We start from the raw sequence: 116,139 nt of genomic DNA, 5'->3' as shown, positions 1-116,139 counted from the left end.
GGCCCGGTGCCTGGCTCTGGGGCCTGCATCAGATCCCTCGACCTCTCTGGGCCTGGAATCAGAGTCATGTCACCCATAGGGGGTTACACCTCCAGCACCCTGTCCAGAGGGTCACAGGCATTCGTGAAGAGTCGTTTTCTCACCGACTGGGCTGACAGGGCACTGTAAGGGGTCCGTGCCTCTCCTCTTCCTCCTCTGGCCAGGCCCCAGGAACCCGGGGAGGCAGCAGCCTTCTGCTTTCCCACCCCGCCCCGGCCCCTGACCTGCAGCCGGACACCTCCTTGCAGAGCCTTTTTTTGCCCCCCCCCCGGGGGGGGGTGTGCAGTGTGTTCACGAGCTGGCCTCCGAGGCACAAGCAGCTCTGGGAAAGGGGACACAAAACATGGCCACCACAGCCTTGTTGCATTTGTCACGTTTAGTAGGCTGCTGGGCAGGATCAGCACCTTGGCAGGTCTGCCAGCGGCGGCAAGAGAAAGCCGAAGTCTAACACTGGTCTAACTGGTTGGGGAAGGAAGATGGAGCGAGTAAGTGGGATGCTGCCCCAGCCCCTCCACCCACCTCCCACAGGGTACACCTGGGCCTAGCTGGAATCCTCTGGGGGTCTCAGGAGACATCAGAGGGCTACTGAACCTCTGGGGCCTGGGGAAGCGAGGGACCTGGGCCTCAGTGTGGGAGGAGGCCAAGTGTAACCCCAAATGGCATCGGCCAAGTCTGGGAACCTCAGTCAGTCCACGGTGCTAGGGGAGAAATGGCAGTGCGGGGCATTTCAGATCAACACACCTTATTTTATTAAGCACCAATGGCGAGTCAGGCTCTGCACCAGGAACATGGAGATAAACAAGACGCAGTCCCAGCCCTCGAAAGGCTTACAGTCTAGTAGAAGAGACCAGCCAGCTTTTGGCTGATTACAATTCTGTGGATTAAAGTAAAACATGGTAGGGTGGGATGGGCAGGGGGCTATCCCAGAGCACCCGACCCAGCCTGGGGTTCCAGATGGTGCTCGGTAGTTATCCAGCTATAGAGAAATAAAAGGTATTCTAGGTGAGGGAACAGCACGGCGAAGGCACAGAGGCAGGAAAGAGCCTCATGCGTGCGGACCTACTAAGAGTTCAGGGCAAGGAAGACACGGAGTGGGAGGCGGCCTGGTGGCAGGTGGGGAGTGGGTACGGGGAATGCCGGAGAAATGCCAAAGTGGCATTTCAGTAAGCTAAAAAAGCATCACAGTAAGCTAAACACCACCCAGTCTGCCGACTCCAAGGTGGGGCAGTGGGTCATCCCACACGAGGCCCCGCCACAGCATTACCAACAAGGGAGTCCTCACTGCATCCTGGCCAAGGGCTTCAACCTAGGGGAGAATCCTGTCCGAAGGTGGCAGCCCTTGGTCCACAATCATTTCCCTGGTCCAGGATGCAGGTTTTGGTCATGATGGGGCATGTGCCTGGAGAGGGTTCAAGCCCAGGGAAACTCCCAGTTTTGAACACTGTCGATGGACACAGAGACTGTGTCCCTGGCCTGCACCCCCAAGAAGTTTACAACAGTTTCCCACCATGGCTTTCATGCCGCATCACGGGCACCATTCTGTGGGTGGGTCCAGATGGAGGGGCCCTCGGAAGGTGGGGAGGAGTATTTACTGACAGGCGGTTTCCCTGCCTCAGACAGGATGCACTCCAAAGGGTTGGGGGAGCAGGGGGGCAGTGCCGGGCTCAGCCCAGAGTCAGAGAGAGAGAGAGAGAGAGAGAGAGAGAGAGAGAGAGTGTGTGTGTGTGTGTGTGTGTGTGTGTGTGTGTTGATGGGCTTGGGAGGAAACAGGAAGCATTTGTTACCTGCTTCAGCCTCTGAGGAGACCAAGGCCTGGCGCTGCACGCGTCGGGAGTGCCCGGCTAGGGGGAGGGCAGGAGGTAGTGGGTGAGCAGGTAGAGGAGGCTGGCAAGGCCCACTAGACCTGTCAGGACCCCGAGCCTCAGGGGCAGGTACTCCAGGGAGCGCTCCAGCTCGGCGTGCAGGAGGATGACCTGGCGTCTGGTGCTGCTCCACTCCCCTGAGTTGTCTAGGACATGGCGGGCCATGCGGGCCTTGTCCTTCAGGGGCAGCTGGGCCTCGATCCGGGCCTCTGCGTCCTCCCGGTTCAGGCTGTTCCGCTGCATCAGCCGTGCCAGCTGTGTGTCCCGGTCACTGCGGACGGGCCGGAAGGCTGCTCAGGCACCGCAGGCCCCGGCCTCCCTCCCACGGGCAAGTCACGGCAGGGTTGGGGGTGGGGGGGGTGGGCGGGCAGTCCCTTCTTCCACATCTCCTTCGGGGCCACGGCCAGGGAGGGAGGCTACTCCCACCTCATCGCACGCTTTGTGGGGACCCTAGTAGCACCATGAGCTCCGGAAGTCCCTCAGCATCAACGGGAGCGGGGGGGAGGGGGGGGTTGCAGCCACTGTTCTCTGCCATCTGAGGTCTCTCTGCCTTGCCACTAGGCCTGCGACTTCCCAGTTATAAGCTGGGAAGATCTGGTCATCTGGCATCAGCTACATCCTGAGTCCCTGGATGGGTGACCTTTACTGGAAGGCCTGTGCCTGCAAACCAGCTGCTTCCTATAGCTCCCCTGGGGCTTGGGCCTGCTGCACCCAAAACAGCTTCCTGACCCACCACACGCACCCCTCTCCTTGCCTTCCCACTCCCGCCCTGGACACTGACAGCCAAGACAGCGGCTGCCCTTCGAGATGCCACAGACACGGAGGGACCGGCCAGCCCCAAGGTGCTTCCCCTTGGAGCCAGGGAGCTGGATCTGGTCCTTGGGACAGGACAAAGCGTCACAGTAAGCTAAACACCACCCAGTCTGCCGACTCCAAAGGAAATCCAAAGAATAGGTCTTTCGCCCACTCTGATATTACCACCTAGGTCCTTCCTCAGGAAACTTACTGTCTTGTCTTCGGCTGCGCAGGCTGCCAGGCTGTCCTCTGGAAGGGAGTCAGTCATCTCTAACCTCTCTCTAGCTCTGTGGCTACCCGAGCCCCTCAGGGGGAGTGAGAGGCAGCGGGCTCTGCCATCTGGGGGCTGTCTGCTTTGCCACTAGGCCTGAGCTCTCCCAGCTCTACAAGATGGTGTGGCCTAGACCAGAGGGCCTCCTGGGGTGTGAAGACACACCTTCCAAGGACAGACACAACCTGAACACTGGTCAATTCTAATGCCGTTCAGAACAGAATGCTCCAGAAAATCATTTCTGGCTGGCCAGTCAGAGAAGACTTTGTAGAAGGATGGCGTCTATACCGGCGTTTGAAAAGTAAGTTGACTTCTCATTTCCTTTGTTACGGGGACAGCGTCCTGTCAAGGTTACGGGGCCAATCCCTGCCTGGCTAAGAACAAGGACTGAAGCTTAGGGATGCTGTGAATCTGGGGCTAGGGAAATCTGAGTGAAGGGAGGTGGCTTAGAGCCACCTGTGAGGGCACAGCCTTCAGAACGTGTGGCCTAGGCCACAGAGCTTCCTGGAATGTGAAGGCAGAGCTCCCTCACAGCCCTTTCTGGGGCCCAGAGAGAGTCCCATATGTTCAAGGACTGATGCTATTTATGGGAATAGGACTTTCACCCAAACACTTACTCTGCAACTGGCAAATTTCTCAAAAATGTGAATAATCCCATTTTGGTATAATCACACTTTGGTAAATGCCCCGTATTATTTCAAATGCACCAGGGATAGTCTGATAGTTAAAGGAATCCATAAGGGGATCTTTAGTTTTGTCCAGTGTAGATCCGTTTTATGAAAAGCAAATAATCACGCATTCACACGTCTCTGGCCTCTCTCTCGAGCCTGAAAGCGGGGCGTGAACAGCACCCGGGATGCCGGTAAAGGCTCCTGCGGTTGGTGAGCGGGCCTGGAGGGTCTCCTGCAGAACAGGCCCCATTTATGGAACCCAGCATACTTGCCAGGAGCCACAGTGCTCTCTGCTCTTAGTGAACAGACCAAGCCGGAAGGAAAATGCAGCAAGGCAGGGCAGGTGTGGGGTCATCTGGGTCATCTGGGACTGCAGATACAACCAGTGTTCTCACCTCTGCTAGAGGATTCCCCCTCAACCCCTTTTCTGATCCTTTGGTGCAAAGTTCCAATTGTATTAAGACTCCAAGGCAAAGTCTTCATGGAGTGTGCTTGGCCTCTGCTGATAGCCTTTCGCAGACAGGGAGTACAGAAGCCAGAGAGGCTGACGGTTTCCATGGGAGACACGGGCCAGAGGGGGCAGGTATGAGGGCGCCTGAGTCCCTCCAGGAGGCTCACCAGATTCACACTGGGCTTTCCAGGGCAGCCCTCGGTGGGAAGGGTGGGCAGGGTGCAGCTTAGGGCATGAGCACTCCAGGCCCCACCTCCGGCGGTGCTAGGAGCCTCCCACGCACCAGTCTCTGGAGAGCCAGCCTGTGCCCAAAATACCCACACAGCCAAGTGCCCACCTCTGTGTCTGTCTGCTGTACTTGTGGGTGGCATCCAGGAAGTTTCTGGGAGGCAGAGACACCCTGCAGCCTCATCTACTCTCTCCCCCCACTGGGACTGGGACTCATTTTCTCTGACAGTTTGATCTGGCTCTGTTTGCCAAACCTGGATTCTGGTTTGTGTTGTGTCCTGAGGGATTCTGAGAACAAAGCTCCCTCCTTAGTTGGACTCTGACAGTTCCCTCCTGGCAACTGTCTATTCTTAGGTGCTGCAGGGGGTGGGAGTGGGGACCCTGGACACCCCCTCAAGTAACTCCCCCCTCGAGTTTCTCTTCTGTAATTCAGAAGGATCAGCTCCTGCCCTAAACACCTCATGCTGAAAGGTAAATTGAGTGAAGTAATAATAAATGTGGGAGCTGTCTGGCAAGGTGAGAAGTGCTTAAGGAGGGAAAAGGCTCCCGTGATTAACAACATGGTAGCTCAGGGGCATCTGGGCTGAAGTGCCCCCAATTGCCAGCAGGGGGAGCCCCTCCCAAGCAACTAGAGATGCCTGGGGGCCTTCGCGTCCCACAACTACTTGGGGCACGTCTGGGTCAGGCACAGAAGTCGTTCCTATAGGTTTTGGACACAGCCACCCAAACCCCCAGGGCCTTCTGGTCACCCCGTGGGGAAAGGGCAAAGCGATGTGGGCCATATCTCAGGTACCTGCTTTACTCCGGGGGCCCACGTTTCCAGCCTTGGTCAGGCCTGGCCATGACACACACTCACCAGTACACCACCACCGTGTGCTTCATGTACTTGAGCAGCTTCTTGGTCTCAAACAGCAGGGGGATGTCCAGGATCACATAGCGGTATCCTGCGAAGACGACGGGAAGCCCATGGTTCAATTCTGCAAGCAAACACTAAGCACTGTGTGTCCGGCTAGGGGACAGAGTTGGAGCCATTGGCCCCTACCATCGAGAACTCCCTAGCAAAGGGATATCCTGCGAGGATAGGCATAACCTCAACGCTAGCCGGCTCCAATACCATTCAAAACAGAATGCCGCAGAGAGTCACTTCTGCCGAAGATGATCAGGGAAGGCCTTGCAGGAGGGATGGCATTTGTACTGGCCTTGAAATGCAGGTAGGGCTTCTGATACTTGAACATGAGTGTCTGGAGGTGGGGGTTCCAGGAATGGGGGACAGCAAAGCATCAGGAGCAGCGAGGTTCTACTGCTCTGGCTGTGGAGGCCTCGCGCAATGGGAGGCAAAGCTGGTGAGGTGAGCAGAGCAGGCACCAAGGGTTGAGTTCACCTTGATCTTGAACCTAAAGGGTTGTTATTCACGAGCAAGGAAATGACACAGAGTTGGAGGAGACTGGGAAGTTTCCAGGAGGAACTGGGCCCTTTCTGCCCTCCTTCATTTATCCTGGCTCCAAAAAACCCTAAAAAACAAAAACAAGAGTGTGGCTCCCTGCTGGAGAAGAGTCCTCCATGGCCATCGCTACCAACTCTTCACGAGAGACTCATACAGGGGGCGGCGGCAGGAGCCCCAGAAGGAAAGAGGTGGCTTCTCTGCATTGGAGGCAGGCCTCCAGCCAAGGACTGCAGGGGCTGCTCTGGAGGTGGTGGGTGGTTATGACTAAGAAAATATGTCACTCCAGTGTGGTAAAAGGCACTGGCTGGCCCTTCCAATACAAGCCAAGGCCAGTCAAGGGCGGAACCCTCACCCACGGTGACGGGGGTGTCCCGGGGCTGCCCACCCCCAAATACCACGGGCTCCGCACTCCTAGTTCTCTTTGGGCCAGGATCTCTTGTGTAGGTGTAAAAAGCTGGCAGGGGTCCCAGAGCCATGAGGGAAAGGGATGGGCACCGCCTCCACCCAGAGATGCCTGCCTCGCTTGAATGGTATCCCACCGCAAACACTTCCCACCACAGAGCCAGACACATGCACAGGGTACAGGGCAGGCGACCCGAGCCACTGTGGTTCCCGTTCCCCAGGATCTGCTGCTCGGGAAGCCCCAGAAAATCCTTCAGCTGAACGAGGGGGTTAGGAGAATGGGCTGTGATGACAGGCCTGGGTTTGAGGCCCCCCCACTTTCCCACCATGTGACTTTGGGCCCCCGAACAAACCTCATCTGTGAGCGAAGGCTACCTCCCTCCCAGGAAGATGGTAAGGATCAAACGAGCGAAGGCTCGTAAACCACTCCCAGCGCCTCCCCCAGACACTCCCAAGTGCTCCATAAATGAGGGTTATTATTACTACCGTTCCCTGGAAGAAGGGGGGGACCCACAGTTCCAGGTCCCCTGCTCGCCTCCCAGCTCAGAACAGAAGCCAAGACCAGACCCTCTCTGGGCCTCTTATCTCCCGTTCCTGCTCCACCCCCAACCCGTCCCTGCCCCCACACTGTCCTTTCTCCTCGGCCCCTCTCGGGAGCTCGTGGCCAGCTCTTCGGTTCACCGGCAAAGGGCTATTCAGCTGTCACATCCCTCCTGCTTGATAAGCTCTGCAAACTATGTGGACTCTATTAAGACATCCGTCTGCCTACACAGAGACCTCCCCAACAGCTGGTGATCTTATCTGACGTTTGATTGTACCGACTTTGACAGTTGTATTTGTTATACTCATCAGGGAAAAACTGGGACTGTGGAAGCCACAGCTGTCGTCCCCATTTTTCACCTTATCGAGCTGAAAAGAGCTTTCTGGCTTTTATTTAAGTGGTGGTGGCTGGGGAGAAGGGAGGCTGGGTGGATGACACAGCAGGAGAACTTTGGAGCGGGTGACATTATCTGCTGCTTAATTTCAGAAGGGGAGAGCCGCCGCCGCCTCAAAGCCCTGCAGATGTACTTGCAACTGGCCAGGGAGCGAACGCAAAAGGGCAGGACTGAAAGACAGAAGGCTTCGCTCCTGGGTGGGGGCCAGGAGGGGGTCGTCACACAGACACGGGAGGCAGGACAAAGGCAGAAAGAGTCCAGAGACTCTCCTTGAGGGAGGAGAGAGGGAGGGAGGTCTGCAGCAAGGTCCTAAGGTGCAGCACAAGCTGGCCCAGCAGGGAGGATGCCTGGAGCCCCCCCTCTCCCTGGCCAGAGCAGGGGAAAGGGGGTGAGGGGGGAGGTCAACACCGTGGACGGCTGTCAAGTCCTCTCCTTCTGAAGGAAGGTGCAGGGCAGAGGAAGATGGGGTGGGGAGAGGCTCCCCACTCCACGTGAGAACTTGATGCATGAGAGGATAAAATAAGGCCAGGATCACAGTGCAAAAGCCACGAGAAAACCTAGAAGGCTCCCCCATGCCCTCCAGGAACAAAGTCTCAGCATGGTGACTGATGATGGGGAGACAAGCAGCCAGGCTTTCCATTCTGATGCCCGGGCTGGTGGCCACATATGCCAGAGGCTGGCGGGAAGATCTGCAGGGGCCCCAGGCCAGCCTCCCGCCTGGTCTGAAGCCACTGCCCTCTGCTTCTCCACTCTGGTGGCTGACCCCCTCCTGCACCTGCTCAGGTCACCCCGGCCCAAAAGCGTCCTAAGAACAGGGCTGGCGCTGGGGCTATAGCTTGGGAAAGGCTGCCAACCTCCAGAAGGTTCTTGCCAACTGAGCAGAGACCCCGGCTTTTCCCTGTCCCTTCTTTCAGCCGGCACACGCCAGGCTAACTCTCTCCACTGAGCCCTTGCCCCAAAGGACTATCCTCCACGTAAGGACTCCTCTCCCTGCCCCTGCCCCGCACCTGCCCTGGCCATTCTGGGTCCTCCCCAGTGCCCAGTCTGCAAGCTTACTTTCCAGTTAGCCCGACCAGCACCAAATCTGACTCGACCATGGTTTATACCACGTGGTGATCCACAGTCACTGATGTGGACCCAGTCCCCCGAATAGCTTCTCGAGGTTGGCATTATTAGCCTCACTATGCAGAGGGGCTGGCTCACTTGACAAAGTCATGCAGCTAGAAGCTGTTAAGGCCAGGACTGAAACTCAGGTCTCCAGACTCCACTATTTGTCAGCTGTTACTACTCCCAACCCTGCTAGAAAAATCAACTTACTTCCTGGGGATCGTGGCTCAAAAGCCTCAAGTGTCTCTTCTCACTCAATTGTCAACCTCTTTAAATGCTGAGGGACATGTGCACCTTTCCTCTGGGGCTGCCACGAGGCTCTGCGTGGGGGTGTGCAAAGAACAGTGTGAACTCCACAGCTGGGCCAGCCAGCTCCCCTTCTCCCTGGCTAACCTTTCTGCAGAGGAGGAGGGCCCCGGCCTTGGAAGAAGAGGGCTCTGCCTCACCCCTGTCCCAGGTCCTGGGTCTTACCTCGGAGGAAATACTTGAAGGTCTCCTTCATCATTTCCTTGCGGATCTCAGGGTGGGTGATGGTGTTGAGCAGATGCCGCCGGTCAGGCTGGTTAAAGATCAGGTCCCCCAGGACCTTGCGATTGATGTCACCATTCTCCAGCAAAACCTCAGTGCCAAAGGCCTCCACGATGCGCCGGTGGGCAGGGTATCCAGGCTGGACAACTGTGGCATGAGGAGGGGGCTGGGTCACTCTCTAGAGCCTCCAGGCCAGCCAGAGGCCCCCAAGTGACTAGAGGCAAAATGATGGGGGAACCCACGGGTGCCTCTTTCCGTTGGAGCAAAAACCACATGAGGAGGGAAGGCAGTTGAAGAAAAGAGCAGAGCGCTTGGAACCCCTTGAATGGGTCACAGGGTGAGGTGAAGGAGAGGGATGAGAAGGGGGGGGCAGGGAGCAAGAAATCAGACCAGGGCCGACGGGAAAGCCTTCCCCTCCTCCGAGGCCTTGAAAAGACTCAGAATAAGGTGAGACACAATGGCAGAAAGGGGTACAGGGGAGCCGCTGCGCAGTCCCATCACCTGCCCCTCCCTAACTCACCGTGGCGGGCGATGACGTCAACATCAATCACCGCACAGCCCAGCTGCTGGAACACCTGGATCACCGAGCTCTTGCCCGAGGCAATGCCCCCTGTGAGGCCCACCAGGAACATCTTCCCAGGAAAGAGGAGGCCAGTGAGAATGCTGAACCAGGAGCCGAGGAATCACTGGAGTAGGGCACGCGTGGCTGGTTGGGATGGCCCGCCCCAGGAATGCCAGAAGGACCTGCCTGGGATGACAGCAGGCCTGATGAGTGTTGGGCCTGAAGACCCAGGGTCGGGCGGGTGGGGGGAGGCGAAGGAATGGAAGGGAAGATGCGGCCTGCCCAGGCAGAGTGGAGTTCTGAGCTTGGGGAACTCTGGATCCATCCTAAGATAGAAAACTCTTTCCGGACGGGCCTCCAGTAGTCTTTAGAAAACATTCATAAACAAGGCAAACCAACATAGTACAAATTTAGCAATCAAACTGCTGAGTAAGCAGAACAAGGTCAGGTGCTGTTAAGCAGAGTGCTTTCTGGAAGAGCAGTACCCCGCTGCAGGCAAATTTCGCATAGGAAGGAGACACCTGTCCCTCTGTGGTGAATCCAAGGCACTTTCCAGATGCCCACAGAGCCCCCACTCTATAGTCTGGGGACACTGAGGCTCATGGGGAAGAATGTCTTGCCTGCCCACTGCCCCCAGCACCAGCACTGTCTGGGTGGCTCGCCTAGACCGGGAAGAATCCTCCCTCCTCAAGCAGAAGAGGCCCAGATGGGGAGCCCAGAGGAAGCGGCGGCTCGGGGGCCAGGAGGCCTGAGGTTTAGAGGAGTGTGGATCCTGCCGGGGAGGAACGTGAGGGAAGGAGGACAGGCTGTGGGAGGGAACGCTGGGCTGGTGCAGGGGTGTGCGGCTCGCTCAGACTGAGGAGCAGGGGCCTCTGCAGACCCCGTTTCTCTATGCACGATGCTGTGTGACCCTGGACGAGTCGCCTGTCCCTCGGGACCTCGGTGTTCTCATCCATAAAAGGGGGCTGACGGAACCTATCTTCTAAGGCTGTTTGCAGACCGAATGAGAAAACGCATCGGAAGCCCTCGGGACACTGCCTTTTCCACGGGGAGTGCCCAGGAGAGGAAGTGAGGACGGAGACGTGGGTTGGAAGGCGGGTGCTGAAGTCACAGCGCCAGGCCGGGAGACTAAAACAGACGATCGTGAGGTTGGGTCCCCGTTCTCACAGCCTCCGACCATCTCACAAAAGACTTGTTTCGAGTCGTGTTGCATTTTCTGGAGTAAACAGGGTTACCATGTCTCGGACTTTGCTCCCAGGCTGGAAGAAATTACACTGACGACCAGGTCTCTCCCATCCCTCCCTCAGCATCAAATCACTTCTATAGCACCTTGAAATCTGTCATGGGACTTTTTTTTTTTTTTTTTTGTAAAACGGCAGATTTACTGTCCTAATTACACTTTGCTTGAGCTTATACAGAAATGAGTTTGCTTCCCCTGAGGACACACCGAGTGACAGGGGGAGGCAGCTGCTCGAATGTGGGTGGTGGGGAGGACCAATCCAGAAGTTTAAATCTGCCCAGGCTCGTTCTCCCAGGGCAGCCAGGGGAGGAGAGAGGAGAATACCCACCAGAGTCGTCATCCAAATGGAGAGGCCTAACTCAATTATTAAACCATTTGCAAAGCATTTCCCCTCAATCTCTGTGAGCCTGGAGTCGCCCCCCGGTGGTCTCCCTCCAGTTGACACAGAGAGGACTTGAGGGTAAGGTTCAGTTGTCAAAAAAGATCTGTTGTTCACTCAGCTGAAGCTTTGAGATGGAAAATCCAGCAACAGCATTGTAATCCCAGCTCTGTCCTGTCGCCCCCCAAAGCCGTGAGCTTGCCTCTCCTCTGCAGAAGACCGATCTGGAAGAATGGGAGTGGAACCTGAGAAGAGGCGGTGGTGGACGGAAGGGGCAAGGGCCAATTCTGCCCCGGGCCCTGGCCCCTGGCTGTTGAAAACAAGCCACTATCACCTGGGCACCCAACTTCGCCAGACTTGGCTGAAGGGGCCCCAGCAGAGCATGTGACCTCAGCTCCTGCCCGTTCACAGGACCAGGACCCCTCCCGGGACACACCGAATGGGAATTTCTAGCGATGGCGATGGCGCAGCTCTGCTGAGTCACAGGCTTGGAATCGACTTTAACTCTTCATTGACAGTGAGCAGATTAAGGACCAGAGAGGAAGGGACGTACCCGTGGCCACAGCTATTACTGGAGCCTGACGTGAATTCAGGGCTCCCACCTCTGACTCTAGACTCCTGCCTTAACATACTCAGGGAATGAAAAATTAATTTATCCTTAGACTAAGAGAGAATAAGGACGGTGAATGTGGCTATAGGCAAATCAATTCCGAGCCAAAGAAAAATGATTTCTAGATGGATCATATTGGTGTTTGCCCTCTGCAGAACAGGGGGTGAGGTCTTACGGACAACAACCAGAGCACAGATGTCAATTCCAGGCTCAGCTCTGCCCCAGACTCTTGGGGTAACTTAATGAATGTCTACCGTTCTCTGTGCTTCGGTCAACCATCTGTGGAAACAGACCAACAGCTGCTTGGCTTCTGTCAGGGAGGCCGAGGGGGTGGAGGAGGACATGCTCTGGGAGGCCGTGGGGGGCCCCTGGCTGAAAGGGGCTGGACAAATAACAGCTGTTCCCATCCAACAAGCCGTCCGCAACTCATTCCTGCGCTAACCGAGGACTGAGCCCCTCTGTGCCTTGCAGCGCCGCATCGGGGACCTCTCGGGTAACCAAAGGAAAACGTAGGTCCCGCCCCTCAGGAAAACTGGACGGAGAGACAGTAACACGTGAAAGCAGCCAAGAACAGAGCAGCCACAGGTGAGCCAGAATAATGACACGCTATTCACCCTGGGCCGGGGTGTGTGCACGCTCGCACGGACCCACTCCCAGGCCTGCTCACGGACCTGCCCAGGGGGGCAGCTGCAGTGAGCCAGAGCCCATGTCCCCTGTAGGCTTAGCAAGGAGGCAAAGACGGCTGAGGTTCCAACTGCCCCTAAGACTCACCTAGACCTGTCTGGCAGCTCCTTCCCAGGGAGACCCACGGAGCAGTGAGCACCTCGGGTAACCTGTGCTCCTGACCCCGCTGCTGCTCTGGCTCGGAAGTCCTTGTTTCCCCTCATCCCACCGCCATTTGCGTGCAGGCAGGGGGCACCTCACAGCAACTCCTAAACCTGGCCCTGATCTGAATCCCCTATGAAACGTCAGGAAAGGTCCAGAGGACCCGGGCTCCATACTACTGTCCCAGCCAGCGTGGCACCAAAACCGCTGCTAAAATGGAAGGTTAGGGGCGCCTGCGAGGCTTAGTCCATTGAGCGTCTGCCTTCGGCTCAGGTCATGATCCCAGGGTCCTGGGATCGAGGCCCGCATCGGGCTCCCCGCTCGGCCGGGAGCCTGCTTCTCCCTCTGCTTCTGCTGCTCCCCCTGCTTGTACTCGCTGTCAAATAAAGAAATAAAATCTTTAAAAAAGTAATAAAAATAAAGTGGAAGGTTGTAGACTGTAAGTCAAGAAGCCTGGGTCCCAGTCTCTCTGCATTCTGCCATAAAACTGTGTGACAGTGGGAGCATTCTCACCAGCCTGGCTCAGGGTGGTAAGTGCTCCATAAATGACAAAAAGCTGATCCCCCAAATGCCTGCCCCTGTCTGACCCTCAGTCTCCACACCTGTGAGCGTGGGGCTGATGCTAACTGGGGCTTTCTTCCTCCCTTTTGCAGTGCGGCACTTCGCAGAGCCGTCCGGAGATGTTCGCCTGGGAGACCAATGAATGACAAGACTGCTGGTGGCCTGGGAATCCTCCTCCTCAATACTAAAAGCTGTTCCCAGAGCCAGCTTGGCTGGAGGAGGAAGGAGACGCCGAGTCCCATGGTAACAGAGAAAAGCAAATGCCCAGCACAAGAGAAATGGAAGCTGGATTCCGGGAAATAATCCCAGGCCTGGCGGCATCAGCCAAGGCGGGCCTCCAATCCCAGGGGAGCCACATCCAAATCCTTTCTTCTCCCTCACTCTCCCTGTCAGGGGAAAGACAGCAGGGTGTAAAGAAAAGGCTTGGGACCTGAGTCACAGAGGTGGGGTCTGCAGTCCATGAAGTGAGGAGCGAATTTCACTGTGCTCTGTAAATGGTGGTTGGGGGGGGGGTCCCTCTCGTTGAGCTTCCCCAAACTGCCTTTCATTTTTTACGCCTTGGGCACCAACAGCCCAGAGAAGATGAAGAAAAAACATTCAAGGAAGAACAGTCTTGGGGCGCCCGGCTGGACTGGTCAGTGGAGCATGCAATTCTTGGTCTCAGGGTTGTGAGTTTGAGCCCCACGTTGGGTGTAGAGATTACTTTTAATCTTTAAAAAAAAGTCTCTCTTGGAATCTTTTCTGGTGGTGTTTCTTAGGGAAAAATGAGAGTAGGCGGCTCCATGGGTCTCCAGACACAAAACCCTGCTGCCCCTTGCTGTCTGTCCTAGCTCTGACTCCACTAGGCCCACCCTACAAACCTAAGTCCCATCCCCTGCACCCAGACCTGGCCAGTGGCCTCTTGACTCCACCCTCCAGCCCCTGCCTGGCTTCTCCCAAAATGGCCAGGGTCAGGGCTTCAAGTGGACTTCTGATCATGTCACTCCCCTGCTTAAAACCCTCACTGCCTCCCTCCCTCTCCTCCTATCCTCCTAGCCTGTCACAGAAGCCTCTGGGCCCCATGTAACCTACCCACCTTCGACCCCTCTGCCCCCCCACCCCCCCAGTCAAGGAACCTGGTCCAACCTTGCACGCCTGCTTTCTGTCCCTGAATATTCAGGCTCTTTCCCACCTCAGAGCCTCCATGTACTACGCTGCTCCCCCTGCCACCATGCTCACTTCCTAGCTAACTCCCCTAGGTTTATTCTGCATTCATTCCTTCAACCAGTCAGGCACCAGGCCCTGCTCAAAACAAGAGTGCCTGCCCCCTCCAAGCAAAGCCTACACTCTACTGTGGGAGGTAGGGGGGTGGGGCGAGGGTGGAAACAATAAACTCACAATATGTATGGTGATGTTAGGTGGGGAGCATATCGAGAGCAATGGGGGTCAATGTCTTTTTTTTAAGATTTTATTTATTTCTTAGAGCATGTGCATGAGCGGAGGGGGGGGGGAAGGAGCAGTGGGAGAGGCAGAGAATCTCAAGCAGACTCCACACTGAGCGCAGAGCCCAACGCAGGGCTTGATCTCATGGCCCCGAGATCATGACCTGAGCTGAAAAAAAGAGTCAGGCGCTTAACTGACTGAGCCACCCCGGCGCCCTGGGGGTCATCATCTTAAATCAGGACCAGGGAGGTCTAAGTGAGGGCCTGAAAGCAGCAAGAAGGCACATCACAGCTCCACTCAGGGCAGCCCTGTCCATCCCCCAACTCAAATCAGGTCCCTGGCCTCTCTCTGCGCCATTCTTTCCTTCCCTGACTGTTTTCGACGTGTTAAATAAAATAAGCTCCACGAGGCCACGAGCTGTGTCATTTGCAACCCTTTGTCTCTGGCATCTAGCTTAGTGCCCAATGTCTATCCATCATGTACCAGGTGAGTGATACTGGTCAAGTTACTTAACCTTTTGTTGACTTGGTTTCTTCATCTGTGAAGCTAATGGCACCTACTCTGAGTCACTGTGAAGGGTAGAAGAGTTCATACATATAAAGTGTTTCATTCTAAGTGCCTAGCATACATTTATGCCAAGCACTCACCAATGCTCCCCATTAGTTATGAGAAAGTGTTTGAAAGCTCTTTATAGAATGAACAACTGAATGAGTCCATGACTAGGGAAGGGGAGAGAAAATACTTGGGGTCACATTCTCCTGTCAGTGGCAAGGAGGAGGCTGGAACCAACCTCCCAGCCTGCTCTCTTTTCCATGCAAACACGCTGCCTGAGGATAGTATATCCCTCCTGGGGGAAAAAAGGGAAACAAACAAAACACCCCATGGGTTAAGCAGAATAAGAAACTGATACCCGAATGGACACTCTTTCTTTCCTCCCTTGGGAGAGCTCAGGACTCAACTTGGAAGCAAGTTCTGTTGCTTTGCATCTCCCAATCAACAGCCCCAACCTGCCTGTGCTGGGGGGGCCAGGACCTGGCTCCCTCATTAGCTTGCAGCTTCCGTTCCTCCTCCTCCTGCAGCCTCCCAGGATTTCACACCAGGCATGCATGACCTGCCAGACACTTCTTCCAAATTCTTTCCAAAGAGGATGTATCCATTTTGCTCCAATGATCAATATAATCATTCATGAAAACGAGTCATTCCCTGCCTTGGGACCCAATTATTTTCTCGTGGAACCAGTGGTTGAAAAAATATATTGTTTTCCAGTTAACTAGTAAGTGCTATTTTTATCTATGGTTTCCCCACTCCAAATCTTTCATTATTGGGGAGAGGCTGCCGTTTAAACCTCAGTCCAAGTTGTCATCTGCTAGGCCTATTAAGTCAGTACCTCCTCCAAGCTGCCAATTACCTGGAGGGAGCCCCAAGAGAAGGTGCTGGTGTTAAGTCCCTGTCTCCCCTCTCCCCTGCCAATACAAAGGGAAGGGGAGGGAACAGGTCACTCTTCTCGAGCATTCTCCAAGCATAACCCATCAGTGCAGGGAGCTTTTATGGGTGGCCGCGGAGGCTGTTTGCACTGAAATACTATACTGGTGCTTAGCCAGAGGAAGGATCACAGGGAGTGCCAACTCTCAGGGGCTTCAGAGTCACAGGGACCTCAGATGGGATCTCAGCTCTGTCCCTTAACTAGCTCTGTGGCCTTGGGCAACTTCAGCATTGTGGGCTTAGTTCCTTGCGTATAAAATGTGATTAATAACGACGACTCATGGGTTTTGTCAGAATTGAATGAGGTGGGGCGCCTGGGTGGCTCAGTCGGTTAGGCGACTGCCTTCGGCTCAGGTCATGATCCTGGAGTCCCGGGATCGAGTCCCGCATCGGGCTCCCCGCTCAGCAGGGAGCCTGCTTCTCCCTCTGGCCCTCCCCCCTCTCACGTACTCTCTCTCTCTCATTCTCACGCTCTCAAAATAAATAAATAAATCTTTTAAAAAAAAAAGAATTGAATGAGGTGACACGTCACGGCCACCTCCTCTTCCCCAACTCAGTGTGTGACATGTCACAGTCATTGCAATCTACCCCACTTTCCCAAAGGGCATCCTCCACCCTCTCAGTTGCTCAGGCCACAAACTTTGGTGTCCTCCTGGCTCCTCGCGCACAATCTTCATCCTGCCCACTAGCGCCCCCTGCTGGCTGTGCTCCGCGCTACCTTCACAACCCAGGGGGACACTGCTGGGTCCTTCTACCACTGTCTTGCTCCTGGATTACTGCAGTTGGCTCAGCGATTTTCTTGCTGCCTTTTGCTCCCCAACCGTCTGCTCATGATATAGCAGCTAATGTGAGCCCTTAAAAATGCAAGTCCAGTCATTTCATCCCTTTGCTCAAAATCCTCCAATGGTTCCTCTCTCATGTAGAGCACGAGCCAAGTCCTTACGGGGTCCTTCAGGGGCTTCACGATGGACGCAGCCATCTCTGTTCCCAGCATCTCCTATCACTCTCCCCCGTGATCTCAGCCCTCCAGACACACTGGTCGCCTTGCTGCTCCTTGACTATGTCGAGCATGCTCCCACCTTGGGTCTGTGGATATGCTGTTCCTTCCACATGGAAAGCTCTCCCCCCAGAGGGCTTGCATGGCTTACACTCTCCTCTGCCTGACCATCACCCTTTCAGAGACTGTCCCGAATATATAAAACAGCACCCTCATTTCACTCTCTAGTCTCCTCACGGTTCCACTTTTCTTCATAGCACTTACTAACTTATCACTACCAACGTATCACATATCCACATGTTCATCTGTTGTAATCTGCCTCTCCCCAGCATCTGAGCACTACTGTATCCAAGGTGCTGAAAACAGGGCCTGACAAGTAGGAGGCCCTCAAAAACATCTGTTGAATGAATACATAAAGCACGCAGAAAAATGTCCAGCTCATAGGTAAGAAGGAACTTAACATTAACTATTTTATTTTTTATTATTTTTAAAGATTTTATTTGAGAGAGAGAGAGAACATGCAAACAACAAAACCTTTTCCACATCACTTCCTATCCCTACATTTCTGGGCTGACAATATCTTGGACTCACAGATGAGGAAACGGGGACAGAGAAGGCGAGGTTTCCAACAGGCAGGATATAAGAGGAGCCGCCCCACCTGGGTGGCTCAGTCGGTTAAGTGGCCAGCCGACTCTTGGTTTCAGCTGGGGCCATGGTCTCAGGGTCGTGGGATGGAGCCGTGTGTGTGTGTGGGGGGGTGCTTACAGCTCAGTGCTGAGTCTACAGAGTCTGCTTGGGGCTCTTTCCCTCTTCCTCTCCCTTCCCCACTGCACCCCCACTCGCACATGCACTTGCACACTTTCTAAATAAATAAAATCTTAAAAAAAAAAAAAGAGTGGGGGTGCCTGGGTGGCTCAGTCGGTTAAGTGTCTGCCTTCGGCTCGGGTCGTGATCCCAGGGTCCTGGGATCGAGTCCTGCATAGGGCTTCCTGCTCCACCTCTGCTTTTTCCCTCCCTCGCTCTCTCTCACTCTCTCTCATGAATAAATACATAAAATCTAAAAAAAAAAAAAAAAAAAAGAGTAGCTGCCCACATTTGAGCACTATGTGCCAGGGACATCCCTCATCCCATCTGATCACAACAACCACCCAGTGAAGTCAGTTCTTTGGTTTATGCCCATTCTAAAGATGAGGAAATGAAAGTTGAAAGAAGTTAGATATTTCTGCATGGTAGTTCCAGGACACCTGGGGCATACTTGAAGATCTTCCAAGGGGCACAAAGGCACAGTGTAGTAGGAATACATTTCCCACTCAATGCCCACTGCCTCTACCAATGGGAACAGACCAGCTTTGGAACATGCCTGCATCCTCTCCTTTCCCAGGTCTCCATTTACCCTGCCCCATCTCCCAGGTTTCAAAGAAAGGCACAACTACCCACCCAGGCCAAAATCTTACTAAGGTGCACTGTCCCTAGTGCAAAATTCCCCTGGCACCACCAAGGGGCACTTGGAAACATCAGTATTCATGCTGAGGATGTGCCTGCCTGCAGTGACTGCGTAACAAATGCTCCTGCTGAGTCAGGTGGTTTCCAAATCTTTGCTTTCAATAAAGTTCAAGGAGGACCTAAAAGAACTGTCTGCTGGCAGGTCATTAATAGTTGATTTCAATGACAGATCACTGTGATTTTTTTTGGCCATAAGTCAGAGGGTGTTCAAAGAGCTGAGTAATATTACCACAACAAAATGTCTTCAAGTCCTACGTATTTATTTACATGAACCAACTTTTTCAGTGCTTATGGCCACAAACAGAAGTTCTGCTCATTCTAGCAAATATACACGATACACACAGAGGAACTTTAAAAAGTTCCACTTAGCTTATTAAGAGAAGCATTTCAAATAAAACTTATGTTTGACAATTGATCAAAACCAGGTGTTTTGATCAATTGTACATTTTGCAAGTATAAAAACTCAACCCAAGAAAAATAGTTTAATATTACAACCCCAAGACAATTTTCAAAAATGTTTTAACTTTTTTGTTGTTTGTTGCAGAGAAGTAGGATGACAAACCAAAGGTTTTCAAGCATAAAATGTATCATACTAGAAGAAAATTCTGGGGAGGAAATTAGGTAGAAATATAAGTTGGAGGAAAAATAGCAATGTAAAATTTCAAACGTTAAACTGGTTTGTCTATTTTTTTCAAAGGATAAGGGAAATCAAATCACTATGGTATTGAGATTCCATTGCAGATTTACATGCCTAACAGTTTCATTTTTAAAATGTCTAATATTTACAATTAACCAGAAATCATCTCCTTTGAAAACGTCAAGAGAAAATTTTTAGCTATCTAAAAACGTGCCAGTGGGTAGTTTTCAAAACAAACCAAACTTCACTGCTTGCCTGCCTTCAGTTACTAGCCCTAATCTTTTCTCCTAAGGCAAGGCACCAAGAAAGGATCTGAACCCTTTAACCATATTACTCAGGACAGATTCAGACCTTGCACAAGACAGAAGAGGACCTGTGGGAATTTATGGCCCTGCGAAAAGAAAACCACCCCAACCCGCCTGCCTACTTTCTATCCATCAGAGCTCTAGCATTGCCCAAGACCTAGGTCGGCACCCCGCCAAATCCATCTGATGTATTCTGGTAAAATCAGCTATCACCCCCCCCAACTCCCCCCAAAAAAACCCTTTATTCAAAGGCTTCCGTTTCCTCATCTTTAAAATTAGGACTTAATGTCAAGGTTCATTTGGGTGATAATTTTCCCATAACTAAGGGAGAAATAAAACTTCATAAGCAAACTCAACGACAGAGGTGCCGATGTCTCCATTTGGGAAACGGGAAGGAAGAAAAGTATGGGGCCAGGCCGCCCTCTTTACCAGTGGATGAGTGGGAATCTCATGCTGCCACCCAGGCCTGGTGGGGGGCGGGGGGCGGGGGTCTTCCCTAAAACTTTATAACCAGTCCAGCCTCCTGGGGAAAAGGAAAGTGGAGGCAAAGCCTTGTCTGAGATGATCACTCAGCAAAACAGCAGTACCCAGCGAAGCAGTTTTAATCCACCCTAAGAGGTTATCATTCCCGTTTTCCACATGAGCAAACTGGGAGTCGGAAAGGCACGCAAGTTCACAAGACTGGAAAGGGCAGACACTGGATTCAAAAATAAAATAGGTCAGGGGCGCCTGGGTGGCTCAGTAGTTAAGCGTCTGCCTTCAGCTCAGGTCATGGTCCCAGGTGTTGGGATCGAGCCCCGCATCGAGCCCCGCATCGGGCTCCCAGCTCAGCAGAAACCTGCTTCTCCCTCCCCCACTCCCCCTGCTTGTGTTCCCCCTCTCGCTTTGTCTCTCTGTCAAAAAAATAAAATCTTAAAAAAAAAAAAATTCTCTCCCTTTAAAAAAAAAACAACAAAAAACAAAAATAAAATAGACCTGACCACAAAGTTCTGAAGCATTGGGACTTTGGGCTGAACCTGCGTTTGAAACCACATTCTGCCATAATTCTAGCTGTAAACCGCTCTCCGTTTCCACAGCTGTATAACAGGAAAATAACACCTTGCTTAGTAGGGCTGCTGTAAAGGCAATGGGCCATGGATGCCAAAGGGGCTGCTACACAGTATGTGCTCAACAAATTGTAGCCCAGGTTTGAAAAAACAAGGCGCGCACCGCCCGCCCCACCGCGCAGCACAACCGGTGCGCCTCGGACGGGGTTCGAAGCGCCCAGAGCCGGGCCCGGCGCCGGGACGCGGGGCCTCGGGGCCTCAGGCGGGGACCCAGCCCCCTGGGACAGAGCAGCCCCGGGGCGCCGCCCCCCGCCCCCCCACCCCGCGCCGGGTCCGGCCGTTGCCGCCCGCCTGCGGGGCGCGCTACGTACCCGAGGCCTCTGACCCGGCCTGGGCCGCCGCCGCTCGCCCAATCTCAGCGGCGCTTACTGGCTCCCGGCGGGCAGGCGGGGCCTCGCGAGCGCGCGCACGCGGACCGGACGTCCGGCCGGCGGAAAGGATGGGCGGGGAAGGCGCGCGGTCCCAGCGCGCTGGGCATGGTGGGCACCGCGGGCTTGCTGCGCGTTCCGAGCCAGAGCCCTCCCACGCCGAGGGGAAAAAAAAAAAGACCCGGAAAGTCCTAGCTTCAAGCTCAGGCCTTGGCCATCTCTAGGTGTGCAGCCCCTGGCAATAGCTACGGCACGTAACTGCGCGCCTCCAACCCGCCAGGTCCGAAGAGCACTCTGTAGTGCAGCACTCATTGAATTTTCACAGGTGGATACTGCCACTGTCCCCATTTCACACAAGAAACTGATTTTCAGAGGTTAATCCGTTTGCTGTCTTACAGTGTCAGCTGGCTGTAGAGCTCGTTCTGTCCGTGCAAGCCCAGCAAGTCACTTAGCCCCTCACCGTGTCTCCGCTCTTCAAGTGGGGATAATCACTACTATGCTGTTTGTTGAAGCATTAGAAATACATAAAAATACCTAATGGTGTCTCACATATAGTAGGTGGTCCTTAATTACCCACCTTCCTTTCCCTAAACTGGACCTCTGCTTTCTGCTTCCTTCAAGGTAGGAATCTTGTCTATGTTCACCACAAATATCCCCAGTGCCTAGAACAGTGCCCAGTACAGTAGGGATCTGATACATTGAAGAATGAAATAATTCAACATCTTTCTCTGACCACTCCAGTCCCTGAAACTTTTCCTCTTAATGTCAACAGCACCGGCTGCTATCACCCAATAAATAGGCTTGCATCTCATGATCAAAGGGCCCATTTGGTCCAAACACCAATCCAGTGTTTGAATCTCCTCTACATCACCTCTGGGGTCTAATCTTGGCCATGCCCAATGTCAGGGAACTGTTTTTCAAGAGAGCTTCATGCTGTCCAAATTTGAAGTCCAGTCCTGACAGTAAGAAAGTTTTTCCTTAGGTAATACAGTATCTCCCCTAGTTCTAATCTGTGGGATCATGCAGAACAATTCCAATTCCCATTCCATAAGGCCAGATCTAATGGCCCGGTTTCCTTCTTGCATCAAACAATTTACAGATAACCTAGCTTTGTGGTTCTCAACCTTTTCCCTACTCCTGACACATCAGAGGGATACACAACTCCCATCAGTAACCCTGGTTGCCATGGCAATGACAGGGAGAGGAATATACCTTCCCCTCTCTCAAATTATCAAGCTCTTCTTGGGGTATATTGTTAGGAAACCCCTGCAGATGATCCTGCTTTTCCCAGACACTGCCTTACGGTATTGTGAGCATTGGTGTACAGGCAGGGGCCTTGTCTTTTAAGTAGGCGTCTTTGTGGTCCGGTGGACCAACAGTAGCTGCAACTCTGCTCTGCATCTCTGCTGGGATGATCCCAGAGGAAAGGCTGAAGGATGCTGCAGGGCCTTCGACCCAGGTACGTCCTTGGAACTGAAGCTCTACCTTGGCAGTTTGGAGGTGATGCCATCAAGGATTTTTTCGGCTCAAACACATAACGTCTTTTACTCAGGATAGCAATAATAAACTGGCTCTGGCTGCTTACACGGTCTCATTTCATCCTGACAGTGACCTGCATCTCAGTCACCCCTGTGTCCTTGGCATTAAGCACGATACATGGAATATGGTGCTGCTTCAAGTTGTTTGATGAACAACCCTCTAAGTCCGAGAGAGATGACTCCTTTGACTCCTGGGTCTTTGACTCTTGGTTCTTAAAATTAAATTTACTTTCCGTATGTTTATTTTAGATAAATATTAATATGCAATTAAATTTATGCCATACCTTACAAATACCATTAATATTTATCCTTTATTAAACAGCCTCAAAAAAAAAAAAAAACCTCCCATAGGTTGTCACCAGCTGGAAGATAAAGTCCAAACTTCTTCTGAAACTTAAGGCCTTCTGTGACCTGGCCCCAATCACCCCGCTAGACATGTGTCTCACCATATGTCTCACCATATGTTCTCCCTTGGGAAAAGCCAAGAAGGAAAGTGATTTAGTTACTGCACCAGACTTTGTGTTAAGACACCAGGTTCAAGTCTGAATTCATATTAAGTAGCAGTGAAACTTCAGACTAATCATTGAACTTCTTGTGTTCTCGTTGTAATAAGGGGAGTAACACCTGCCCTGCTCATTACACAGCGTCAGAGACAGTTGATGGTGGGGATCAAAGAAACAGTGTGCTAGCACATTTTGTGAGCAATAAACACTATACAAACACAATGGGTCACCATACTGCGTGTTCCTGCCTCTGCCCTTTCCCTGTAACCCTTCTTTCTCACCATTCATTCATTCATTCATTCACACATTAAGTAATCCAACAAATGTTAATTGAGGGCCCACTCTGTGCTGGCCCAAAGGATACAGAGGTGAGGAAAATCCAACATATTCTCTGCCTTCACAGAACACAGGGTCTTGTGGGAGAAAATGGTTGCAAAGTGTATAACCACACAAACAAAAGTAAAACTGCAGTTGTGATTCCAGCTCAGGGGTGGGTCCACATGGCCCCCAGAAATTATAATGGAGGATCCGGCACTTAAGTTGCCTCCAAGGCCAAGTTCAAAGTCTGCTTTCTTCAGGAAGCCTTTTTTTTTTTTTTAATTTTTTTTTTATTTATTTGACAGAGAGAGACAGCGAGAGAGGGAACACATGCAGGGGGAGTGGGAGAGGGAGAAGCAGGCTTCCCGCGGAGCAGGGAGCCCGATGTGGGGCTCGATCCCAGGACCCCGGGATCATGACCTGAGCCGAAGGCAGACGCTTAACGACTGAGCCACCCAGGCGCCCCCAGGAAGCCTTTTCTAACAATGCTGCCCCAAAGATCTGCACCCCCTGCCCCACCCTGAACTGTAGTTAGCTTCTCTCTCTAGCTCATTTAATCATACCCAGTCAGGCCGTGTATTTTTTCAAATTGCACCTGGTTTTCCCAACTTTACTGTAAGTGCCTTCTAGCAGGGAATGGCCGGCACACTCTTAAATTCCACAGATTTAAGCCACAGAAGGCTGGACCCACTGCGTTCCAGACCCATGTGTCAGGCGTTGTCATAGGAAGGAAGGGTACCCTTCCTGAAAGTGAGCTCCAGGGGAGACAGGAAGCTGCCAAAGACCATCTCCCTGTCCCTTATTCACAACTGAGCAAACTACCCCTGTTCTTCAGAGGAGAAAATCTCTCTTCCTTAGGACAGCCAAGCTGCTGCCTAGTATGATCTTTCAACAACAAGAATTTCGTCATCTCTTTCCCCAGCTAAAAACCTTTCCAGCAGCTTCCAGTAGTCTTCAGGATAAAGCCCAACCCCCTCAGCATGGCCTCCATATCCCTCCTGGTCGACTCCTGCCTGCCTCTCTCGTCTCAACCTCCAAAAGGCTCATATAATTCTCGCTGCGGGACCTCAACAGCACCCCACTCTCAGGCAGCTGGACTCCCCCAGCCCCCACCCATTTGTCTGGTTCCCCTTTGAAAACTCAGCTCAGCCATCTTTTTGTCCAGAACCTCTTTCCCCAGGCTAAGGGTGCTTCCAGGGTCCTGCTACATCTGGTGTTCCCACTCTCTCACACACTGTATACCATAATGGTCAGTCTGTGTAGCTACCAACGTGTAGAGTGAAGCCAGCATGGGGACAACTGTGTTGTTCTATCCCTCATTCTCTAGTTCCTGCCATAGAGCCTGGCATGTGGTGAGTGCTCCAAGGTGTTGAATAAATGAACCACAACCTGGCTCATGCTTTCCTAGGCCCATTAGAAGAAATGGATCTCTGACATGCTGGGAGTACAGCAAGGGCCTTGATCTGTGATGGACATCGTGAGAAAGTTTTTCTTTGATTATCACAGGGAATGCTGACTTCCTGGGAAGGGAAATAATAATTTATTAGGCACTGACTGTCTCAGACACTTTACTGTTTTACCTGCATTGTCTCATTTTTTAAGTAAGGACACTGAGGCTCAGACAGGTTAAGTGACTTGCCTAAGGTCACTCATCAGGCAGAGGTAAAACCAGAATTTAGAACCCAGGGAGTTAGACTCTGAAGCGTGTTCTCTTAATCACTATATTCTACTGTCTCCAGTAATAACTGTGAAGGGGTTACAGAGGTATCCACAGTAGAAGTAAACTCCAGAATCTGCAGTTTCACAGGCACATTCCTCAGCCACCCTTTGGGCTCTGCTGTACCTCACTGCCTTTGTAGAATGCTTCAGCCAGAATGGGAAGGATAGAAAGAGCCAGAACTAGATGGGAGAATCCTGCTATTTTAATGTGATGAGGCACTCAGGAAGCTGGGAATGTCTACCTTGGAAAAAAGAATTTTAGGGAACCAGATATTAATTGAAGAATATGTAACAATTATATCGAGGGACACAGGATTATATGCTTCCACGTAACTCCCTAAGGCAGAACTTGGCCAACCTTCAACCAGTGAGAACTGTCTGAAGGTGGAAGGCTCTCTGTTACGGGGTGGGGGGATGGGGAGGAACAAATATGAGAACTCTTGGAATCCCAAGAAACTATCACAGACCCAATTTAGGAAACCCTACACTGTACTGCTTTTGGTGATTATTCTGTCCCAATGTGACAATAAACTTGAAGGTAAACTTACATTCCAAAATCACATGTGGCAATATTCAGTTTTCAGTGGTCATTTTTAAAAAGTATCACATATACTCAATTTCTTTTTAAAACCATAACATTTAAATTTTATTACAGAGAAATAACGGATTCTACAAAATCTAAGTGAGCATTCTACCTTTTGAAAGAGCCTAAGGGGTAGGGGGGGAATAAGTGCTTTTCAGGTGCCTTTGAACTCTGAAATTCTCAGAGGTGCTGGATTCCAGAACTTTGGACTGGTACTTGCATTCCCAGCTTGGACATGACAGTCACATTGCCAGTCTACATCCCAGAAAGGCTCTCCACTGAGCAAAAACTGCTCAGTTTGCAATAAAATACAAGGCAGTGTCTTTCTAAGCTTTGAATTGCAAGAATGGCAGGTTCCACAGTGGACTCTATAATCACTCTGCCCTGGTCATGTTTCATTAGCTTTTGTTCAACCTCTGGGAGAAAAGAAAATACAGGGTTGGGAATTCGAATGTCAGATGTGGGTTCTGGTTCTGCTACTAGGTATCTTTGTGTTTTTTTGTTTTGTTTTGTTTTTTTGCAAGCTCAATTATCTTCAAGTCCTCTTCCCTACCTACTTTACAAGGTCACATGAGCTACAACAAGTGAAACATTTAGAAATTAAATCCATCTAACACATGTAAGGCTTTATTTTGATTATCTCTGACATCTTCTTCTGGCCTGCAGCTGCAAAGAAGACATCATATTGACAGCACTCTTGGTCCTGGAGAGATGAATGTGGGTGACCAGTGCTCAGTCTGAGTGGGTGTCCTTCCCTTCTAAAATCAGATATAAATGATTGGGGGTTATCTGCTGTTTCAGATCATATTTACTTCTGCGCTTGCCACTGAGAAAAATTAATTGACAACATTTAGCTCTTTTTTGTTTTGTTTCCCTCAGTCAGATGCAAAGTGTTTCTTCCCACTTTCTCCCTCTTTCCACGTTGAGAGTTTCCCAATGGCAAAGATCATTCCTTTTTTCGGCCATGGAACTCTCTGAGGGTAAGAACATGTCCTTGCCGTACCACCCACAGTCCAACCTGAATGGGAAATCTCTAGAAATGGGAACCATGTCTTCGGGCGCTGGCCTCATGCCTCAGGTGCAATTACTCAAACACAGGGGTGAGACCCAAGGGACTGAAGCATTCAGTCAACGCTAAAACTAGGTTAAGATGCCACCATTACTTTCTAATAACTGATTTCCTTGGGTAGATGAAGCAGACAATGGGACTTCTGTAGTGATAGAGAACTCAGAGGGCCGAAGGGCCGACAGATCCAAATTTGTACACTGATTTTGCCACTTACTTGCTTTGTGACTGCCCGATTTACCACCCAATCTGGGCCACGTTTCTTCGTCTGTGCCAAAGGGAAATAATAATACAACGCATCTTCTCGGCTTGTTGAGAGGATTAAATGAGATATACGAAAAGCCTTACCCCAGACTCTGGCATTTAAGGGCTTTTTAAAAAGCGGATGTGGAGAATCCTAGGTGCACTGTATGAGTTTCGTGGAGACCTGTAGCTGGAGACCAAGAAGCGGCAAAGCCGGACCGAGCAGTCAGGTCTCCCGGCTAAGGATCGGTGCCTCTGCACACCACAACCCACCGCCTCTCAAGAGGCCTCCAACTCCCGACGACCCGGGGCCGCCTAGAGTCCCCAGGCAGGAAAGGCGGCCAGGAGCCAACCTGGCTTCTTACAGCAAAGGCTCTCCAAGAAGGCCTGATGCATTCGGGGTCCCGGTGGGTAGCACCCGCAGGCCTCAGGCCTCATTACTTACCCGGTAATGGTAACGGTCCTTAACGGTAGCCAATAACGGCTCACCTGTGGCCGAGGCACTAGCAAGGGCAGGCTGAGGTCAAACCTTGGATTTTGGCGCTTCATCCCGAAACCCTAAGCAAGCATCGAACTACAATTCCCAGCATGCCACGCGGCCGCCCGGTTGCGGAGCGTCGGCCCCGCCAACCTTGGGCCCCTTCTTGCCTCAAAATGCGGCTGAACGCCCAGGACTTCCGGGTAGTGCTGGCCCCCCCCATTCAGGACAGCCTCCCTTTATGATTTCTGGGTATTGTAGTCCACGTTCTTCCGGTTTCGCCAGAATGAGCTGTTTTTAACTACGGCTCCCTTCGACACAAAAACTACAAAACCCAGACTATATCGCAAGTTCCTTTCGTCCAATAGGAACCCCCCATGTAGTGAGGCGCGGAGGCCGGCTCTCGCAACTCAAGATGGCGGACGAGAGTGAGACAGCAGTGAAGCCGCCGGCACCTCCGCTGCCGCAGATGATGGAAGGGAACGGAAACGGCCATGAGCACTGCAGCGATTGCGAGAACGAGGAGGAAAACAGCTACAGCCGGGGGTAACGATATCCTCGGAGTCCAGTTCCCGTCCAGTCTCCCACAACCTGGGTCTCTGGGGTGCGGGGAAGTCACCGGGAGCTTAGGGTAACCCCACCCCCATATTCTAATTGGCTGAGACATTGGGATCCTGCCTGGCGATTGGTTGCTGTCTTTGTCATTTAGCAGGGTGGGTGCTCAGTATATTAAGGGCCGGAGACATTCAATACTTTTATTATATAAAAGTTCTTCTGTGTAATGTTCCACTCGTGTGCTTCTCCCGCGTTCAGGGAAAAGAGCATGTTGGACGATGGTTTTCGATGGCACAACACGGGTCAATCTAACAGTACAGTTCAAAGGGAACGTTACTTATAGAGGTGTGTGAACAACGTGATTAGCAATAAACGAATAATAAAACATTTCGCTGCAGCTCACTTTCAATGAGGAAATATATCAGGTTGTACAAACCATAATTATGTTGTAAAATATCACTAACAGGAGAATCTCAAAATACAAACTTACCTTATAAACCCTAGAGTGTAATTACTGTATGATAATGTTTTGGTGTGTACAGTGCCCGTTGTTCTAGATAATCTATAAGTTTCCTGAACAGTATATAATTAGGTCTTCTAGGATCTTTGCTCTGTTTACTTTGTTGAAATAGCCTCAAAACTTCAAGAAATTGCGTGATGGTGCAGCTTGGACAGGGATTGGAAGTGGGCTTAATACTGCATCTCCTGTACTTCTCTTGCCTGCTAGTGATTGTTTGTTACTTGGGCAGAAGAGATTAATCAGGCGTTTCAGTGTTGAGTTCTGTTTCCAAATCAGTTTTCATTCTTGTAAGCCACACCCTGTCATTCTTCTTTCTTCATATTGTTACAGTAACTGGTGCTGAAGCTCTGTCCCTGTCTATATTTCTGTGTATGTTTTTTAACGGAAAGTTATGAGACTTTTTGACGTATAACTTTGGGTGAGTCTGTGGTGGTCTGATTTTGTGCGCGCGCGTGTGTGTATGTGTGGTAGTCCCCTTTTCATAGCCATGAAGTCATTTGTAGTATTAGCAGTAGCCTGTAGGTAAAGGTAAAAGGTTGAAATCTTTGGATAAACTTAAAAAAAAAAAAAAATCTACTGCCTTGTAAAGATGGAAGAACAAAGGATTAATTAAGTAGTTTATAATCTGCTTGTGATGAATCCTTAGGTTAAAAGATTTAGCTTTTATGTTCTTTGACCAGCGTTAAAAAAAATCGCAAGAAGAATGTAAAGAAAAAGGAAGTTTGTCAGATCTGGTTTTATAAGACTGTGTGTTCTTTTGCTATAACTCAATAGATGTCATGTAACAAAAGCCTTGAAGTTGGAGATTCCTAAGAAAGGAAGAGCCTTTTAAAGAGGAAATAGGAACAGGAAGAAGGGAAAGTGCAGCCCTCCTGAGTAGAAATCCTAATTATAGATGAGAGCTGTTGAATTCAAAAGTCATTTCAGAAGTGAAAGTAAGGCTTTTTCTTTGCTCTGTGTGTGGTTGCTTTTATTTTTTTCTGCTAAACTGTTGCCCTTACAAGTGTCTATAGCTCTTTAATTGGTTTTATTTCCTATGATCTGTGAATCACTTTGCAAAACTATTTGGCAGAAAGTTCTGTGTTTTATTTATAGTACAACAAAGTGGTAACCTTAAAAAAAAAAACTTTTTGTTTTGTTGTTATTGTTGTGCATGGTTATATATGGTCTGGTGAACAAATTTATTAGCATCCCAAATCTAGAGGTCTGTCTAAATGAGTTTGGAGGTGGCAGGTGAAAAACAGAGGACCTAGCTTGGAGGACAGGCTACTTCGGGCACTAAGAATCTGAAGTGGAGTTAATATTTTCCCATTAATTGTCAGAGGAAATGATTTTGGAAGAGGCAGTGTGGCACGGAAAGAGCATGGATTTTGGGGTCATTCATGGGGTTCAAAGCCTGGTTCTGACACTTAGTTGTCCTATAACCTTGGGAAAGTTACTTAACCTCCAGTTGTAGGGATTAAATGAGATAACCTCGGGAATACAGCCTGGCCCCTCGCTCCTGTTCTTCCTTCAAATCTTCCCTGTCCTCCTTTCCCCAGCTTGTGCTCTTATCACATACCTCGTTTTTGTAGCTTTTATAACAGTAGTTAAATAATGTGTGTCCAGTCCCTGCCTCACCTGATTGTAAGGTGCCTGAGTAGAGGGACCATGTCTTCGAGATGCCTGGCACTTAATGGGCATTCGTGAGTATTTGCTGGATGAACAAATGGCAAATGTTAAAATTCAGAGTTCAGTGTCGGTGGAATTTCTCCTCACTGAGGGGAAGAGTGTCGGATTTTTCTTACAAACACAATTTCTTACCCCAAGTCAGTCTCATTGTGAGCCTTACTACAGTTTCCTGTGAAATACCTACAGAAATTGGGGATCCTCCAATTTGTCCTGGAAGTTTTCCACTGTTTTTTTGGCTTCTTGAAATTTTCTTATCTTAGTATTACTTAAAATGTTTTCAAAAGTGATGTAAGAATTGAAGGGGAGCATCTCCATCTGATGCTAATGAGTCTAAAGTACAATATGCAACAAAAGTTAATGATAGTTCAAACTCACCCTTACTCTCTTAGGCCTTCCTTTCAAGATGGGCTCACAGTACTTTACACCAATGAAAGAACCATAATTAAATAAACATTTGATGAGTATAGATTTCACAAATACATCGAAACACACATATGTGCATATGCATACACGCAGTGTATGTATATGTTTTGTTTTGTGTGTGTGTATTTTTTATGTCTGTATCTGTATAGTTTTTCTGTACGCTATTTTTTTTTTTTTAAATCTACTCAACAAAGGCAGGCAGCATTTTTCCCTGTTACTCGCCTGAGATAAGTTACTCTGAGCAACTGAGAGAAGAGTCAGACTACGATAATTTTTTTTTTCAGGTATAATTTATTTGAGAGAGAGTGTGTGCACACAGGAATTAGGGGAGAAGCAGAGAGAGAATTCCAAGCAGACTTCCTACTGAGTGCAGAGCCCCACTTGGGGCTTGAACCCAGGACCCGTGAGATCATGACCTGAGCTGAAACCAAGAGTGAGACGTTCAACCTACTAAGCCACCCAGGCACCCCCCAGACTAAGATCGTCTTAATGCTGTATCCCCATGCAGTTCACCATTCATCTATATGCTTTAATTTGCTTATTTGTTTTTAGTGAAAGGCTTTCCAAGAATTGTTACTAAAGAATAAACCTTATTAGCTGGCAGTAGTTTTTAGTTTTGGGTTGACAAACAAGTAAAGTTTATTTGAATGATTGAAACAGAAAAGGACTTTTATATTATTTTGTTCCTGGGATTCTTTTAGAGTTTATTTTGCAATGTCACTGATACCACTGAGATGCAGGTAAGCCATCCTTTTGATAAGGATGTCTCTTTCCCATCCTGCTTTCTTACTCCATGGGGACAGGTTAAGATGAGTTCTTGTCAGTTTTCCTCACTAGTCCTGAGCTGTTATCTCTTATGAAAAAACTTAAGAGAAAACAAAGGGCTTTTTGAAAGGAAATTCCGTAAAGCCAGCCTTGCTTGCTTTTGTTTTATTCTTCAGATTCTCTGAGAGTGGTTCTTTCCATATTTATTTGATGGCTTATAGCTACATCTAGCTCTTGGAAAGAAGAAATCTTTTTCGTCCCTTTTTCTTAATTTCTCCCTTCAGCTTTTGGTTTTTCAAAACTAGATCAAAGCAGAAATGAAAAGAGAAACCTCATCACTGATATCGAATAAGTGTTCTAATTTTATTTCCCAATTAAGTTGCAGTTAAAAAAGAAAGTAATCAAGAGCTGCTTCAAAGTGGAGACTGGAAAGCAGAAGAAATGAAAAGCAAATGAGAGCCTATTTCAGGGAGACTGCTGCTCATGGCACACCAGTTTTGCTGATTTTTCACATTGTCTAACTAATGTGCTCACTCTAAAATTTCCCAGCTTTACCAAGTCTGCGCTTAACCCTTTGCCTGCAGAGTCCGTAGATTTGGGGACCGTAGGTTTAGTCACTTCAGGAGGAGCTCCTTCAGCTCTTCTCTGTAACTTTGTCTAAAATCTCTACCCTGCAAGCCTCTCTTCTGATTCCTCAAGGAAGGTGCTCTAGGGATTGTTGCATTTGAAGCACACAAAACATGGTGTTCTCTTTTGAGAGCACCAAAACAAACAAACAAACAAACAAACAAACTTAAAATTCTTTGACAGGGTCAGTACTTGCTTAGAAATTTTTTCTACTGCTGCTGACTTTGAGAGGCAGCTGAGGAGGTTACACTGTTGTCAAGCGTTTGATAAATGTTATCTGTTGTTACTATTACTACGTGCTGGCCACTGTGCTAAGCCCTTTCCATGGATTATCTCCTAGACTTCACTTAAAAAGACTGATTTGTCTTTGGTAGTGAGGCTTGGGATTTTCATCTCTACCTCTTCCTTTGTCACCCTGGAGGATCCATTCCGAACTTGCTGGATTTCTTTTCCCTACTGCCTTGATTTCTGCCTCCTGACTCTGCAGCAGTGTTGAGTCCTGTCTTTGGATCCATTCAGTAACCCATGAACTTTCCCACACTAGGGAGCCAGTTGGTGATGGAGATGGCTGACCCCTTTAAACTCTTCTGAATGGACAAGTATCTTTTGCAGAGGTCATTCTAGTGTGTGAAATTTCTGCCAGCAGTGAGTCGTTGCTCAGAAAATTACTGAAAATGGTCTCTGAACAGCATTTGATTTGACCTTGGAGTTGCCAGGTTACAGCGTGGCTCGCCAAAGCAACCCAGAGGATGTGGAATTTACATTTCTCTCTCAATCCCATTCTAAACAGTTTAGTATATCAGAGCTTTTGTGACCCCTAAAAAAAAACAACAAAACAAACCAGTTATTCTCCATGGCAGGAACTGGCTTGTTCACCCTCAAAATTCTGACCAACTGTCCCAGGAAGGGCAGAGGATGGCAGTAAAAGCAATTTTTGTAATTCCTTCCCACAACCTGCTGTTCTTTTCACAGGCCTTCTGGGGTACCTTGATGGCAGTACTAAAGTGGTTTTGTTTTTTTTTGTTTGTTTTATGTTTCCCATCATCTAGGATTCACACGCAGTCTTTTATATAAATAACTGATGGGTGGGACTGCGGAGTATCGGGTACTGCTGTAAGTGACCCTGCAGTCACAGCAGTAAGAGGATAGGCTTTTGAGACTGAGTCTGACCATGTGGTTTTTGCCCGGGTACCCTCGTATGCCGCTGCATTCACCTTGTTGGGCCTTCTGAGTACCAGTAGGATTATTGGTGAACATATCACACCGCATAAGTAAATGCAGAAGGATTTCCTGATATCCAAAAGTAGAATCAAAAGGATGTTAGAGCCTAGGATTTGTTTAATAGGTTTCTCTGAAAATATTAAATTTTAGCCCAAAGAATTAACTTCTAGTTTATAGGGGTAGAAAATAAGTGACCAAAAATTGTGAATTTTATTTTCTGAACTTTTTTTTTTTCTCTGATCTCATAATCAAAACTAAACCTGTGGTCTGTGTTTAAGACACTGGAACCATTTAAAATAGTTTTAGTGGAGCTTTTTTGTTTTAACTTTTATAGGAATAGGACAGGTCCTCAGGAGGGAGAAGATGACGTATAAGAAAGTTGATAATTTAATAAGAAAGCTGATTATTTAAAATCTCAACCAGTGGCTCAAAAGAGCACAGCATCTCAACACTTTTCTTTTTTTTTTTTTAAGATTTTATTTATTTATTTGACAGAGAGAGACCAGCGAGAGAGGGAACACAAGCAGGGGGAGTGGGAGAGGGAGAAGCAGGCTCCCAAGGAGCAGGGAGCCCGATGCGGGGCTCGATCCCAGGACCCTGGGACCATGACCTGAGCCGAAGGCAGACGCTTAATGACTGAGCCCCCCAGGCACCCCTCCACACTTTTCGTAGACTATTAACACAGCTGTCCTATGGAAACGTTCCGCTGACCCTCTTTTGGGCTCCAGCTTTTCAGGGTTTTATTTTAGTCTATTATGCTGGAAAGTGTCAGTCAAGCACATTATTTGTTGAACTCTTAACTGCACTGGGCGCAGCTGGGGGTGCTCTAGGAAACAGCTGTATCAGATGTCCTTATGCTCAGGAAATTTTTAATCTTACTGGGAAGGTAGGAAGCAACACATTATTCTATGTAAAGTATTAAATCATTTGGGAGATCATAATCTTAGCCAGATACCAGTGAGAGCTAGGGTAGTCAGGAGGCTTTCTGGATAAAGCGTGGCTCACTCTCCTCCTTGCCTTTAGTACGTGCTCCTCTGGTACACAGAAATTTGTTTTAAGGCCTTGTGTGATGGAAGAGTGTCTTTTGGCTTTGGAGGAGTCTCAGATAAATTCCCACAGAAACAAGACCGAGGTGTTTGGGAAGGAATGGTCCGTGTCTTTAGAGATTGGAGGCTTGTCCTTGGATACCAGTTGGTTAGTTGGTGACCAGTTTGCCTCACGTGTCTGGGCCTTGGTTTCCTCTTCTGTGAACAGCAAGTTAAGCTGGGTGGCCCTGAGATCTTACCGGCCCTGGTGGCTGAACTTGCACTCCCCCACAATAACAGCTTTCTGTTCCCCAATCCTGTACCTTTCGAGTGGATTTTGTTACCCAGTAGGATGGAGAGGAGGCCTGTGTTATGGACCCTGCCTGCTTGTCGTGTTATCTGGAAGTTCTGTGCTTGAGCTGCTCATCTGTCAGCATGCCCTTCCTTCCCGCCCACTCACACATCCTGGCACTGCATTCTGTTTCTAGAAATCAGCACTGAGGCTCATTTTCTATCTCCTCCTCCGAGCCCTGACTTTTTACCAGAGCATCCATGGGATTTCTGTGTTTGAGCTTAGAATATCTTGGCCTTCATTTTAAAAAAGGACATTTCTTGGGACTCTTGGCTGGTTCAGTCAGTAGAAGCATGACCCTTGATCTTGGGGTCGTGAGTTCCAGCCCCAAGTTGGACATAGAGCCTACTTAAATAAAAAAAAATTTTTTTAATGACATTTTTATAAGTAATTTTTTTAAAAGATTTTATTTATTTATTTGACAGAGAGAGCCACAGTGAGAGAGGGAACACAAGCAGGGAGAGTGGGAGAGGAAGAAGCAGGCTCCCCACTGAGCAGGGAGCCCCATGCGGGGCTCGATCCCAGGACCCTGGGATCATGACCTGAGCTGAAGGCAGACGCTTAATGACTGAGCCACCCAGGCGCCCCTTAATGACATTTTTTTATTGCTTGTCTTCCCTGTTCCTGGCTCTGTCATTCTGCTAATTTGTCCCATATTCGCTAGGTTGGTCATTAATGACTTGAGTTTATCAACTTTAGAGTGTTAACTTCAGAACTTTTATGTGAACTCCTATGTCCATTTCCATTGTAGGGAGCCCCCTTTTCCCCAGGAAGGCAGGTTTCACTAATTCTTTGCTCATTATTTTGGAACCAAATGAACCAAAGTCAGACTTTGATTTTATGTATTCCATGGTTCTGGCCCATCTCTTTGGAGTGTGTAAAGGTGCCTGGCAGGCTTAGAGTGCTCTCTAAGAGATTGCTATTTCAGTTTGCAGAATCCCCACACACCCTGGGATGTCCACCCGCTGGGTGTGGACTTCAGGTCCCTTTAAAAATGATGCGAATTCTTAGAGAAGGTCTAGCGTGCTTCAGTGGGGTCCTCTGGTGTGGTTCTCCCTAAATCCAAACTGAAGCTCTTCTTTGAAATGGTGTTGGCGGCTTCCTGGGAGGCTTCTTGAAGACTTACTCTCAAAGCTTCTGAGCTTGGTTTCTTTTGAATAATTAAAATTACTGTAATCACCTTGAAAACTAAACCCTAGTGAGCTCTTTGGAAATCTCTTCTCGGGGCGCCTGGGTGGCTCCGTTGGTTACGCATCTGCCTTCCGCTCAGGTCATAAACCCAGAGACACCCAGGACTGCACCCAGTCTGCTTCTCCCTCCTCCCCTCACCCCACTTGTGCTCGCACTCTCTCTCTCAAATAAATAAAATCTTCGGAAAAAAAGAAAAAAGAAATCTCTTCTCTGAGTCAGTGGTCCTCCTATCTGGGTTGCTGACTGGAAGACCATGGTGAGCTCATCATGTGTTCTCGTGGACGTAATTCAGTACCTGGCAGCTCCCTGAAAATGACTCTTTTAACTTCCCTTTGTTATTCATCTATCTCTGTGCCTGCTGTACAAGTTGAAACAGGATTGTTGCTCAGTAGCTGCGTGTGCGAATTCAAGGCAGTACAAGGAAAATGAAATTCGCTCTCTGGCTTTAGTGTGGGTCTTGGAGTTTGTCAGGCTCGTGTGTTGATGATGCATAAAAGAGAACAAGAGTTCAGTCTAAGATCCTCCCACAAAAGTGGGGTCCCCGATGGCTGCTCAGAAGTGTCTCCACTGAAGAGAGAGAAAGGCAGGAAGGTAGTTCCTTAGTGATTTGCTTGTGAAGATTTCTGAAGTTGGAGAAAGTAATTTCTTCTATTTTCCTTATGTGAAAATGTGTTTAGTAAGTATCCAGAAGGTTGATACACAGCAGTTCTTTGCCTTCACCTTCTTTTATCCATAGAATTTTTTTTTTTATTAAAAGATTTTATTTATTTATTTGAGAGCGAGAGAGAGCACAAGAGGGGGGAGCGGGAGAGGGAGAAGCAGACTCCCTGCTGAGCAGGGAGCCCGATGCGGGACTCGATCCCGGGACTCTAGGATCATGACCTGAGCCGAAGGCAGTCGCTTAACCAACTGAGCCACCCAGGTGCCCTATCCATAGAATTTTTTAAAAATATTTTTTTATGGTAATTCATATACAGGAACCACGTAACTCATTCCGTAAGCTGAAGTGAAGGGCTTGTACATTGTATCAGTGGTGGGGCACTGCTTTGTTTCTTAACATCAACCAGTTTTTAAATTTTATAATGCTCCATATAATCTTGAGACTGAAGTGAGAATATGTCTGGAATTTAAAAACCACATAGAGTTGTTATAGGCTACAAATAGGCCTGTAGATGATAACATTGAATTACTAAGTGGAAAAAATTTTCTTTAGGCCATCCAAATGACTTCCTGGTTCCTGTACTTTGCCATGGCCTTGGGGGTTTTGCAGAGCATCTGGTTTTAAGGAGTTTACCTTATTCCCCCTCTGATTGTTATCGGTCTTCCTTTCATGGTATGCCTTCTGTGTCCCATTAAGATAATACGTAGGAGGTGCACTTGGACTAAAGTAACCTCCAGCCTTTACTGGATCTCCCTGACTTCGTAGTCTGTCTCCCTGCGTTGGGTGCAGGCAGTTATTCCAGGGCGGGGCGAAGGAAGAGTGAATGAGCTAGCCAGGAACTGAGGGTTATGGGCTTACGGAAAAGTTAGGCTTGATGATACCTTCCCGGGTAAGAGGCTGCTGTCACTGTAGGCTTTCTAGCATGGGAGGGACACACTTTCTAGTACGGAAAGCCTTTTCACAGAGTTGAGTCCCACAGCTGACAGGACCTTACGATGTTGCAGAAAGATGGCAAAGTCAGGGAGATCCAGCACGGGCTGGAGGTAACTTTAGTCCAAGTGTAAGGTCATGAAGTCTGGATGCCAGCGCTCCTCCCAGGCCTAGGAATAGGTACCTCTCCCACAGGAGATGGCAGCTCATGGCTGCAGATTCCTTCTCCCTTACACAGTACCACTTGCTATGAGAGAATGATTAATATTCATAATCACGCCAAGACATTTTAAGGCCAGGTATACTTTGCGAATTATAAAATAAAGCTTAAATGGAATTTATCGTAATGGTATGGAAAATGCATTATTTATACTATTTTAATTCTTTGAAAATTGGTTATCTAGAATATACAGCTAAAACCCTGCACTTTTAGCGGATCCTGCAGATTAGGGTTCACTGTATTGTCAGGTGGGACTACTAATTTTGACTTTGTAATGGAAGATTTCCAGGGAAGATGGCAGAGTAACATTAGGCATTACTTTCAGGCCAACAATGCCAAAATCAGTTTAGACATGACAGAAACCAACTGTAGTTGACCCTTGAACAGCATGGGTTTGAGCTGCACAGGTCTACTTACGTGTGAACTTTTAACAACACAGCACTATAAATGTTATTTTCCTTAGGCTTTCTCGATAATATTGTTTCTAGCTTAGTTTACTTGAAGAATATAGTATATAATACAACTAGAAAATCTGTGTTAATTAGCATGTTATCAGTAAGGCCTCATCAACAGTAGGCTATTAATAGCTAATTTTGGGAGAGTCAAAAGTCGTATGCAGATTTTCAACTGGGGGGGGTCAACACCCCAGCCCCTGTGTTGTTCAAGGGTCATCTGTCCAGCCATAATTAGGAAAGCTAAGCTGCAAGGTGAACCTTAAAATTCATCAATAAAATAAAGGAAACCCAATACAAAGGTAAAATAAAGGAAACCCAGAAATCAACAAGAATTGGGAAAAGGGAGCAAATGAATGGAAAATGTGAAGGAAACACAGTATAATATGATTGGTGTCTCAGTAAAGATGTTGAGAGACCTCAGAAAACCATAATAAAAGGCTGTAGGAGACGTTCAGATATGGCTACGAGACTGTTTTTTGCTGCATTCGTGGGGTGTGTCATGCAGAGGGCCTCTCCCCTTTACTGGGCTCACAGGCACGCTTCATGTAGTCGCTTTGTGGCAGGAGTGGGTGGGTGCTTCACTGTTCTTTTCCCCAGATCCCAGGTACTGGGTTTTGCCTGTGGCGATCACCGGGTCTGAGCCAGCTGACAGTCGCCCTAGGTCCTGCAGGCTTGATTTCGGCAGTGCTCACAACTGTTTCACTAGCTTGGACACAGATCGCGGCAATGTGAAACTGCCTTTTTCCTCCTTTCTTCCTCCCTTTGCAGTACTGCCTTGAGCTTTAGATCCAGCTGGGGAATTTCACTAAACCTGATGCACTGGGAGAGTGGGAGTGGGGATGAGGAAGGGTGTCCAAAAAGACTGCTTTGGGCTGTCATCATTTTAAATTCAGGGCTCTAAGGAAGTGGTGGTGGTAGGAATGCCCTGTTACCAATTGTCATTCGCCTTTGGTTACAGCACTCTAGCAATCGGAAGAAAATAAACATCAAATACAAGCAAGAATTGAAAGGTTCTTTCCAAACAAATAGGACATTTCTGGCACAGGCCCCCTCCCACCCTACTCTCACCCCCCCGAGCTGGTGGGAGTGAGGGGAGCCGCGTTTGGTGGTGTCCTCCAGATGCCCCTCTGGGGCCTGGATTCTCCAGTCGTCTTCTGAAGCCAACAGGCCTGATCAAGGAAGATCGGGCTTCACAGAAAGCTCTTTGTCAGTGTAGCTCAAAACAGATGATTTTTTAAAAACCCTGCATCAGTATTTACTTTGTCTTAACAGTGGTTTGAGTCCAGCCAATGACACTGGAGCCAAAAAGAAGAAAAAGAAACAAAAAAAGAAGAAAGAGAAAGGCAGTGAGACAGATTCAGCCCAGGATCAGCCTGTGAAGGTAACAAGGAGGCTCTGTTTTCGTGTGACTGAGAGTTGCTTTTTCAGAGGAGAGAGTTTGGGGGTCAATGTATAGGAACAATTCAGATTGACCATCTCCACTGGTATTACTTCAAGATGGAGGAGTTGGACCCCTCTGCGGCCCTCTGCTGCCCTAGACCTAGGTGATGAGACTGCTCTCGGTACCTTAAGAGCCACAGCAGGTTAGACACTGTCTCCTGAGCACGTTGCCCCCTCAGTACACACAGGTACAGGGCTGCATGTGGTGCTGTGTGAGGCGCCTGAGAGCGATCCCGCTTGACGGCCCCTGCCGCCTAGAGCAGTGGTTCTCCGTCCTTTCTGACTTGAGTCCCCGCCACGGGGAGAAGAAAAGGCCTGCTCTTTTTAAGGCCACCCTTTATGTATTGCAAGCATTCTCTGATTGCCATAGTCCTTGCACTGGAAACCGCGCGGGTCACACAGAGTGCACTGCTGAGCTCCACAGCTGAGAACCACTGGCCTAGACCAGACGACCTAAGACTGACACACTGACCTGAAACCCGGAAGTATGGGGAGGGATTGGTTTGTTTTGTACATTTAACAAAGAAAACCTTTTCTTTCAGGTTAAGTGCTGCCCCCTTCAGAGTAGACCCCAGGAGAAGCTTGAACATATAATCCCTCTCAGAATTACCTCTAGCACAGTGTCTAAGCCTCACAAGAAATCCAGTCTCACTCCAGTATACCCACACTTTGTTTTATGCCACAAATGTTGTACTCCAGCTTGAATCTCCTACCTTGTTGAGAAATGACTTCAAGTGCTTTTTTTACTGTTCTCAATATTAAATCCCCTACAGGGAAAAAAATAAAATCAAACACCATTATTGACCACCATGTCGGCCAGGTTCTTGCCAGGCACTTCATTTAAATCCATCCTAAACCTTCAACATCCCTACCAGGGAGGAAGGGGTCTTCTTCATTTTAAAGATGCGAGCAGTGGGGTGCCTACCTGGCTCAGGTGGTAGAGCATGCAACTCTTTTTTTTTTTTTTCTAAGATTTTATTTATTTGAGAGAGCACGTGTGCACACAAGCAGGGGAAGGCGCAGAGGAAGAAGGAGAAGCAGATACCCCGCTGAGCAGGGAGCTCAACCTGGGGCTCGATCCCAGGACTCAATCCCAGGACTCAGTCCCAGGACTCCGGGATTATAACCTGAGCTGAAGGCAGACACTTAACCGACTAAGCCACCTAGGGCCCTGAGCATGCAACTTTGATCTAGGAGTTGAGAGTTTGAGCCCCACGTTGGACATAGAGCCTACTTAAAAAAAAAATAATTTAAAGATGAGAGCAATGGCTCAGCCAGGTCATTGGGTCAGGGATTCTAGCCCAAGCCCATGCTTTGGCTTTAGAGACTTTTACTTGTTTCATGAGTTTGTCTGGGGGTGGGTATTCGGAAGACTTCACAGGTATTTGAGCTCTAGCATGTGTCAGAATGGTTCACTTTGGAATTAGAAACATTTAACAAAATACCATTTACATAGCCTCCCTTTCCCTCTTTGTGAGAGGGGTGCAGTTCAATTGTCAAGAATTTAGGAAAAACTTAACAAGAGGAAGAAAAAATCCCTTGTCCTACCTCCCAGGAATAAGCAATGTAAACATGTTAGTTTATGTTCTCCCTGTCCTTCTCAATCTAAATTTAAGAAAATGGTACAGTAAAAATACCAGGAGAAATTATGAGTATTTTTAGATAATTGTAAGCCTGACATAAGACCTGGAAGTCATAAAAGAAAAATTGACAAATTTAAATAATCTCTGTAGAAGTTAAAAAGATAACAGACTGGGAAAATATTTGTAGTATTTGAATCAGCCAATTTAAAATAATGAAAAGAGTAGGCAGTTTACACAATTAAAAATACATGTTCAATCAGTATATGAAAAGATAAATTGACAAAAAAATTAATATATTTTTTTCCTCCTAGATTAGTAGAGTTTAAGATTTGGTAAATCTAATGATGAGGGTCAGGAGAAACACGTGCTCACTGGGTTATTAACTCATACTAAGTAAATGAACACAGTGTTCTTTGGATTATTAATCGATATTCCCATTTTAGAGAGCAAATTGACAATATCCATTACAATTTCAAATGTGCATATCCTTTGACCCAGAAAATCTCTTTCTTAGACTTTATCTGGCGGGAATACATATCCCAGTGAGCAAGAATAGATGTACAAGAAAGTTCATTATGGCATTTTTTGTAAAGCTGAAGAACAAAATCACGAAAATGCCCATCAGCGAGGGACTTGCTGAATATATTGTGGTCTGTCCACAAAGTGGACTCAGTTCGGATGAGCAGGGCTGCGTGTCCACATGGAAGGGTCTCTAAGACATAGTGTTTTCTATTTTTTTAAGATTTTATTTGTCAGAGAAACAGCACAAGCAGGGGGAGTGTCAGGCAGAGGGAGAGGGCAAGGGCACTGAGCAAGGAGCCCAATGTGGGGCTTGATCCCAGGACCCTGGGATCTTGCCCTGAGCCAAAGGCAGCCGCTTAACCGACCGAGCCACCCAGGCATCCCTAAGACTTAGTGTTTAAGGAAGAACAGCATGTAGAATAATACCATATGACCAATTCTAGTTTTTTGAAAATTGTGCGTGTGTGTGCTTGGAGCTTGCATGCAAAAAAGTCTGAAATTATTTTTGCCTCTTCTCACCCTACACCTCCTAAATTAAGACTGTTGATGATAAGGATTATATTTAAGGGGCGGGATTGCTGGGTGTTTACTTTCTATATGTAGTATATATTTCTGCATTGTTTGAAATTTTACACTGAGCATGTATTCCTTTTGCAACCAAACATCATGAGGCTAAGAAGGAGAAACCCCGTAGGAAGCACCCACCCTTCAGAGAGCCCATCGCCAACCGCTCTTTCTCTGGTTGTCATATGACATCTGACCTCTGGGTTTGGGATGGAGGAACCATACCCCTTCCTTAAGTTGCACCCCTTAACTCTTATACTTGTGATTAATCAAAAGTGCTTATTAACATAATGAGCCTTTTCTCTCCCCAACTTTATCTCATCCAGATGAACTCTTTGCCAGCCGAGAGGATCCAGGAAATACAGAAGGCCATTGAACTGTTCTCAGTGGGTCAGGGGCCTGCCAAAACCATGGAGGAGGCTAGCAAGCGAAGCTACCAGTTCTGGGACACGCAGCCTGTCCCCAAACTGGGTATGTATGTGCTTTCTTCCCCAGGCGATGGGGAAGGATGTGTCTTAGCTGTGTTTCGGGTGCCACACCGAATTTGTAGGGGGAAGGTGGTAGAGTCCTGGCGTTCCTTGGTGGTTATTTTTAGAGGGTGGTCCTAAAAATGCTGTATAGAAAACACTAATGCTCAGGGACCTTACTGTTTCACAGGAGTACATACTGAGAACAAGTACTGATTCCTTTAGTCCATCATCATCTACTACAAATCTACAAAGAAAAACAGGCCGAGTGGGGTTGTGTGCCCACGGGTCTGTCTTCCCACAGAGATTTTGTAGAGAGACCTTCTTGTTTATCGGGCAGATGTCTGGCCCTGGGGTGGGCTAAGTCCCCAGCCCTTTCCCCCCTTTTTTTTTTTTTTTTAAGATTTTACTTTATTTATTTGAGAGAGGGAGAGGGCACAAGCAGTGGGGAGGAGCAGAGGGAGAAGAAGCAGCAGACTCCCTGCTGAGCAGGGAGCCCTATGTGGGGCTTGATCCCAGGACCCTGAGATCATCACCTGAGCTAAAGGCACATGCTTAACCAACTGAGACACCCAGGCACCGCCCCCCCCCCCAAGCCCTTTCCCTTTGTCTCTCAGCCAGTGCATGCTTCCCAACTACACGTAACTTGACATTTTGCTTAACAGTGATGGCTCAACCCCGGGAATGCCCTGTGCAGGTCTGTTTGGCACCCTTTAAAAAAGCTGTACTGAGCTCTTAAAGGGATGGGACAAGCAGGAAAACTCAAAGGATTTTAGAGAGACCGACATAGTAGAGTTAGAGATGCCTGCTGAGATTGAGCCACAGCTAATGTTGATGGCTAACTTCAGATGTCACTGTTGACAGAAAATTTCTGGAGCGGTTGCACCATGATTCTGGACCTATTGATGGCCCAATGCCTATTTTCTCTGTGACTGAGAAAGTGTGCTGAGAAGACATGCGTTCAGATACCAAACATAAGTGACTGGTCTTTTCCAGAATGTTTGCGGGGGGCGGGGGCAGGGCAGGGCCAAAGACTGGAGAGGGGAGAGGAGCAGTTACGCCCACAGAGATGATCTATTCCAGAGGTGGGGTCTCTGTGATAATTGGGCAGTACTACTCAAAGCGTGGTCCTCAGACCAGCAGGGTGGGCATTGCCTAAGAGCTTATAGACATGCAAATTCTCAGGCCCCACCTCAGACCTGTAGAATCGGAACCTGGAGGGCATTTGTGTCCACTTTGCAGGTTTCAGACACTGCTCTAGAGCAGATGCAGTTCTTGGACAGCTCAGTCACAATCCAGAAGCAAGCACTGCCTAGATGTGAGGAGTGGTGATTCGGCAGCCGGCGCTATTCCAGAACCCTGGCCCGACCCATCTGCCTTGTCTGTCAGGCTGCCCAGGTCAGCCAGGTCCTAGGCCCACTGGCTAAGCCCTCCAGCAAGGCTTTGGGTCACAGTAATGCTGTTAGTAGGGCATTACCAGGAATGAGTCCCATTGACCACTCCCCGCCAAGGAGCAGGAAGAATGTCGAGAGCAACACGCTCTCCCTCAAAGTGAAATGCTTGGTGAGGCATTTTGTGGTGCTGCCAGGCATCTTGGCCCAGTTTTCAGATGGGTTTTGGGGTTTTTGGTCCAATTTTATTTTTCATTAAGAATTTGCAAATGGGTAACTTAGCTCCATTCTTCATAGAGATGAATTGGGGTCCATGGACTTCTGTTCCTCATCAGTCCAGGTACTCTATGTAAATGTAGAGAGTGCTCCAGTTCTGTTGTCAGAAAGTTTGTGAGAAAGCCACACAGGTGCTGTAGGAGCCCCGACGCCCTCGGGAAAGTGGAACGAGCTCAGCTGTATTTCTTCTGGATGTGCCTCCTGGGCCATGTGTGGTGTGGGGCCCTGGGGGGAGGGCTGTTGCTCTGAGCACCTGACCAGTCTGCCTTTCAGGTCCGCGGTCAGGCCCAGAGGAAGGCTTCCGTTGTTTTCGTGAGGCAGCCGGCAGAGAGCAGCACGTTGGAGGCTTCATTTGGTCCGCGTGGCTGAGGCCCCAGCCTAGTTCTCCTCGGAGCAGTGCCACTTACAGCTTCTTGCCATGATTTTTCCTACCAGTGGTGGGAGATGGTACCGGTGGCCATGAAGCCTATCAAGTGTCCTGTTTACTCCCCACCTTGTTGGGAGAGGTGTGATTCGGTTGTATTCCACTGAAGAGACCTGGAATTTTTTAGAAGTTTACAGTCCTAAAGTCGCCATCGAAGGGCCTTCTGAACAGCAGCTGTTTTAGGCTGTGTGACAGTGACAGTTCTGTGTTCCCAAATATATGCACAGTTCTGTTCCCAGATAAACTTTTGATCCCCTCCGTGGTTTGGAATTTTGCCACTCTTAGATTCGTTTGTACAAGTAACTGCTCCCCAAGGGAGAGCTCAGACTTGTACGTGGTTTTTCTGGGAAGCCTCCCCACTCTCACTCTCTTCCTTGTCCTCTCCGTTTGCTTTAAAGTCTTCCAGATCTCACATTCTTTGCTTCCAAGTCTTTCACAGTTGCTGTGGTGCGTTGTTTTGGATCTTTGATGTTGGAAGGAGGAGAGAATTTTTGGGGGGAGAGTGTACAGAATGAAACCCTCTTAAAGTCCAGGGTTTTTAAAGTTCCCAGCATCTTTAATCGGTTACTGGGTCCAGGTAGCCTAGTAATCATTGGCTGTACCCGCACCATTGTCTGGCAGTCTCCCACATCTGCGCAGCAGGAGGCGAGGCGCTCAAGAACCCTGTGAAGGTGAAGACCCTCTCCGCGCAGGCAGAAGTGGTGATGCTGGGCGCTGACCGGAGGACAGTGCAGGAGCCTAGGGCCGCTCCTCAGCTCCGTTGGCACCCCAGACTGTGAACTTGTTGAAAGTGGTGTCAGTTTTTTCGTTGTGTCCTGGAACTCTGCTTTGTCAGCTGTGTCTTGCAGATATCAAACAGCCTTGAGATGACATAGGAGAGCTGGCTTATCATGAGGTCAGGGGCCCTCATCCTGCTGGGGAGCAGGTGCCTGCCCACCTGTCTTTTGGGTGCCCATGATGATGAGGGATGTGCCATCCCATTCACCAGCTCCCGCCCCAGAACTCCTGCGCTCTGGGCTTCCATGAACACGTGGTGAAGGAGTGAATGGAAATGCTCCTTGCATGGAGGGCCTAGTAACCAGCCTAAGGAAAAAGATTCAGCCTTGAGATGATTGTAGTATAGTGGGGAAGACTACCAGTATCTTGCCCATGGAGATCATTTAGGAAAAAATAAGAAGGAGGAGGTTAAATGTATTTTGGAAAAGGTATAAGTTCAGTACAAGGCAGGGAACTGACCAGCACCTCCACAAGACTAGCAGGGAGATCCTTGGAACTTTCCAAGGGTCTAGCCAGCCCTCTTGGCTTTGTAGGCTCTAAACATTTCACATGGCAGTGGATTGGAAGTAGATTGATTGACATTAAATTAATTCATAAGGGCTATTTTATGAATAAATCAAAAGGCTGGTTTCTAAACTAGGGAAGAAAAATATAACCTCTTTCCCAAGCAAACTTCCTGGGAAGCCAGGTGGTTAATTGGAGGTCGCTGGTTGCTTCCTTGCTATGTGTCCCCATTGTTGCCTGCATTTTCCAGTTTGTGACCCCTAGTACTTATTAAATACTTCCCCAGAAAATGGTCCATCTTGTGGGGACAGGACCCTGTCTTTTCCCCGCTGTATGCTTGTGCACAATGCCTGGTGCAGGTTGGTTCTTGGTACATGTCCTGAGTGAGAGAGAGTGGGATGGTCAGTCCTAACGGTGTTGTCCTCAGCTCATAGCCTGAGGTGGTCTCTTCCATTACACCTGCCCCATGGATCTGTTACCTCTGCCTTTAACACATTAGAATGACGTGTTTGGGCCACGGGTCTGCAAGTCAGTAAAAGCCTGAATTGAGTGCCGAGTGTGTACAGAGCCTGATGCTGGGAGCAAAGCAGTGTACTGAGTGGGTCCCTTTCGAAGGCAGTTTTCAAAATGTACTAAACATTGCGTTCTTACAAGTGTGAATGTGAACAAGCGAACTGTGGAAACCACATCATTCCAAGGGCCACAATTAAGTGATCGATTTGTTCACATGTATCACATGAGTCCAGTTTGGCTGTGCGAGGGCATTAGGGCTGTATCATCTGAGTGCCCCCGAGCACTGTCCACGCACTCCATAGAGGAGGGGCGTCTGTCCAGGGTGGAGATATTGTGTCAGAGGGTAACTTCCCGGCAGCATCATGTAGATTCAGTGATTTAGGCTAAAGACGCTTGTAGGACTCCGTAAGCACCGAGGAACCAAGTTGGCAGCAGCGGTTAACTGGCCCACATTGCTGAAAGCCAAGGCTGGCCGGGCCGGGATTGAGCCTGGCGCCTTGATGGCATCATCTGGTTCAGCAATGGGCCCAGTACATTGTTGTTGCTGTTGACACAAAAGCAGCCTTGTTGCAACTCCTTATAAATCCATCCAGGTTGATGGGCCTGGGCCAGGACCATGACGGTTGTTTTTATACCAGCCGGGAGGCAGGAAGCCAAATTAGTCAAGATGAATGTTTGCCATTTAGTAACCAAAGGGAGATTTAAAAGAATTTCCAAAAAACCAGCTACCTTGGATCTTAGTGATTGTTCTGAGGCTTTGCTACGAGTTCGCTCTCAGTTGGGGACTCAGGGTAGCTGGAGAGATGGTCTGCAGTTGCCAAGCACAGAGTGTTCTTCAGACAGAGGGCTCCTAGGGACAGGAGGAATTTGCTGTGGTCGATGTTGGAGCTGAGCCCCTTCCCTCCCTCTTCCCCACCCCCACGCCACCCCACCCCACCCCTGTGCCGAGACAGAGGGTGAGGCTCACAGCTCTGCTCTTCTTCCAGGAGAAGTGGTGAACACCCATGGGCCCGTGGAGCCTGACAAAGACAACATCCGCCAGGAGCCCTACACCCTGCCCCAGGGCTTCACCTGGGATGCCTTGGACCTGGGGGACCGTGGTGTGGTGAGTAGGCCTGGGCAGGCCGCAGTGCGGTTGGGTGCCACTTTCAGTGAGCCCTGCCATCATATGGAGACAGACGCTACCCAGGCCTTCCTTAAGGACTCTCTTGAGAGCTGATCCAAGCAGGTTGGAGCAGACACACACATACCCCACCTTGGCTCCCTATCTTTTGGCCTCTGAGGCCTGCCCAAGATGCCACTTTTTTTTTTTTAAGATTTTATTTTTGGGGGCATCTGGGTGGCTCAGTCGTTGAGCGTCTGCCTTCAGCTCAGGTCATGACCAAGCCCCGCATCCGGCTCCGTGGGAAGCCTGCTTCTTCTCCCTCTCCCACTCCCCCTGCTTGTGTTCCCTCTCTCACTCTCTCATTCTCTCTCTCTCTGTCAAATAAATAAAATCTTAAAAAAAAAAAAAAAAGATTTTACTTTTTAAGTCATCTCTTCGCCCATTGTGGGGCTCAAACTCACCAACCCAAGATCAAGAGTCACATGCTTCACCAACCGAGCCAGCCAGGTGCCGCCCAAGATGCCGAATTAAATAGCACCTGGCTTCTCAGGCAGATTGAGAGTTAAGCTCTGTAGCTCCCCAAGGCGATATCTTTCTGCCATGCATTTGTTTGTCTTGTTCATCTGTTCATTTGTTCCCTGTCTTAACGATGGAGCGGCTGGTTAGTTGGATGACATTCTTGCTCTGCCACTGTATGTACTGAAGTCTGCCACTCTGCCTCTCGGTGGCTCGGTTTCCTCGTACCACTAGGGTGCTTTGTTCCAAAAGAGTCCCTGCCATGCCCGTAGCGAAAAGGATTTATGAGATGAAACATGGTTTTTCATAGTTTGCCTTGTCCTTCTGGAAAGCTTAGAGCTGCAGGGAGGTGGGGTTGCCTCTCCCGCCCATGGCCGGTGGCTCTGAAGCAGCTGCTTGCGTCTCTGCAGCTGAAAGAGCTCTACGGCCTCCTGAATGAGAACTACGTGGAGGACGACGACAATATGTTCCGGTTCGACTACTCCCCGGACTTCCTGCTCTGGTGAGCCACGAGGCCTTCCTGGCGGCTCGGGCGGGGCGTGGGGTGGGCCCACTTTCTCATCCCTGCTAAGAACCAGCCTTCGAATGGCAAATTAGGGTGTCCATTTTGAGTTCCCACACCTGAAGGAAAGTTGTTTCCAGGGGAGCTAAGAATCGAAATCTTACTTAAGGTGGAATGACTGGGTGAGGGAGGCCTTGACGGCATCGGTCCCCAGAAGAAGAGATCATGTGTTATATGGTGACTTGGTGTAAGAAGGGAAGGCGGGAGGAAATTTCAAAAGAAAGAAGAGTCATTCTCTGTCCAGTTCCTGAATGTGCTTGGTTATCTGAAAATGGCCCTTCTTGGCTGAGCCCTCCAGCATCCCAGCGCATGTTGAGTATCCAGGAATGTAGAGGCAATGAGGCTGAACTGGAGAGGGACTGCCTGAAAGGGAAGACTGGGCAGGCAGAAAGAGGGGATGAAGGTGCCCGGAGGGCGGGGGGAAACCAGAGCTCCCGGGGCTCCATGATCGATTCACAACCATGGGACCCCTTGGACGCTGAGCCGGTCATCTGGCTTAAGCTAGCAAAGTGAGCAAGCACAAAGAAATTCGATCGGTTGCAGAGTCCTCAGTATGACAGCCTTGAATTGGGTGGGTGAGTAGGCGAGGTGGGCTGAGCAGCAGGAAGGGGCTCTGGCTCGACCCCATGTGTGTCCGGGAGGGCTTAGCCCTAAAGAGAAGAATTAGCTCTTAACCTCCAGGGAGGTGGAGCAGGAGGTGAGAACAGACTCGGCTATGGTGTGCAAGCTGTCTGCCCGGTGCGCCGGTCAGTGGTTACTGTCTCTCTTCTAGGGCTCTCCGACCACCTGGCTGGCTCCCCCAGTGGCACTGTGGGGTTCGAGTGGTCTCGAGTCGGAAACTGGTTGGGTTCATCAGTGCCATCCCGGCGAACATCCACATCTATGACACGTAAGCACCAGCGCCACTCCCCACATCGCTGCCATCCTCCTTGGTCTGGTAGCAGGGTAGAAAAGATGCACATACCTTCACGAAAGAAAAGGTGAAGGGAAGGAACTCAGGTCCTGGGAATAGAAATTCATGACAGGAACCGTCTCTTTTGCTCAGAGTTGCTGCTGGTTCTCTTGTTCGCGATCTGGGCTGGATGGGGTCCACCATCAGGGCCAGTATGCTACCTGCACAGGGGCCCCGTGTTTGCACTTATAACACCTGTCACACGGTTGTGCACTTGAGCAGCTTCATAAGTGGGCCCAAGCCAGTGTGACTCAACATCCGAACAGTCGTGGGGCCTCTGAGCTCTGCTCTTCATTTTCCCTGGAAACATCAGAGCCATCCGCCACAGTCTTCTGGGCTTATAGGCCTGGGATTCTTGTGGGAGTCAGAACCCTTGAAATTCCAGGATAGCCCTTGACTTAGTCTGAGGTACCCTGCCAGGTGCAGGTGGGACTCCCCCATCCTGCTGGTGGGGATTCACCAGGCAGATCCTGGTGATGCTGCCAAATAAAGGAGTTGGCTTGAGTCTCACCTACTTTTGAACGTGGGGTCTGGCTGAAAGGAGTGGGTTCCTTGCCTGGTGCAGCGGGCCCGGGGGGGACCCCAAGTACCAGCTGCTGGCTGCAGGTGGCGGCAGAACGCAAGCCTCAACTGAAGGCCCCCCTCCCTACGTGGTGGCTCCTGGGTCTTGAAGGGATTACCTTCCCCGTTAAAAGCTGGGTACTGGGGGTTTTTCCTTTCTCTCCAGAGAGAAGAAGATGGTGGAGATCAACTTCCTGTGTGTCCACAAGAAGCTGCGCTCCAAGAGGGTGGCTCCGGTCTTGATCCGGGAGATAACCCGGCGAGTTCACCTGGAGGGCATTTTCCAAGCTGTTTACACTGCCGGGGTGGTATTACCAAAGCCTGTGGGCACCTGCAGGTAGAGATCTCTTGCGGGGCACTTGAAGTCCTGGTGTGCCTGCTCTTGCCGGGAGCTTGTGTGCTGAGTCGCAGCTCTGGCCCTCAGTCGTTGCATGCCCGAGAGCGTCCTGCTTCTCTCCTGTCTGACGAGATGGCTGGTGGCTGCCCACAGGAGCCGGGGCGGGGGGGAGCACGGAAGAGTGAAGGGGGAGTTTGTAGGAACAGACTGGAGAGTGGGTGCCCTGTCCAGAGGGGTCAGCCACCCTCCGCTCCCACTGATTCCTGCCTTTTGGAAATGGGAGGTCATTCCGCTGGGGTTTTGTGGTAGTTTTTAAGGACCAGCCCAAATCTGGGTTTTGATGGTAAATGTCTAAGAGTTTTAAGTGGTTGGCTCAATTTTATTTTGAATATTCTGTGGGCCAAAGAGAACGTGTTTGACACCTGGGTGACCAGGGACCGCCTCTGCCTCAGAAAGTTGTTTGAAGGAACTGAACAGTCTCTGCCTCGAGAACGTCAGAAGTGAAACACCAGGCACGTGCAGTGGGGGAGGGAGGACGAGGGTGCACATTCTGAGAACTACAAGTCTTTTCGTGGACTTGGCTTTTAGAATTTGGGAAAGAAAAATAGAAAATTCGGGAAGAGCTGTGGCAGCCCTGCATTTACTGGGGGACCATTGGAGAGCCCACCACCGGCACTGGCGCTCCTGGGGCCTGGCGTGTCTCTCCCGCCACCTGCTGGCCATCTGGAGAGCTCCATGCCTTCGCTCTCAGCGGGACTTGTCAGAATCCTCTGAGGACAGGACATTTGTGTCCCCCACAGGTACTGGCATCGGTCCCTAAACCCACGGAAGCTCATTGAAGTGAAGTTCTCCCACCTGAGCAGAAACATGACCATGCAGCGTACCATGAAGCTCTACCGACTGCCAGAGGCCAGTGGTGCTGTGGGGGCGATGGGCGGGGGGCGGGATTGGCTGAGAGCTGGGCCCTCAGCAGGAACGCATCAAGCTTGGGCAGGGCGGGGGCATCAGAAAAGTGACCCAACTCAGAGTTTCCTAACCCCTCGACTTTCTGTCTCTGTTGTCTCTGCTGTCTATAGCAAGGATTTTATTTTATTTTGACTTTCTCAGTTCTCTTGCATCTGCACCTGGGCTAGCTTCCGTGTCATCTGTTGATGAGCTCAGAGGACACCTCTTCTTTGTGACTGCAGCCCAGGCGGGGCATAAATAGATAAACCTGCTCACTGAGCCGCAACATCACCCAGAGCCCATGTAAATAAGCTACAGAGCGTCTGCCAGGCCTCGGTTGGGGAAAGGAGGGGTGACGCCAGCCTGTGAGGGGCGCCCAGGTTTCTAATCCCAGTCCCCCAGTCCAGATTTGGCCGGTGAAGGAGTAGGCAGCCTGGAGTGAGCTGGTTTTCTGTTCTGGGTCTCAGTTTATCTAATTTTCCAAAGAAAGAAATGCTGTTCCTCATTCTCCACTTGCGCCTGGTCTCAGGATCCTAATGACCTGAAAGTCGCTTGTCCTCCCGCAGAGCTTCCAGGGTCAGCGCAGTTACTGGTGCCCGCTTGCCTTCGTCAGCCACCAGACTGGCTTAATCACCCTGGGGTCGGGCTGGTCCAGCACTGGGTCCGGGTCAGCCGTGTCCTGTTTTGAGAGACTGTGACAGTTAGATACTGCCCCAAAAAACAGATTTGCGGGGGGGGGCTGTGATGGGTGTCTCCTCCTGTTGTAAAGACAGATTTGTTCCTGAGTTCTAGACAGGTAGCATTCTTAAAGCAGTGTCGTAGCCCAGAGGAATGTCTCTGGATCTCCCCGCCTGTGGGTGAGAGCCCCTTTCAGTGCAGGATTCGAGGTGTCCTTGTGGGAGCTGCTGCCATGTAGAAATGAGGTCAGTAAGTATTCCCTGGAGACATCAGGCTTAGGGAGGAATTTGGGTGGCTGTGGTCCTGGAACGGCTCTTTTAAAAGCAGTTTCTACACAGGGAAGCAGTTGAATCACACAGTGACTGAGGTATATAAACTGTAACTCCACCCTGCTTTCAGATTCGGCTGACCCCGCCTTTGTGTCTTGAGCCTTTGGGGATGTTCTGTCAGCCCCAGGATTTACTCCAGAGCATCACATGGGTTCATTCCACTGAAGCCTTTCTTAAGAAAAAGCAGCTGTGGGGTGGGATCCTGGTTTAAGATGAAGTCCCAGGAGTTTGGTGCTTTTCTTCAGAATTTAACATGCAGCAGGCCCGGCTGGAGGCAGACTGGTGTGGCAGGGTCTGAGCACACAGACAGAGTGGGCCTCGGGTGTAGACTCTGCTGGGCCTGGGAGTTCCAACATGCCTAGGCAAGGAGCTGGTCTGTGAAGGGCTCTCCTAGTCTAGAGGAGAGAGACCAGCATGGGAGATCAGCCACAGCTCGGTGGGACAAGGTAGTGGGGGTTCGGAGGAGAGGAGCCAAGAAGGGCTTTGCCAGGTCGACGAGTAGCCTGGGCCTGGGCCCACCCCAGCACATCCATGAGGGTTTTGCTCCCTCATGGCACCGTTAACATTTGGGGCTGGGTAATTCTGTCATGGGGACTGTCTTGTTCATTATAAGACGTTTGGTAGTTTCTTTGGCTTCTACCCGTTAGATGTCGATAGCACCCCTTCTAGTTGTGACAACCGAAGATGTCCTGGAGTATAGTCATATTCTCAGGGTCACCCCCGTTGAGACCTGCTAGGCTAGAGGGACAGAAAGGACAGTCAGAGCTGCCAGCTGGTCCAGAGCGTGGAAGGTCTTCTGCTCCGTGTTAGGGAGTTTAGAGCAAGGGAGGGGCGCTCTGGGTTGTGTTTTCTTGCGGTGGCCTGGGCCACGTGGATAAGAGATTGCAGCAATAGCCTCAGCCAGAGAGGGTGGCCTTCACTAGGAGGGAGAGGGCTGAAGACACTGACGAGGCAGGACTCGCGCCTGAGTGCGTGGGGACCAAGAGTGAGAGACCACTGCCCAGGGTGGCCACTGCCCAGGGTGGATGCCTCCAGGGTTGGGGTAGGAAGGGAGACAGTGTCGAGTTTCCGGTGCCCTCAGGACTTGAGAGGGAGTCAAGAGGCTCATGCTCAGCACACCTGATACCGTCTCGTCTGTCCGCCTTCCAGACGCCCAAGACAGCTGGGCTGCGACCAATGGAAAAAAAGGACATTCCAGTAGTGCACCAGCTCCTCACCAGGTACCTGAAGCAGTTTCACCTCACACCAGTCATGAGCCAGGAGGAGGTGGAGCACTGGTTTTACCCCCAGGAGAATATCATCGACACTTTCGTGGTGGAGGTGAGTGGGGAGGGGTGTCCTGGGTCCCTGAGAGGCATTCTCCTCCAGTGGCTAGGTTCCCCATGCTCGGGGACCAAAGACCCGACTGATGGCAGTGTTGGCCCCCTAGACTTCCTGGACCCTCCTTGCTCGATCCTCCCTGCAGACAGGAAGTTGTACTTGCTAACAGGATACCCTCTGGACTTGGCATGAGCCCTTCTTGCCTCTGCCCCTACCCGCAGTCCCCGGGGTGGGGGGACTAGGAGTAGAGAGAACTGGGCTCCTCTTCCTTGGGTAAGCCTCTGAGCCTCGCCTGCCGTGCTTGTGGTAGTGCCAGCCAGGGGTCAGTGGCAGTCTGCGGGGATGTGAGCTGCAAGGAGCCCCTGACGAGGCGCAGGGAGGGGGCTCGGCAGGGTCAGCCCGCAGTCTGGCCTGGATTCTCCTCCTGGCTCTGTCCTCAAGTGCCCTGGGCCAGTGCCTTCTCTCCTGCCTGCACGCCCTGTTTCGGTGTGTACCCAGTCATCTTGGGGGGCAGAGCTGCTGGGGGTGGTGGGGGAGCAGTAGGAAACATGCCGCTCCCAGATGGCAGGGTCCCCGTGCGTGCGCGACATTGCCTCCTAGTGTTGTTTTCCCCGCAGAACGCAAATGGTGAGGTGACAGACTTCCTGAGCTTTTATACGCTTCCCTCCACCATCATGAACCATCCGACCCACAAGAGTCTAAAGGCTGCTTATTCTTTCTACAACGTCCACACCCAGACCCCTCTTCTAGACCTCATGAGCGATGCCCTTGTTCTCGCCAAAATGGTGAGGAGCAGACCGGAGGGTCCAGAGATGCGTGGGGACGGGGCAGTGGGGGCAGCGGGGGCAGCGGGGAGCCCAGCTGCCTGTGCGCCGAGGCTTCCAGCCCTCCTCGGCCTCCCGCTCCGCGTAGGAAGGGGCCCAGCACTTCTCAGCCAGCAGCCTAAAGCTAGGAGGGAGCAGGGAGCATCCACGTGAAGTGAAGGCACTGAACTCCTGGTTTATTTCAGTGAGTTTCGTTCTCACGGGCGGCGCTGCCAAGGAGCCTGAATAGCCAGGCCTGCTCCGGGAGTAAAGGGGTTCTCCTTACGACTTCCCCAGCGTGGGAATGGGGAGATTGGTCTCTGTCGTGGTGAGTCACTGGAGCGGCTGACTGTAGGGCATGGGGGGTGGGGCCCAGGCCTCTCTGACCCCCGAAGAGGTCGGCGTCAGTCAGCCCTTCGTCGTGGGTCCTGCCCGAACTGACGCGAGTCCGCATGGGCCGGCCGGATGGTGGCCAGGTCATCCTGTGCCCTGCAAGACCTTCTGGTCACCTGGGTGAGCTTTAGGAAGTGTCTGTCACGGTCTGAGAGCAGCGTATCAGCTGCCGTACAGGCGCAGGGTACACAGCAGAGGCCAAGTAGCTGGGGTGTCAGGGAGTGAAGGGGCAGCACAGACGCGAGCCGCTGATGGGAGCCAGCTTCTCAGAGGAGGTGCTTCGGGGCTTGGTCTCCAGAGAAGACTGTGCCAGTGACCAGTGTTTTGGGGAGGCCTAACCTGGAGCCACAGGAGCAGTGACCTGGACACTGAGGACACACGGATGCACTCGGTGGGCCACTAGAGGCCAGGTGGGGTGGCGTTCGGAGAGGCATGAGAACCACCCCTGGAGAGAGGTGCTGACTGGAGCTTGGCTCTAACGCGGATGCAGCCGGGGCTTCCGAAGGGAGAGTGTTCTCCCGGCTGCCTGCGCCGTAGGTTGGGATGTGATAGAACCAGGCATGAGGGCAAGGCAGCTTTCCCCCTCTTCACCTGTCCCTGTTTCTCCCCGCTGCCCCGCAGAAAGGGTTCGACGTGTTCAATGCACTGGATCTCATGGAGAACAAAACCTTCCTGGAGAAGCTCAAGTTTGGCATAGGGGACGGCAACCTGCAGTATTACCTTTACAATTGGAAATGCCCCAGCATGGGAGCAGAGAAGGTATGTCCGTGCGAGTGCGGCTGGGCTCAGGGGGTTCGTGTCCCCAGCAGAGAATGGGGCCACGGGTCTGAGCCCCAGCAGTGGCAGGGGTCCGCATTCCCCTTCAGCAGCTGGTGTGAGGGTGGCAGAGGGAACAGGCCCCAGAGCCACCCAAAAGCAGGAAGCTTGTCTCCGGCTTCTTTCCCCACGAGGTGAGCCACCTCAGCAGGGCACTGGGGACCGCCTCAGGGAACTGCAAGTCCAGATGCCCGCCCTTGGCCAGAAAGGTTCTAGTCTAAGGATCTGCGGGGTTTCCTCTGCTGGGCTCCTGCCCTCAGCCCAGCGTGATCCTCAGCCCTTCCTCTGTCAGCTCCAGAGGGCAGCTCCAGGCTGTGGTATCATCAGGATTTACAGAATAAGTGACAGACGAGCTGGAGAGAGGCCTTGGGACTAGCGATGCTCAGGTTGCTGGCGGTTGTTTTCTTGAAGGATCTGATGGATGTAGGAAGCCCCTTGTAGAGGTCGAGTGAGCCCGCTCCCACAGCCCAGTGGCCCTGTGCAGGCTCAGTCCTGTGGGACTTCTGAAGTGGCGGGGGGGGGGGGCGGTGGAGGGAGAGGGGAGGGGGACAGACTCGGGCCAACTGTCAGCTCAACTCCGCCTCTCCCCGTTGGCTCTCCTAGGTTGGGCTGGTGTTACAGTAATCAGTTGCCAGTGAGATTCTGGATAAAGCCACTGAGAAGTCAAACCAGGAAATGGAACCCCACCACTTGTTGGTCCAATTTTCACAAACGTGAGAATCCCTGGCAAAGGGAACAGAACTGAACCGGCTTTACCAAACCGCCACTGAACTTGACAATTGTATTGCAATGGCGTAGGCTGCGCATTGTCACCTCCGGCCGTGTCTCTGGTCTCCCTGTTTTCCAATTAATCACATCCTTCTGCAGCCGTGATCAAGGGAATGTAACTGCTGAAAACTAGCTCGTGATTGGCATATTATGGAGTTAACGGGTGAATAATAAAAGTATATATATATATTATATATATATATAAATATTTTAAATATCTTTCATGTTCCAAATGTACAAGGATGTTCAGTCTCTAATGAAAAACTGAATCCAGGTCATTCCTCAGAATTAGAATCCAAGGACAGTGGCAGACAAACACATTGGTCCAGTGAATTGTTTTGTTCTGAAAGCGGGCATTGACTTTTCTTGGGGGAGCCGGAGAAAGAGGATGTGGGGGATCTTCTCCATCCCCCTTCTGGATGGGCTGGAATGATTAGCTTTGAGAAGGCAGGGAAAAGTGGAGGGCAGGCCCAGAGCTCGCAGAACCGCAGGTGAAGTCCTAGATGGGCCGACCCTAGCCAGGCTGTCCTGCAGGGACCAGGCCTTTTCTGCATTCTGTCACTGGCCAGTGGGGACCATCTTTGGGTCCCTTCTTCCATCCTCGCCCTGCTCCCTGTGGGAAGTCATCCTGCCAACTGATTTTAAAGGGCTCTTTAGCCAGCTGTTGTTACCAACCTTAGAGGGATGAGTCCCACATGACATTGATTTTCCACTGCCTGGGGTGACTGGCAGTTTGAAGGGGACTTTTGACCTCCTTGTAGCATCTGGGACCACATTGTGGAGACCCTACCAGTGCAATCCCTGCTGAGCTCGTCTGAGAGCCAAGAGCCAGCGCCCTGATAGCCCTAGGGTGGCTGGTCAAGGATGGCGTGGGGACCATACCCAAACCCCTTCAGCCGCCAGCCCCTGGCCTGTGCCTTCCGATCCATTAGCCATCTCTTGTGCTCCTTTCAAAGATGCGCAGCCTGCAAGTGGTAGCGAGGAGCGGTGGCCAGACAGTGATCTGGATTTGATGGCAGAAATGATCGCGTGTCGCCGTGGTGTGAGTCTGATTTTTGCTGATGATGTTTTGTGGATTTTTGTGGTGGTGGTTGGTGATGGTTAATGATGCTGTCAGTCTCCCCAAAAGTGATGGAGCCTCAGGTCCCGTGGCTGTCCGTGTAGGCCTTTCTCCGCTGTGCTCAAGCCAGGTAGCTTGGGGAGGATTGGGCTGTGGAATTGTCAGAAAGCGCCGTGCCAGCTCATATGGAACTTTGCTCGAGGAGAAGGTAAACGGAGGGAGAGTGGGGCGTGTGTGTGAGCGGGTTTCCTGGCTGCTTTCCAAAACCTGCCTGCAGGGGGAGGAAGCCTTAGCCAGGAGGCCAGGTTTGGCCAGTTCCCACTGACTGAAGCCCTGCTCTGCAGGCTAACAGAGCGGAGTTTTGGGCTTCGGGTTTGCCAGAGGCTAAATGTGCAGAGTCCCCAGAGCTGGAGGGACCTGTGCTTGGGCTGGACTCTGTAGACCGCTGCTGGAGCCCGCGACTCCACTGTCCTGCATTCTCATCAGCAGCCGCTAGGGGCCTCCCTTCTCCCCATTGTCCCCGTGCTGCAAACTGCATGCCCCAGCGATTGTGGCTGCCTTTGACTCCTTGACTCCAAGATACCCAGACCAAAGAAGCTGCTGTTCTTAGCAAGATGTGCACTGCGTTCTACAGACGGGAGGAGTCGGAGAGACAGGGGCTTGCCTTTACAGCCTCACAGACACCCAGCACCCCAAACTCCCAGAGCAGCTTACCCTGTGCATGCATCTGAGGATATCAAAGAACAAAGTGCCCGACTTTCCTACCTTGGGCAGGACCTGGAACTTGGAAAGGCTTCCTGTCCTTGGCTTGGTCAGCTCTGGGCCAGGTACGGGCCAAGCCGTTGCTGAGATTGGGGGTGCACCACAGTCCCTGGAGTGAGCTTTGCCTCGGTTGACCCACGTCACAGGATGGAAACTGTGAGTCTGTGGCTGCTCTAGAAGAAACAGATCTCCCGGAAAGGCCCCCGTGTCTCCCTCCAAGACCGTGTGGCCTGCTCCCTGGACTCTGCTATTGTGTCACGGTAGGGATCCTGCCCAGCCCGCAGCACTGCCTCGCCGGTCTGCAGGAGTCAGCTTGGTGCCTGCTCTTAGTCTCTTTTTTGTCCAAACAGTTCCCAGGTTCTTCACTCCACCTTTGCCAGGACTTCAGGTCAGAGAGCTCAGAGAGAACCATTGCTCGGGGTTCAGGGCCTCCCCACAAGGAGCCCCGCCGGATGGTGGAGCCATGGCTGGCGTGAACCAAACAAGGGACCGACCCTGGGGCCTCCCAAGTTCTTCACCTGGGACCTGCCTCAGGCAGCTGTGGTTGGAGGGCCTCCCCGGCACGGCCCTCACCCTCTGCCACCAGTACTCCTTGCTGGCACCACTGGGTTTTTGGACTCCACGTTTCCAGACGTTTACTTCCTGCCTTTGGATTGACTCTACATTTGACCCCTTGGCACATTCCCACGGCCTCTGATCTCTTGTGGGGAAAGAGCTGGGTAGAAAGGAGGCCTCAGCTCTGGGTGGAGGTGTACCTAGGGCTCCCCCACCCCCATGCCTACTTTCAAAGATGCTGATGTCTGGTTTGGAGGCTGGCCCACACCAAGCCACCTCAACACCCAGTTTATGGGAAATTCAGGCCTTGCCTGCAACTCTCATCTAACTGCCATTGATCCCCTTCCTTGCTGGCTCACTGAAGCCCAGGTGTGGGGGTCCCTGTGGTCTGAATTCTTTGCCCAAAGATGACCAGCATTTAACCAGCTGAAAGGACGGCCCAGAGGTCTGGGTAGCTTCACGATGCTGCCATCTGGGAGAGGGTAAGGACCTGACTGTCAGTCCAGGGGAGGGGAACGAGCACATCCTCGGCCAGTGCCTACCCACCCAGGCGGCAGCCTTCTTGTGGCCTGGCCCGCCTGCCCCCGAACCAGAGGAGATGCAGGTCGTCTTTGGTTTCGCCCTACTGCAAAGTGAAGGCAGGCCTGCCAACGGGCTATCCCCCTGGGAGCTTGTGCGGGACAGTCTCATTCAATTAAATTCAAAGATACTGCCGGCAAGGTGTGCCGAACCTGGGAACAGAGAAGGGGGAGGCTTCCCTTTTGTCTGGGCTTTTCGCGGGGGCCGTGGGAGGGGCATCCATTTCCCGGATCGGGGAGGAGGTACCAAATGCATTGTAGTCCCACCGGTTACATCTCACTTGTTTCTAATAAAGGAAGCAGCTGAACCAAATCTCCCAGCCCTCTCATTCCTCGGGTCAGCAGGTGGCAGAGGCATCAACGGGGTTCCCTGGCCTGGGCTGGAGCACCCTCTCCGAGGGCAGCAGGGCCCCCGCAAGGGTGCGCGTTCCGTGGAGGCAGCTTTGGAGTACTGTCCTTTGGCAAGGTTCTCTCTTCAGGGCAGAATTGGCACTTTTCCCCTAATTTCTCCCATCCCGGGGCGAGGGGCCGGGGCTGACCCAGGTTCACTCCGTGTGAGAGGAGCCACCGGGCCCCGGGCCAACAGCAGGGCACCTTGGCAGTGGCGCCAGTCCCGGGCTTCGGCGGCCGGGAGCGAGCACCCCTCGGTGCGGGGCACCTGCGGCCTCTCTGAGGGAGCACCCAGGCGCTGCCACGTCCCGCCCGTCCACATGCCCCATCTCCCCGCTGGTCCTGTTGGGCCCGAGGGGGTGCTTTTGAACACTGCTGGTCACCAGGCCCCACTGCACACCTACCGAACCGGGTCTCCAAGGAAGGGCCCCAGTAACTGCATTTAGACTTTGCATTCACCCGCCCGTTCTCTTCCTCTGGAGCTTCTCATCCATTCCCCGACCCCGTGCCGCTTTCGGGCACCCCATGGCTGGTGCCTCCGAGGGAGCCCCTTTCCAGGGAACTGGGCTGCAGCCTGAGGACACAGGACGTCCCCCCAGGATCATCTGTGAGGCCCCTCCTAAACCAGCCCCTTTGTCTCTCCCCTCGCCCGCCAGTCACTCTAGCCCCTGAAGGCTCAGGTCTTCATCCCCAGCCTTAGATTTGGGCTGAGAACACAGCCTTGTGGGTGGGACCTCTGCAGTTACAAGTGACTTCTTTGCCTCCACCTTCCACCACCCGTTTTCCTGCACTGCAGACTTGCCCTTCCAAGGCCCACTTCCCAGCGTTGGGGCTCTCACCCTAGCAGGAAACGCTTCCTCGTGCTTTACCAAACCAGAGAAAAGAAGCAGGATGGGGTTGGGGGCGCTCAGCCAGGGCTCCAGCGCTCACCTGACACGGGACCCTCACCCGGGCCCCGAGCAGAGCTGGCCCTGTGGGGCTGGGACGACTCGAACTGCTGCTCTGTGTCCCCCCGTAACTGGACTCGGCCTTGCCGTGCCTCCCTCCTCAGGGCCTCCCTCTTCAGGCCTGCGGTCTGGCTGCCCGGCCTCCTGACGGCCCTGAGAACCAGGTGTCGGGCTGCCTGGCCCCGGCCTTTGCGGTTCCTGCATCAGGAGGCTTCCGAGCCCCTTCAGAGTGTGAGCATCCTCCTTGAGACACACGGATTCATCAGAACCAAACGCCACTCTCAGCAGGCACGGAGAGCAGGGGGAGGCGCTCACGTCCTGCATCGGGTCGTGGGTTGCAGGAGGGTGAGATGGCCCGGCCCTGGGTTCCGTGGGGCCCATTCAAGCCCTAGCCCGGGTGCCATTCCCAAGCCGGAAACTGTCCTCAAGCTCTGCGCTGGTTCAGTGTTTGTGCTTTTGCCTGATGGAACCCAAAATGCCAGGCCTCCACACTGAAGCCCGGAAAGTCTCCCTTCTGGCAGGTCTTCTCTGGACTCTGCCCTCTGGTGTCTCGGCACACTCTCCCAGCTGCTCCAGGCAGCCTGGAGTGGTGGGCTCGTTTCCAGGCCTTTATCCCTGGTGGAAGGAGAGCCCCAAGTCTTGGACTCATCTACTGAACACACGGGGGCCTTAAATGCAGCTGAACCCAGAAAGCGGGGGTCTGTGTGAGGTCCCTCAGAGTCCTGACGCTGTCCCCTTTTAGGACATAACAGTTCTTCCTGGCAGAAGCCCACACCGCCCCCCCCCCCCGGCCACCTGCTCCCTCCCCATTCAAGGCCCTTCATGGTGAGGGGGCAGGGGGAGCTTGTGACTTGGTGTCCCCACAGTCTCATGGTGCTGGAAGCAAGTCTAAGCCAAGAGGAGGGGACAGGCTATTTTGAGCTGGGGCCTCTCCTCTGCCCGTCCCACCCCCACCGGCTCCCAGAAGTGCTCCGGTACGGCAGTAGTAAAATAAACTGGCTTCTTTATCTTTTAAAATCGATAGTTTTGTTTTACTGTCCTCTCCCCGGGCCCTTCTATGACACAAGTTAAAATCTACTCCCAGGCTTCCTCGGAAAGGGAGCTCAAGTTCAAGAGCAGCAGGGAGGAGCCCAGGAAAGCCTGGAGCGGGAAGGGCCTTGGGGGGTGGCTAATGCCTGGGGTGGGGTGGAGGCAAGGAGGGGGCTGGACTACTTTGGGGGAAGGAGGCTGGGATGGGCCCCCCTGGGGGGCAGAGAAGAGCTGAAGGCTCACATGTTCTCCCCAAATCTGGCAGCAACAGGCCTGGCTCTTCATGAGCCACGAGGGAGTAGGCCAAGAATCCGAGGCATTGGGGGCATCTCAAGGCTCCAGGGTCATAGGGAGAAGAGCAATGGCCTGTTCTTAGGAGGGACCAAAGCAGCCCCCAGCACCCCGTTGAGACCAGAGTGGAGTGGGCAAAGCGAGCAGGCTGGAGGGCCTGGGCCTCCCTCCACCCCTCCACCCTTCCACTCCAGAGGAGGAGACGGCCTCTGCCACGGGATGCACACTGGCACCCGAAGAACCCCTCAGAAGTGCTGGATGTGGATGTGGACGAAGAGCGTGGCTGGCGACAGTGAGGCCCCGTCCTTGGAAAGCAGGTGGATGTGGCGGTACCCTGTGGGGAGCGTAGCCACGTGTCAGGCTCTCTGCCCCTCCCCCCCGCCAGCCAGCAGGGCCAGGACCGCGGGGGCGCAAACCACCTCCCACGCCTGGGCTCAGGGCAAGCTCTCAGAGGACACGCAAAGCCCAGGTGAATAGGGTCTTGGAGGCCCAGATCCCCCCCATCCCTCTCCGTCCCCGCCAACCTTGCTTCAGGCTGCTGAGAGGCAGTGTAAACTGGCCCACAAAGTCATTGGGGGAGGTGGTGTCGTAATCTTCCACCACGAACCGGACCAGCACCAGCTCTGGAGCCCGCAACTGGAACTGCAGGGTCTGCCCCCAGCGGGGGTTGAAGCCTAGGGCGGAGGCATGAGTCAGGAGCCAGCCGGCCCCCAGGCCCACGCTCCTGCCACCAGCACGCCCACCCACCGTTGTTGAGCACGTAGTTGGTCTCCTTTCGAGCACAGTCTGCGGGCACCCCATGGATCTCAACACGCACCAGGGGGTCCACGATGGAGTTTGGCTTCTCAGTGTTCAGCTTGGGCAGCTGCTGCGCCGTCAGCACCTGCAGGGGACGAAGGGGAGCTTCGCTCTGGCCCCTGCTCGGGCCCGCGGCTGCCTGTCCCCTCGGTTAGGGCAGGAAGCCCCTTGCCCTCAGCACTCACCCGGACCCTGCCCGCATGAGGAGCGAGAGTCAGACTGCCCTCACCCCAAGCCGTCCCCAGGCCTCCACCGTCTGGAACCAAAGGCTGGCGCCCTGCCGGCTAGGACCCCTCCGGAGCTAGCTGTGACCCCGGGGTACGGCCTGGTCCAGGCTGCTGACCTGGATGGTGAGAGTAGTTCTGGGGGGTCCAGGGCACTCGGGGTCAAAGGTTGTGTCGGGCTGCCGCAGGCGGGCGGGCTTCAGGATGTAGCCGCACCGCCCGTTGACGAGAAAGCGCCCGGCATTGAGGTCCATCTCGTAGCCTGGTGTCTGGAAGTTCAAGGCCACTGTGGACATAGCGGGGTCAGGGCAGGGGCTCTTAGTGTCCCTCCTCTCACCGCTCCATTTCGGGGTCTCACTGCCCACCCCCACCGGGGCTTAGGGGGTGCATCACGGCAGCCAAGGGACCCAGCCCCCATTGTCACCTACACTTTATCCCTGGTATAGGGTGGGGCTGGGCATAGGCCCAGGCCAGAGTGGCGTCCGAGGAAGCCTGCGGTCTCCATATCTGCGCTCAAGGGGACCGTATTCCCCTCCTTTGCTCCTTTGTTGGGGCTCAGCATCCCTCCAGAGCCCACTCCTGTCTGTTGATTCCGTGGGACTGCCAGGGGTGTGTGTGTGTGTGTGTGTGTGTGTGTGTGTGTGTGTGTGTGTGTGTGTGTGTGTGTGTGTGTGTGTGTGTGTCGGGGGGCACATGGGAGTAGAGATTTTGAACTTTTGTCTTCATAAAAAATGTGAGACTTTTACACTGTCAGGAAGAAATGAGTCTGATTTGTTTTCCCACCTAATTTCCTGACCATTATTTTAATCATTGTTATGACCAAGAAAACACCTCTTTCCACCTTCTGGAAAGCTGTCTGGCCCTACCCCTGCCCGGGGCTCTCATGGCTCCCTGGAGGCCGCCCCCCACGGCAGCGCCCTGCCCCCCGGTCCCTACTGCTGCCCCCACTCACCCAGCTGACAACCTGAGTTCCACATCTCCTGGGGGCTGTAGTTGGCCGAGTTCATCCGCAGCCCCAGTGGGTAGACGCGGGTCAGGTGGCGGGCATTGTGCCTGACGAAGCTGTTCCCTGAGGGAGAGTTGGGGCAGGACTCTGATGGCCCCTCACGCAGTGCCAGGGCCTGTAACTCCCTCTGTCCCAGCTGCAGGGACAAGCTGGGAACAGAGGCTGAACTCCCGCGGCCCCAGGTCCGCCTACCCCAGGGCTGAGAGGACCTCCCAGACAAGGCTACTGAAGCCCAGAGAGGGCCAAGGACCCCCTTCCACACCCCGGCCCTGCACCCCAGCCCCAACCCCCCCGCATCCTGCCCCCACCTCAATGCCTGGAACACGGGGCCCCAGGCTGACATCCGGCTCTAATCCCGCCTCCCCATGCACTCCTCCAGCAGCGCTGTGGGTCCTCCAGGCCTTCGTCCAACCTGCTCCTCCAGCCTGGAAGCCCCTCCCCTTCTTCACCTGGCCCCTTCCACCCCATCCTTTGGTCTGGGGTCCCGGCACGCCTCCCCTGCTCCAGAGTCCTTCCCTGACCTCACGCCCTCTGCCCGGCTCCCCCTGTCCCTGCCACAGCCCCCTGGTCACCCTGCACCGGCACTCCCACCCATGTCTGGCGCTGACACTAGGCTTGAGTCCGGCGAAGGCAGGCAGCAGCCTCCCTCCTCCCTGGACCCTCTTCCTTCCACCCATGCCGGCCCGGTGCCGGGCAGGTGCCAGGCGCTCATTCCCTGAGCCCCGAACTGGGGACCTCCTGACCCCCTCACTGGCGCTGAAGTCCTCTTAAGTCTCCTTTCCAGACCAACTTCAGGACTGCCCCCCCCCACCCCGCGCCACCAGGAGCCTGCCGGCCTCCACGGCGCCTCCGGCCCCCAGACAACCGATGTCCCAGCTCCTACCTGCCTCTCGGATGAGCTTCTTGGCCTTGCGCTCGTTGAGGGAGCTGACCTGGCAGGGCTGGGGCGGCACCCGGTTGGGGCGCAGGGTCTGCAGGCGGGTGGCACAGCAGTACACGGCCAGGGCCGACAGCTCGGGGGAGATCTGCTTGGCCTGGGAGATGAGCCTCAGAGGGGGTCTACCGGCTCCTGCGCCTCTGTCCTCCTGGCTCCCCCTCCCCTCCCCAAGCAGCTGCTCCCTGCCCCAGCCGGGCGCCCGCCGTCCCACTCACCCGCCGCCTCTGTTCTGCGGCCTCCGCCTCCTCTTCTTCCTCTTCCTCTTCCTCCTCCTGGTCGGACAGCATTCGACCATCCTCGCCGCGAGCGGCTGACAGCTTCTTCCCCTTCACCAGGACCCGGCCCTTCAGCTGCTGTAGGGACCCCACGTGGAGAGATTATGCCCTCTCGCCCATCAGTCACACAACCACCGCTACGTGAGGGGCTGACCCGGGGGCGCAGGAAAGGCCACACCAAGATGAGGGATGCTTCTAGCAGGAAAAAATGGGAAACAACACACAGAGCCACCAACAGGGGGACTGGCGAGGGAGGTCCCTCCTGACAAGAATACGACACGGTAGCCTTTCCAATGAATGACGCAGCTTGGGACCGGAAGAGAAGGAGCCCGCTTCCCAAAAGATCTCCCGTGACAAAAGTGACTGTAGAACATGTAATCCCATGAGCTTCCTTGTGTAACATTTGAAAGAGAGGACAGTTCTGCACTTAGGTATAGACGCACGGGAAAATTCTGGAAAGACGCACAAGAAACTTAAAGATGGTTACTTCCTGTGAAATAGAACGAGGGCAAACAAAAACCGCTTTTCATTGTATACACTTTTGTACAGCTCGATTTTTTTTAACCGTGTTTGTTTCATGCTAATAAAAAAATCAAATCACACACACACACACACACACACACACACACACACACACACAGGTGAATCAACATTCTCTGCATATTTGGATTGAGAGTAGGAGGAGAGTTTTCTTAAGGAGCCGGAAAAACACAAATGTCCCGAGGAGGCAGATAAAATGTTCTGGCGTTTGGGAGGAAGAACCACCCCAGGCCAGAGAGCTAGGGAATTTCCTCAGATCACAGGAAGGGGTTGTTTACGCTGAGCGAAAATTCCAAGCAGGTGGCGCTCGGCTGGGAAGGGAGCTTCAGGTAGAGAGCACGCGCCACTCTAGGCCTCGGAGGTGGCCGTGGCTGAGGTTGCAGGGACTCTCTAGGCAGGGCAGCGAAGTGGGGTGGGGGGGGCACGGAAGGCCCTGAATAGGGCAGGGTGGGTCTAGTCAAGACTGGCGGGTAGGAGAGTGACGAGACCGTGGGGTGGCAGATGTCAGAGGAACTCGGGGAGGTTGAGGCAGAGAGAGGTGTGGGGTCTCGACCTGCGGAGGTGGCATCGCGGGGGTGGATGGTGGACCACAGCCGGGTCCTCCCCCACCCGGGCTGAGAGTCCGGGGGCATTCATTACCTCTGGGGATGGCAGTTCTTCCAGGTTCTGGGCATCCAGCGCTTCTGTCACCAGCGCGTCTCCCAGGATGGTGCGAAGGTGGTGGGCCATGACAGCCTGCTGCTCCAGCCCACAGTGGTTCTCCAGGGACAGGATGACAGGGTATGGCGACAGCTGGGGGGGAGGGGCAGCAACTCAGAGCCACCTCCCCCTCCCCCTCCCAGGACCCCCATTACACCTGGCCCCCAACCCCCTTCAGGACAGGCAGGCAAAGGCATTCTGGGGGGGCTGAGTAGGTGGAACGGGGCCAGTGTGTTTTTGGGGGGACAGAGGTCAGATCTGGGGTCTCAGGGAAAGGGTGGAATGTCTGGGAAGCTGAGGGCAGCTGCAGGAGTGGTTTTGTTGTATAAATGCCCTTTATATGTTAATGACATTGGCCATGTTGTTTATGTTACACACTCCCCCCAGCCCATAATTTTTTAAAGGTTATTTATTTAGGGCGCCTGGGTGGCTCAGATGGTTAAGCGTCTGCCTTCGGCTCAGGTCATGATCCCGGGGTCCTGGGATCGAGTCCCGCATCAGGCTCCCTACTCCTTGGGAGCCTGCTTCTCCCTCTGCCTCTCTCTCTCTGTCTCTCTCTGTCTCTCATGAATAAATAAATAAAATCTTTAAAAAAAAAAGCTTATTTATTTATTTTTTTTTTAGTAATCTCTACACCCAGTGTGTGGCTCGAACTCACGACTCCAAGATCAAGAGTCGCACACTCTCCTGACTGAGCCAGCCTGGTGCCCCCAAGCCCACCAATTTTTGAGGGTAAGATTTGCGTATAGCTTGACAGAAGTCGCAATTTTATGCAGACTTCTCTTTCATGGCTTTCTCCTTGGGAGTCATGATTAAAATGTCCTTCCCTACCCGCAAGGTTTTCTTCTGGACATTTTGTGATTTTACTGCAATTACTAAACATCAGGGTAGAGGAAGGGAGCCTCTCACTCAGCTTTCTTCTACCCCTTTGGCCAGTTGTCCCAGCAGCACTTGGTGAGTGAGCGATTCTCTGGGCAGGGCGGTTTCTTCTGGAAGGACAGAGGACGCTGGGGTCACTGGGGAGGCTCTGGGGCTGGGCATGGGGGTCCTGGGAGCTCACAGTGAAGGCGTGGTCGCGCACGGTCTGGACCACGTCTCGGAAGAGGATCTTGGAAGTGAGGGTGTGGCCGTGATAGATGATGGGTTCCCCTCCTGGCCCCTCCCAGCAGTCCAGCTCCACACAGCGACATCCCTGGGCAAAAGCCCTGCGGATAGACAGATGGGTGGCGGAGGGGTCATGCGGGAGCCCCGGAACAGAGCAATGGCCAGGCTGAGCCAGGTTGCCGCCCCACCCCGCTCATAAAGCCCACAGTAAGATTTGAGCCCCATGGCATTCCCAAGCTGGGTTCCCAGATGTGTTCACCCCAACCATCCCCCGCTAGGGTACCTGACATAGGCCTCGGTGCTGCTGAGCCCCCCGATCTGAGAGTCGGTCAGATAGGTGTTGTGTGAGGAGGAGATGAAGTAGTGGGAGAGGGGCTGGTCCATGTCCTGGAACACGCATGTGTGGGCCGGGTCCAGAGCAGCCCCTTCGGGTGACAACAGGTACATCATGAAGCCATCCAGTGTCATCAGCTCATGCTGCTTGGCTGCAGGACAGGCAGAAGAGAGTGTCAGGCCACCGGGAGGATCCCCATGTCTGGCCCCACAGGCCCCCAAAGCTCACTCAGCTTAGTAATAATGAGCACCTAGCTACTGACTGGACTCTACATAAGTTAGGCCATTTAGGCTTTTTTTTTTTTTAAGATTTTATTTATTTATTTGACAGAGAGACAGCGAGAGAGGGAACACAAGCAGGGGGCGTGGGAGAGGGAGAAGCAGGCTTCCTGCCGAGCAGGGAGCCCCATTGGGGGCTCGATCCTGGGACTCCAGGATCATGACCTGAGCCGAAGGCAGACGCTTAACAACTGAGCCACCCAGGCGCCCCGCCATTTAGTTTGTTTAAAGTAATCTCTACACCCAACGTGGGGTTCGAACTCATGACCCCAAGATCAAGAATCGCACGCTCTATCACCTGAGCCAGCCAGGCGCCCCCATAAGTCATGCCATTTAATCTTCAGCCAAACCCTATGAGGCAGGTGCACTACTAAATCCATGTCACAGATGTGGCGGCTGAGTCTCCGAGAGGCAAGGTAACCTGCCCAAGATGGCCCCCACAGCCAATAATCGTAGAGCCCACTTAGCTAGAAGCCCCCGGACCTGTCAGATGCTGAGACAGGGCCGTGTTGACCCTAACCCGTCTATCAGACCCCGACCTGTCTCGTTGAGCTCATAGGTGTGGATGAGCTTCTGGGCATGGGCCAGGGTGGCGGTATCCTCGCCCTGGTCCTTCAGGAACTCCAGCAGCTCCGGGGCGCTCAGCACACGGTCCTCGCCCGAGTACTGATGGAAGATGTCCTCCAGCTCGGGCCGTTTCAGCAACCGCCGCAGAAACTCCTCAATCTCAGCCCCCTCCAGCCGCTCATTGTTGGAGTGGTCGCACTCCTGGAAGGCAGGGCGCGGGGCAGCTCAAAGGGGGAGCACACCCTGGGAAAGCCGGCCCGCACCGACGGATCCGTCATCGACCATGCCGGGCAGCCGGGGGTCCCCCAGCCCCCAGGCAGAAAAACTGGGTGCTAGCGAGGAGGATCTGGGTGTCACACAAGCTCACACAGCTGGTACGCTGCAGGGCTGGGATTCTAAGGAAGGTCTCTTGGCTTTAGTGCCTGTCCCCCTGCACCATGACCTACCCTCCAAAATCAAGATATGGGAGGAAAAGCAGTGACCCCGGGGGCGGGACTGGCCATAATCCCTCCTCCTGTGTGTGTGCAGGGCCGTCCTTCCGTCCCCAAATCCACACCCAGGGTCAGTGAGCCACAAATAACTGAATCCCGTGGAGCTGTGGGCCCAGGTGGACCGGCGCCATGGCTCCCGTGTCTTGCCGTGTCTCAGGTGGGTCAGTCACCACCCACACGGGCGTCTGCCGTGTGCTCTGGCCCAGCCGCCGATGCCGAGTTCACCCCCGTGCACCCCCGTCAGTGCTCCCACGTGTGGGGTGTATCCGGTCACGCGGGGAGGCGCCCCGTGTGTCCTAGTGGAGGAGGGAGTGCACGGGAGCCCGGGAGCCGACTCCTGCCTGCACGCCCACGTGTAAGCCCTGCACGGTCACAGCTTTGCTGCTCACTCTGGGGCTGCGGGGGGGTCCTCCCCATCCCTGGGCTCTGCCTGAGGATGAGGAAAGCACGCCCATCCTGGCCCAGCGCCCTCAGGGGGGTGCAAAAGGCCAACTAGGCCCAGATGTGGCCTCTCCGCAGGGAGAGGCCGCTCTGTGCACAAAGGCTGGGGGCGCGGGACGCGGGTGCCTCAGAGGTGGGAGTGGGGGCAGGTGCCCACCTTGAAGAGGCGGTAGGCATACATGTCATTCATGTCCACGTTGACCATTCTGAGCAGGCTCTTGATCTCCTTGAAGCTCATCTTACTGTCCTGGTCCGAGTCAGCCCGGTGCAGGTAGGCGTGGATCCAGGTGTGGGCGCTCAGGAAATACCAGCGACAGCCTGGGCACCGCCGCCCCCCCACCCCACACAGGTGACTGCCAGGGACGCCCCCGCCGCCTGGGTCTAGGGGCTGTACTTCCCCTCTGCCCGCGGCCTCCACGGGGCGGAGACCGGGCTCCCCAGGGACCGGAGGCCGCGTGGTCACCCTCTGTTCTGAAGACCAGGGGCTCTGGCTCCGCCCGCGGGTCCCAGGGGACGGGTCCTCTCTCCCTGCCACCCTACCACCCGGGCAGGATATTGGTCGAGGCGCTCGCGCTGGCTCATGGCGTCGAGGCGCGCGCGCAGCTTGGCCAGGCCACGCACCCAGCGCTGCGCCTCCTCGGCCGTGGCCGCCGCCAGGTCCAAGTTCTTGCGGCGGCCCTTGAAGGCGATGGTGAGGCAGCGCGCCGGCGGGAAGGCGCCCCCGAAGCGCCGCAGGCCCTCGGACTGGTGGCCCTCGCGGACGGCCTCGATGTGCTGCACGAAGACTGCGGGGGGGGGGGCGGGGGAGGGACGGGGCACGCGCGGCCGTGTCAGGGCCGCTGTCCCCGGGGCCGCTGTCCCCACAGCCCGCCCCGCGCCCGCCGCCCCGGCTCACAGATGTGCTGCGACGGCGCGCGCGGGATGCGCCGCTGGAACCACACGCTCAGGCCGTCCTCCTGCAGCCGGTACAGCCGCTCCTTGTGCCACGTCCGCGAGCGGATCTTGCAGAGCCGGGAGCCCCGCAGCATGGCGCGCACGTCCTCGTCCTCCGTCAGGCCTGCGGGGGCGGGGGGGGCAGAGGCCGGAGGGCGTTGGGGGGGGGGCCCAGGCCTTGCCCCTCGCTCCCTCCACCTTCCTCCCAGCCTTGCGAGCCCTCACCGGCCACTCGTCCTCTCCTAGAGCGTAACACGTCCCCAGTACTGGATTTGGCCTTAGGCTCCTGAGCCCCCAAGGCCACGCTTGGTGTGTACCACCCAAGCCCCCCTGGGGGGGGAGAGCACCAGTACCTCCTGTCTCGGTCAAGCAACTGCCTCCAGAGGCCCTTAGAGCAAAGCAGTCCCTCAGGTGGCGCCTGGGACTTGGGCCTCCCTAAAGGTCACCCTCTGCCACTCCCTTCCATCCCGGTCTTCAGACTTCAAGACCAGAGTCTGCCACCAACAGCCTTTTCCCTTGAGGCGAAACCCTGACATCAAGAAGGTATCTCACTATCTAACCTAAATCTCTCTTGCTGCAATCCAAGCTCCTCGCCTCTGCGTTCCCCAAGACAAGGGAGGACAGCAGAGGCCACTTGGGCTCCAGGGTCACAGGCCAAGGACTGCAGGACCAGCCCTGCCAAGGCCAGCCGGGGGCTGATGTCCAGGTGTCCTCTTTGTGTCCCGCTGAAAGCGAGGTCTCCGGTGACACTGAGCCCGCCCCCGTGCCCGGCCATTGTCACAATCCCACCTCACCCCACCTGTGCTCTCCGCAGTGTCCACCTTCCTCAGTGAGAAGAAATGCTCACAAAACATCTACCGCATGCCAGGCCCTACTCATGAATTCACACACGAGAAAACGAGTACAGAGAAGCTTAAGGAACTTGCCAGAATGCCAATGGCTACAAAGTGGTGGAAGCAGGCTTCAAACCCTGGAGGTCAGGCTCCAGCACATTTACCCGTGGCCACTACACTGAACTCTGTCCCTTGTCCTTGCTATCGTGGTGGGGGTGGGGGTGGTGCAGAATTTAAATTCAGGGGCCCGGGGAGGCAAATCCCAACCCTGGCACTTCTGAGTTACACAGCCTTGGTGACAGGAACCCGTGACTGCTCTGGGCCCTGTGTTCGCCATGCACGCTGTGAAGCCGGCAGGAGCACCCGCGGCAAAGTCGGAACTTCAGGGAAGACCCCGCCCGTCCTGGGGGTGCCACGTCCTGCTCTCGTTTGTCGAGTTACAGGTCAGTACCAAAGGTTTACGAGCCAGAAAGAGTGGGAACCCGGCAAACTGGAGGGTCCATGCCCTTTGGAAGGAGGAGCGCAGCTAGGAGTGGATGAGGGCCCAGAGTTTCCAGAGAACAGGAAGCTGGAGTTGTATGTGAAGCCTCCGGACTTTTCAACGTTGGCAACTAAATCAAATTGAAACAAAAACCCCCTAAAACACCACTGTGTGAGCCAAATGAAACAGGACAGTGGGTGTCTCTTCCTCCCTTTATTTTAACAAGCCCCCAGTACTGGGTTTGACGTTAGGCCTTTGGGGCCCCAAGGCCCCTGTTTGTTGTGAACTCTGACCTCTGAAACCAAGCCGAAGTCCCTGGGCCTTCTCTCACTCTCTCTGGGGGCCTTTGTAGGATCCTTCTTGTCTCTCTTCCTCACACAGGACTCCTTCAAGGACCAGCTCACACACCATCTCCTCCAGGAAGCCTTCCTTGATTTGTCCTCAAATGGGCATTCTCCCTCCCTGATCACCAACAGCACTTTCTAATTTAACTAAAACATCCCACCCAAATTGTAATTTCAGCAAACTTTAATAAACCCAAGGACAGGGACAAAGTCTTATATCCACACCTCAGTGCTCATCCCAGAGCCAGGTTCACAGCCAGGGTTTTCTGAAAGGGGAGGACGAGCCATGTCGGCAGATGTACCGACAACTCGGGAACTAAGTGCATTCCACCCCCAGCGCTACCTTATCTGTCCTTTCCTTGGGGGTCAGGGTTTCTGAACCCAGGCTGTGATCGGAATCACCTGGAGGAGTGATTCCAATCACAGCACAGACGTTCTTGTCTGGCAGGTGTGGGTTGGGACTTGGGTATCGATGTTTAAAAATCTCCCCTGTGACTTTGAGGGTGACTGTGATTGAAAATCAGGGCCTCAGGGCCAGGAGGAGAAACCTGCCATCCAGAGGAGCCTATGGTCCCCCTGGAGGCTAGCCTGTGGCTTTAATGGCTCCAAAGGGTCTCTCAGGATTCAGACCGGCCTCCTGGGTCAGTGCCCATTCAGTGCCCCCTAGCTAGGAAGGGGAGGTGGAACCCTCCTCTTTCCAGACAAAGAGCTAGAACGTGGCACACACCAGGCCAAGAGACTCACCAGACCCTCAGCCCTCCGCACTCACATCTGGGCAACTTCTGAATTTCCTCAGCCTGAGAAGCAATGGGTTGGGGGGCAGGACATTTGGGAAACCTGTAGTGCGGCCACAACTGAGCACAGCCCTCCTCTACCTCCTCAGCTGTGGGAAAGGAACTCCCTGTTCCCGTGACAACCAGGCAGAGCCTGGGGCCACCTCCCCTGACCCTGCCAGCCCTCAGATGCCAAGCCCATAGTTGGGGAGGGTGCGGGGAGAAGGGGGGCTAGTGAATGACTAAGGCCGGAAATGGAGGTGAGTCACCGAGGGCCTGCTTTGTCCAGAGGATTCTGCAAACAGGACATCGAGACAGGGAGCCTGAACTTCTGATCAGCCCTCCGCTGGAATAGGTTCCCATGTTGAGGGGGCCCCTGCCCCTGGCCCTCATCCTCAGCTCCCCAGGAGCCTGTTGGGGGAAAGGGTGACATCCCAGTCTGCCCGCCCAGCTGGCACTGGCCTCTGGATCTCCCTGCTTCTCGGACCACATTGCCTCCCAAACACGTATCCATTGGAAAAGCCAGAGTTCAATGCCAGGCTGAGCCAGGTGCTGAGTCCCTGCCTGGGCAGGTGACACTATTTCCCCATTGCTTCAGCTTCTGAGCCCTGGGGTAGCGAAGGGATTGCGGTTCCAGACAGGAAGGGCAGGATCAACAGAGGTAAGGGGGTGAGGCCAGGAGGAGGGCCCAGGCCTTAGGCAGTGGTGCTGGGAGGCACCTGGCTCTCTGCCCAGGCACCCAGTCAACATTTATAGGTCCCGCCAGGGCCCAAACCCACAGATGCTTCCTCAACCTCATTCCTACCTGCTTGGAGCAGGTGTACAAGTTTCCTGCCTCCTGTGCTTCCAGTGGGTTATCTATCTAAACATCCCAGCCTTGAACGTGGAGCTGGGCTGGGCCAGTGCCATGGCCACCTTGACTGAACAGAGGGGGAACAATCATGAAACAGCAGCAGTAAAAATGATGAACAATAGGCAAAAGATAGAAACCACCCAAATGTCCATCAACAGATGAATGGAGAAGCAAAAGCGGGTACAGACATACCGTGGAATATTATTCAGCCGTAAAGAGGAGGGACATCTGGTCTAGTCTACATGGATGAACCTTGACAGCATTATGCTAAGTGAAATAAGCCAGTCATAAAAGGATAGATAATTGTATGATTCCATTTATATGCGGCGTCTATAGTCAAATTCATCGGGACCAATTATATGTCCCATACACCTCAATAAAAAAAATTCAGGGACAGAATATAATTAGAAGTTACCAGGGCCTACGGGAAGGGAGGAAGGGGGAAATTACTGGTTAATGGCTACAGAGGGGTTTTTGTTTGTTTAGGGTAATGGAAAAGTTTTGGAACTAGCACAACATTATGAATGCCTAACACTGTGCGTGTAATTAATGCCACTCAATTAGCCACTTCTAAATGGTGAAAATGGTCAATTTTATGATATATATATATTTTTTACCACGACTTAAAAAATTAGTAACGTAATAGGCCAGAAACCACTGTATGCTTTAAATGGGTGAACTGTATGATATGTGAACTCATATCTCAGTAAAGCTATTCAAGAGGTACAGAGCAGCTAACGTATCCAGGGTCCCGAGTCTGTAGGTGGTGGATCCAGAATGCATTGAGAGTTGGGGGTGCCTTAACCTCGAATGAGCTAACGCGCAGGTGCGCTCAGTTTAGGGCCTGGCCCGCAGTGGGCACTCACTAAATCATAATAAAGTGAGGCGGGGGCCGGGGGGGGGGGAGGAGGGGGCGCAGGTACTCCCGCACATCTGTCCTCCCCCGTCTCATGGTCTCCAGCTGCGCCCTTCTTCAGCCCAGTTCAGTGTTGTCAGCTGGGGCTCAGACACCTTCTCTGGGCCAACTGCTTATCTCAGCCCCCAGAGACGGGCCAGGGGGAGGTGAGGAATGGACAGCCCGGTTTCCCGACTATCACCTTCAGCCTGGGCGGTTTGGTCTGTGTGTGGTCTGAGGCCTGAGCAGTTCTGTGTCAGTGGCCAAGGCCGGGGGCAGGAGGCTGTTTTCAGTGGCAGACCTGGAAGGGCCATGGGGAGGCCAGGTCCATCCCTGATCCTCAACCCACCCACCCCCCACCCCCGGCCCGTTTTCGTAGACGGGCCACTGGAATTATGAGAGGGCAAGCTGTGTGCGCCCACAATAGTGTGGGTCACCCAAGCCCAGGAAGGACGCAGGGGCCGTGGCCGTGCGGTGGTGGGCAGAGGCCAGAGCTGGCCATCGGTGGGGGTGAGGGTGTGCTATGGGGATACAGCGAGTGTAGACAAGAGGGGTAATACGTAGGCAGCAGGGCGTGAAAGTGGTAGGCCTCGAGCAAGGGGGGTGTGTAGGGGGGTGTGTGTGCATATAGGGTGTGTGCGCTGGTGTGTGAGCGTGCTCTGCACACTCAGGAAGGGCACCCGGGGCTCCAGCAGGAATGTGAGAATGCAGCGAATAGCAACAGCATACAGCTTCATGCCAAGTGGGGGAGGAGAGGAAGAGAAGCTTTTCCTAATGCTTCTGGGAGGGAACACACGATGGTGAGGGGTCCCAGACCTCTTCCCAGCCTAATTCTCTGGCCAGCAGGCAGCCCCAGCTCTTCAGGTACCAAGGCTGTCCCCCCGCCGGGACTGGCTGCCACACCCAGCGCCAGGGACCAGTGGAGCTCAGCGCCAGAGTCCATAACATTCCTGGGAGAGTCAACACAGTCAGAAAAGGCAGGCGGTGCCTCCCCTGTCCCTGGCCAGACACAGTGCCACCGACGGTGGCGGCACCCTTCCGGGCAGGGCCAGAACAGGCATGAAAGCCGATCTGGGGGGCAGAGGTCGTAGGAGGGGGCCTCCCCAGAGCCGAAGAAGGAGGAGAGGGGAGGGAGGCCACACGGCATGACAGGGCCAGCCCCCTAGTCCTGCCTGGCATGCCCCGGCTTAGCCAGCACGGCCGCCCAACTCTCCCTCCCACCAGGCCAGGCACCTGCCAGGACCCCCACCTGCCAACTCCACACACGGCAGCCCCACTCACCCTCCAGGAGACATCCTGGGCAGGCCATAGGGAGAGCCCTCTGGCCCCCGTGGCACTTGGTGGATGCGTGCGGGCCGGGAAAGAGAGGGAACGGGATTCTGCCCACTCAGAGCTCTGCTCACTGGGAGGATTAGCGGCAAGGGCGGAGCATGAGGGGCGCGGGCACAGACAGGGGCTCTGGGGAGATAGGGCTGTCAGATAAAATTCGGGATGCCCAGTTAAATTCACATTTCGGATAAACAACAAGTAATGTTTTAGTATGAGTTTGTCCCAAATGATCTGTTGTTTATTTGAAACTCACGTTTAACGGGGCATCCTGTATTTTATGTGGTAAGCCTATGAGGACACGTCTGGGGGCTGGCAGGGCCTCTGTTGGGGAGAGGAGTAGCGGGCCATGTCCAGGCACAGATCACTCACTCCCTCATTGTGATAGGAGTTTGGACCTGGGGCCAGACGCCTGGGTTCAAATCCTCTCTCAGCTCCTTCCCAGCGTTGAACTTCTCCGAATCTCAGTTTCTCATTTGTAAGATGAGGCTTATGGTACCACATAGCTCATACAATTGTGAGCATTAAAGGAGTTAATAGGTGAAAAGCCCTCGCTCAGTGTTATAAAGGTGTTAATTAGTATTCATTAATTCTGGCAATAAAGAGCCAACCTTGAAACCTAGGCTTTGGCGGCTGCCTCCTTAGCCATGTGGGCCTCGGGCTGGAGACTTCACCCCCGCCAGCTGATCTGCCCTGTGAGGCCTGCAGCAGCACCTTCTCCTCCGGGGTGCCGAGGATTAAGTAGGTTCCCGCCAGACGCAAGCTCAGCAAGCTCAGCAAGCTCAGCACTCCGTCTGGCTCCGCAGGTGCTCCCTGAGCTCCAGCTCTCTCCAGCTATTCCCTGGCTTCCTGGGGACAGCTAAGCCTGCAACCCCGGGGGGTGGGGGGGGTAGGAGGTGGTGTTCCTCCCTCCTTCGCATCATCCCAGTTCCCCCTCAAGATGACCCAAAAAGCCCTTTCTTTCCCTTTGGCCCCTCTGAACCTTTGACCTCCAAGCCACTCCCTGCTCTAGTCTCTTGACCTGAAATAAAATCTGTTGTCTGTTAGCCTAAGGGGTGTGGCCATGACCGTGACAGGGGGCAGCCCTGAGAGCCATCTGGGGAGGAGCCACGGCTGCTGTGGCGGTGGGAGCTCCCTGGGTGGTGGGCCTGGCCTTGATGGCCTGACAGGCAGGGCCCCAGGACACCTGGATTGTGTCTCCACCCTGTTCCTGGAGTCAGTGAGGCCTGGGGAAGGGGTATTCCCCAGAAACTGGACATTCCTTTCTCGGCAGTCACTCAGCAGGACAGGGCAGCGGTGGGAAGGGAGGACAGCCCGGGTGACATTCTGCCACCCACACAGGTCCTGACAATGTCACTAGGATGGGATGCCCCCGTGCAGCATTACTCATGCCGTGAGGCTGAGTCCTGGGCTCAGCTGTAATTACCTGTCTGCGAGTATCTCCTGCTACTAAACTGTGTGCTCCCCGAGGGCAAAGTACTGTGATATTCATCTCCGTGGCCCTAGCCCTTGGCACAGTGCCACGACACATGACAGGGCTAAGCAAACGTGTGTGGAATGAAGAAGCAGGTGGGTATGGGGGGGCAGCACCCCAGCCCTCCCACAGCATCCGCCACCTCTGCTTCTGCTTCTCTGGCCCCACACCAGCCCCGGATGTCTCGGTGACCAGCCCTGGATGTCTCGGTGACCAGCCCCGGATGTCTCGGTGGCACCTCAACTCCCCACAGCCATCCCCCTCTCCCCAAGACCCAGAGAATGACACTGCCACCCACCAGAGACACCTTTCAGATCCCACCAACTGCAGAGTCCAGCCCAGTCCACCTCCCAGGTGGTTCTAGAATGCAACTCGGTTGCTCCAGCCCAAGTCTGAGCCCCACCATAGCTTGACCAACCGATTCCTCAGTCTCCTTCCCATGGTTCTCTTTGATTCACCCCTGCCTTCGTCCTCAGCCTCCCTCCCATGGTTCTCTTCGATTCACCCCTGCCTTCATCCAATGTGCTTCTAGTCTGCCTGAGCCCTGCCTCCCTCCTCCTGCCTGAGACCTTCTGGGGCTCCTGCTGCCCCCAGGGCAAATCCATAACTCTATAAGGAGAGGCCTTGAGGATCTGGCCCCCACCTGCCTCTCCCCCACGCCTCGCTCCAGTCTCCCTCTGGCTCTGGGGTGCAGGCAGGGCCCTCGCCGGCTCCCCAGCAACTAATTTGTCCCCTCCCTTCCTAGTGTGGTTTCTTTGCCTCAATGTCTGACCTCCTTGCTGATGCCTCCACTCTCTAAAGGGCCAGAACTGTGTCTGTCTTATTTGTTGCTGAATCCCAGGACAGAGCATACTATAGGCACTCAATAGATGTCTGCCGAATGCATGAATGATTGGAGGGTAAGGCAGAGATCATGTGTCTTATGTCTCTGTAAGGAGAGTGCCAGGTTCAGTGCTCAGAACGTAGAGCTCAGTCAATTCAGATCGCATGAGTGACAGGAGGTAGAAGTAAGAACAAGGTGAGGGGCAGTGACAAAGAGAAGGCAAGACTGGCAATCGGTCCCCTGAATTCTGCCCCAAGATCCACACTGGTCTCCTGGGCAACCCTGCCCTGTTCCCCCAGCCCCACACCCACCTCTCCATCATTAACTATTTACCAACAGCAGTTCGAACACACCATTTCAGTTTCACTGTGCGTTTTCTACAACACTCGCACACATTCCCCACTCCCAGTTGGCCACACTTTGCCCAGGCTCTGAGCGGTCCCTTCGGCAGTGTGGCTGCGCACAGCCTCCATTTCAGCCCTTGCCCTTAACTAGCTGGGTGGCCACTGACAAATTCTTCGACTTCTCTGAGTCAGTTTCCTCATCTGTGAAATGGGAATTATACCAGGTACCTCTCGGGAGAGTGAGGAAGACTGGGTGATGCCACCTCTGTAACCACCCAGTGCAGCCGGACTCTGGGAGATGCCTAATGAGCCACACTGTACATTCCTTCCCTGCAGTCACTTCCCCCAAACCTGAGACTCTGCCTTTCTGACTCCAAGGACAGTATTCTCACCAGTTCGACCAGTCCTACCAGTGCCGCGTGGCTGCTGCAACCCCTGTGGGGGCTGCAGGGCTGGAGGGCTGGCTTGAGAGGCCGGCCTCTTCCCCAGTTCCCCTGCCCCGCTAAGGGCGGCCAAGAACCCAGGATGCCCCGGGGGCGCCCGCGGACCCTGGAAGGCACAGGGTGCTGGGGAGGCGGGTGAGGGACACCCCCAGACTGTCTCCCCCACTCTATGCACCAGGTACTCCGGGACCCCGATCCTCGCCCGGCGCCCAAACTCCCACTCCAGCACGCCCGGCGGGCGCCTCCTGGTGGGAAGCGAAGGCCACCGGCGCGCCTCGCTCGGCCCCGGAACGTCGGGTGACCGAAGCTGCGACCCCCCCAAGACGGAACGGTGCTGGCATTCCGACCCTCGCAGCCCGGGAAGCCCACGACGGCTCGCCCGCACACCCCCGCCGTCCCAGGCGGCCCCCCGGGGCAGTCCGCGCCCACCCCGCACGCCCCCGTCGGTCACTGACCCATCTTCTTCAGCGCCCGCAGCCCGGGCCTCTTGCTGCCGCCGTCCGGGGGCGCGAGAGCGACCGGCGTCGCGACCTGGGCCGGCACCGGGGGCTCCTCGGGCCGGCGGCGGCAGCTCCTCCAGCGGCCGCACAGCATGGCTCGGTGGGGGCCGGGGCCGGGCCGGGGGTCTGCGCGCGGGGCCAAGGCAGCTGGGACGCCGCTTCGGCCCGGCCCCGGCTCTGCGCGCGGTCCCGAGCGGAGAAACTTAGCGGCGCGGGGAGGGAGTAGGGGAGAGGTGGTGTCGGGAGCGGGGAGAGAGGGAGGGACAAGGTCGGGAGAAGGAGGGACGGGGGGGCGGGGCCGAGGACGGCGCCGGGGGAGGTGCGAGGCGGTGGCAGAGAGCGGGGGGCGGGGGGGGACCCCAGGCCGGGAGGTGTGTCCTCCGCGAGGTGTGGGAAGGGAAGGGGGCCGGCTCGCGTCCCCCCCCCCCGAGTCTCCGCGTCCGTCCGCCGCTCGCGAGTCCGCCTCCCGGTTCTTCAAGCGGTCCTCGGCTCCCGGCTCCACCGGTGACCCGAGCCTCTATTCGGGGGGTGGGGGGCCGGCGGAGGGGCAAGGATTGTCCTCTGCCACAGACACTCCGTTCTCTGGATCCTGACTCGAGGCGGACTCAGGACCCCTCTCCATCTTTCCCTTCCCTGGCCTGGCGTGAGGCCTCAGAAGGGAGCCAGACAGGGGACTGAGTCTGCGGGGCGGCTCGTGCTGGGCCAAGGGTCCTCGGGCCGGCCTGGAAAGCCGAGAGAACCCCGAGAGCTGAGCCAGGCGGGAGGGCAGCGCAAAGTGGAGGGTTGGGGGAGGGGGGAGGGATGGGTGGGGGTAGGAAGCCTTTGCTGTGACGTCATAGGATTAACCCTCTCCGAGCCAGGCCAGTTGCAGGCCCTTCAGTGGCAGAAGTCTCAAAGCTGGGGAAGATGGGGTGGCACTAAGTCTAGAGTACCCGGCTGAACTCGGTTCTGGGTTCGAGGCTTGGCTGGGTTGGCGCCCCAGCGGGCGTTCGATTGCCCCGGGAAGGCCGTCGCATCCTGTGTAGATGTCCGGGACATCAGCCTGTGGGTGGACGTCGTGTGTGGGTCCTGGTGACCGTCTCATGTGTTCACTTACTCTATGTGAAACCATCAGACTATCTGTGCTTGAAGCGTGGGATGGCAGGACACTAACCCTGTTAGGGTTAGCAACTGCCCTAGGTTGGGTGCGAAGAGCCGGGCGCACATCGCCCCTCGGCGGCGGCCAAGAGCGTGGCAACTCAAAGAGAATGCTTAATTCCTGAGGACCTAGATTTGCCACCTACGTGCTCTAGCCCACTTTCAAATATCCTCGACCGAGAGGTTCGACCTACTGGTTTGGGTCCTCACCCCTCTCGGGATATTCTTTCTGTACTTTTGATCCTGCAACTCCTTCCTCCAGGAATGACCTTCCTCATTCTTCTCCTGGCTTACCCTTAACGTGTTCCAAAACTCAGCTCCAGTGCCCCTCCTCCAGAACCCCTCCAGAACCCCCCCTTCCTCCAGGGCATGACTCCCTTTTTTTTTTTTTTTATCCCCAGCGCCTAGAAGGGTCTGAGGAACGGAGTTGAGTCGCTCGGTTCTGCAGGACCTGGGTTCGGCTGCCAGACGCGGGCTTCCACCAGGGGGCGCGAGGACTCCGCGTCGTTTCACTATGTCCACCAGGTGGCGCTTCCTCCCGCCTCTGGCCCCCACAAGGTCGGGGAGCCGGCCGGCGGATCCGCCTCGACTGATTGGGAGACGCACTGCTAAACTATTTGCATTATCTTGAAAGGACCGCGCTGAGTGGCTGAGGTATAGAAGAAGCTGAAACGGGCTCTCTCATTGGCTTAAACTCCCCCCCCGCCCCGGCGTCCACATCCCGGTCAGATTGGGCCCGGAGGTCAGTCGGAAGCCTCCGGCTAGTGGCGACAGAGCACCTAAGTCTGGGTAGTGGGCGCTGCAGGGTGAGTGCCTGATGGCCGAGCGGCTGGGGTAGGGGACCCCAGGGCAGAGAGGGTGGGGGACCAGGGTGGGAGACTATCGGCCCCGCCCTGACTCCTCTTGGCTTGCCCATTCTCCTGTTTAGGAGTTGGAGATGTGCATCTAGAGAGGGAGGGACAGCGACCCTTGGCACCTGCCTCCACCCACCCACCGGGGTCCTCTCCGCCCACCCGGGCCCCACCCACGCTCCCCTGGGGTTGGAAAAGGAGTCTTCTCAGCCGCAGCTTCTGACCTCTCGGGGTATCTCACTCAGGTATAGAGCTTAGTTTGCTCCTTGGAAAGTGGATCAGTGGTTTACGGAGGTGTGTGTCGGGGTGGACCGTGGAGGTCCACGGAGGCTTGTTCTTGCAGAGTCTACTCACACGGAGGCTTGTTCTTGCAGAGTCGCTCAAAAGTGGGTCCCCAGGGCTCGGAGCCGCTGGGTATGGGTACCGAGAATGAAAGCCCAGAACGAGACTGCCAGAAACAGTTCCAGGCCGCAGTCAGTGTCATTCAGAACCTGCCTAAGAATGGTGAGGGCACGGGGACCTGCATTTGGGGGTCAAGAAGATTGGGGTCTGCCTCTGATCCCTGAAGTTGATGCAGATAAGTCCCTGCCTGGGCTGCCCTGGGGATCTCGTCTGCCTCCTGCCCCTGTCCAGCTGGGTCGGAGCCCTCACCATCTCTACCCATTACAAGGGTGGTTCATCCCATCTCCCTGGGGATGATGCTCTGCCTTCCACTCCCACCCCTCTGCCCAGGCTCTTACCGCCCCTCCTATGAAGAGATGCTGAGATTCTACAGCTACTACAAGCAAGCTACCATGGGACCCTGCCTCGTCCCCCGGCCTGGGTTCTGGGACCCAATCGGACGATACAAGTGGTGAGCTCCCTACCGGCCGGGCAAACAAGCCTCAGCCGTCAACCAGCCTCTCACAGCTCTCTGCCCCCCAGGGATGCCTGGAACAGCCTGGGCAAGATGAGCAGGGAGGAGGCCATGTCTGCCTACATCACTGAGATGAAGCTGGTGGCACAGAAGGTAGGGAGAGGCTGCAGGCTTCTTTCTGTCCCCAAGGTGTCAGCTAGGTGCCCTGTCGTCTGCCCTTCCAGGGCTGACCCCCATTACGTTTCCTGCACACTGACACACCTGTAGGAATTACCACCTTCATGCTCTCTCCCCAGCCCTGCCTGTCTCTGGTCCCTGACTGGGCACAGGGTGGAGGGGACCTGGTTCAAGGGGGGACAGCGGGACAGTGGTAGGAGGGGCAGGCCCCTACCCACCAGAGCCCCTCCCCCACAGGTGATCGACACAGTGCCCCTGGGCGAGGTGGCAGAGAACATGTTTGCTTACTTCGAGCCCTTGTACCAGGTGATCCCCGATATGCCGAGGCCCCCGGAAACCTTCCTGAGAAGGGTCACAGGTCAGGCCCCCAGGCTGTGAGCTCCACAAGTGCTGAGTGAATTTTCTTAGGTCCAGGCAGAGGGGGCTGCTCAGTTGGAGGGGGCATTTGGGGGCAGAGGGCTCCGGGTGATGTCCCTGTAAGGGACTCCACCCAGTGCCCCTGATGGCGTGGGTCTCAGGCAGAGCTCATAGCTGATGGGGAGCAGGGGTTGATCTCACTGGGAGGCACCAGCCTCTTCCCAGCCCCACCTCTGGGTGCCATGTCTCAGCAGGTTGGAGAGAGCAGGTACTGAATGGAGATGTTGGGGCTGCCCCAGAGCCTCCCTGCCTCCCCAGGGAACCAGCACCCCCAAGTCCAGGTCAGTGCCTGGGCCGGAGGGGCAGAGAGCCAAACCCAGAGCAGGGGTGGGTGGGCGGCTTCCGGTGGGGTGGGTAAGGGGAGAAGGCTGGATGCCACGCCTCATGCTCACAGATAGTGAGACCTGCTGTGCTTGCAAAGGCCGGGGGGCAGGTTCTGGGATTCCAGTCCTAGGACCTCACTCCTGGGACCCGTCTCTGCCTCCTGTGGCAGTGTCTCCAGTGCCCCCTGAGCAGGTGCCTCTGTCCCATTGCACACCCCTCTCCTTCTTCCATAGCCTCCCTCTGTCACTAATGTTACCTCTCCCCTTGCCTAGAGTCCCAGCCACCTAGGGACCTGGACTCCGAGGTTTTCTGTGATTCCCTGGAGCAACTGGAACCTGAGCTGGTGAGACTACCCCTCATTCCCTGCGTTCCCCACTCCACTGGGCCCTTGCTGCCCTACCCCCACCCTTGGACCTGTGCCTCATCTCAGCAGGTTTGGACAGAGCAGAAGGGAGCCACTGGAGGAGAGCCTGACACCAGAAACAGCTCCATGCTCCCTGCAGAGAAAGGTGAGCCCTTGCCCGACCCTTCACCCGCTTCTGCCATTCCCTCTGGTTCTGGTGTGCCCCAGGCTTTCCCCTGACTGCCCTCTTGGGGCGGAGGTCAAAGTCTGGCACTGGGCACTTGCCAGACAGCCAGTCACCAGCCTGGATGGGCAAAGTCCCTGCCCGGCCCCCTCTCTGTAGGCTTCCCATGTGAGACTGTCAAAGGACACTGATTTCTGTCCTGTCTCCTTCTAGAACTTCCAGCGTGCCATGTCCTTTAAGGGGCACTTTCATAAATATTATCTCCTTTATTCCTCTGAGTAAGTAGGTCATTGAGCAGCCCTGTGAAGGCAGTGACCTCTTCCCCTAATTTTCAGATGACAAAATGAGGCTCAAAGAAGTTTCTCACTTACCCCAAGTCACACAGCTAAGTGGCAATGCTGGGATTCAAACCAGTGGCAGCCTGTTACTCAGCCACTCGAATGGACTTTATAAAGCGCACACTTTACAAGGGATTGCACTCTACTATTACTTTTCCCCAGACCCGCCCCAGCCTGCCACCACCCTGTCCCTAGCTGAGTTGCCTCCTGAGCCCCCTCCCTTGTGTCTGTGCTCAGCAGAGGGCAGCGCACTGGGGCCCCAGGAATTGGACACGTGGCTGGTGGGGACAGTTCGGGCACTGCAAGAGAGCATGCGGGATGTCCAGGGGAGACTGCGGAGCCTAGAGAGCATGCCCGGCCTCCCCAAGCAGGTGAGCTGCCCCCAAGGCCCAGGGCAAGATTGAGGCAGAACGCCATGGGTCTCTACTCCAGGCCCCTCATGGAGCCACTTCCGTCTTTTTGTCCTAACTCCCCACCTGCCCACATCTCTGATTTCTGCAGAGAATGGTGTGATTCGTGTATGTCCCGGGCACGACAGTCGGGGGGGGACTGAAGGGAGAGTGGGAAGGGCCCTCCTTTCCTGCTCTTACCCCCCTCTGCTGGAAGAGAAACTGAGCGTGAGGGCTAAGTCCAACAGTCTGGAAGGCCAGGATGTGCCTGCTCTTTGCACTGGGGCTGGGGGTCCCTGTTGCCCCTTCGTCAGGACTTCTCTTCCCAGATTTAGGGTTTGCTCCCAAACAGTTCAGCCCTTGCACCCCTTACTCTCTCCCCTCTCCTAGATCTGCTTGTCCCTTACACCTGGGCTCCTGAGCTCCTGCAGCATGGCTCACAGCCACCCTTCCCGGAGCTCCCGCTGAGTGCCAAACACAGAATTTACATGATCTCATTTAATCCACACAACGGATGAACTAGGTTTGCTTTTCGTTTCCCTTTTACAAAGGGGAAACCAAGGCTCTCTGAGGCTAGGTAATTCAGCCCAGAGGAACCTCACAGAGCTGCTGTGAGGATTAGATAAGATAATGCCCCCCCACCCCAGGAAGGCCTTCTCCAATGGGCTCCATTGTTACTATTATTATTATCACCATCCAGTGATGGAGCTGGGAGTGGCCCCAGGTCTGTCTCCCTCCGAAGCTGGGACTCACCACTGACTCTGAGTGGCTGTTCTTGAGAAGCCTGGGGTGATGGGGCAGGAGACGGCTGAATTGCTGGATATGGGGGATCGCTTGGGTGGCCCCTGACCCCCTTGACAATGTGGGTGGCAGGGATTTCCTCAGATTCACCTTTCAACGCCCACCCCTTCGAGGCTTTATTTACTTATTTATTTGACCTTTAGCTAATTTTACATGCTGAAGATTTTAAAGACTCCTCCCCGAAATAGCTGGTTTTCCATCTCTAAAAATAAGAACATTCTACTACCTAGCCCAAACGACAACATTTTAGCACCCACAAGTCCTTCATATTATCAAACACCCAATCCAAACTGAAATCTCCCCAGTTGTCCTGAAATCGCCTTCGCCAGCTTCTTTGTCCAGTCAAAACGTGCTGCGTTTGGGTCCTCTGTCCTTTAAGACTCCTTTCATCCAGACCAGCTCTTCTTCCTTGCTACTTACTCACCAGGACTGAGCCAGTGCAGTGGTCCTGTAGAATGTTCCTTTTTGGGTCTTTCTGATTACATCCTCGTGGCTAGTTTACATGACCAGATTATGTCAGATGTGATGTTCTTCACATCAGGGGACACATCTGGCTGTCCCACCATAAATGATTCTTACATGGACCACCAGCATAGATGAAGGGGTGACAGTCGGATCCCATCACTGTTGGAGCCAGGGAGTGTCCAGCTCCCCCATTAACCCCACTGGCCACCTGATTTTTGACAATTGATGGATAATCCTTGCCTGGATCAATAATTTATTTGGAAAAAATGTTGATTTTTAATTTCTATTATTCCTTTACCATATATTAGGTGTCACTTTTCTGTAGCGTGTCATCTAGGAGTTCCCTGAAGTACAGTGCCTTATGGAAAGGCGGAATAAAGGCTTAATTCTTTCTCTTTAATTACCTATTTTAAAGTAAGGAGTTGATTTAACAGCTACCTCAATAGTGACAAATTTCCAAGTTTGAGTATCATTATGGACTAATGGATTTTAAAATTCAGTATTTCAATCAACTGAAATTAATTCTTTGTGATGCTTACACTGTCACAATTTTGGTCAATGGAGACCCTTTCAAGCTGGGTCCTATGTTCTCATAACATGACCTCATTAATCTTTAAAAGTTTCCTTGCTTTCTGGTACAAGATGTCCCACATTCACCTCTACCTTCCCTGCTCCAGACCTGGAATTAGCCACTTCTCCAAGGAGCCCGGGCTCCTTTTAGCAAAGAATGATATTTGGAAACGAAAATCTGAGCACCATTTGAAGTATGTGGCACATCCTTTATAATATTGGGTGTTCAAGCCACACCAACAGGCCACTGATTTGTGGCCAAGAAGAGACAGCCTAGAAGCCAGTCCCTCCACCAGGCAGCCCCTCCAGTCTCCCTTGGCACCTGGGATTGTCCTGGGAGGAGGATGTGGGAGGGAACTGGAGGTCAGCTGTTAGGGACACACTGGGAACCCCAGGGTCCCTTCCCTTCTAGTGGTGCAGATTTGGATGTAGGGCCTTCTCTGCCCCAGTTCTTACATTCTTAGGGAGGCAGCTCCCCCAGACGAAGCTCCCGCTTACTTCTGGAAGCAGGTTCCTCAGGAGGGCCCAGTCTGTGCTGAAGCCTGGGCTGGCCCCTGACTCCCTCCCTCTTGGCAGCAGAGGACCCCGCCCAGTGCCAGGCCATGGCCCCTCAGGCTCTCGGGTCCCACGGTGCTCTTCTTCCTCCTGTGGCCCTTCATCGTCCAGTGGCTCTTCCGACAGTTTCGGACCCAGAAGAGGTGACGCTCAGTGGAGGGGTCTCTGCAGCCAACTAAGGTGGCTATGAGCCCCCTGGTCCTGCTGTGCCCTGAGCCTTCCTAGGGTTTAGGAGAAGAACAGCATTAACTGCGTCCCCCCACGACTCAGTGTTTGCCTTTGCACCGCTCCCTTATTGGGGGGGCGTTTAAGAGCCCATCCTTCCCCGCGACTTCACTCGGACGCCTTCTCCCCCTCCTACCCAAACATCGAGGCTGCCTGGTGAGGGTGTAGGAGTGGTGCACGTCCCGGGTTCTGGGTTGGCCGTGACTCGGGGGCGGGGCTGCCGGGTCTCAGCCTCTGCCCTCCCCTCCCTCTGGGTCACCTGACTCTTCTCCCACCCCAGCCTCTCCGGGTGGAGGGCCAGCTCTTGGGCAAGTTGGGACTTGGGCTGGGGCCTGGAAGAATGATTGGCTGAGAGGCTGAGGGAGGGAGGCCCGGAGGCCCGGCCGAGTTGGGGGGAGGGGAGTGAGCTGCGTTTTGCTGGCCTCCCTCCCCCTGCACGCACACACTCAGGACGTCTTCACGGAAAATTCGCTTACGAATGAATGTTTCACTAAATAAAATAAGACCTTAATCTTCTGCCGTTTGGGTCCCCACGGAGTGAGGCGGGAAGCCGGGTCCGGGCGCGCAAGGCACAAGCCTCTTCCCTGCCCCTCCCCCAGCGCCCCCGAGGACCGTCCCGAGAGGCCGGCGGTTTTCCCTCCTCCCAGAGCAGGAGCGGCGGGCACAGGGGCCCGGGGCCCGGGGCCGGGGGCGGGGGGGCGGCCGAGGGAGGGGCGCGGGGGGCCCTCCGCTGTCGCCGGGGGGGTGGGGCCGCGCCTCGGCCCCACCCCCCGCCCCGTCGGAGGGGAGGCCCTGCGAGCCGGCGCGGGGGGGCGCGGGGAGGAGAGGAAGCTCGCGGGGCACGGGCGGAGGCCGGGTCACCCCCCGGAGAGAAAGGCGGCCGCTCGTTGTGTCGAGCGCAGGCCGCAGGGATGGGGCCCCGGGGGCCCCCGCGGCCCCGGAAGTGCCCACCGCCCGCTTCCCCCTCCACAGCTGGCGTGACCTCCGCGTTCGGGCTTTCCCAGGGAACTTTCTGGAAGGCCAAGACCCAGCGGGAGCCTAGTCCCCGCCCCGCCCTGAGGAGTGGGGGCGGGGCCGGACGCAGGGAGCCCCCGTCGGGGTGGGCAGAGCGCCCGCGTGGGCACAGAGCTGCGGGCGCCGCCGGCTGCTCGGACTCCGAACTTCTTTTTCCCACCGCCTGGCGGCCTTGGTCTCCCTCTGGTCAGCGACAGCCCTGTCGCGCCTCCTACCCCTTCGCCCCGGGCTCCTCTGGCTCCAGCAGTGGCCCGTATTCGGTGGGGAACTCGCCACTCCGAGCGCCTCCCTAGTTTTAGCGCGAGAGGCCACTGGCCAGGAGCCCCAACTGCCGAGGGCCACGGCAGCCTTGAGCCCCTGCAGCTGCCACCGCCTGGGCTCCAGGACCTTCCTGCCCTCGGTGAGGAAAAGGCAGTTCTGAAGGCCCCTTCTTGGAGACCCTTAAACTCCTCTTGAGTTCCCTCTATCCGCCCCGAGCCTTGACCCGAGGCTGGCTATGATTCGAACCACTGGAAGCCTCAAGTCACTCCGTCAGTCCTTCTCTCGAGGTGGGGAGGGCAGACACACAGGCCCTGGTGCTCTCTGATCCAGCCCAGGGGCGCAGGCAGAGAGACTGAATAAACCCTTGTGTTAAAGCTGGACCCCAGCAGGAGTGGGACCCAAGCGATGCTGGGGATGCAGGGATGGGCACACAACTAGCTGTGGGACTTGGGCAAGCTTCGTAACTGCTCTGAACCTGGGCTGCCTTGTTTGTAAAATAAGAATGAAGAGCTCATCATAAGGCAGTCGTGGGTTTTTTGGTTTTGTTTTGTTTTTTAAGATTTTATTTATTTGTGAGAGAGCACAAGCAGGGGGAGCAGCAGGTAGAGGTAAAAGGAGAAGCAGGCTCCTCACTGAGCCAGAAGCCCGATGTGGGGCTCGATCCCAGGACCCCGGGATCGTGACTGAGGGATCTGGGTCGAAGGCAGACGCTTAACCAACTGAGCCACCCAGGCATTCCCAGTCCTGGGTTTTAAATGCCCAGGACATGTAAAATGCCTGGCAATGGCTTAAAACTCAGCTAATATCAAGGTGCCCGGCCTCTTGTTTGACAGAATTCTAGAATTCCACAACCTATCACTCTGCCCTCCGCTCCCCACACATGACAAATGAGTCCTGTCCAACAAACTAAGGGTGGCTGGGCTCAGCTGTTACCTTTCAATCCCCCTGAATGAGGGTACCCAGGAGTCCTCTGGAGTCTGAAAATGTGGTAACAATAAAGAGATCTCTGACTCCCATTCAAGTTCTCTGCAAAACCTCTTTTCCTCAGGGAACTGTCCATGTGAGGGGGAGCTCTTGCTCACAGAGGAGTCTCCTGCATGACTGATGAAGGAGCACAAAGAAGGGCAGGCTTTTCTCAGAAGCCCAGGGACTGGAGTGGTCAATTTCAAAACAGGTGGATGTGCCCCAGAGGCACTCTTGCTTCTCCCTTGGGGCGTGCCCATCACCACCTCCCCATGGAACCATTCCTGAGTTCCCAGACAAGTCCTTTCTTTGGACATGACGCTTGCTCTTTAAAGAACGTCCTTCTTCATGCTACTGGGCCTCAAAACCCTTCATCCTCCCGAGAGCGCCAAGGAGACATGTCCCCCACGAATCCTGTCCCTAATTCCTAACTCCTGAGCAGCTTGGCTCACAGGCCCCTAGCCAGGATTTTCTTCATTTGTCATTTTGACTCACAGTGGTTTAACGGCCTCTCCACACTGTCCATGTGCAGCACGGATGACATTTTATTCATCATTGTTCCTTCCTAACAAATGTTCGCTAAATGAAGAAACGAGGGCTTTAATTAGGCTGAGGCTGTTGGAAATAGAAAGGAACTAAATCCAAAGTTCTTGAGCAAAAGAGAATTTTGTGAAAGAAAAATGACACGAGAGTCAAAAAGACCTTCGTTCTAGCAGGAATTGCCACTTAGTTGTCATGTGACCTTGGACAAGTCACTTCATTTCTCGGAGTCTCAGAGATTTCTTATCTCTAAAATGGAGACAATCATTCCTACCCTGTCTAACTCACCGGGCTGTGGTGGGGTCAAATGATTGTGTGTAAAAAAATGTTGTATGTTAGAAAGAGGCCGGGATGTAAAATGTTGCTATTAAGAAAGAAATAGTAAGAATGGGTCACGGATGTGTGGCCAGAGGGGGAGGCTGTTATTACACTGAGATTTTAGGCAGAAATGATTACAGCGGAGAGTTTAGGCTACTCCACGGCCCTGTCCTCTGGGCTGGAGCTTGGAATCTGGAGAATTTTCTCAAGGAGACTGTGTCACCTTCCCTCCCCCATGAGTCTACCCCCAAGGTCCTGGGCCAGCATCCCCCTGCCCCCATTTCTGGGCAAGACGTCCTCTTTCTTTGGCTCCGTTCCCTCCCAGTGCTGCCCAGCGCCCACTAATGAGCAGAGCTTCTATGGATGGAGAGATTGGTTGATTATTTAAACTCAGGATTAATTCTGAACCTTCTCTCCCACCTCCCCACAAAGAGGTCCCTCAGTTGGCCCGGACTGCCTTGTCTCAGCTCAGGAAAGGCTCCCGGTCGGCCCCAGGAGGCCATTTTCTTCGACAGAAGCTGAGGCCCGGGGACGAGGCCTTCCCACCCCGGGTCTCCCGGGAGCCCCAGGTGCACACCCCGCGCTTCCCGGATCCCCGCCCGGGCGAGAGGCTCGGTCACGGCCCACCGGCCCACCGTTTTGCACTGGTCCTGGGGCAGCCGCGGCCCTGAAAGACTAGGCCTGGACTGGGGCTCGGCCACTTTCGTCCAGCGGTCCCAAGGCCAATCCGAGGGTGGAAGTCACCCGGGACTCGAACCTGCCTTCTCATCCTCCAAGGCCTAGTCCGGGGTTGCTGCACTAATGCAGTCACACTGTCCCTTTAAGGCGGCACTTTTTATTTTTCATTTGTTTACTTCTTCATACGCTTTTCGTTTTTTCAAAATATGTTCACAATATCCTTCCGCAAATATCAGTCCCAGGCATTAACCACACACACCTTGCAGCCGTTCCTGTAATCTTAAGAATCGAGAGTTATTAGCCATAGGCCAACATCTCTCTTTATAGGCTTTAATCCTCTTTTACACTGTAGGGACTACTTTTTAGGAATAAACCATTTTTGCTTTAGCTAACAAATGCTTATGACCTTCGGAACCCTTCCGCTGAGGACAGAAGACGATAATACCCTTTACAACGCACCTTTTAATAAAAATATTCTGTGTAGGCCCTCAGAGGCCATCGAATCTTCTCGTATTCCTGAAGCAGAATGGTACGGTCCAAAGCCCGCCCCATCTTCTCTGCGATTGGCTTTCCTTCTTCGGCGAGACGTGTGACTCCTGGCCAATGGTCACTCACGTTTCTCCAGCGAGGGCTATGCAATGGAAGGAGGCGGCCTGGAAGTCGCCCCCTACGCGTTCTGGGATTGGCTACGTCGCACGGCGCGCGAGGACGGCGGGCCTGAGGGATGGAAACTACGACTCCCAGCTTCCTGAGACGGGGACTCCGTTACGCATGCGCATGGGCGGGGCGGACAGACTTCTATATAAAAGGGGCGCAGAGGGCTGGGAGGCAGCAGTTGGAAGTTGGCAGGTGGAGAGGCAGGTTGGGAGGGGAAGTTGGGGGAGGAGGCGGAAGAGTTGCTGTCGGAAGGGGGAGGAGGGAGGGAGGAAAAGAGGAGGAGGCGGTGGAGATCTGAGCTGAGCCGAGCATCGAGCCAAAGGGGAGATGAGTTTGTCTGTCCTCGGCTGAGGCTCCGGCCGGGCCTAGGGAACTGGGAGCTCGGGTTGGAGCGACACCCGTGGAAGTGGGAGGAGGTGGCTCTGGGACTTTAACCCCTTGTGGGCTCTGCGGCAGGGGATTTAACCCTTTGTGGATTCGGCCCCTCGGAGGCAGCGTCATCGGGTAGTTTTAACCCCTTCGGGGCTGGGTTTAACCCGTTGGACTTTAACCTCATCTCCTTTTCCCACCAACTCCTCGATCGTGGGGGCGCTCTGCGGGGAGGCTTGAGGTCCACCTCCTTTGCACATTACGTACTGTTACTGCTGCTGCACCCCCTTGGACCCGCTATCTGGCCGCGCTGTGGGCACTTAACCCTTTACTGACTTGAGCTCTCCCAAGTTGCAATTGGAGTTTGTTTACAGAAGGACCTGCTAAAGGCGTCACTGCAGGAATTACAGACCGAAGAGGACTCTGCTGGACATTTTTTAAAAGCAAAGAAAAACCTCTTTTTTCATTAAGGACTTACAGCCAAAATTTTTCAAACTTCGAGAAGAGGACTCTATTAGCCATGGCCGAGCCACTCTTGTCAGAATACCAGCACCAGCCTCAAACTAGCAACTGTACAGGTGCTGTTGCTGTTCATGATGAGCGGAACCCCGATCGCCCCCCAGGCGCGGAGGAGCGGGTGCCCGAGGAGGACAGTAGGTGGCAATCGAGAGCGTCCCCCCAGTCGGGTGGCCGTCCGGGGCAGGAGGGGGAAGGGAGCTTGGAGCCGCAGCCGCCTCCCCTTCAGAACCCCGTCTGTCCAGAACCTAGCTGCCCGCAAGCAGGCAAGAAGGGCCAGAATGGGGACGACTTGTCCGCTGGCGGAGCCCCCCCGCCGGGGGCTGGGGGGGAACCGAGGCCCGAGGCCGAGCCTCTCGCACAGCCATGTCATGATTCCGAGGCCAACAAGTTGGGGGCTCCTGCTGCAGGGGGCGAGGAGGCGTGGGGACAGCAGCAGAGACAGCTGGGCAAGAAAAAACATAGGAGACGCCCCTCCAAGAAGAAGCGGCATTGGAAACCGTACTACAAGCTGACTTGGGAGGAGAAGAAAAAGTTCGACGAAAAACAGAGCCTGCGAGCTTCAAGGATTCGAGCTGAGATGTTCGCCAAGGGCCAGCCTGTCGCACCCTATAACACCACGCAGTTCCTCATGGATGATCACGACCAGGAGGAGCCGGATCTCAAAACCGGTCTCTACCCCAAGCGGGCCGCTGCCAAATCCGACGACACCAGCGATGAGGACTTCATGGAAGAAGCGGGCGAGGAGGATGGGGGCAGCGACGGGATGGGAGGAGACGGCAGCGAGTTTCTGCAGCGGGACTTCTCGGAGACCTACGAGCGGTACCACGCGGAGAGTCTGCAGAACATGAGCAAGCAGGAGCTCATCAAGGAGTACTTGGAGCTGGAGAAGTGCCTCTCGCGCATGGAGGACGAGAATAACCGGCTGCGGCTGGAAAGCAAGCGGCTGGGCGGCGACGACGCGCGTGTGCGGGAGCTGGAGCTGGAGCTGGACCGGCTGCGCGCCGAGAACCTCCAGCTGCTGACGGAGAACGAACTGCACCGGCAGCAGGAGCGAGCGCCGCTGTCCAAGTTTGGAGACTAGACTGAAACTTTTTGGGGGGAGGGGGCAAAGGGGACTTTTTACAGTGATGGAATGTAACATTATACACATGTGTATATAAGACAGTGGACCTTTTTATGACAATAATCAGAAGAGAAAATCCCCCCGGCTTTGGTTGGTTTGGTAAATTTAGCTATGATGTAGCTTGCGTGCTTTTCTCCTGTTCTTTAATTATGTGAAACTGAAGGGTTGCTTTTCTTGTTTTCTTTTTAGAAGTTTTTTTTTTTTAACGTGTAAGTAACTTGACCAAGTTATAATGCATTTTTCTGTTAAAAAATCCCCTCCTTAAACGGAGCTATAAGGTGGCCAAATCTGAGAACCATTAAATTCATTCTAGGTATAATAAATTTAATATTTGTAAATGTAACATAGTTTCAGTGTGATTTCTAGAGCTAATTCAAAATAGTGCTGATTTATTGCATTGGGGGGGTAAAGAAATCATTGTCAGTTTGCAAAAAACAATCTTTAATGGGACAATTTTCAATTTGCTGATTTTTCCCTTGAATGGGTTTTAGTGTGCTAAATATACAGTTCAGGCAAAATATAAAGTTTAATTATCTTCAATACCTAAGTGTGCTCGCTTTCTAGTGCCTTGGTTTTCTTTTTTGATGCTGGAGAAAGAAACCAGTGTTGGGTGTTTGGGGAGCAGAAAGTGGCTACAATCAGAAGCTTAAAATTTAATTCTGCTTCTCAACAGCCATTTGAAAGTCTATTAACAAAACTGTAAACCTAATTTGGCAGTTTGTTAGGTTAGACAATTGACAGTCTCATTTCATTCCTACAAATAGGTTTTTAGTGATTCCTCCACTTCCCCAATAAGGCTGGAAGAAGTTCCTGGATGTCTGAAAAAGGCTCTTGGTAAACCCCCTGCTTTTTTAGTGCAAGCAATGGTTGGATAAACTTTGTGGCTGTTCTTTATTAAGACATTTAGAGGTAGGGAATATTGGATTTATAGAGGAAATGGTTGCTTGGGGCATTCCAAGGACTTACCCTAATTATCTAATACTTAGGTGCTCCCTATACTAAAAAAAAAAAAAAAAAAAGGAGCTCTCCACCTTTTCATGAGGGTCAAACCAAAATTAGAAATCCCCCCCGTCCCTTACTGCAAATCAAATATAAAGCTTCTGGAAGAGGAGCTAAATTAAGTCCTTATGGGCCGAGTGGGAACCCTGTACAGTCATTCCCTGTACAGCCGCTAGTCTCACTCTCCTAAGAGGGGCTTAGGCTCTGGAATAGTTCTGTTCTTGAAAATGCAGGGAGACCCTGGGAATTAATTTCCACCCCCAAATCAAATAGTAAGAAATGATGATTGTTGGCAGACAATCTCTTCTTTGCTGTCCTGCCTGCCATTCCCTTGCGGTGTATTTAATAAACTTATATCTCCTTAAAAAAAAAAATTATTCCTTCCGCATCATGGTTAATCCAGCCCATCTCCACCTGCCCTGTGTCAGTGTTTCCCTAGGGCAAATGCACTGCTCAAATCATTAATACAGGGGTTCCTTAACTTGGGGCCTTAGAATCCAGAGGGGGCCCTGGGATTCATGAACCCCATGAAGTAGACTTGTGTTATATGTACATTTTTCTGGGAACACAGTTCAAGAGAACCATGAGACTGTCAAACTCCTTGAAGGTTAAAAACCTCTGCAGGAAAAGGCGGGGGGCGGGGGGAGGGAGACACACAAAACTCCCATTGGAAAGTTTGCTTTTGTATCTAAATGGAACAGCAGAGGTGGCAGGAACTCCCAAGAGTGAAATGCACCTTATGATGCATAAGCATTCACAAATCAATGAACCAAGGGGAATTATGCTGGTCAAGAACTGACTCAGGGCCTTCAGAGCTGTACTAAACTGGTCCTACTCTGGCAGATGGTCCACTGAAGACAATGTATGATCCGTTTTTCTTTCGGCCTAAAAATTACATTAAGGGGAGCCTGGGTGGCTCAGTCATTAAGTGTCTGCCTTCGGCTCAGGTCATGATCCTAGGGTCCTGGGATCAAGCCTCGCATCGCACCGGCCTCCCTGCTCAGTGGGAGGCCTGCTTCTCCTTCTCCCACTCCCCCTGCTTGTGTTCCCTCTCTGTCTCTGTCAAATAAAAAATTTAAAAAAATAAAAATTACATTAAATGTCTATTTTGAAATAGTTTTCTTCGTGTTTTTAATTCTCCTTCTGCTATGACGTCATGCAGTAGTCCCAGAAACAGGGCTGCTTGGTGGAATGGCAGCAACACTGCCCTCTGGCTTTATATGCAGAGAAACCTCATTTTGACTGCACTACAGGATGCAGCAGTGATAACCTCTGATTGTAGAACTTAAGTAAGATGGATTTATGTTAATGATCTTGTTTCCCCCACTATCAGTCTTAGGAACACTCTAGAAGTACATTTATCATCAGAAAAAAAGTATGTTTTACTCTTAGAAGACAAATTCAGTTTAGTCTTTAAAAATACACAAATAGTTAATTTACTCACAAATGACTCTGATTTACCTTGAGATATGCAACTATCTGAACTTTGTTTCCAAAGGCACTTTATAGTATGTATTGCATTTATGTTCTTAGAATGATGAGGTTTGTGTGAAATTTCAGTTTTCTATCAATACTTTCTACATTAAAACACTTGAGTAGTACACCGCTCTCAGGACAGAGAAAAAGACTGAATTACTTACATTAATGGGGGGTGGGCTGTGATAACAAATGATCTTCAAATCACTTGAGGATCTCTAGCCTTTCACTAAAGTCCTCTCTGCCAGACATTTTAACTGAGCTGCTCAAAAGACCATGTTTACACATGGGCAATTTGTTTGTTCCCTTTCTCATCATAGGGCACCTGGGTATCCAGCCAGGGCAAAGTGCTTCCTAAACTTTGAGACAGATGGTTGGAAAGCTTAATCCTCCTCTGAGCAAGGAAAACTTTTGGGGGGCTAGCCTAGAATATAAAGTGGCCCCTGGGAGATAGGGACCTTTAGATCTCAGTTTGGGGGAAGGCCAGGGAGGTCCAAATTGGTTTAATTCAGGAAAAATAGACCAGTGGGGGCTCCTGGGTGGCTCAGTCAAGTGTCTGCCTCAGGTCATGATCTCAGGGTCCCGGGATGCTCCATGGGGAGCCTGCTTCTCCCTCTCCCTCCCACTCCCCCTGCTTGTGTGCTCTGTCAAATAAAATAAATGGACTGGGTAACTCTAAAGAGAGAAAACATAAAAATTAGCCTAGTTTAGGAGTCAAAAAACCAGGGTCCTAGTCCTATCTTTAACATATACTACTAGCAGTGTAACTCTGGAAACAACTGAGCCTCATCCTTCATCACCAAAATGGGGCTGTGCCAACTTTACAAAACGGCTATCAGCATTAAACAAGATAGCATGAAAATGTGTTATACAAAAGTAAGCTACCATTGATATAACTATTATTGTTTTTTCTTCTTTTTTTTTTTTTTCAGTAATCTCCATGCCCAATGTGGGGCTCAAACCCACAACCCCGAGATCGAGTCACCAGCTCCACCAACTCAGCCAGCCCCTTTACTGTTTCTTTTTAAGACCAAAGCAGTTGCCCATTTGATTGGTATTTTAATTTTCCCTTCATCCAGAGTAAAATTAAAATCCTTTGCTTGGGAAAATGTAAATAAATATATTTTACCCTAATGACTTCAAAAGTTATAGAAAAAAAAAATTCAAGAGGGAATCCATAGGGGGGAAAAAGCCCAAAAAACAAAACCACAACTGAACAGTTTACCTTCAGAAAATCAAGAGCTGGCTACATTTAGTTAAACATCAGGTAATGCACCACGGGATTCTCCCTGGCCACTTACACCCAGAACAGCTAGCAACAAATATTCACATCACTGTGATGGCAAAATTGGTTAGAGCTGAGACAGTACTTGTACCTAAGTACACTTGAGTTTGTGAGGTTTGTTTTTTGAAATTATTTTTCAAATTTGACAAGAACATTGGGATAAAATTCCACTTTACTATTATTTCTCACATAAGGTGTGGATAGTTGATGCTAAAAATGAAAAGTAATTTTTTAAAGTAAAGAAAATGTCAAATTCAGGCCCTGAACACAGTGGGATCTGCTGACCAAAGGTAACAGTCATACTTTCCAAATGGGACAGAATATACAGTCTAGGAGGCAAAGATTTCAATCTTGACCCAGTTGTCTTTGAATACTGGAAAGCTTACCACCTCATTCTCCTTCTTGTAAAAAAAGAAAGGCTGAGTTTAGACAGATCAATACTTGAGCTCTCACAAATCCTCCTGAATAAACTTTTTCTTGGGTTTTACTTAGAGGTGGTTCAACTATGACAAATGATGTTATCAACAAGGTCAAGGGCAGGAACAATCCTAGTAGTTTACTAATAAACCTCTGCACACCAACAAAATTCTTTCAAATGGTTGAGCTGCTATAGGAAACTGTTGGTAAGTTTCTTGAAATTGCTAGCGTGATCTCTCAACAAAGCACCAAGAGCACTTACATTTGGCTTAAAAGTTTTTTCAAGAGCAAAAATTCAGAAGGAAATCATACTCTCATTCTTCATATTCCATTTCACACATCCACTGACTGTGCGAAGTGTTAAAAAGCCCTGGGTTTGCAGTGAGCAAAAAGGTTATTCCTGAAGGAAAATGTGGGAACTCGAGTGCCCCATGCACAAGTATAGTTGAGAAAATGATAGCATCACTGCTCTTGTGAGATACTCAGTAGAACTTGCGCTAGCCTCCAGAGGGTCAGGAGATTAATTTGAAGTCTGAAGCCTGTTTTAAACACAGCATTCTGCAGACCTGGGTAACTCCAGCACAACTGTTAGGCAAAGGCAGGAAACCGAACTGGAGGATGGAAAGGAATGTCTAAGAGGTTAGTTCTACCTTCCTCTCTAGTTACTCCTGAGAGTGTACTTAAAACGGCAAACATGTGAGCAATTTAAAAGGAGAAAATTAAAGAAAAAGATGGTGAGAGATAAACACAATTTAAAAAAATGGTTATTATGGAAATCAAATCAGAAGCAAGGATCTTCATCCTGAAGAGGACTGCTGCAAAGAATCAATCCTACCCGTGGATGAATCCTGCTCTCACAGAGCCACCAGGCCCCAGGAGTTGGCCCTCAGGGTCAAATATCCAGGACTTCCTAGCAACAACTGCTTGGTACCCTAAGAAACTGACCCTTGTTCAGCCTAGTTGGATGGCCACCCTTTGTGCTGCCAAGGGCAACCAAGGCCACATTTCAGTAAGGCAGGCCTCTCAAATGCCCCAAATAACCTCTGAAGCAGAAGTTCTAGATTCCCAAATAACAAAATTTTGGTATTTTGGTAAATAAATGTTTACTAAAGAGTAGTCAATCCTCAAGGTATGTGGGAGGTAGCAATGGCATTATTTTCAAATCAGGAAACTGAGGCATATAGGGTTTGTAGACTTTGTCATAAACGCCGAAGGAACTCATCTGAAAGGGGATAGCTGAGGAGGAAGTTGAAGGTCTGGTTGAACATTAGATGAACAATAGACTCAGCAACAAAATGACCAGTTTGGACTCATCTTCAGGATTTGGCCCCTGGCCAAGCCAATCAAGTCAGTGGTAGCACACAAAGAAATAGAACTTGGGAGTTCCTAACTTCCAGTCCTGTGTTTTGCTCAGAAGATAACCAAGAGAGCATTTATAAACTGGGTTTATTCCCAGCTTTCCTTATCAAGGAATGGAAAAGCTTGTGGTTCAACCTTAAAGATGGTAACCTTTCATCTTTATAAATGAGTAACACATTTCTGCATCTGGCACAGTATTCTCCACCTAGTAGCACCCAAAGGTTTAACTACATTACTTCACAATGGAGGATGAATCACAAGAGTCTGGGATCCTCCTCCATTAAACTGACAGAAGAACCACAAGGATAACCTTTAAAGCCCCTTTCAGCTCCTAAGACTATTTAACTTAACTCCTACCAAGTTAATGTTAGCTTCTCCTAACTCCCATCTTCTCTTGATCTGAAGAACAGTGTAAAATTGACAGGACTTAAGCCAAAAGTCAACCTACAGTATGAATCAAGTGTACTGCATTTAGTGTTTCAAATTTTGGCTTAAGAAATCGAGTCAAGCGATCATATTTTCGCAATCCAGTTGTTAAGAGTTTTTCTGAGAACATCTGGAGAGGAGGGGGAGAATAGAGATAAGGCTATGGAATTGGCATTTACAACTTTAAAAAAAAATTAATAGGAGGGCGGCTTCGGTTCTCAAAAAGCTTTCAAGGTTCTTGCTAATAAAGCCAAAGGCGCAGGAATGATGTGACCAAGTGTGATTGGCAATGAGATTCATCACAAGGTACCCTCAAAGGTAAAGTTGACTACACAGTCACTCTCATACTTTAGAGTCTACCTAAGCATAATTTTAACTGACATTTTAGCAACAAAATAATTAAGATATCCCTGAACTGTATGTAAATCTCTCTGAAGTTGATTTTGAGCAGTAGAAAACAAGGAGGCTTAATCTGTAATTCAAGAAAATAATTTCACATCAAACTTCAATCCTTAAACTGCTATAGCTGTAATATAAGGTTGAGTGTTTATTTTTTTGAAAGCAGGTCTCCCCCACCCCTCCCAAACGCTACAAATATGAAGTAGCTCAAAACTGCAATTTCTATCTTGGTAGCATCTGGGATCCACAGAAGTGATTTTTCAATTGCTTGGGAATTCAAAATAGAGGTTCCCTAGTAACAATGCACCAGTAGCAAAATACTCCCCATTTTGTTTAGTTTGTGGGAGAAACGTTCTTTAAACTGGAAAGAATCTGTGGTCTTACAAAGATTACGTTGGAATTAGTTCCTTTTTTTTTCCCCCTAGGAGGGCAGCCATTTCTCCAAAAGTTTTGGTAAAAGTCATGGCTCAGATTTCAAAATGCAAGAAGATGTTCCTGAAGCATCCGAAATGGGCCACTCCACCTTTATTCCCAGAGCCATGGCCACTCGGTTATTTTGTGTCCCCCAACCCTGTAAAGGGCAAAAACTCAACCCCTCTTTGGTGTAAACTTTCAAGAGAAGTGCAACAGCACGTTTTTGGAGTTTCCCAAACTGGCTGGGGACGTGCAAGGTCAGGTCGTTCCGAGAATCGGGGCTGGAAAGAAATCTTGAGGCCAAGAGCACTCAGAGATTTCCAAGCACTGGGTTCGTGAAGGTTTCCACGAGCCACTTATCTACCTAGTTCCGGGGGAATTAGTGGTTGCTACTGTAGGAAGAAGGCTGTTCCTTCTCGAAGCCCGGGCCGCGGGATGGCTTTGCTGTATGGGGGAAGATGGTGGGTTCACCCGGCTCTCCGCCCTCGGGGCCTCCAGCTGCCTGCCACGCCAGAAGGACGCGCGGCCAGAGCTGGGACCTCCGCCCTCCCCCGCGGCGCCAGTCTTTGGAATCTGGCGTCGCCCCCACCTCGCCCGTCAAAGCTGGGGCCCCGCAACGCTGGGCCCCGCCGCCATACCCAGGCCGCATGGGGGTGGGGAAAGAAGTTGGCAAAGCTCGGCCTCAGGATCTGCGCCCCCCGTGAAAAGGGCAGAAGGGAGTCGTTTCACCCAGTCTCTCCCCAACTGGGGTCTCGGGGAACACGCGGTAATTGCCCAAAACCCCGCCCTCTGTGAGAGGCGAAGCTGCGGGGCTGCCGGGACGGTTTGAGGACCGGGCCCGGCCGGGAAGACTGCAACCTTCACCCCCCCGGCCCCCGGTCCCACTCCCCGCCGTCTCCCGGCGCTACCACTTCAGGCAGCCCACTCGGCCCGGCCTCTCCCCGCGCCCGGACCACCCCCCATGGGGTGCTCTCACTGCGCAGCGAGTCCCTCCGCTGCCTCCTCCCAGCCCAAAATGGCGGCGGCGGCCACCGATCCTTCTCGTCGCCTTTCTCTAGGGCCGAGGATCCCTCCGCACCCACAGCCCCGCCCCCCTCGGCCGGATCTATTTTCTGACCCGTAAAGATTAACGCCATCAATGAACTCTTCAATTGATCTCGGAAGGCGGGTTCTGTTGTGCTTCCGCACAGCTAATCGTTGACGAAAGTGAAAATATTGGCAGGCAGTTTGACCAGTCAAAGAAGGCATCGGTGAGCGCGGGCCGCCACTCGCGCAAGGGCAGATGGGTTTTGGAGTTCTCGGTCTGACTGTAGACGTGACAGGATCTTCACCCGGCTTTCCAAACTAGAAGAACTACAATCCCCAGCAGGCGCCGCGCTGCCAGGTTGTTTCCAACCCGCCCCCCCGCCCCCGCCACCCCCGACCTTAGTGCCTGAGCGGCTTGACCAGAGCTGCTGTAACTGCAGCAAGAGGTAGGGCTGAGGCCTTGGGAACTGCACAGACAGGCGGTCGGTCGCACAGAAAGACACACAGATATAGTCGTGTGCATAGTCCTTGACAGCAAAGAGGTCAGTTCCACCTTTGCAAAATCTCCTTTCTTGGACCACCTCCCCTCTTCCAAGGAATCCATCCTTATTCCAGTTGGGCTACCCTTTCAGCTGCACGTAGTGTGAACACTTCTTCCCCTTTCCTCTGTTTCCCGTCCTGAGAGGAAGGAGAGGGGGAGGCGGGCCAGGCCCAGGAGATGATAAGGCTTCAGCCTGGCCACATCTGTTTCTCGAGGTGCTGAGTTTGGGAGCCCAGCCTGAGGGGGGTGGGGGTGGGGTGCTGTCACGACTGGGGCCTCTGGAGGCAGCGAGGAAAGGACCCCTTGGAAAGCCTGCTCCATGTTTTCTTGTTCCAGCTGCTGACCCACTCCACCGCCAGCCTCTCTAGGTCACTGCTGTATCTTCGCCCCCCTGGGCCAAGACCTTTCCCCCTTTGGTTGCTGGGGGAACAAAGCTCAGGACTAGCTTCCTAGCTGCCAGCCTGGGCCTCAGTGACTTCCAGAAGGACAGCCTAGGATGTAAGCCTTGACCTGGGACAGGACTGGGAGGATGGCCCCTTGCTGGCTGGAGGTATGAAAACCAGGGTGTGGAGGCTTCAGCACCTTCGTTTGATAATGACGATGTGCACGTCTGATGCTCAAAATGGCTGTTGCTGAAAAATTCCTGGGCAGCCAGTCTTCCTGAAAACTCCCCTTTAAGACTTAGCTCTCTGTTATTTAAGGCCGGTGTCATTAGTTAGAAGCATCTGCTGAAAGATCTGGAGCAGAAGAAGGTGGCTACTCCGAACCAGACCAACTGTAATACAGAGTCACCAGCAGCCCTGGAGGAGGCCAAGGTAAGCCCCACCTTCCCAACCACCTGAGTGCCCAGACATGGATCCTGCTAACTGGGATCCTGGTCGCTTGTCGCAGGTGTGTTGGCAGATCTGGAAAACCAGTATGTCTAACCGAGTCCCTATGCCAGGATGCCAAATCTGTGCTATCTCCTGAAATCCTAGAAGCCCTTCAAGGTATGAATTACTGTTTCCCTTTCAAAGAAGCTCAGGTTATCAGAGCTGAAATGCCTTTTCTAGATTCATGCAGTCAGCAAACAAAAGATCCACCGTTTAAACTTAGGGCCTTCTGACACCAGAACCCTGCCTTGCATTTTGTCAAGGCTGAGAACCAAGTCTGACACAGGGAAGAGTTTGAGCAGTTGGTTCATAATTTAGGATGGGGGTTGGGGTTCACATAGCATCCAGGAGAGAGGGAGAGACATTGTATCAGGCTCTCAGGAAACGTCACCTTCTGATCTGGCAACAGGAACCCAGACTTCCTCTGCCCATGCTCTCTCTTGCTGCACCCACATTGCCTATTCTCCCCGAGTTGACAAGTCCCTGAAGGTGAGGAGGGGACCCAGCTCCTCTAACCCACCCTACCTAGCCACTTCCAGTGTTTTCTGGAGTTGTTTAATTTGGAGTTCATGACATGTCAGGGTTAGAAGTTCAGAGAGGGCAGATGACTCACCCAGATCACACTGCTTATCTGCAGTAGTGGGAATGGTGGTAAAGGGACAAGCCTTCAGGAGGGAGGCAGCATGTGGGGCTGAGGGGCAGGGATGGTTTGGGTGAGGGGAAGGATCATGAGGGGACACGCGCTGAGGGCTGGGGGCAGGTTAATGATTGTGCACACACAAGCCGCCTTGTCTCGGCACTGCCAGGGGCCTCGCCTCTTCTGGGGTGGGGCAGAAGCTCTGTCTCAGTTGGCTCAAGACACTGGTGGAGACAAGGCCTGTTCCCGATTGACGATCTCCCTGCCGGTGAAGTAACAGTACAACACAACAAACAAACATACACACATACTCCGTACACACTCTGACATACCCCATCCCAGATGAAGACGAGAACCTCAGGGCCTCCAAAACACACACAACACGCCTCCAGCTCCCATAGGGCTGCATACACCGCCAGTGTACGGACGTGTGCCCGGGTGTCTCTGAACCATGGTGTGCCTTGTAAAGCAGCATGCCAATGGTAGCGGTTATTATTAGAATTCCCCAAACCACAGACATAGAGCAATTCATTCCCCATCCCCCACACTGAGTGCTCCCACCCTTACCACGACGGAGATAAACAGATGCTCTGCACACACACTGTCTTGACAGAATCCTTTCCACCTCTTAGATAAGTTCTAGAATGCTCTCAGCTGCAGACTGGAGGTTCACCCTTCCTCTCCCTAGCAAGGGCCTCTTTCCTGCTGCTCATGTCAAAGAGGGATACCAACTTCTGCCTGGAATAAATACACTCCATCTTCTCGACTCTAGACCAACAGAAAGGAGCGTCTTATGTCTCAATGTCTGTCTGTTTGGGTTTTTTTGGTCCCGGTGTCTTTTGAATCCCCCTCTCGTATGGGCTTTATGTCATTTAGCCTGCTTATTGAGCACTTACCTTGGGCCATAGTGGTGGACCAGACAGACACATTCTTATAGGAAGAAGACAGATGGTAAATGGTATTGTGGTAGATGCTCTGTGGGATGTTAAATGGGTCACACAGTGATGGTGTCACTGGGACGGGGAGATGGGGGGATCTTTAGAAAGGGTTGGGGGGGCCTCTGAAGAGGTGACATTGGCACCAAGCCCTAAGGAGTCAGCTATGCAAATAGCTGGAAGCAAGATCGGCAACATAATTTGTAGGCCTCGGTGCAAAGTGTTCTTTATTCAAAAATTGTTTAGAAGTTCAAGACAAGAACAGCAGAGCATAAAGCAAAGCGTGGGGCCTTTCCGAACAGAGTGGGGGTGAGGGGCTCTGAGGTTGCTTACCCATGAAGGCAACTCTGTGGGAAAGACAATCTTTCTAGGAAGAGGGCTGATTAAGCAAACACAGCAGGAGCCACTTCCCATCCTGTCTCCTTTTTCTCCGCCTTCATCCAAACAGTATTTATTGCATGCGTGCTCTGCAAGGCACAGGACAGCGACTGTTGGAGGCACTGAAATTCTGAAGTGAAATACATGGGCAGAATTCCTGCTGTTTCATGAGTTTACTTGGGAAGCGTTGCGGGGTGGGGGCGCGGGCGGCAGACAGGAGCCCATAAACCAACAAATAGTGGCAGAGGGTGAGAGGCTAGAGAGGGACCCTGTGTCAACTGTGGGAAGGTCAGCCTCGGGCCTGCTGGTTGCAGAAGGGTTCCAGCACCAGGGACAGGCTGGTTGTGATTCACTCTAACTTGTCCTCTCTGTTTAGACCCGTGGTGCTCCTGGGAGCCCCCAAACAGCCCCCAGTCTCCCGACCCTGGTAGTTCCCTGCCCCTGACACACCCGAGAGAGTGCCCCTCAGAGGAAGAAGATCCGACTGGGGCTGGCAGTGGCCTGGGCTGGAGCGGTAGGGGCTCCCGGACCCAGAGCCCAGGGGGCAGCTCTGCCGAAGCCCCGTTAGGCCGGAGGAAGCCCCGCAGGAGGCCTTCCAAGCGCAAACGCCATCGGCGGCCCTACCTGGAGCTGAGCTGGGCCGAGAAGCAGCGGCGGGATGAGAGGCAGGGCCGGAGGGCTTCCCGGGTCCGCGATGAGATGTCAAAGGCCAGCCCGTGGCGCCCTACAACACCACCCAGTTTCTGATGAACGGCCGCGCCCCTGAGGAGCCCAACCTGGAGGTGCCCCACGGGGCCTACCCCCCCCCCCCCGGGCTCCAGCCCGGAGGGCGACGGGCGCTGCGGGGCTCACGGCGAGTTCCAGCAGACGGATTTCTCCGAGGCCTACGAGCGCTACCACACGGAGAGCCTGCAGGGCCGCAGCAAGCGGGAGCTGGGTCGGGACTACCTGGACCTGGAGAGGCGGCTGTCGCAGGCCGAGGAGGAGACCCGGAGGCTGCAGCAGCTGCGGGGGTGCGCCGGCCGGCAGCCCCGCCGCCGGGCGGAGGAGCTGACCGCTGAGGTCGAGAGGCTCCGGACCGAGAACCAGCGCCTTGCGGCAGGAGAACGCCCTGTGGAACCGAGGCGGCGGCCCCTAAGGGGGACCCGACCCCTCAGCCAGGATGCCCCGAGGACCAGGTCCCATTTCATTACACGCTCAGGCCGGCTGCCGCTCGGGGAGGCAGGTGACAGATGAAAACCACTGCCAGCACCCCTGTGCCCCCTGAGAACAGGGAAAGTAGGTTCAGCCTTCCACCTCGTCATTTCCCTAATTTGTTCTTTGATGTCTTATTTTTCACAAAGAAATTAAATGATATTCATGAGCTCAAATGGGACTGGCTAGGATTGATTTCACTAGGGCTGCTCTGAGAATCAGAGCATATGTGTCCCAGAGAGGTTTGGGACTGGGGTCCCAGTCCTTGCCCTGCCCCAAGCCTGGGAAGCCCGCAGACCTCGTTATTGGGAAAACCACCAAGGCCTCCAGGATGCCTGAATTCCGCTCTGTGTGTCCGGGAACAATCAGGCTGCCCTGAAAGTTTTATAGAGGAAGAGGCGGGGGTGGGGTGGGGCTCAGGAACCACCGGGTTCGGCCAGAACTTGACTTCAGATGCCAGATTGCTGTGAGGGGCTGGGGGTGTCCCTGGAGGAGACAGGGCATGATATCAGGAGGGGTTCCTTCAGGGTTTGTTCCCAGGCTCCCTGCATTCTCCCTGTCCTCCCCCCATAGTGCCGGATGAGGTCTGGACGGCTTGTGTCTCCTTGTCCTTGACAGTTCCCCCTCCCCCCCCATCCCTGTACCTGGAAGCCAGTAAGGTTGGGTCGGAGGTTAGTCATCACTTTTGCCCCCTAACCTCCTGGAAGGGCGCTTACAAGTAAGCACTCAAGGGAAGTTCTCTCTCTCTCTCTCTAAGGTTTTATTTATTTGAGAGAGTGCGCGCACACGCGTGAGTAGGCAGGGCAGAGGGAGAGGGAAAAGCGGACTCCACGCTGAGCGGGGACCTGAATGCAGGGCTGGCTCCCACAACCCTGAGATCCTGACCTGAGCCAAAATCACAAGTGGGACACTTAGTCGGCTGAGCCACCCAGGTGCCCCAAGGGAAGTTTTCTCCTAATGGAAAAAAAAAGCCCAAGAGGCGAGGGTGGGCAGCAGATCAGTCCTCAGCAGAGCTGATATGGCCTGGCTTCCCTGGCGCCCACTGTGCATCTGTACCTCCTGCTCCTTCGCCGAACCACCTGTGTGCTCCGTCCCCACTAAGGTGAGCCCTCACCTGTCTGGAAGACTGGAGGCCGAGTTAGCTGGGATGATGCGGACCCCGCCCCCAGGCGCCCCAGTATTGGGCTCTGAACTGAGCTCCCGCAAACCCTCCCTCAGAACCACCCTTCCCCAGACCCTGGTCTCACTTCCGTCGCCCTTCCAGAGTCCTTGCTGGTTGCTGAGTTCAGGGGGGCGCTGGAGAGCGAAGTTAGCCACCTCACCAATGAGCCCGGGTTGCTCTGCCACCGCGCACAGGGAGGGGCGGAGGCCTGGCCCGGCCTAGCTTCCATTCCGGGAAGGCTCATCTTGACAGGCCACATTGGACAAGAGAAGGGATCAGGCCTCTGAGCCGCTGGGATGGAAACGTTGACGAGCCCTGTGTGTTGCCCGGACAACTTTCATTTCTGCCCTGCCACACCCAGGCCTTGCCAGTGCCTTCAACGAGGAAGCAAGGCGAGAACAGATTCTAGGAAGGGATGGTTTTCAGAAAGAGCAGACTCTCCTGTCCCTGGTGGGGGTGGGGGTGGGGACGGGGGTGGGGGCGGGGTTCTGCCAAAGATTTTAGCCTCCTTCTCTTTGATCCCGAACAGCTCAGGAAAGGCCAGAGGAATGATTGTCCCCACTTTACAGATGGGAAATCCAAGGCTCAGAGAGGGAGTGGCTTTCCAGAATTCCTCGCCTGCCTTCCCCTGTGGGGTGCCAGCCAGGGATCCAAAGACCCCTGGGCAAGGCGCAGGCAGCCCCAGGCAGCCCCAGTCAGCCTCCCAGCTGCTGCATTCCTCAGCAGGGAGCCAGGGAGCCAGGGAGCCCAGAGGGAGAGGGCTGGGCCTGGTTGGAGAAGGTTGTTTACCCGGGGCAGTGTGTGTGTGACTAGGAGTGGAGAGAAGATTCCAGAGAGGGTTGCTGGCGTGTTGGGGGAGGGGTGTGGTGTGAGGGAGAGGTGCTGGGCGTGTGTCCTGGAGGCGGCTTGGGCCAGCGCGTCCCTGAGTAGGCCAGAGCTACATACAGGGGGAGGGGCCGGGGAGGGGACAGGTGAGGATAAGCCGAGGAGCCTGGAGAGAGGAAAGCTGACCGCTGGCCCTCCCCACCCCCTACACACACACACACACACACACACACACACACACACACACACACACACTCACTCACTCACTCACTCACTCCCTCACTCACAGGCTCTTGGTCAGGGCCACATCAAGGTGGGTTTATTTTCCCAAGGCTGGTGGAAGACAGGATGGGGCAAGAAGAAAACAAAAGGAGAACAGTGTGAGCGAGGAAAGTGTCCTCACCGAGAGGGGCCGGTGAAGAAGAGTCTGTCACCTCCTCCCCCCATCTGGTTTCCTGACCTCAGTGCCCAGGAGCCCCAGGGCTGAGCTGGAGTGTCTCTGGCAGTACTGGGGAGGGGCAGCTCGGCTCCAGGTGGTGGCCAGCTGTGGATTCCTCCTGCCTCTCGCCTTTCCCCCTCTCTGGCTGCCGGGCCCCGAGGCCTGGGCTTCTCCCTGCCCCACCACAGTGACAGAGCTCCAACTTTACAGCAACCCCCTGCTCAGCCCCCACCCCATACACACCCCCTCAGCTGGGGAAAGCTGGGCTTAGACACATTCCCCTTTCCCCTCCAGGCTTTTCTAGAGCAAATGTTCAGTGTCTTCCTTTCCTCATGCCCATTGGCTTTCCAGGATCTTCTTTTTTTTTTCTTCCTAAGATTTTATTTATTTATTTGAGAGAGAGAGAATGAGAGATAGAGAGCATGAGAGGGAAGAGGGTCGGAGGGAGAAGCAGACTCCCCGCTGAGCAGGGAGCCTGATGCGGGACTCAATCCCGGGACCCCAGGATCATGACCTGAGCTGAAGGCAGTCGCTTAACCAACTGAGCCACCCAGGCGCCCTCCAGGATCTTCTTGGTCACCTGGGCCAGGAGAGGGAGGCCCACAGAGGCAGATATTTCACAGGAGTGAAGCTTCCTACCAACCCTGCCTGTGTACCCTCGCCCACCCACATCCTCCTTTCTTCCCCATCAAGGACTCCCTCCACCCCAGGTGGAAACTCCTGTGTCCGGGGGGGGGGGGGGGGGACAGGAGGAGTCTGCAGGAAGTGAAGAAGGGGGTCTGAGGTGAAGGGATCAGTATGAGGGAAGAGGGTGGCCAGTTCCCACTGCTCCTGTTGGGTGTAAGCAAGGATGGCACTGGCCCTTTAAGTGGGGGTGCCAGTCGATGCCCTCCCCCAGCCAACCCAATTCATGGGCACACTGAGCATGTGCAGGAGCTGTGCAAGCGCAGGGGAGGGAAGTGGGGGGATAGATTCCGGAGGGAACTCCTCACCCTCCTACTTCCTGTAGCTGCCCCCACTCTCCTTCCTGGGTCTGACAAAGGAGCCCATGGTGCTCACCCAATCCCTTCCCCCACCCCAGACCCCGGTGGGTGCTGGCCTCTCAGGACGCTGGGCGTGCAGGGGGTGATGGGCAGGGCCTCTGGGCCCCAGGAAGTCAGGCAGCCCCCCTGCTGCCCTGAGTGACACACACACTCAGCCCAGGGCCATCCTCACTTCTCTGATGTGGGCGGTGGATAATCTTCCTGCTGCTTAACATGTTCGATATCATTCCATTGGCACCAGGGTTTTTAAAAGAACCATCTACCTGTGATGAAGCTCTGCTCTGAAAATTAAAAACAGCTAAAAAGATGAGGTCCTTGCCCCCTCCCCCAGATTTAGCTTCCAGTCTAAACTCAGAGGAAGCAAACAGCTCAAAGTCTCCCTCCCTGGTTCTCCCCCTTCCCCCACAGGCAGTTGGCTCCCCAAGTCCAAGGCTCAAACTCTGCTGCCTGAACTGGCTGTATCCTCTGGACCACCCTCCCTCTTATTGTTCCCCCACCTCAAGCCACCCTGTTTCTGCAATGCCCCCCCATACCTCAGCCCTCCTTCACCTTCCTGCCCCCTCTTGGCATTTGCCCTCTTCCTCCTTTAATCTCTCTCCAGGTACACTTCTTTCTTTTTATTTTTTTTCTTAAAGATTTCATTTATTTATTTGAGAGAGAGAGGGCGAGAGCACAGGGGGAGAGTGTGAGGGAGAAGCAGACTCCCCACTGAGCAGGGAGCCTGATGTGGGACTCAGTCCCAGGACCCTGGGATCACCACCTGAGCTGAAGGCAGATGCTTAACCGACTGAGCCACCCAGGCGTCCCTGGCTACCCTTATTTGTAATTGAGGTGAAATTCACATAACAGAAAATTAACCATTTTAAAGCGAACAATTCAGTGGCATTTAGTACCTTCACGACGTGTGCAACCACCACCTCTATCTAGTTCCGACGTTATCACCCCAAAAGGAAACCCCTGTCCCCATGAAGCAGTTAGTTACTTACTCCCCACTCCCACCTGTCTCTAGCCCAGGCACCACCAATCTGCCTTCTGTCTAATGGATTTACTTACTCTGGATATCCTGGTGGTAAAGCCAAGAGGGAAAGACTGGTCTCCTGGGGCCTGGATCTGAAATGACCTGAGAGGACCTGAGGGCCTGTTGTAGAGGGAGCCCTGTGCCCGGAGGCTTGAGACCTGTGATCCATCCCAGTTCTGCTTCTAACTCAGGGGCCTCCTCTCCTTTGTTCAATGGCATGGGGGTTGAGGGGATGCCTCAGGCCAGTCCAGGATCCCGGGCCCTCCAGGGCCTATCCCTGGCCAGGGGGCTGTGTCTGGGAATATGCTGCCTGGCCTGAAAAACAGAACACCTCCTTGATCCTCTTGGCTCCTCCCTGCCGGGTCCAGGCAGTGCAGGTGGGTGTCAGGGACGGTGTGATTCATACTGGGGGGTTTGGGCTCAGATGCATGAGATGAGGCATCTTTGGCTCGGAGAGGTTGAAAAGCTAGCGCCCAGTTCTGTCTGGTTGTGTTTGAGCCGTTGACCACTGTGCTCTCCTGTCTTCAAAGAGATAAAGTAAGTTAAGGTTTAGCAAAGTGCTAGTGGTGTGGGAATGCTCTCAGATGGAAGCGGCCATAAATTTTACTACTTGCAGGGTATTGCGCAATCAAGAAGCGAAGCACTCCATTCCTAGGGGGTTCTTGGGAGTTCCTCTGGCCACCCCCTTCCCTTATCTTTTGGAGAGCATTTCCTCCTTGCCTTCACTACTGGCCTCCCGAGGATGACAGTTTTGTGGGGGCTAAGTTAAGGGGCTGCCTGGACCTTGAGCCCTTAGGGCAGGTATGGGTGGGAAGCATGTCTTCCTCTCCCCCAGATAAGATATCATTGCTGCCTAAACCTGGAACTCAGTTCACCCGCGTCTCCACGGCTGAATGTCTGCCCCTGCCCCCAGACAGAAGGGCCTTTGTGGACCCAGGGAAGGGAGGGACTGCACAGGCCTTGCCTGGCCGTGGGACAGGGTGAGCAGCTGGTTCCCAGTTGGCCGCGGTGTCCCGGCCGCCTGTGGGTGCGGACGTTCCAGAGCCCACCTGCCCCAGAGATCCCCTCTGGACCCCATCCAAGCTGGGCTGCCCAGATCAGCCCTCAAGGTACCTGCTGCCTTCTGCCTCGTGATGACCAGGATGGGTGCCCTGCCCTGCTTTGTTCTTAACTGCAGGGGCTCTGAGAGGAAGTTCCCGGGGAGGCTAAGTTGTGAGGGAGAGACATTATGAGCCACATGGGGCATCCGAGAGCCCACCCTGCCACAGCCTGTCATTCCAGAGACAAGGAAGGGAGAGGGGTCTCCACGGGGCCCATAATTCCCCGGGCTTTTACTCCTTTCACCTTCCTCCCGCCTCCCTGGGGCTCTCCTTAGGCCCATACACGCCCTGTCAGCCACTCAAACTCCTTTACCACAGTGTGAGGACCTGGTCACAGGTCCGCACCTCCATGCCTGGAACTGAGCCCTGTGGCTGCTGGCCTGGCCTGCTCCCTCTCTTCCCACTGGGTCCCCAGGCCCCACTGTCCTTCTGGCTGGACGCCCCCCTCCCTTTGCTTCACAATCCAGCCTCAGTTGTGCCCCACCTTGGGCCTTTTTTTTTTTTTTAAAGATTTTATTTATTTATTTATTTGAGAGAGAGAGAATGAGAGAGAGAGAGCACGAGAGGGAAGAGGGTCAGAGGGAGAAGCAGACTCCCCGCCGAGCAGGGAGCCCGATGTGGGACTCGATCCCGGGACTCCAGGATCATGACCTGAGCCAAAGGCAGTCGCTTAACCAACTGAGCCACCCAGGCGCCCTCCCCTTGGGGCTTTGAAAAAGAGGATCTTTCTCCTCTGGGCCCCTGGCCCAACTGTCCTCACTCGTAATTCCCATCAGCTGTATTTGTAGGCACAGGCATCTCCCCAGATGTCTCCCGGGACTCATCCCTCTCCCAGAATCCACCCCCTGAACAACTCTAGCCTCCTGACCTCCCCAGGCAGTGCTCTTCACCTGCCTCTCCTGCCCCCCTCCCCCGGGCTCCAGGTGCTGGGGGCCTCTCCCTTCCCCCACAAATGGCTACACAAGTGTGGTCCTAACACCCTTGAAAATTTTTTTTCACCACCATTTGAAATTCCACGTTTATTGGAAACTACCTTCACATGTGCGTTTGTGAGTTTTCTGTTCTACTAGTTCTCCATCTCATTTTTAAAAAATACTTATTTGTTGGAGAGCGAGAGCGAGAGAGAGAGAGCACGCCTGCACCGGTGCTGGGAGGGGAGGGGCAGAGGGAGAGGGAGAGAGAGAGAATCCCAAACGGACTCTCTGCTGAGCTCGGAGCCCAGCTCAAGCTCGATTCAGGACCCTGAGATCATGACCTGAGCTGAAATCAAGAGTCGGACGTTGGACCCACTGAGTCACCCATGCACCCCTCCATCTCATTTACTGATAAACCAATCACACTTAAAAAATTATTATGCTGTGGGGCACCTGGGTGGCTCAGTCAGTTAAGCGTTTGCCTTCGGCTCAGGTCATGATCTCCACGTGCTGGGATGGAGTCCCATTGGGCTCCCTGCTCAGTGGGGAGCCTGCTTCTCCCTCTCCCTCTGCCCCTCCCCACTGCTCATTCTCTCTCTCTCTCAAATAAACAGATGAAATCTTTAAAAAAATTATTATGCTGCGTAATATGCTTTAATATCTGATAGCTCTGTTCTCTCCCATTACCCTCTTTTTACTAAAGATCCCTGGATATCCTTAGACTTTTTTTTTTTTTTTTAGAGTACATTTTAAAAGCAGCTTGTCCTGGGGGCACCTGGGTGGCTCAGCTGTTAAGCGTCTGCCTTCAGCTCAGGTCATGATCTCAGGGTCCTGGGATTGAGCCCCGCAAAGGGCTCCCTACTGGGCGGTGGAAAGCCTGCTTCTCCCTCTCCCATTCCCCCTGCTTGTGTTCCCTCTCTCGCTGTGTCTCTCTCTGTCAAATAAATAAATGACATCTTTAAAAAAAAAAAAAAAGCAGCTTGTCCAGATCCCCTCCCCAAAGTATATCTTTTTTTCCCCCAAAGTATGTCTCTATCTATCTACCTATCATCTAACTACCTGCAAAGATACGGATATATGTGCAGATATTGACATACATGTAGGTATCTTCAAGAGATTTCTAGATGTCACCTAATCAACACCGATCCTGAGGCTGGGTTAAATACCTTTCTAAATCTGTGATTCTGTCTCTTGTATTCCTAAACTATTTTAAGGGTGTAGTTCAGTGGCATTAAGTACATTAATGTTGTTTTGCAACCATAACCCACCATCCATTTCCAGAACTTTTTTCTTTTCATGTGCCCAAACCGCGACTCTGTATCCACTCAACAATAACTACCCACCCCAACCACCCCCAGCCCCTGGCAACCACCATTCTTCTTTTCTAGAAGCCTTTTGAGATGATTGCTTCCCTGCTGCTTCCCATCCAGCTGGAGTCCAGCTTCCCTCTCCTTGCAGAGCTCCTTTGTCCAACAAAGTATTGCTCCTCAACTTGACTGCCTATCGGAATCACCTGGGAAAACATTTTAAAGTTCCGAAGTCTGGGTGCCAGCCCCCAGGAATTCTGATATAATCCGTCTGGGGATGCTGTCCAGGCATCAGAGTTTTTAAGGCTCTCCGGGGGCGGGGGTGGGGTGGGGCTTCTCTGTGCAGCCAGGGCTGAGAACTGCAGTTCTAAGAACTCCAAATGTTCTCTCTGCCCAGCTGTCTGTGACCACACGTCCCATGTGTGGGGTGCCTCTCACTTGCCCACATCCCTAGGAGGACTCCTAGATGTCATGACTTCCAGTATACAGATGCCAGACAAGGAGTCAGGGTGTTTGGGGAGACTTGGAAGGCATGGGGGTGGGCAGAGCTCAGATTAAAGAGGAAGGAGGTATGGGGCGCCTGGGTGGTGCAGTGGGTTAAACGTCCAACTCTTGGTTTTGGCTCAGGTCGTGATCTCAGGGTTGTGATCTCAAGGTCAAGGTTGTGAGATGGAGCCCCGTGTCAGGATCCACGCTCAGCACGGAGTCCACTTGAGATTGTCTCTTCCTCTCGTTGTCCCTCCCACACGTGCTCTCTCTCTCTCAAAAAAAAAAAAAAGTCTTAAAAAAAAGAAAAAAGAAAAGAGGAAGGATGCATTTCTACCAATCTCTCCAGAGATTCCTGGCCTCCATGGATGTGCCAGGGCTTATGAGGTAAGAGCAGAAAACATACTGAGGGCCCCTCCAGCCGTCAGATTTTGAAATCTTGCCTAGCAAAGATCTGTTGCCTCACGGCTGCAGCAGCAAAACCACCCACAGTGTGTGTGTATGATAATGACTTCTGTCCCATCTGGGCAGGGGGGCCTCCGGACCGGGGGTTCACCCAGGCCTCCTGCTACTGGCATCCATCTGTGAACCAGCGCCCTGTGCGTTTGCCGGGAGTTTCAGAATCAAATGCTATCCTCGCTTCCCTTTTTAGTGCCTTTTTGATTATCCCTCACCCCATCTCTTCTTGCTCACCCAGAGTGGAGGGAGGGTGGGACGAGGCCACTTGGAGGCTTGGGCTGGGAGGGTTCTCTAGAGTCAGCTGGGCTTCTCCGGGGTGGAAATGAAGAGCACAGACTCTGCTCCGGGTTCAAATCCTGCCTTATTCTGCCCACAGCTGCTCCCCAGCCACACACAGAAGGGACAGGTGCCTTCTGCATTGCCTGCCTGGACACCACACCCTTCTTTGCCGGCAACGGGATGGTGGGTCTCCCTGGAAGCACCAACAGCACTATTTGTTCATCTGACAGATACTCACCACGTGTTTGGTCTTCTAGGGCCTTGGGAACAGAGCACCATGCACTGATTTGGAACAACGGAAATGTATTTTCTCATGGTTCTGGAGGCTAGAAGACTGGAATTGTGGTGTGGGCAGGGCCGTGCTCCCTCCGAAACCTTTAGGGCAAGAAGCCTTCCTTGCCTCTCCTTAGCTTCTGGTGGCTTGCTGGCATGGCAGTCTGTAGTCCTGGTTTGCAGCCGCATCACTCCAATCTCTGTGTGTCTGTCTGTGTCCAAATTTCCCCTTTGTATGAGGACACCTTAGTGCTCGCTTCAGCAGCATATAAACTAAAATATAAGGACACCCTAATTACCTCCTTTCAACCTGATTACCTATGCAAAGACCCTAGTTCCAAAAAAGGTTATATTCTAAGGTATTGGGGATCAGGATTTCAATATACCTTTTTTGTGGGTGGGGGGACTCGATTCTGTCCATAACTCTGGGTGTCCATGCTGTGCCCAGCACTGTGCCAGGAACTGGGGATGTCACAGGAAGCTGGATAGACATAATCTCCGTCCTCATGTACCTTATCCTTTCTTGTTTTACCTATAGCATCTTCTTCCCCCCTTACTTTTTATTTATTTATTTAAAAATTTTTTTTAATGTTTTATTTGTTCATGAGAGTCAGAGAGAGAGAAAGAGAGGCAGAGGCAGAGGGAGAGGCAGGCTCCCCGCCGAGCAGGGAGCCCGATGTGGGACTCGATCCCAGGACCCTGGGATCATGACCTGAGCCAAAGGCAGACGCTTA

At 53.1% G+C, this 116,139-nt stretch overlaps 6 protein-coding genes across 14 annotated transcripts; 4 read left to right on the top strand and 2 right to left on the bottom strand.

Moving 5' to 3' along the window:
- Positions 1–764: 764 nt before the first annotated feature.
- On the bottom strand, positions 765–27,353 carry DCAKD (dephospho-CoA kinase domain containing). 4 transcript variants are annotated; one of them, XM_028092795.2, is made up of 5 exons: positions 27,146–27,353; positions 9,254–9,481; positions 8,677–8,880; positions 5,174–5,261; positions 765–2,172 (listed from the first exon to the last, which is right to left on the bottom strand). In XM_028092795.2, the coding sequence occupies exons 2-5, from the start codon at positions 9,363–9,365 to the stop codon at positions 1,881–1,883; spliced, it is 696 nt and encodes a 231-aa protein (XP_027948596.2). In that variant the 5' UTR covers positions 9,366–9,481; positions 27,146–27,353; the 3' UTR covers positions 765–1,880. The 4 variants fall into 4 exon arrangements, with proteins under 4 accessions (XP_027948596.2, XP_027948598.2, XP_027948595.2 ...); XM_028092797.2 differs by having other exon boundaries at positions 9,254–9,477; XM_028092794.2 differs by lacking the exon at positions 27,146–27,353 and adding an exon at positions 20,674–20,738.
- Positions 27,354–27,579: 226 nt separating this feature from the next.
- Positions 27,580–59,608, top strand: NMT1 (N-myristoyltransferase 1). Of its 3 annotated transcripts, XR_003607476.2 has the most exons (13): positions 27,580–27,724; positions 39,067–39,175; positions 42,230–42,374; positions 47,242–47,360; positions 48,287–48,378; positions 49,211–49,327; positions 50,118–50,288; positions 51,089–51,197; positions 53,390–53,560; positions 54,178–54,345; positions 55,378–55,515; positions 56,176–58,422; positions 58,513–59,608. XR_003607476.2 is itself a non-coding variant. In XM_028092724.2 (12 exons), the coding sequence occupies exons 1-12, from the start codon at positions 27,594–27,596 to the stop codon at positions 56,194–56,196; spliced, it is 1,491 nt and encodes a 496-aa protein (XP_027948525.1). In that variant the 5' UTR covers positions 27,580–27,593; the 3' UTR covers positions 56,197–59,608. The 3 variants fall into 3 exon arrangements, 1 of the variants encoding a protein (XP_027948525.1); XR_003607477.2 differs by lacking the exons at positions 56,176–58,422; positions 58,513–59,608 and adding an exon at positions 54,570–54,691 and having other exon boundaries at positions 55,378–55,464; XM_028092724.2 differs by having other exon boundaries at positions 56,176–59,608.
- A 2,053-nt stretch (positions 59,609–61,661) lies between these two features.
- PLCD3 (phospholipase C delta 3) lies at positions 61,662–79,762 on the bottom strand. Its single transcript, XM_028092748.2, has 15 exons — positions 79,624–79,762; positions 70,542–70,703; positions 70,203–70,431; positions 69,804–69,933; positions 68,687–68,915; positions 67,819–68,020; positions 67,492–67,636; positions 66,372–66,524; positions 65,133–65,270; positions 64,864–65,014; positions 63,927–64,043; positions 63,094–63,260; positions 62,700–62,835; positions 62,477–62,626; positions 61,662–62,286 (listed from the first exon to the last, which is right to left on the bottom strand). Exons 1-15 carry the CDS (start codon positions 79,760–79,762, stop codon positions 62,198–62,200), a joined length of 2,337 nt encoding a protein of 778 aa, XP_027948549.2. The 3' UTR covers positions 61,662–62,197.
- A 1,763-nt stretch (positions 79,763–81,525) lies between these two features.
- Positions 81,526–87,816, top strand: ACBD4 (acyl-CoA binding domain containing 4). 4 transcript variants are annotated; one of them, XM_028092808.1, is made up of 11 exons: positions 81,526–81,611; positions 81,734–81,901; positions 82,031–82,160; positions 82,389–82,509; positions 82,581–82,665; positions 82,927–83,047; positions 83,301–83,387; positions 83,703–83,773; positions 83,864–83,939; positions 84,536–84,666; positions 87,097–87,816. In XM_028092808.1, the coding sequence occupies exons 3-11, from the start codon at positions 82,073–82,075 to the stop codon at positions 87,220–87,222; spliced, it is 906 nt and encodes a 301-aa protein (XP_027948609.1). In that variant the 5' UTR covers positions 81,526–81,611; positions 81,734–81,901; positions 82,031–82,072; the 3' UTR covers positions 87,223–87,816. The 4 variants fall into 4 exon arrangements, with proteins under 4 accessions (XP_027948609.1, XP_027948611.1, XP_027948608.1 ...); XM_028092810.1 differs by having other exon boundaries at positions 84,533–84,666; positions 87,100–87,816; XM_028092807.1 differs by having other exon boundaries at positions 83,861–83,939; positions 84,533–84,666; positions 87,100–87,816.
- A 4,157-nt stretch (positions 87,817–91,973) lies between these two features.
- On the top strand, positions 91,974–94,085 carry HEXIM1 (HEXIM P-TEFb complex subunit 1). Its single transcript, XM_028092740.2, has one exon. The coding sequence runs from the start codon at positions 92,621–92,623 to the stop codon at positions 93,698–93,700; it is 1,080 nt and encodes a 359-aa protein (XP_027948541.1). The 5' UTR covers positions 91,974–92,620; the 3' UTR covers positions 93,701–94,085.
- Positions 94,086–100,975: 6,890 nt separating this feature from the next.
- HEXIM2 (HEXIM P-TEFb complex subunit 2) lies at positions 100,976–106,276 on the top strand. Its single transcript, XM_028092750.1, is given in 8 exon segments — positions 100,976–101,170; positions 101,708–101,818; positions 102,804–102,899; positions 105,283–105,319; positions 105,322–105,606; positions 105,609–105,709; positions 105,711–105,998; positions 106,000–106,276. Coding segments are annotated over 8 exon segments (1,158 nt in total). The 3' UTR covers positions 106,045–106,276.
- The last annotated feature ends 9,863 nt before the right edge of the window (positions 106,277–116,139 follow it).

This window comes from Eumetopias jubatus, unplaced genomic scaffold (assembly GCF_037043125.1).
Source record: "Eumetopias jubatus isolate StellerSeaLion01/CBP00866 unplaced genomic scaffold, mEumJub1_p1.0 scaffold_10, whole genome shotgun sequence".
Classification (NCBI taxonomy): domain Eukaryota; kingdom Metazoa; phylum Chordata; class Mammalia; order Carnivora; family Otariidae; genus Eumetopias; species Eumetopias jubatus.
This window is presented reverse-complemented; position numbering and strand designations above follow the sequence as displayed.

Coding starts and splice junctions, on each gene's coding strand:
- DCAKD (XM_028092795.2), bottom strand. CDS start 9,365: ATGTTCCTGGTGGGCCTCACAGGGGGCATTGCCTCGGGCAAGAGCTCG. Junction 5,262..8,676: donor CTTCAAGTATTTCCTCCGAG/GTAAGACCCAGG, acceptor TCGTCTTCGCAG/GATACCGCTATGTGATCCTG. Junction 2,173..5,173: donor CACACGGTGGTGGTGTACTG/GTGAGTGTGTGT, acceptor GCCCGTCCGCAG/TGACCGGGACACACAGCTGG.
- NMT1 (XM_028092724.2), top strand. CDS start 27,594: ATGGCGGACGAGAGTGAGACAGCAGTGAAGCCGCCGGCACCTCCGCTG. Junction 27,725..39,066: donor GAAAACAGCTACAGCCGGGG/GTAACGATATCC, acceptor TTGTCTTAACAG/TGGTTTGAGTCCAGCCAATG. Junction 53,561..54,177: donor TCGACACTTTCGTGGTGGAG/GTGAGTGGGGAG, acceptor TTTTCCCCGCAG/AACGCAAATGGTGAGGTGAC.
- PLCD3 (XM_028092748.2), bottom strand. CDS start 79,762: ATGCTGTGCGGCCGCTGGAGGAGCTGCCGCCGCCGGCCCGAGGAGCCC. Junction 70,704..79,623: donor GCGGGCGCTGAAGAAGATGG/GTCAGTGACCGA, acceptor CCGCCCCCGCAG/GCCTGACGGAGGACGAGGAC. Junction 67,637..67,818: donor AGCACCGAGGCCTATGTCAG/GTACCCTAGCGG, acceptor GTCTATCCGCAG/GGCTTTTGCCCAGGGATGTC.
- ACBD4 (XM_028092803.1), top strand. CDS start 82,073: ATGGGTACCGAGAATGAAAGCCCAGAACGAGACTGCCAGAAACAGTTC. Junction 82,161..82,388: donor TCAGAACCTGCCTAAGAATG/GTGAGGGCACGG, acceptor CCCTCTGCCCAG/GCTCTTACCGCCCCTCCTAT. Junction 83,774..83,860: donor AGCAACTGGAACCTGAGCTG/GTGAGACTACCC, acceptor GCCTCATCTCAG/CAGGTTTGGACAGAGCAGAA.
- HEXIM1 (XM_028092740.2), top strand. CDS start 92,621: ATGGCCGAGCCACTCTTGTCAGAATACCAGCACCAGCCTCAAACTAGC.